Source organism: Ostrea edulis, chromosome 2, assembly GCF_947568905.1.
Source record: "Ostrea edulis chromosome 2, xbOstEdul1.1, whole genome shotgun sequence".
In the NCBI taxonomy this organism is placed as follows: Eukaryota; Metazoa; Mollusca; class Bivalvia; order Ostreida; family Ostreidae; genus Ostrea; species Ostrea edulis.
In genome coordinates, this window is record NC_079165.1 from 62,458,230 (window position 1) to 62,588,320 (window position 130,091).

The 130,091-nt window shown below is 34.6% G+C and overlaps 9 protein-coding genes across 48 annotated transcripts in view; 3 read left to right on the forward strand and 6 right to left on the reverse strand.

Annotated features, from left to right (window-relative positions):
* Positions 1–13,417, reverse strand: part of LOC125678178 (L-proline trans-4-hydroxylase-like) — a 16,300-nt gene extending 2,883 nt beyond the window's left edge. Inside the window, exons 1-8 of the mRNA XM_048916419.2 lie at positions 13,347–13,417; positions 8,043–8,109; positions 7,878–7,959; positions 7,689–7,799; positions 7,516–7,610; positions 7,201–7,291; positions 6,967–7,096; positions 2,761–2,912 (exon numbers count right to left, since the gene is read on the reverse strand). Of these exons, the coding sequence (XP_048772376.2) occupies positions 2,761–2,912; positions 6,967–7,096; positions 7,201–7,291; positions 7,516–7,610; positions 7,689–7,799; positions 7,878–7,959; positions 8,043–8,109; positions 13,347–13,353 (735 nt within the window). The 5' untranslated portion in view covers positions 13,354–13,417. The remainder of the gene's footprint in view (positions 1–2,760; positions 2,913–6,966; positions 7,097–7,200; positions 7,292–7,515; positions 7,611–7,688; positions 7,800–7,877; positions 7,960–8,042; positions 8,110–13,346) is intronic.
* Positions 13,418–18,433: 5,016 nt separating this feature from the next.
* LOC125678177 (L-proline trans-4-hydroxylase-like) lies at positions 18,434–38,876 on the reverse strand. 3 transcript variants are annotated; one of them, XR_007371423.2, is made up of 10 exons: positions 32,021–32,133; positions 28,788–28,854; positions 28,612–28,693; positions 28,423–28,533; positions 28,245–28,339; positions 27,930–28,020; positions 27,697–27,826; positions 22,462–22,613; positions 22,234–22,344; positions 18,784–18,998 (listed from the first exon to the last, which is right to left on the reverse strand). XR_007371423.2 is itself a non-coding variant. In XM_056154748.1 (9 exons), the coding sequence occupies exons 3-9, from the start codon at positions 28,615–28,617 to the stop codon at positions 18,912–18,914; spliced, it is 672 nt and encodes a 223-aa protein (XP_056010723.1). In that variant the 5' UTR covers positions 28,618–28,693; positions 28,788–28,854; positions 38,585–38,876; the 3' UTR covers positions 18,434–18,911. The 3 variants fall into 3 exon arrangements, 2 of the variants coding, with proteins under 2 accessions (XP_056010723.1, XP_048772375.2); XM_056154748.1 differs by lacking the exons at positions 22,234–22,344; positions 32,021–32,133 and adding an exon at positions 38,585–38,876 and having other exon boundaries at positions 18,434–18,998; XM_048916418.2 differs by lacking the exon at positions 22,234–22,344 and having other exon boundaries at positions 18,434–18,998; positions 32,021–32,139.
* A 2,240-nt stretch (positions 38,877–41,116) lies between these two features.
* Positions 41,117–46,207, reverse strand: LOC125678175 (L-proline trans-4-hydroxylase-like). Its single transcript, XM_048916417.2, has 9 exons — positions 46,108–46,207; positions 45,955–46,021; positions 45,790–45,871; positions 44,434–44,544; positions 44,188–44,282; positions 42,828–42,918; positions 42,155–42,284; positions 41,605–41,756; positions 41,117–41,367 (listed from the first exon to the last, which is right to left on the reverse strand). The coding sequence occupies exons 1-9, from the start codon at positions 46,112–46,114 to the stop codon at positions 41,263–41,265; spliced, it is 840 nt and encodes a 279-aa protein (XP_048772374.2). The 5' UTR covers positions 46,115–46,207; the 3' UTR covers positions 41,117–41,262.
* A 6,128-nt stretch (positions 46,208–52,335) lies between these two features.
* Positions 52,336–53,931, forward strand: LOC125678170 (uncharacterized). The gene is made up of 3 exons (XM_048916409.2): positions 52,336–52,499; positions 52,582–53,042; positions 53,159–53,931. The coding sequence occupies exons 2-3, from the start codon at positions 52,582–52,584 to the stop codon at positions 53,826–53,828; spliced, it is 1,131 nt and encodes a 376-aa protein (XP_048772366.1). The 5' UTR covers positions 52,336–52,499; the 3' UTR covers positions 53,829–53,931.
* LOC125678176 (L-proline trans-4-hydroxylase-like) lies at positions 53,872–57,744 on the reverse strand. The gene is made up of 9 exons (XM_056154749.1): positions 57,119–57,744; positions 55,817–55,898; positions 55,415–55,493; positions 55,206–55,316; positions 55,025–55,116; positions 54,841–54,931; positions 54,460–54,589; positions 54,187–54,338; positions 53,872–54,097 (listed from the first exon to the last, which is right to left on the reverse strand). The coding sequence occupies exons 1-9, from the start codon at positions 57,129–57,131 to the stop codon at positions 54,014–54,016; spliced, it is 834 nt and encodes a 277-aa protein (XP_056010724.1). The 5' UTR covers positions 57,132–57,744; the 3' UTR covers positions 53,872–54,013.
* A 2,056-nt stretch (positions 57,745–59,800) lies between these two features.
* LOC125678161 (proto-oncogene vav-like) lies at positions 59,801–100,270 on the reverse strand. 34 transcript variants are annotated; one of them, XM_056154758.1, is made up of 32 exons: positions 100,061–100,270; positions 99,244–99,360; positions 97,720–97,775; positions 97,393–97,461; positions 95,380–95,475; positions 89,930–90,038; positions 89,084–89,185; positions 88,871–88,939; positions 88,558–88,758; positions 88,359–88,454; positions 88,163–88,234; positions 86,601–86,674; positions 85,590–85,608; positions 85,417–85,431; positions 84,609–84,700; positions 84,363–84,408; positions 83,795–83,815; positions 81,066–81,164; positions 79,038–79,147; positions 78,737–78,826; positions 78,037–78,068; positions 77,690–77,758; positions 76,183–76,209; positions 74,822–74,848; positions 73,095–73,216; positions 69,933–69,995; positions 68,612–68,775; positions 68,295–68,417; positions 62,509–62,596; positions 61,846–61,948; positions 61,560–61,714; positions 59,801–61,401 (listed from the first exon to the last, which is right to left on the reverse strand). In XM_056154758.1, the coding sequence occupies exons 1-32, from the start codon at positions 100,268–100,270 to the stop codon at positions 61,354–61,356; spliced, it is 2,784 nt and encodes a 927-aa protein (XP_056010733.1). In that variant the 3' UTR covers positions 59,801–61,353. The 34 variants fall into 34 exon arrangements, with proteins under 34 accessions (XP_056010733.1, XP_056010732.1, XP_056010726.1 ...); XM_056154757.1 differs by lacking the exon at positions 62,509–62,596 and adding an exon at positions 63,005–63,095; XM_056154751.1 differs by lacking the exon at positions 74,822–74,848 and adding an exon at positions 75,771–75,872.
* Positions 100,271–100,297: 27 nt separating this feature from the next.
* On the forward strand, positions 100,298–121,372 carry LOC125678167 (rab9 effector protein with kelch motifs-like). Of its 5 annotated transcripts, XM_056154786.1 has the most exons (5): positions 100,298–103,208; positions 104,208–114,496; positions 118,315–119,583; positions 119,884–120,099; positions 120,981–121,372. In XM_056154786.1, exons 3-5 carry the CDS (start codon positions 118,761–118,763, stop codon positions 121,187–121,189), a joined length of 1,248 nt encoding a protein of 415 aa, XP_056010761.1. In that variant the 5' UTR covers positions 100,298–103,208; positions 104,208–114,496; positions 118,315–118,760; the 3' UTR covers positions 121,190–121,372. The 5 variants fall into 5 exon arrangements, with proteins under 5 accessions (XP_056010761.1, XP_048772358.2, XP_048772360.2 ...); XM_048916401.2 differs by lacking the exon at positions 104,208–114,496 and having other exon boundaries at positions 100,448–100,578; XM_048916403.2 differs by lacking the exons at positions 100,298–103,208; positions 104,208–114,496 and adding an exon at positions 117,563–117,773.
* Positions 121,373–125,349: 3,977 nt separating this feature from the next.
* Positions 125,350–128,625, reverse strand: LOC125680530 (DNA repair protein XRCC2-like). Its single transcript, XM_048920199.2, has 2 exons — positions 128,495–128,625; positions 125,350–126,244 (listed from the first exon to the last, which is right to left on the reverse strand). Exons 1-2 carry the CDS (start codon positions 128,516–128,518, stop codon positions 125,387–125,389), a joined length of 882 nt encoding a protein of 293 aa, XP_048776156.2. The 5' UTR covers positions 128,519–128,625; the 3' UTR covers positions 125,350–125,386.
* Positions 128,626–128,726: 101 nt separating this feature from the next.
* The window catches only part of LOC125680001 (uncharacterized), an 88,656-nt gene continuing 87,291 nt past the window's right edge, over positions 128,727–130,091 (forward strand). The window contains exon 1 of the mRNA XM_056153421.1: positions 128,727–129,074. Coding sequence (XP_056009396.1) covers positions 128,968–129,074 — 107 coding nt within the window. The 5' untranslated portion in view covers positions 128,727–128,967. The remainder of the gene's footprint in view (positions 129,075–130,091) is intronic.

Here is a 130,091-nt window from a genome sequence, read left to right on the forward strand (position 1 = left end):
AGCGCCAATAAGAGAAGGAATATCACAACACGTGTGTGGTATCAGCATTAGCGCCACTTTTAATGAAGAGCCGGGAAGACAACGTAAGGCACTAAGGTACAGAGTTATAAACCAACGGAATACTAAGTTCCGGAGTAAGCAATGTCTGGCAGAGGATTTCCACAATTGCGATTATTGTTTGACCTTCAATACTTCCTAATTATGTTAGATCATAAGAAATAATTACAATTATGAACTTATATAGCGCTCTCTCTCTCTCTCTCTCTCTCTCTCTCTCTTTCATATTCTAGTCTCGACATTGCGGCTTTCTCTTCTTCTTTTCTAAATAAGGGGGGGGGGGGGGGGGGGGGGGAGGTGATAATAATAAAAAAATGTATTGACCTTGAAGACTAGTATATCATTAATATATCAACTTGAGACCTCTAAACTATGGTTAAACATTATTCTAAATTAACATAAGTTCGGATTCGCATAGCTCTTTATGTTGCGATATCAGAATTTCTAGAATGCGACCATAATTTGTCTGACCTTGAAAAATATATTGGCTTGAAATATAACACCGTATCTTTTTCCTTAGACTTCTCTCCCATTAACTTCTTGGATTGTTGATTTTAATGCTAGATCTGTGTCTTTTGATTAACATTGTCTGTTATTTAATCGTGTTTTTCTGGCAATCATATCATTTTTCGTTGTCAGCACTGTTTACCATATCCGAATCATCAATGGTACAGACTACCAAATATTGTTTTGAACTTAATCACTCCATATCATTATCTTCCCACCATTTTATTCCATAATCACATTGTTTTGGAAGTTTTCCCTCTTAATTTATCTGATTTCTGTAATTTTCAAGAATAATTTTATTTTCATCCCGAACCGACCATGGTACAAACTTTCTACACCATCGTCAGTAAACACGCTTTACCACCAATTTTATCACTCAGTACAACAGTGTATCACTCTTGTTACCAATGTAGATTATTGATACTTGTCGTTTTTTCGTGTTATTTGTTTATGTAATATATGTCTCTTGATAAAGACGCGGGTTGCCAAGTGTCGACGACGGCCTTTTCAGTGCTTTTTATAAATTTCTTTACTGGCCTTGTATCTTCTCAGATCCGTCTCAGATCCGACACTTTAAGAAAGTAGGGTGTAGTTGGGTTTTTGTGCTTATATATATATATATATATATATATATATATATATATATATATACATACGAGCATTAACGTGACGTAAAATTTTCGATTGTGACGTCATAATAGCAAAAATATAACGTCAAGCATAAACACTTCGTAACATATTTCAAACAAAAGGTCCATGGAGCACATCGCTCACCTGAGTCACCTTGTCTTATATTTAAAGATATACCGTATATATTCGCATGTAAAATGTTGACCCCCTATTGTGGTCCCGTCTTACCCCCAGGGATGATGATTTCAATAAACTTGAATCTGCACGATGTCAGGAAGCTTTCATTTAAATGTAAACTGTTCTGGTCCACTGATTCTTCAAAATATTTTTTCTAAATATTTGCATGTAAAATGTTGACCCCCCTATTGTGTCCCCATCGTACCCCAGGGGTCATGATTTTAACAAAATTGAATCTGCACTATGTCAGGAAGCTTTCATGTAAATTTCTGCTCTTTTGGTTCAGTGGTTCTTGAGAAGATTTTTAAAGATTTTCCCTATATATTTATGTAAAACTTTGATCCCCAAGTGTGGGCCCATCCTACCCCCGGGGACCATGATTGTAACAAACTTGAATCTACACTATGTTAAACTTATACGGTACGAATTTTTATGCACCAGATGCGCATTTCGACAAATAATGTCTCTTCAGTGATGCTCAACCGAAATGTTTGAAATCCGAAATAACGATAAACTTGCTAGAGCTATTATAGGAAAAAACAGAGTGCCAAAAAGTGGAGTCAAATTCGTCTAAGGATAAGAACTATGCATGAGGGAGATAATCCTAAATTTTGAAATGAATTTCTAAATTTTATCACAGCAATTACATATATAACCCGTTTTCAAGTATTGTTTCCTGTTGCTAGATATTAGCACCCCGGAGGGCGTGGTTCCTGTTCTCAGAGGGTAACAATTTTTTTCAAAATGTTTCTCGACCAATCATATTCAGCGAAATTACATGAAAGTATAATAACACAAATTGTTTCCCTTCACTTGACCAGTTCTTGACCAATGGAATTGACTGTATTATTCTGAATGATGTATCATGTTTGGTACAGTATACTCAATGATTGGCCATATTTTTACCGAATACTAGAACAACGACAAATCATATTCTTTACCCAAAGTTCAAACAATGATATACAATATTCTTTACATAATACTAAAGGAACGATATACCGTATTCATTACAGGAACCTTGGTCAATGATACAACGTATTCGTTACGGAATGCTTGGACATTAACTTCACGTATTCGTTACGGAATGCTTGGACATTAATTTCACGTATTCGTTACGGAATGCTTGGACAATGATTATACATACATGTATTCGTTACGGAATGCTTGGACAATGATTTCACGTATTCGTTACGGAATGCTTGGACAATGATTTCACGTATTCGTTACAAAATGCTTGGACAATGATTTCACGTATTCTTTGAGGAATGCTTTGTCAATTATTTACCGTATTTGTTACGGAATTCTCAAACAATGATTTAGTAGTGGAACGCTTACAGATTTTCTTTTAAACGAACGTTTCTTGTGTATTCGAAGTATCATCCAGCATACCTTAAGCAGAGGAGTGTAGCATGGATGGTGATGAACTTTCACTGGGTTATTATTACGGGTGTTGTAACACATAAGGTACGCCCATCGCCGTCTGTCCGACTCATTCGCTCCACTGCAGTGAAGCAGGTTACAATGGAAAATCAGAGCATCTCCTATTGAGTAAAATATGATGAAGATTTACAATACTATGAAATACAGTCTCGCAGTTAACGCTAATCTGTCACCACAAAGTATTTTCACCAGCATGATTTCATTTATGACATATGAATGGCGTACATGTAACCTAATCCCGAATGACAGCTGACAAGGTAATTGTGAAATAGGAGAGAACAAGTTGAGATAACGAACAGTGATCAATCTCATAAAATCTGGTTAAGAGTCAAAACTAGTAGCTGTCTTAATGAAATACGTGAACCATAGGCATGCGTTTTTAACGGAACTTCACAGGTCCAGTCCAAAGACTATTTCTACCTACGTAGCTATTAATAGCTACCTAGGTATTTAAACATACTTAAGTAGCTACTGCAACCTACTTTTACCTGTGTTTAAAAAATATTAAGGCGCATCCTTTAAAAAGGTCAGTCGTTTTATGTATCATGTTGTGCATGTGCACGGAAAAATTAGGATTGTAAATTTGAATGCTTTACGAGGGTGGAGAATGTAGAGGAAATGCATGAAAAATCTCCTCAAAAACCTTTAATGTGAAAATGTGAAAGGTAAACTTTAAAATTAATACAGATTTGTAAGACATTCTAGACTTCCTATCGCGTAGCTTTGATCCTAAGTTCCTAGAAAATGGAAGTGGGTGTAGTTATTGATGCAAATTTGAAAGGTTAGAAAGTAATCATTTTTGTCCAATATTTTTGTGGTATTCATCGTCAGTATAAGTGAATCAAGAAATTTGGTACACACCATACTGCGCCGTTCCTGCGTTTGTCCATGAAATGCAAGTAAAGGAAAAAGTAGGTAAAAATAGCTACCTGGAGTAGGTTAAATACCTATGTAGCTATAAGTACTAGGTAGGTAGAAATAGTCAGTCTTTGGACTGGACCTGCTTAATATTCTAGGTTGAAGTAAAATGTATTTAAAAGAATAACTTTCCAATATTGATACATGCAAATATCTATTTATATTTAAATTTTAATGCTAGAGCTGCAATGACGTATAGGATATGAAATATTTGTAGCGTTGACCTTTAACCTCAGAATTAAGAATCGCCCTTGTATTTATTTTAAACCTCAAAGTTCAAACAGTTTCAACAGCGAACACAATCAGGTTTAAATAACGTTTGAGTCTCATACCTTAACCTATTGATATAAATCTGGCCACAGAAATCCTTAATCTAATGATATAAATCTGGCAACAAAATACTGATGCTCACAAGCTTGAATGTCGTTTTTCGTTTCAAAAGCTCAATGCAACTTCACAAATGATGTCCATTTTAAGATATGAACAGCACAAAATCAGTTTCATTGATGAGCGTTGCTGATGCGAATATGTTGTCATGTAACTATTTCTAAATGGATGAATTAGACTCCATAACATCAATATTTTTATTAAGAATACTGAAATCTGTTTTTCACAAGCCATATAGAACAGTTTTAAAAAACAAAATTCTTGACAATTGTTTATGAAATATTGCTGATTCCGATAAACATGTACTTATGCATGCGCAAGCTGATCTCCCCCACTGCAAGTGCATGCATCTGTTAGGTTACAATTTCTTTATAAAGGTCTGGTCATCAAGCTCCGATGGAATATCGGCATATCGCTCGGTCATTTCCGTCAATTTGAGAGAAAAACTCATTTTCGACTCGACAGAAAAGGTCGCTCGGTCATTTCAGTCAATTTGAGAAGAAAAAACCTCATTTTCGGCTTGACAAAAAAGGTCGAGCAATGTTTATACTGGCTTCGGTGAAAACTTGTGCATGCGTAAGCTGACTTGAATCGACGAAATAAAGAGAAGGGTAAACATGGCCATTTGGATATTCCAGAGGTAGAATCAGGTGCGCAGAAGGAGTAAACACCCCATGTTGACCGGTCACACCCGCCGTGAGCCCTGTATCTTCATCAGTTAGATGGGAGTAATCCGTAGTCAAATTATCATGTTAAGATTGATTGATTGATTGATTGCATATTGTTTAACGTCCCTCTCGAGAATATTTCACTCATATGGAGACGTCACCAATGCCGGTGAAGGGCTTCAAAATGTAGGCCTATACTCGGCGCTTATGGCCTTCGAGCAGGGGGGATCTTTATCGTGCCACACCTGCTGTGACACGAGACCTCAGTTTTTGCGGTCTCATCCGAAGGACCGCCCCATTTAATCGCCTCTTACGACAAGCAAGGGGTACTGAGGACCTCTTCTAACCCGTATCCCCACGGGATTTATCATGTTAAGAACGTCGTAACAATTTGTATGAAACACGTCAGTCAGCATTTTCGACCCAGTGATACATAAAGCTTGTATTGCAAATTAGATCAGTGTAATAACCATAGAATTTGAAAAATCGTGACTGTAAACGAGAGTGTTGAAACCCTTGTAACATCAACTTGTTTGTCAGTAGCCTGCCTCAATTTAAATTTGATCATACACAGAAACCCAAATTAAATCTATGACTAGACAACATAGTAACTTTGCTCTGTTGACCTCAGTTGCTTAATGTTACTTTTACTCTTCTTGATCGATATATCTATGAAGTCTGATATGATCATCACATACGTTATTGGATGGTCAGCATTCGAACTAGGCACAGTACATGTAGTGTATGCAATGTCCTTGGACCTATTGACAAGATAATATTCTGCAGTCGTGTGATAGTCATGACCAACCTGACAATTATTTTTTATGACTATTTGTTGAAGCATGCTCAATTTATCAAATAGACAACAATTTATGTATACATAATCACAAAGTGAAGATACAAACAGTAGGCAACCTCATCAGTCCCATGAAGAATAGAAAATTAATACGGATCCCTGGACACACTAAAGGTGGATCCGATGTCTACGAAGAGTTAAGCATCCCCTATTAACCGGTCACACTCGTCGTGAACCCTTTATTCTGATCAAGTAAATGGACTGATCCGCAGTTAAAATCATTATGTAAAGAACGACCTAACAATTGGCATGAAACACGTCAGAGAGCATTCGACCTAACAACAGGTTGTATTTGCGAAGATCATCATAACGACTCTAGAGTTTGCGAAATGCTGACTTTAAATGAGTTTGCTGAAATCCCCTTTAAGAGGAATGCTACACCAGAAAAATTTGGTATGGATGAAAAGTGCAGGATATGTGCAGCAATATTTTGAAATTGAAAACTTTCAAATTTACTTTATTTAGTCAAAAAATGCAGTTTTAGTAGAAATCAATCTGAATTTTTTTAAAACCCCTGCTAGACTCTAACTCACGATATATAGTTCAGCAGTTGACATGCTAACCTACAGAGTTACTCAGCTAGGCTATTGTGTTTGAAATGAATAGACAAATATTGCTGATATTTATATTTTCATCCATGTTTTAAAAGGAAGTCAGCCATTATGACGATGTAGTGTACATCCTTAACATATTTACTGTAGCTTGCCTAGATTAAAAAAATTGACAATACCTAGAACATAATCACTTGAGAGTGGTAACACTAATTGAAGGTAGTAAGGGAATATTACAACATACATATTAGAAATTGGCGATCAAGTAACTGAAGTTATTACGTTTGTCATAAAGTTCAGTTGTTAGTTTACCGCTAACATCTAACAGAAAGCTATGATACCTTTGAACATGTTCGCCTGAAAATCAAAAGGGTTCATATACTATTCATGAACACTTTGGCTTTGAAGTTTAATAATCCCATTAAATGTAAAGGATTCTCTGGATTCAAACAACTGAAATATCTATTTAGAAACCTCAATGACCTTCAACATTTTGACCTGAAAATCGGAAAAGGATCTTTAGCAACCTGTCAATGAAGCTTGATGACTGTTACCTAAAAGGCATAATGATAAAATGCTCAGCAGCCATTGACCTTTTGATCCTTAAACCAGTTTGGGTATGGCGTATCGTGACTATTTGATGAAAGCGTTTTCTATTTATCAGTGGGACAACATCTGATCTACTCATAGATGTATCAACTATGCATCCGAGCTTTGATGTTTTTACTTTTTGTATATCTTAAATTTCCACATATGATTGACTAGTCAAATTTACCTGGGTCTAATTCGACATATACCAAGTCCAATTTCTTCTTCAATTCTCTCACTCTATCAATGTCTGCTGCTGTTTGACCAGCGACCATGCTATGCTGTATACGACCACATTTGTGTGAGCCTTTCAGAACCTTAAATACATGTATAATTCATGAAAAAAAAATCGCTGAAATAGAAAGTTTCCATGATTAGATATAAATGACTATGAAATTAGTTATGAATACCTGCATCTCACCTTCAAGCATCCATTAGCTTTTTCACACTTGTCCAATGCAAGAAACACTGTAATCATTTCTGGAAAGAGGCATCCGTTTTTGTACCAATAACTGGATTATGTAATGAAAAACAATGAATTGCTAATATAAAGTAAATGCTTGAGATTGTAAATAACTTCACATTTTGAATCATCTGGTTGAAAACAGAATGCTAGTAGTATGGGTTTATTTTTTTTCTCATTCGACTTAACGTATTATAAAATCAATATATGTAAATTATCTGCCATTGTAATGTCTTTCATTTTGCATGTGGATTTCCAACATTTAAACTTTACCCATAATCTTGGTGCCACAGGAACGTCCCACCTGACTTGGCATTCTTCTGTATCAACTTCCCATGGTAATGGTAAATTTCGGATCCTCCAAGTAACTAGTCAAATATAGTATAATTTGTCAATGCATTCAACTTTCATATACAATTTCGTTTCAGATGATTAAGTAACGGTACCTTCTCCACTGCATTGGTGACTTTTTCAGACCTTGCTGCCATCCCTGTGACGTCATTTCCAGGATGACTCCAAACCGTCAGATTTACCTCTTTTCCTAAACTGTCATCTACCTGATGCAAAATGTCATCATTTTTATTTGATGCATATTCATAAATTTCCGGTATATAAATTTAGTTTGATATACACACTTTCATTTTATTGTTCACCACTTCCTCGGTGTCTTCAAAGCATTTCTTTAATTTGCGAATTTCCTCTGCGTCAAAAAACCCTCTGAAAATAAATGTAAGAAATATTTAACATTTATATCTTTATACAAGAAATAAATTTAAAAGAGTTATATTTTGCATACTTACTTGACAATGATAAACCCATTGTCATTAAATTCCTTTAGACGTTCTTCTGTGATTTCAAAATTATCGCCTAAAATTAAAAAAAAAAAATTAAAAAAAAATCGCATTCAAAACGAATTTATGTGAAATGTTCAATGTGTACTAAACTCCCGTTAGTAAAACAAATAATTTTAGAGTAGTTTGTTTACACTTATAGGTGGATTGATAGTAGACTGTTAGGATAGAACAGTTAATGTAAAACTAGTTTTTCTGAAGTATAGTGGTATTTTGCTAGGTTATCCAGTTATTCAAAAATATAACTGAACGCTTAAACTGTGCTGAAGCGGCAACATAAGGAATTGTGAAGAGACTTTATGCAAGACACACCAGAACGATTCATGGTCTCTGCGAAGTTCGATGGAATTGAAGTGATTACTGTTGATGGTCATACACAAGAACGTTTATCGTATCAAAATAAGCATTCTACACAACTTGAAGGGTATCGAAGTAATTATTATCCAGTGTTATGTGCATGCAAATGCTGAAGAGAGGACCAAAATATTTTTGCAATTATTATCCAGTGTTATGTGCATGCAAATGCTGAAGAGAGGACCAAAATATTTTTGCAATTATTATCCAGTGTTATGTGCATGCAAATGCTGAAGAGAGGACCAAAATATTTTTGTTTCTCCTATAAGTTACTAAAGGATTGCACACCATGGAAATACATTAAGGTCTTAATAGGTGAATAGTGTACAACAGTGGGGAGAGTCTATACGTGTACCAGGAAAGTTGATTGATTGTATACTGTTTAATTTCTCTCATGTGGAGACGTCACCATTGCAAGAGAAGGGGCTGCAAAATGAAGACTATGCTAAACGTTTCGGTCTTAAAGCAGGGAGGGATCTTTATCGTGCCACACCTGCTGTGACACGGGGCCTCGGTTTTTGTGATCTCATCCGAAGGACCGCCCCATTAAATGATTTAGTCGCGTCTTACGACTAGGAAGGAGGTACTGAGAACCTATTCTAACCCGGTCTACCAGGAAAGACCTCGTCATCTGAATATGGAGATAGAAACAGAAATGAAAATGACGATCATTTCTGATATATATGATATGGTTATTGCGGTTACCATAAATCTGGAATGGCCTGAGTGCCGTACATAGGTTTAAATTTGTCTCTCTTTACCTACAGCTGGCGCACTCTCAAAATGAGTAAAAGAAATTCGTGAAGGGACGTATAACAACAAAAAACAAAAAGTTTGATTTTTGTAGTGCATTTATATATATTGTCTATATCATTTGTGCATTGTTGTCATTGTACTTACTCTACAGGATATCTGTGAGGATAAATTTTGTCTCCCCTCTTCCAGGGGGAAACATTGTTTTTTGTACTTTCTGTCAGTCTTGAAACTTTGCACAATGCTTCAATGCCATTTGTAGGTGTGCATTTTGTTGGGACGGAAGGATCCAATTATTTTCATAAAAGTTATAATGGATCAAAGAGGGGTGGAGGATGTAAATTAGCTTATGAACACTTTTCCAATGCAGCTTATCTGATAGATTTGAAACTTTGCACAATGCTTCATTGCCATTTTAGATGTGCATATTGTCGGGACGGGAGTATCCAATTATTTTCCTAAAAGTTATACTGGATCTAAGAAAGGTGGAGGATGTTAAAATAGCTCGTGAACTCTTCTCCTTCTATAGGACTTATCCGACAGACTTGAAAGTACAATACTTCAGCGCCATTTGCAGATGTGCATATTGTAGGAACAGAAGAATCCAATTGTTATCCTTAGAATTATAGTGGATCTAAGGGGTGGATGGTGTAAAATAGTTTGTGAACACTTCTCCTCCTGTATGGCTTATCGAAGTTCATAATGTCTATGTTCCTGCTCATGCTTTCTCCTCCATACCATGCAGTACATTAATGAGAGCTTTCATTTGGAGCACTTCCAGTTTGGGGAGCTGGGGAGACATTTGTTTTTCATCAAATCAATATCTAGTTCAAATATACATATACTTTCGTTAGATGCTGCAATTTACCTCTATTTCATGGTTGAGTATATCGGATGACAGGTTCAACCCCTGTTAACTGTACATTCTACAGAGATGACATTTTTTGATAGAAGTAAATCACATTTCTGAACTGGTATGCAAACATGATGATGTTGCGTTGTTCGATGTAAATGCCATTATAAATTACAGCTAGGTTTCAATAGTGATCACTATCGAAAGTTTTCTTTCCCTCCTACCCATGCTTTGCTGAGTAGGGTAAATGGAATCACGATATCGTCTTCCCTGGTAATTAAACTGATTTCAATCCAATCCAGGGCGTTTCAAAAGTTATGAAAAAGGAAATTAGCTGTCACTTCCCAAATGAATAAAGTGCTTTTGGGGTAAAAGTTCCTTTTCTTGGTGCAATTTAGGTTAGATCTTCCTTAAATGGGGCATTTAAGATAGGTCCTCCCATACCACTGGCGGATATAGAAGGGTGCCGAGTAAATGACAAGATCCTTTGATTTATTGTTACTTTTAATGGGAGAACTTATGCATGTATTTTATTTCGAAAACCCCTCACAATTTGAGTCATTTTATTAATTTCACCTCATTGAAAATGACAGAATAGTAAAAAATTACTGCTTTCGAGACATATCTCAAGCACTATTTGAAATCCAGACCCCTTGCCTCATGAAGTTGCACCACCTAACTTCAATTCCTGGATCCACCCCCTATATACACATTCAAGGGTTTAATCGGTCGCGGTAACTCAGTAATACAGCGATAGCATCGTAACCGGGAGGCCTTCGGTTGGAGCCCCGCTGGTGATTGATTGGTGTTTTACGTCGTTTTGGCAATATTTCAGCCATTTTACTGCGGTTAACTGAAATATGTTTGCTAGTGAGTGTTGGGGTTTCCCTGACGGCGTCTAGTGAGCTAACTCTTTTTTTGAAAATCAGGGAAACAATATTTTGCGTGCCAATGGAGTTGTGATCCTTGATACAGGGCACCATTTAACGTCCCATCCGACGGACATAAAAATACGTAAAGAGGTAAAAAAAAAAACAACAACAACAAAAAAAAACAACAACAAAAAAACATATCATTTCGTGTATAAAAATTGTTATAAAAATATTCAAATTTTCCTGTAAAAATTGCTTTCTTGTAAATATTGTATAATGATATGACTATCAATATTTGTATAAGTTCTTTCATTGATTTCACATTTTAAAACGTCTATTTCGTATGTGCGTAAAATCACTACATTTTAAAAGAATGTGATGTACAGTTAATGGACAGTCACAAGATACATTCAGGGGCCCGTGTTTCCCGTACTCGTAATTTTATATTCTCTTTATAGGAGTTACAAGATTTATCACTGTTCGTTATCTTCCGATTTTCATCTATCAGTTGCAAAAAAAGGGATCATTAACGGAATTCTCTCAAATTAAAAAAAACTGTGCAAGAATTCCACCTGTCAAAAAATCTATAATTGAAACGTTAATCAAAAACTCGAAACGGGAGTGTGACACGGTTGTATATCATTTATTTCCCTACCGTTCATTGGTCATATCTTGATGGCAATACCAACGGTTATTACATAAAGAGATCCACTAAACATTTAATAAATATTTTGAATACCTGGTTTTCGCAACAACAAGAATCTGCAGAGATGCATACATGTAATAACCACCGTATGATTGACATCTTGAAGGTGGAAAAGGTCGTAGAAATCAAGAGAAGAACAGATTTCGATGTCCACATAAATGGATAGAACATAACAAAAACAGAGACGTTTTCTTAGCTCGTGCCTCACACGAAAAAGGAAAGAACCGTAAATGGTAAATATAGTTGCTTAATTTGAATCATCAGCAAAAGATGTAGTCGTGCAGAGGATCTGTGAAGGAAGAGGTGAACGAGACAGGCTTCACATCAAATCATGCAATTAAAGAGGCATGGACATGATCTGAGCTGAAAATTTTCAAATTTTATTTTTCCATTTTTATTGTTTACAATGCTTAACTAAAGAATATTATGGTCCTCCAAAATTTGAATGTCAGTTGTTGAGTTACAAGCGAGATACAACAGGCATAATTCTTTGTTATGTAAACAAGACTTGTGCCGTGTTTTTGTTTGCATATAGATTGCTCAATAGAAAATAGCATGTTTGAAACAATGAGATGTGCTAAATCCTAGAAGCTAATTTTAAAATTGTGTTTTGAATTAACTCGTAAATTGAAAAAAAAAAAAAACCCGCTTTGATTGAAAGTTTTACGTAAGGGTTAATGTACAAGTATCCCTCCATTGCTTTTAAGGAATGGAGTGATACGAGTACATTGACCCACTTAAAATCCACCTTAATAAAAACTAAACTTTGTGCATTTTAATCATGTCTTACGATTTTCATTCTTTTGTTGCATGCATTTATATCTACTTGTATAAAGGTTGACCTACTTTCCGAACACTCCATTCCTGAAAAATAATGGAGTGTTCAAACAAAAGAATGACGTCATAGGTGGATTTTAATAGGATTTTTAACCTATGTAAACAAAACCATGGCACGAGCCTTGTATACATAACAAAGAATTGTGAGCTCTGTATCTCCCGTGTACCTCGACAACTGACATTCAAATATTTGCTGACAATTTAGAAATACCTTATTTAAAGGCATAGGATCTATCTTTTATCTCAAAAATGACATCACAATATTTTGCAAGAAAAACACTAAAAAAAACAAATCTGTAGTATTAATTATGAGTTATCTATAGCTGCAGCGCTTTGAAATTGAAGTCATTTTGACGTTTTAGCCCTGTATAAAATGTTTGTCTGGAGGACAATATATTAAACTGGTACCCCACTGATTGGTGACTACACACAAACATAAGAGATGCAAAGTCAACAGGGTACCAGTTTAGACAAATTAAAACAGGGAATTATTTTCTAATTACTATCGTATCCAATGTGTTTGTAAACATTCTGAAGAACTTTTTGTGATTTTCTAGTTATGATCTTTAATTTTGCCACCTTTTTGGAACATGCAAAATTTTACCAATATCTTAGACCCTATGCCTTTAAGCATTCTAAACATTAAAAATGGAAAAATAAAAGTTGAAAAACTTCTCAGCTCGAATTGTGTCCATGCCCCAGGTGGCGAGGTGTGCTTACGGTCCCTATATTTCTCAAAGAATTTATAGAAATATATTTAGTAAATCGTAAAAACCAACAACTCAATTGTGCACTATTCATACTTGCATGGATAAGCCTTAGACTAGAATCAAGTCGGAAGATTTCAAGGCAACAATGGATATACATGTAAAGCTTACCTGACATATTGCATGGATGAAGGTACGTATACTTTTGTGTGAAGATAACCTACATATCCATTAAATATGAGGTCTGATAGATATGTATTAGCATGTCCAACAAAAGCTTTGATAATGTGCGTATTATAGTAGGGTATCTCTAGGTACGTTACTTAACGGATATGTTATAACTGAAGTTCCATTGTGCATTATAGTTACGTTCATAAATGTCTTGCTGATTTAAAGGCTAACTACAAGGTGACAAAACAAATGATCGTGTTTTCAATTTTTTTTCTTTTGCCAAATTAAAAATCAGATACCAAGATTTTGTCACGCCCCCTTCAAAGAAGAGAGGCATATTGCTTTGTACCTGTTGATCTGTATACCACATGTTGTCCGCTCAATATCTTGAGAACCGCTCACTTGATTGTAAGGATATTTCATATGTCATTGGTTATTAGTAGAGGAAAACCCTTTCCTTGATCCAAGGGTCAATCCACTCTGGACATAAGAATATACTCTCCGCTCAATATCTTGAGACCTTTTTCTTGATAGACATCAAACTTGGTGCATTGTGATCAGTAGATGATTCCTATTGATTTTGAGGTCACATGGTCAAGGGTCAAACTGGACATAGGAAGATACTGTCCACTCAATATCTTGAGAACCCTTTACCTGAGAGACATCAAATTTTGTACACTAGTACATTCTTAAGCCAAACGCTCGTCATTTAGTGTTTACTAGATTTAAAAGTGAGAATCATGGGTTTTTCGGATGCGACCTTAAAAACGGAGGTACTGTGTCGCGGCAGGCGTTGGCACGTTAAAGAACCCTCACTGATATGGCCCTGAGGGCTCAACATAGGTCTAAATTTGTGATACTTCACTTACAACTGGTGACGTCTCAATTATCGACAGGATGAAAAACAATCAAACAACAACAAACAACACCCTGCAACACAGGAACGACCGAGAAGAATTCCGAAACAGTTAAATGCAGTCATGATAATTAAACTGAAGAATTGAAAAATAAAAAGTCAGTTTATCTTTAAAGTTTTGAGTTTATTTTGCAGCATTGCTTCATATATATTTAGGGCCTAAAGTTTTCATGGAGTTAGGCCAAAATGGCCCATAATTTTTGTATCATTTAGGCCCTCTGTCCTATCAAATTGCATTCCAATCTGAATCACTAAATTATATATTATAGAATTAAACATTCTTGTTGAAGAATTTATCAATGTGTAAACTCTGGACATTTTACTCACAAACTGAATAAAAGTGCTTTTTAAGTTTGTGAGCGAAAAAAAAAAATGTCCAGAGTTTATACATTGATAAATTCTTCAAAAAGAATGTTTGATTTTTATAATATCAATTCGTTCCCTGTATTATCAATTTCAACAATTAGAATAGTTTCCCCAGTGTGTATGTATACATTGTGTGGTTTTTTTTTTTGGTTTTTTTTTGTTTTGTTTTTTTTTTATTTATTGACGTGTAAATTTTCATTTAGTTTTATTTTTATCCGATCAAAACAGTTGTAATAAACAACATTGGAATTATATATATCATCGAAAGCAAGTTTTATAGACTTGCGTAGATTGTCGAGCGGTCTAGTGCGCTGGTTACATGCTGCTAGGAGATTTGGTTCCGCAGGTCGTGAGTTCAACCCCGGGTAGGGGCGGAAGTGGGTATCCAAATAAAGTGAAATTTTCTGTGCTTTATATTAAATATTTCTTCACTTAGGGCAGTTATGTTCATTTAAGAGTTCATTGCTATTTCCGTGCTTTATATAAAATATTTCGAATACAATGTGTACCATGTATGATCCTCTTAAATGTACGTTAAATAACTGTATCCCATTTCCATTCTCAACGAGCGTGTGACAGTGTGGCGAGAATTCCATCGTCATCGAAAGCAAGTTTTATAGACTTGCCTAGATGATCGAGCGGTCTAGTGCGCTGGTTACATGCTGCTAGGAGATTTGCAGGTCGTGAGTTCAACCCCGGGTAGGAGCGGAAGTGGGTATCCAAATAAAGTGAAATTTTCTGTGCTTTATATTAAATATTTCGTCACTTAGGGCAGTTATGCTCATTTAAGAGTTCATTGCTATTTCCGTTCGCCCCGCATGCGGAAGGCCGGGGTTCGAATCTCTCGAAGATGACCTTAAAAACGGATGACCCGTGTCACATTAGGTGTGGCACGCTAAAGAACCGTCATTGCTCAATGGCCATAAGCGCCGAGGATAGGCCTAAATTTGAAGCCCTTCACTGGTCTTGGTGACGTCTCCATATGAGTGAAATATTCTCGAGCGAGACGTTAAGCAAGATACAACCAATCAATCAATACTTTCGTGTATATATCTATGAGGGATAAACACGACTGAAGAAGATCGGTAACACGGTCGAAATATTTCTACAAAGTGTTTAGAGTTTATATATAATATACATGTATATGTGTGTGTGTGTGTGTGTGTAGAATGAAACCATAAGAGATTCTTTTCATCGCATATTTTATCCTAACAGACTGAAATATTATTTTTCAAATAATATGTTTTATGTGATCATTTTTAACACTTGGCTAATTTGTATAGTCATGACTATATGCTGTACATACATGTATCATGCAAGGTGAAGATAACGAACAGTGATCAATCTCATAACTCCTACAAGAAATACAAAATAGATCAGTTGGGCAAACACGGACCCCTGGACACACCAGAGGTGGGATCAGGTGCCTAGGAGGAGTAAGCATCCCCTGTTGACCGGTCACACCCGCCGTGAGCCCCATATCCTGATCAGGTAAACAGAGTTATCTGCAGTCAAAATCAGTGTGCCAAGAACGGCCTAACAATCGGTATGAAACACGTCAGACAGCATTTGACCCAATGCGAGGTTGTACTGACGAACTAGATCGTTATAACGACCATAGAATTTGCGAAATGCTGACTTCAATCGAAACTGTTGAAATCCCTGTTATGTAGTATGTGTTATGTAATCATCTTGTTTAGTTTCTTGATCACAGGTGAAGGACATGTATCTATTTTACACGTTATGTCATCAGTAATCATAACCAATCATTCTAGCTGATTCGGATATATTTTTATCCACCCTCATCAACAGCCAATGAAATAATGATTAAGTGTCACGTGATCATGTCTTTGTTTGATTTTTCTATTTTATTATAACAAATTCGAATAGTATTTTATATTCTTATAAAAATGGAGAGCATAAAATTGAATTTGCATTTCCAAAATATTCTCTTTTGTTTACCTCAACCCAAACTACATTCGTAATGTTAATATTACGTCGCTGCAAATAGCTCGTTGGGAAATATGAATAAAAATTAATATTGATTGTCACAATGTTTTATTCATAAAAGATCATTTTAAATGAAAAAATTGTTTACAATTTAGGACGTCTTACATTGTAATTGTGTGATTATTCATGAAAATATCAGTCATCCGAATCTGTGCCATAGGTGACGCGCGGTCTTTTTTGAATTTGTTGTCGCAAATGTGAATGTTGACGGTGAATATTCCACCATGTATATCGTCATTCAGAGAATTTTCATGTTTCCTGTGATATGGAGGGTCGTGGAGCTTTCATTGTTAAATGTGTCCGTGTTTCTGACATCTGTATTTGCGATGGAATTATTTTGTGTGCAGTTGAATGTGGCGTATCCCGGATTCATTTAGTGCATGGAGTTGGAAATTTGATATCCACTAGATAAAGGGGTAAATATGTGATAAAAAATCTTTGTCACACTCAGAAATAGTATACATAACGTCATTTAGTATACATACATAGATACATACATACATACATATACATGTACATGAATGTATATATATATATGATCGACTGGATTTCAAATTTTAGACGTGATGACAGACAAGAGCTGATGAAATGGAATTGATCTGTGGATGGGAAGTAATTCGGGATCTTTGGTGGCGATTGTGATCAAATATATAGCGGACTCTGAACTAATTTTTTTGTCCAAACTATTTTTTTCTAATATAAGATCAATGGTTGGAGTGATTTTAAAAGAAATAGTGGCTTTTACTATCAAAATGAATGAATTTGAGTTAATTTATTATAAACGTTGTTTATAATCACATTGGTAACGAGATTCAAAGGATCCATTCACAAAAAGGACCAACGAAAGTTGGTATGGAAACATCAACATACTATTCATTGTATTTGTTGCAACTTTTCTCTATTTCGCAATTTGTTTTTACGGGAATTATAAATGCGCTTGAAATGGGTATCTACTAGTATGTCATTGCGTATTTGGATCCGATCATTATCAACACTTAATATGAATAAACATGAGGGAATTAAATGAGTTTACAATGCAGCAACCAATATTATAAAAAACGAAACTTTTCATGGGTATTTCTCGCAAATAATTGCAATGTAGAAGAATATTTTCATTGCAAAGCCAATGCAGGAATTCCATGACTATCCGTAGAGCAAATACCATCATTGGTTGGTATTGTTCAAATCTCTCGAGTCAATGCAAATTTTGGGCGACTCTCAATGGTCAATGCAGGTATTGGACCACCCAACAGCCAATTGGCCTCTCTTTCGAGGGCCAATGTAGGCACTGGACTACTCTCTCAATCATGAGCTAATGTAGGCATTGAACCACTTTCTCAAGAGTCAATGCTGGCATTGGACCACTCTCTCAAGAGTCAATGCAGGCATTGGACCACTCTATCAAGAGTCAATACAGGCATTGGCCGACTATGGTACTACTGCAGGTATTGGGCCACTTTGTCAAGAGCCAATCCAGGCATTGGACCACTCTCTCAAGAGTCAATACAGGCATTGGCCGACTATGGAGTCGCCCAATGCAGGCATCGATCGACTCTGATGTCGTACAATGCAGGCATAGACCGACTTTGAAGTGGCTCAATGCAGGCATCGGCCGACTAGAAAGTCGTCCAATGCAGACATTGGACAACTATGGAGTCGCCCGATGCAGGCATTGACAGACTATGGTGTCAACCAATGCAGGCATTGATAGATTATAATGTCAACCAATGCAGGCATTGGCCGACTATGCTGTCGCGCAATGCAGGTATTGATAGGCTATAAACATAACTGTTGATAATTTCATCAAATCGTCTATATTTTGCTCATATCAACATTGCTGAACATTTTTATTACAATTCTGCACAGTGCACCAGTTTTTTTGCAATTGTAACAATAAGATATTTACAATACAAGCCTTAAAATGCGTTATTGAATTTTTTTTAAAAAATAGATTGGACGAATTAAAAAATAGTTCACACTCAGTTATATGCAATGTTTCAATATCTTATGTGAAAACGAAAAAGAATTTAATGTCCTGATTAAATTAATGTACACGTTCTAGTTTGGATACTAGTAGTATAAATGTTAACCATATTGAGACTGAAAATGATCAATGTATATAGCAAGAGCGTTTAGAAATGTAAATACTTGTAAAAAAAAAAAAAAAAAAAAAAAAAAAAAAAAAAAAAAATTCTACTCCTTGTAGTACATCTTCCATGCATCTTAGCGATTATATTCTAAACATATATCCACCAAATTTACTTGGCGAATCTTTATGTAGAAAGTTCCCTTTTGTCCATGAATTTTTTCCCTGTAAAATCCGTGTAGTTCTCACATTCTGTGATGGCAGAATTTGGAACCTGCGGAGAGCAAAATAGCAATTAGAAAATGTAATTGGATAAATTCTTCTGTTATCCTAAAACAAATATTTCAACTTTTCTAACGAGTCATTTTGTATTACTTCGACATGAAGCACTATTTTGAGCTTCTTTCACTTTATGGAATGACATCCCGTATTCGTTTTGGAATCCTCAAAAAATGATATATCGGATCTGGTACAGAATCCACATAAAATGATATTGTTGTTACGGACTCCAACTACAATGATATACACCTTAACCGTTACCGAAAACTCAAACAATGATATACACCTTAACCGTTACCGAAAACTCAAACAATGATATACACCTTAACCGTTACCGAAAACTCAAACAATGATATACACCTTAACCGTTACCGAAAACTCAAACAATGATATACACCTTAACCGTTACCGAAAACTCAAACAATGATATACACCTTAACCGTTACCGAAAACTCAAACAATGATATACACCTTAACCGTTACCGAAAACTCAAACAATGATATACACCTTAACCGTTACCGAAAACTCAAACAATGATACACCATGTTTGTTACGGAATACATGTACTTGAACAATAAACCAATCAAAAAGCTTTCCATTGTCAGGTTATGATAGAATGAAGCATACATATAAGAATTAGTTCACTTCAAGAAGAAGTCAAGCCAACAAATTAAGATGTAAACATCGAGCAAAATGTATAAATTGCATTGGAATGGGAATATCTTTTTTTATTATTATTATTTGTTTTTTGGTGACGGTTGATGCTGATTTAGTAGTCGGAAACCTTCGTTTGACCGTCTCAACTAACTGTAACAACTCGTCTGTAAAATTCAGTTTGCGACCGTTAAATTGGCATCAGCGATCGCAAATAACCGTATTGTTATTCCCTAACTAATAACATATTCGTTCCGAAATTCTTGGAAAATAACATATAATATTTATTATTGTATATGTTGAAGAATGTTCCAAATCCTCAAATAATGATATACCGTATCTATTGAATGGTTGAAATATTGCCAAAACGGCGTAAACCCACAAACAATCAATCAATCAAACATTTGTTTTGTATATTGATTTACATCCTATTCGTGAATTTTTCACTTATATAGATACATCAACAGCTTCAGGTGTAGTGGAACGCTTACAAAGCTAAAACGAATAGAAACAAGCTTTTATTCGAATTACTTAAACAATGACATACCGTATTCAGAATCCGACTACAATTATACGAATAATATAATGTTTGGTACGGAACACTCAAACAATAATATACCATAGTTTTACCGAATACGCAAACAATGATAAATCATATTCTTATACCGAATACCCAAACAATGATACATATTATCATTTACCGAATACTTAAACAATGATATATAATATCACTTACCAAATACTCAAACAATGACAATCCGTATTCGTTACAAAATCCTTGGTCAATGAAATAACATAATCGTTGCTGAATGCCTGAACCATTATTTGCTGTATTCGTTACGGACTCCTCAAACAACCGTAGGGGTCCGGGTTAGATTAGGTCGTCAGTACCCCCTTGCTTGTCGCACGAGGCGACTAAATGGGGTGGCGCTTGGGATAAAACCGAGGTACCGTGTCACAGCAGGTATGGCACGATAAAGATCCCTCCCTGCTCATTCGCCACAAGTGCCGAGCATAGGCCTAAATTTTACAGACCTTCACCGGTGTAACGACGATTAGTGACCCCCGTAAAATATTGACCAGGGTCAATATTTTACATAGAAAAATTACCCAATTATTGTAGAAATTATGGCTTTGGGGGTCATTTTTCTCCGTAAGGATTGTAGAAAAATGACTCCGTAGAATAATGACCCAGTGTCATTTGTTATGCAAAAAACTGGTTTTGGTAGGAATGTTCTTGTTAGGGAAATACATAGGGGTAAAATCACGCAGCCTTATGATATGAAGTGTTCGTTTCTAAAAGCTTTAAAGTTTAAATAACAAAATTAAAAGGTTATACTATACCTTACATCAATAGTACAAGATATTTTATCCCCATAAAAGGAAAACAAATAACAAGGCTATAATGATGTTCTATGACTATTAGAGCGAGAATACGCTCATTCTTAGATTTGTTTTATCACATTTCATAAAATAAGTTTCCACAGTTATCATTATTTAAAAAAATCAAGATAATTTTCTTAGCTGGTGTCGGAAAGAGAAACTTATATAAATTTTTTAAAAATGTGTAGTTTCCATAATTGTAATCCTCTTTGATTTTACTCTGGGTAAATAATGTGCAAAAAATCAAAATAAAGTCTCAAACGTTTTTTTCCTCAGAAGTTATAAGAAAGGTTAACGTTTTTGAACCCTTTTGAAGTTTTCAGTTAATTTAAAATTTTTATTGTGTGGTGGCTAAAAAATATGGAACGTTTTTTTTATTATTTTAATGAATAGATGTTGAAATAAACCTGAAATCCAATTGATGGTTGTTATGCTTGATGTGTTGCTAGGCAACCAAATTACGCGGATAACAAGAAAAAAATATTATTTCCTGATAGGATTAGATATACCCTACAACTATATGTAATATTAGTGTTTTTGAAAAGAGGGTCAGGAATGGCTCTTGTCCTTTCTTGTTCTTTCCCTTCTGGCCATGTACGTCTTTCCTATACACAAAAGCGTTCTAGATGTGTGATACGAAGTTTAAAAATGTAAAAGGGTATTTAGGATAAAAGTGAAAAAAATTCTTTTTTATGCATATGTGCATGTTAATGCAGATTATACATTTATCTATAATGATCAAGGAAGGGGAGTATATTGCCAGTATTTCTATCACAATCGTAGGGCACTATTGGTATCTTTTATGCCTCGAAGATCGGGGACATATTGTTTTAGTCTCGTCTGTCTTTCTGTCCTACAGTCACTCGGCCACAAACTTTACAGTGAAATACCCTGAAGTGTGGAGCGTGCATTATCGAAAGGAAAGTTTCAGTTAATTGTTTTGATTGACTGTGGTCCAATCAGAACGTAGTAGGCGGAGCCAAGACGTCTTCGTTGTCGTGTGAAAAAAGTGTCTTGTGCATGTTATGGTCGGGAAATCAAAACAGCTGTTGATCAATACCCAAACACATGCATTTTTAATTCATCGAATTTTTACTGAAAACGCTTGAGAGATTATTTTTTACTAAAACTGGAAAGAAAAAAATGCATGGTAAATGGAAATTACAATAATTATTCGCGTTTCTTTCTATACCTTCCTTTGCCTTTACGTTGCCTACATTTGACCCCCTCGGTCAATATTCTACGAGGGTCACTTTTCGTCGTTACACCGGCAATGGTGACGTCTCCATATGAGTGAAAGATTCTGGACGTTAAACAATATCAATCATCATTCAACAATGATTTAGTATTGGAACGCCTACAGAATAAAAATGAATTGAAACGAACGTTTCTTGTGTATTCGAAGTATCATCCAGCATACCTTAAGCAGAGGAGTGTAGCATGGATGGTGATGAACTTTCACTGGGTTATTATTACGGGTGTTGTAACACATAAGGTACGCCCATCGCCGTCTGTCCGACTCATTCGCTCCACTGCAGTGAAGCAGGTTACAATGGAAAATCAGAGCATCTCCTATTAAGTAAAATATGATGAAGATTTGCAATACATGTACTATGAAATACAGTATCTCAGTTGACACTTGAAGGGATTGTTTCACAATTTTGAAAAAAAATATTTCGCATTTTTTATGGTAAACATTAACAAGAGGCCCATGGGCCTAGAATCTCTCTTCTGATACATTGTAGAACAGGCAAAAATTATCACTAACCAAGATTCATCAATTAACAAGGTTTTAAAGACCTATCACATGATAGTGTATGAAGGGGATATCATACAGTACACTATTAAATTATGCAATCAAAATAATTACAAAATGAAGTTACTTAACCTACGTGCATATCTGGGTAGTACATATTTCTCTTCTACATGAATTTTTTCAAGGGACATAGAGACGGTTGGGGTGCTAAATACCGAATTTACTATGCATACAATTAGAACAAGGGGGTCGCATTGTATTTTGTCTGATTTTTAATGCAATTATATTTCATGCCTTTGTTGGAGAATGGTTCTTAAAACCAATATCAACAAAACTGCTTTTTAACATTTTCAGCTCTGTTGAAATAAAAAAAACCAAGAGTGAGTTAAGTGAAGGTTTGATGATCCTTGGGTTTTAGTTTGAAAGATGCAAGGTGAAGATAACGAACAGTGATCAATCTCATAACTCCTACAAGCAATACAAAATAGATAGTTGGGCAAGATGTATAGATTTGCAAAAAATAAAAAGCAAAAGTAGGTGACAGTGACCTACCTTTTAGCTGACACACTCTGAGAAGCCAAGATGCATCAACTTAATAAGTTTGATGGATCTAAGCCACTTAGTATCTGAAATATCTAAATATAGCCATGAAATTCAAAAAGTATATCACAGTGACCTACTTCTTAATTGACACACTCCGATGACTCAAGATACATCAACTGAACAGGTTCATGATTCTAGGCCTCTTAGCATTTGATTTAGATATAGCTTTGAAGTTAAAAAAGTAGATCAAGGTGAACTAATTTATAGTCTGCACACTCCGAGGACTCAAGATGCTTCAACTGACAAAGTTTGATGATGTTAAGTCAAATAGTACCTTACAATTTAAATGTAACTGTCCAAAAGTAGGCCACGGTGACCTAATTTTGGTCGACACACTGAAGACTCAAGATGCATCAACTGACAAGTCAAATAGTATTCAAATATAGCCGTCAAATTCCAAAAGAAGGCCACAGTGACCTACTTTTTGGTCGACACACTCCAAAGACTCAAGATGCATCAACTGACAAAGTTTGATAATTGAAGTCAAATAGTATCTAAAATATTCAGATATAAACGTCAAATTCCAAAAGTAGGTCACAGTAACCTACTTTTTGGTCGACACACTCTGAAGACTCAAGACCCATCAACTGACAAAGTTTGATGATTGTAAGTCAAATAGTATCTGAAATATTCAAATATAGCCGTCAAAATCCAAACATTGGTCACGGTGACCTACGTTTTAGTCAACACACTCTGAAAACTCAACATGCATCAACTGACAAAGTTTGATAATTGTAAGTCAAATAGTATCTGAAATATTAAAATATAGCCGTCAAATTCCAAAAGTAGGTCACGGTGACCTACTTTTTGGTCAACAAACTATGAAGACTCAAGATGCATCAACTGACAAAGTTTGATGATCCTAGCTTTCATAGTGTCCGAAATATGCATCTAAAATTGAAAATGTGAAGAATGTCTGCAAAAAGTAGGTCACTGTTACCTACTTTTTTTATAAATATGTTTCGAGGCCTCTAGACGACTTACAAGGTTTGATGATTCTAAACCGCTCGTTGTCTGAAATAACAACCTAAAATGTATTCATAAATGATTAGCCATAAAATTCAGAAAGTGGGTCATGGCGACATACTTTTCACATGACGCAGTTCAAGGTCCCATGATCCATCAACTGACAACTTTTGATGATCATAGGCTCAAAAGTGTCCAAGATATGCATCAAAATCCACTTAATAATAATTACCTGCGAAATTCAAAAAGTAGGTCACCATGACCTACTTTTGAGACACCATGATATTAGGTCCTAAGATGCATCAACTGACAAAATTTGATGATCCTAGTCCTTATATTAAGCAAAATATCAAAGTTTTAACAAAACAAAATTTAAGGTCAATTTTGAAGTGACCTTGAGACCACACTCTTTGCCCCCGGATGATGCCTTGAACAATTTTTTATCTACAACATATCCTCATCCTTATGCATAAGTTTGGTGATAATTTGCCTAGTGGTTCTTGAGAAGAAGATTTTTTTTAGCAACCACTACTTTTGTTTGCATTTTCCTAATTATCTCCCCTTGTTAAAGGGTCACAACCCTAGTTTTAGTACAAATGAAAGCCCTTGGGCCAAGGATACCCTGTGACAAATTTGACAAAAATTGGCCAAGGGGTTCTTGAGATATAGCCCTTTTTCCAAAAAGTTGACGCACACCGCACGCCAAACATATGGCCATATGATTAGCTCTTTGAGCCTTCGGCTCAGAAGAGCTAAAAATATAACTCATTTAATGTTGACAGCCAAAATTTTAACTTCTGAATGCAAGTATAAAAGCACTATTTTAGCTTTAAATATGTGTTATGTAAACAAAGACTGAAGTCTTTACAAACAAACCAATGAAATATTAATTTCGTAATATAAAGCATCTTAATTTTGCATAGTCACAAATTTTAGCTTTTAGATGACACATTTTCCCTATAGAATGCTTGAAATGTGAAAGATATAATAAACTTAGATCGATATCCATTTCTAATGAAAATTTCTTAAATAATAACATACCGCAATCTTTGTTTACAAAACAAATTATAAACTCTCTAAAATGAGCTTCTGTGATAATGTATAACCTTGTTTGGGGTTTGTTTGGGGGTTTTTTTTGGTGATATCTTTTAAACACATTACACTGTAGAGTTTGATCATTAAAAGTGAAAAACGAACTTGTGGGGGAAATCGTTAATCAGTCACCACAAAGTATTTTCACCAGCATGATTTCATTTATGACATATGAATGACGTACAATTGTGAAATAAGAAGTGAAAACAAGTGAATATAATGAACAGTGTTCAATCTCATAAAATCCTGTAAAGAATACACATGTACAAAAGAAGTTGCTGTCTTTAAATCCTGAGAACAATACGTGGACCGTAGGCATGTATTTCCAACAGAAACATACTATTCTAGGTTGATATAGCAAGTATTGTAAAACAAAATCCAATCTTGAAACATTGAAATATTAATTTTCATTATAAGTTTTAATGCTAGAGCTGCAATGATATATGTAGGCCTAATGGATATAAATATTTGTAGCTTCAACCTTTAACCTCAGAATTAAGAAGCATCCTTGTATTTGATCTGAACCTTTAAAAACGTGCAAATTCAACAGGGAACAGAATCCGGTTTAAATGTTTCATACCTTCATTCAATGATATAATTCTGGCAACAAAATACCTTAATCCAATCCAGAAACAAACTAGTGATGCTCACAAGCTGAAATGTCGTTTTTCGTTTCAAAAGCTCAGTGCAACTTCACAAATGATGTCCATTTTAGGATATGAACAAAATAGAGTTTATGAAATAAACTAATTTTTGGCAAACTGTACGTAGGTCTGTATAACTTATCAGAGTTATCTCTCTTGTACTGTTCATGCGTAGCGCATGGGGAGATACTTTTGATTGTTGAGTTACGCAACTTTGCATATAGAGGGCGTATATGGGTGCATTCTAGAATTAATGGCTGGGCAAGTCCAGAGTAAAAAAAAAAATTTCCATCTCCCACCCTGACACATATTTTGTTAAGTTACGGGGGGAAAAAGGGGGGGGGGGTAGATGTGCGAAGAGTTTGGTTGGCAGTTGAACGATGATAAACTTGAAGATGATGAAGAATGTTAATTTTGATATGGGGTGTTAAGTTCCCCATCTTTGGTGGGCCATATAATTGTGGATATTAAATGTATGTTGATTGTGATGTTTCATCATGTATATCTTGTTTATTATTGGTTGTATTTACCATTGCATATTATCTGTCATTTACGTTAATAAATGACATTTTTCACATCAACGAGATTTTATTATTCAGACCCACCAAACTGAGTACACACTGTGTTGACAAAAAGAAATATTAGTTCCTTTGATGAGCGTTGCTGATGTGAATGTATTGTCATGTAACTATTTATAAATGGATGAATTATACTCCATAACATCAATATTTTCATTAACAACACTGAAATAAGTTTTTCACGAACCATAAAGAATCTTTTTTATTCACCTGACATTGCTGATCCCAATAAACATGTACTTATGCATGCACATTGCTTTGAGGTTTGATAATTCCATCATATGTAAAGCTTCACTGGTTGCAAATTGAAATATCTAGTATGTAGAAACCCCAGTGACCTTTAACATTTTGACCTGAAATTGGAAGGGGTTGATTTGCAACCTGTCAGTGAAGCTTAATGACTGTTATTTGTAAGGCATAAATAATAAAAAGCTTAGTGACCGTTGACATTTTGATTAAAGGTTATCCTTAATTCAGTTTAAGTATTATGTATGATAACTATTTCCCGAAAGAGTTTTCTATTCATCAGTTGGACAACCTCTGAACTTCTCATAAATGTACCTACCAAGCTTCAGAACATTGATATTAAGGTGAAGATAACAAACCCATAACTCCCATAAAAAATACAGCATTCAGAGTAGGGCAAACAAGGACCCTTGAACATACTAGAGGTGGGATCAGGTGCTTTGCTCACACCCGCTGTGGTAATCTATATCTCGATCACATAGACGAAGAAATCTGTAGTCAAAATCAGTGTGAAAAGAACGGCCTCAATTTGTATGTAAGATGTCAGACAGCATTTTACCTGATGACAGGTTGTATTGGTAAATTAGATCGTTATTACGACAATAAAATTTCCGTAATACTGACTTTAAACAAAGCTGTCGAAACCCCTGTAACATCAACTTATTTGTCAGTAGTCTGCCTCAATTTCAAAACTGACAATACGCAGAACAAGCTTGGTATACTTTTTGCATACCTTAAATTTCCACACATGGTTGACTAGTTAAATTTACCTGGGTCTAATTCGACATATACCAAGTCCAATTTCTTCTTCAATTCTCCCACTCTATCAATATCCGCTGCCATTTGATCAGCGACCATACTGTGCTGTATACGGCCACATTTGTGAGAACCTTTCAAAACCTTAAATACATGTACAATGCATGAAAAGAATCACTGAAACAGAAAGTTTCCATGATTAGATATAAATGACTATACAATTAGTTATGAAGTACCTGAATCTCACCTTCAAGCATCCATTAGCTTTTTCACACTTGTCCAATGCAAGAAACACTGTCATCATATCTGGAAAGAGGCATCCGTTGTTGTACCAATAACTAAATTATGTAATGGGGAAAAATAATCGCAAATGTAAAGAAAATGCTTAAGATTCTGATTAATTTCACATTTTGAATCATCTGGTTGAAGATAGAATGCTAGTAGTATGTTTTTTCCATTCGAGTTAATGTATTATAAAATGAAATAATTATGTAAATCTCTTTCATTGTAATGTCTTTCATTTTGCTCGTTGATTTTCTAATTTCAAGTAATCAAACTATACCCATAATCTTGGTGCCACAGAAAAGTTCCACCTGACTTAGCATTTTTCTGTACCAACTTCCCATGGTAATGGTAAATTTCAGAACCTCCAAGTAACTAATTAAATTCAAAATAACATAATTTGTAAACACATTCGTCTTTCGTAAACATTTTCATTTCAGATGATTAAGTAACGGTACCTTCTCCACTGCATTGGTGACTTTTTCAGACCTTGCTGCCATCCCTGTGACGTCATTTCCAGGATGACTCCAAACCGTCAGATTTACCTCTTTTCCTAAACTGTCATCTACCTGATGCAAAATGTCATCATTTTTATTTGATGCATATTCATAAATTTCCGGTATATAAGTTTAGTTTGATATACGCACTTTCATTTTATTGTTCACCACCTCCTCGGTGTCTTCAAAGCACTTCTTTAATTTGCGAATTTCCTCTGCGTCAAAAAAACCTCTGAAAATAAATGCAAGAAAATTTTTCTGATACATACTTTAGAGTCTTTATCCAAGAAGTAAATTCATATACGACTTATATTTTGCACACTTACTTGACAATGATAAACCCATTGTCATCAAATTCCTTTAGGTTCTCTTCTGTGATTTCGAAATTATTACCTAAAATTAAAAACATAATTCGCTTTCAAAATGATTTTATGTGAAAAGTTCAATGTGCACTTAAACTTCTGTTAGTAAAACAAATGCTTTTGAAGTAGTTTGTTTACACTTATAGGTGGATTGATAGTAGACTGTTAGGATAGAACAGTTAATGTAAAACTAGTTTTTTTGAAGTATAGTGGTATTTTGCTAGGTTATCCAGTTATTCAAAATATAAATTGTGTTGAAGCGGGAACATAAAGAATTGTGAAGAGCCTCTATGCAAGGTACACCATAACTATTCATGGTATCTGCGAATTTCGATGGAATTGACGTAATCACTTTGTTCATGATCATATACAAGAAGTAGCCTTTATCATATCAAAATAAGTATTATCGGCATCAAAAGTATCACTAAGATTCAAGACAATGTTATCAAAGTTTTATGCACCTGCAAATGCTGAAGATGGGACCAAAATATTGTTTCTAAATGTTACTAAGGGATTGCACACCATGGAAATACATTAAAAAAATTAATGGAGAATCTTATTGGCCGAATTGTGTACACCAGTGGAGAGGGTCAATACATGTACTAGTACCGGTAAAGAACTCTTCCTGAATGAATATGGAGATAGAAACATAAATGAAAATGATGAACACTTCTCTGATATATATGATATGGTTATTGGAGTTACCATAAATTCACAAAAGAAAGTCCTTAAAACAACATTTGCTTCACCAGATTAAAAGACAAATGAAATCGATCCTATGATATTGGGGGAAATAGAGAAATTCCCCAGATGGGAAGGCAGAAAGTGGTGCAGAAAGTCTTAGATCATTAAGTTATTAGTATCATGACAACTTAAGATCTGAAGAGAATGTGATTATTATTGACCAATCAGAGAGACCACATTTATCATGGAATATGTAGTTCTTAAATGATAGAGAGAAAATTGAAGCTTTCAACTGCGAAATCAATTTGATATTATCCAAATATTGTATGAGGCATGCAAGGTGAAGATAACGAACAGTGATCAATCTCATAACTCCTACACGCAATACAAAATAGATAGTTGGGCAAACACGGACCCCTGGACACACCAGAGGTGGGATCAGGTGCCTAGGAGGAGTAAGCATCCCCTGTTGACCGGTCACACCCGCCGTGAGCCCTATATCCTGATCAGGTAAACGGAGTTATCCGCAGTCAAAATCAGTGTGCCAAGAACGGCTTAACAATCGGTATGAAACACGTCAGACAGCATTTGACCCAATGCGAGGTTGTACTGACGAACTAGATCGTTATAACGACCATAGAATTTTCGAAATGCTGACTTCAATCGAGACTGTTGAAATCCCTGTACCATCAACTTGTTTGTCAGTAGCTTACCTCGATTTAAAAACTTACTATATCAAGCATCTGAAGAGAAACAATGATAACAGTTTCAGAACACCTGAAAGGTCATATACATTGTACAAGGAAGTGATAGTTAAGGGAAAGTGGAATACCAGTGATACTAGATGGGACCTGTAAAAATAAGGCTAGAACAAATGATCAATTATGAGAACGATTTCCTAAAATTAAACAGTGTAAAAATTCCGATCAACATCTCGTCCGTTGAGATCTAAGCCAATTTGTTCACAACATGACAAAAAGGGCAGACACAGTAGCAAGACCAAACAAGATGGAAATACTTTGTAAAATAAATTGAACTCTGACCTGCATCAAACCATTTGTATATAAACAAAGAAATATCTTTCTAAGTTTAAAACTAGACAGGCAACCGGCCCAAATGACATTTCCTCTATCACAACACACGAACTGGTGAGATACCACGATTTTTCTTATTTTGAACAACATTAATAACAAGAATACATGTAATGCTGATAAAATGAAACAAACATGAAAAAAGATTGAATACACTCAAATATCAAAAAATGATGGAGTTCCTCATTGACAATATATCCGTAGTTTTCGGTGGTCGAGTCTTCCAACAGTCTGTTGAAATTCCCATGGGCACGGATTTTGTTCTTATGTTAATTGACTTGTTTTTTGTTGTTTTTGTTTTTTTATTCTTATGAAACAAAATGTATTCAATAGCTTCTACTCAACATTTAGATACTAGTACATTGATGTCGTTTACCTAGTAACAATCTTCGCTTTTATTCCTGTGTCGATTTAGTGAAGATAACGAACAGTGATCAATCTCATAAATCATATAAAGAGTACAAAATTATGAGTAAGGCAAACACGGACCCCTGGACATACCAGAGGTGGGGTCAGGTCCCTAGGAGGAGTAAGTATCCCCTGTCGACCGGCCACACCCGCTGCGAGCACTATCTCTCGATCAGGTCAACGGAGTAATCTGTAGTCAAAATCAGTGTGTAAAGAACAGCCTCAACTAGTATGAAACATGTCAGACAGCATTTAAGCTAATGACATAATTTTATTTTTATTGTTGAATTAAATCGTTATAAGGACCATAGAATTTGTGAAATGCTGACTCTAAACGTTTATTTGTCAATATCCTGTCTCGATTAAAAAACTGACCATACGCAGAACAAGCTCTTTCGTATCGAATCAGTTGAAAGACATAAACACCATATGCAGGTGATAATGGATTATTATTATATGAATATGGGAAGTTGACGATGGAGAACCTGAAGTCATCACATTTGTCATAAAGTTGAATTGTTAGTTTGCCATTAACATATATGTTCAATAAAATATCTAAATATAAAGCAAGTATGGAAGACTCTATAGTGTCTTTTATTTCGAGTTCGTAAATGGGAATGGATGGGACACACATTGCGGAAACCAGAAGTCAGGGGCTTAATTTGAATCAGCAGCAAAATAGATAGGTTGGTAGACCCACGTAGTCGTACAGAGGATTAGTGGAGGGGTGGGAACGAGGTAAGATTCACATTACGTCATGTAATTAAAGAGAACATCCAAGAGCAGCGTTCAGTGGCAAGATGCACTTACGACCCCTATATTTTTCAAAGAATTTAATATAGAAATATATCAAGTACATGTAAATCAAGTTAATTGTATGAAACAGATCAGCTGTGTACAACGAAATCCTGCATGGATAAGCCTTGGATTAGAATACAGTCGGCGGAGAATATCAAGTCAACAATGAATAGAAATTTGTAATTCAACATTTTGAAGGATACATATCAAGCTTACCTGACATATTGCATGGATGAATTTACGCGTTGTTTTATTTGTAGATAAACTTTAAAATCTTAACCTACATATCCTTTAAATATAAGCACTGATAAACATGTATTGACATGTCCAACAACAGCTTTGATAGTGTACGTATTATAATACAGTGTAGATATGGCACATAACATATATGTTACAACCTTGGGTCTGATTGAAGATACATTATGCATTAGAGTTACGGTTTAAGTCTTAAATATAAGGCTAAAATAGAACGCACAACGAGCGGATCATTGTTTCATTATTTGTCAAAAAAAATATTTTATCAAGATTTCATTTTTAAACTCATCAGCAGTAGATTCTTCGGGGGGGGGGGGGGGACTAGACGCCGTCATTAAGACAGTAATACCTTCATGTACATCCTTAGAGTTTGTTTCGGTAAGTAAATGAAAGTACCTTAAGCTGATATGTACTCTATTTCTGTTAATCTGTATTGTTTAGTAATATACAAGGCAATAAGTAATCAGCCTAACTTATTTCCGGTTGAGATCCACCTCTTCTTTTTCGATGTAATTGTCCTCTAGTATGATGCACTTAGACCAACGCAAGTGCCACCAGCCCAGATTTGAAAAAGTCAGGGTCCTTTCCATAGACCCCCTCCTCAACTGCCGTCACGACTTCTTCGTCAGACCGGAAATGACGTCCACATATATCCTTTTTCGAGTTTGGGAATAGGAAGATGTCACCAGGAGCTAGGTCAGGCGAATAGACAGGATGTTGTATTAATTCATACCCGTTTCGCTTTACAGCATCCATTGCAACTCTGCAAGTGTGGACTCTCGCGTTGTACTGTTGCAGCAAAACACCTTTAGAGAGCTTACCTCGGCGTTTTTCACGGATGGCGGTTCTCAGCTGGTCTAGAAAGTTTGCATAGTACACTCCAGTTTTTGCACTATTCTTGGGTGAAAAGTCCAACATAATAACGCCTTATGCGTCCCATCTTACCAGCAGATAGTTGTGTCTTGAACTTTTTTGGCCTCTTTCACCCAGGCCCTACCCACTGACGACTCTGAGCTTTATTTTCTGGCTCATAATAATGAAACCAAGTCTCATCTACAGTCACCAGACGCAAAAGAAAATCATCTTTTGACATAAAAACGCTTCAACAAGGCGCTGCATACTGATGCTCTGGTTGTCATTTGCTCATCGCTAAGGGATTTGGGGACCCAACGGGCTGTTAGCTTGCGCATATCTAAACTATCATGTAAGATTGTTGAAACGCTATTATGTGGAATGCCTAATGCCTGCGCTATTTCTTCCACCTGAATTCGCCTATCAAAGTATACCAGATCCCGAACTTTATTACACATTTCTTCGTCGGTGGCATCCAGTGGGTGTCCAGACCTGGCTTCATCTTCTAAAGACGTTCTACCGCGTTTGAATTCCCATACCCAGAATTTAACCTTAGCATAAGATGGTGCAGAATACCCATAAACATCGGCTAAGTCGCCGTGTATTTCCTTGCCTGTTTACCTTTTAAATACAAGTACCGAATTATAGCACGGTACTCAACTTTAAATGAAAAGCATGCCTTTGCATCACTAGCCATGTTTGACATTCAATATCTTATTAAAGAATGACTCGATACGCGTGCAATTTTGTACCCAGGTATAAAACATGTATTGAAACAAGGGATGAAAATCGTGACCGTCTCGGTCAATTGGAAATGGGATAGGCTGGTTACTTATTGATTCGTCCTCGTATGTCTGTATGTATGCAAGACCATATTGAAAACTAGCATTGTTGCTAAATATGTTATCCTGGATATATATAGGCCTTGTCATCATTAGACCCAAAAAAAAAGTTTGGGTCGATTTTTCTAGTGCATGTCTATTTATCCGTTTTTGTCATTGTACTTCCTCTGCAGAGATGAATTTTACTAGCTGCAATAATGTAGCCCTCTCTGATTTTTTTTTTTTGATTTTTTTTTTAGGGAGAGGGCTACAACTCCTTAGGATCTCCGTAATGGTGCAGATGCGGGAGTGATTCACTCCCGCAACATTTGCGCTCATTCTAAACAGTTCCTGACTTTCTTTACGTAAATAAAATGATATTCTATGTTTCATAGTCAAAATATAAATTTACAACCTGCAACTTAAGATTTGTGAGGCTCTATTCTACCGTTTTCAACAATTTCGATAAATTCCAATTTCTCGATTCATATTTGTGCGCCATGTTTGATGTACTGAAGTATAAACTTCCGATTGTCAAGTCATTTGCATATGCCATATAAGGTAATATTTACATCAATGGACAAGTATGGAGGCGAAAGCTATTTCGTCGGTATTGAAAAGGTTTGAATTTAATATCAAGTTAAAAACCGAACAGCAGAGTGTAAATTCTTTCTGCAACAATATGATTTTCCTTTCTTTTTCGGAGTGGCTCGAGTAACTACATTTTCGCGCTGATTGTCAATGTTTAGGTTTTTCATTAGATCCACCTACGAGATCTCGCGATAACAAGCATGGCGGAGGAGACGAAGAATTTTGCATGCTGTACATTGTATTTAATGAAAAACACCTTTATTAGACATGCCCGAGCACAAAGTTGGTACTCCTTTTGGTGTAAACAACATTTGGGACTAATACACAGAGTTTATTATCGGTTATTCATAAAATTATTTTGCACCATTACGGAGATCCTATGGAATTGTAACCCTATCCCGAAAACGTCAGAATTAAAAAAAATTGGATAGGGCTACATTATTGCAGCTAGAATTTTACATGCAGGATATCTGTAAGGATAAATTCAAATAGACATGTACTTTCGTCAGATGCACCAATTGACCTTCATTTTCTGGTTGAGTAACCAAATTAAATATCGGGTGACGGATTCAACTCCTGTTAATAGTATATTCTAACGAAATGAAATTTTTTGATAAAAGTAAATCACATTGCTGTCAGAACTGAATCACGATGCCATCTTGCCTCAGTAATTTAACCGATTTCAATCCAATCCAGGGCGTTTGAAAAGTTATGAAAAAGGAAATTAGCTGTCAGACCCAAACTGAAAAAAGTGCATTTTTGTATTAAATTTCCCCTTTTGGTGCTATATAAGGAGGAATCGCCTACAATGTCTTTATTAAAGGGCATAGACACGATTTTAGTACTAATTTTTTTTAAAAGATATTTGATAATAATATGATAGTATTTGATTCGTGTAAAACATAGCAGCAAACCTAAATTTCAAAAACTGACGCAAAGATGTATTTGAAACATCTAAACTTTTCATTTTCAAAAAAAAGACACGAGCCCTGTTTATTTTTACATATCACGTGACTCAACTATCAATTGCCGGCTTCGGTGAAAAAAGCTTTTGCATCGACAATTTTCTGTTCTTTCTTATTTGTACTTGCTCCCTAAATTGAATGATCATTAACGTATGTCGAAGTGTTGAATGCTTTTGACATACTTTTTAGTTTTAGAAATCTTGGTGTTTTCACCACCACACGTGGTTTCTTGGCGATGACAAGCGTGTTGACAAACACAATTTTTGGGTTCTCGAGTGAGGTTTAGAATATCAAATTTGACCTTATATTCAATCGTCGGAAATCCACGGTCGGTTGCACCTTCTTACCTCCTGTGGGACACAACGCCGATGTTTTCGCAGAACTCAATAGAATGCATGACCTTACGAGGACCAATGGGAATCGCTGTTAGTATTCTCGAAACTCTAAGCGTCAGCAGTAATGGCGGCACCCATTTAAGTAGGTGTGTGTGTTTAGTTGTGCCACTATAAAAGATCGGGGTTACAGGGCTCTGTCGTCAAAACCTTCACTTGAAAAGTATAACTATGCTCTAGAGTGCCTCAACTTTCACCCAACAGACGCATCATTTGCGTGCAGCCTTTGTACGAATAAATAAAATCGGGTATGCAAATTCAACGAGTCATTGGTCACAAAAGTAGACCAGATGAAGGAGGAAAGAGATAAGTTGTTAGGTATGTTTATGTTTTGAATAAAATTAATTTCAAAACAAACTGACGAAGAAGTTATAAAGCATCTCGCTGAAAGCTTTGTAACTTGTCAAAATCTTCGCTTCAATTGCCATGTTTTTCTATGCTCCCGTACACTGGAAATAGAATGTTTTTTCATTGGTTGATTGTCCCAATATGGAATGGTAAAGCGACCAATCGCATAAAGAAGCCGAGACACACCTTCCAGCGAAAATATCGGCGTTGTGTCCCACGAGAGGTACGGGAAGTGCGACCGACCGTGGGTTTCCGACGATGCTTGTATTCGTGTCAAGAACAAAGGCCCTGAACACGCTCTTCAACTAACGATGTTCTTGAAATATGAATTCAATGCAACACTTAAAGGGGCATTGCATTCGTACATGAACTGTAATTAGAATGTGCTACCTATTTCGGAATTCAATATAAATTAAATTGTTTGTTTTATTGTTTTCATTTGAAAGTGTCACATAACTCGAAAAAAAAAAGCAATAGTGTAAAAATAATTTCAAAATTTCGGTAGAGGTATTATTTTTGAAAACGAATCTGTATATATCTAAAAGACAAACTGTCGAGATTTTATCTTAGTCTTTGCATTACCATTCAAATTACATATCTAAAGAAAAAAGATAGCTCAATGTCGGACAACAAAAATACGCCATAAAAAGCTTTGAGAAAAGAAAGGAATATGATAATCCCTCTATCGCAAACAATCTGGTGACATACCATGATTTTTTTTTCCTTGTTCAGCAAAAGTACAAGAGTACACATAATGCTGGAATAATAAAACTAAACCTGGAAAATGACTAGATAAGAACAACTAGAAATTTAACCAAACATATCATACACAAACAACATCGCCACACAGCGCATCATTATAGAACTGTCAAGTGTATCCACTAAATTCTATATTTCCGGAATTTGAGAAGCCTTTGACAGCACGAATAGGTCTATCAGTTGAAAAATGGCGCATCACCAAATTTCTCTCAAATAAAAAAAATATGCAAAAAGTCCACCTGTCAAATATTCTATATAGGAACAGTAATCGAGAACTCGAAATTGGAGTGTGACAGAGTTGTATATCATCATCGTCTATTTTCCTACAGGTCATTGGGCAGATCTTGATGAAAATAAGGACTTAAAGACAGATCCACTAAATATTTAACAAATTTAATGATTATCTGGTTTTCGCTCACAATAAATATCTCCTGACGCAAAAATTACAAGAATCTGCAGAAATACACATTACTGGCCTTAGGATCAGCATCAATCAACAAGAGAACAGATCAAGCAGGTTTTACTGAAAGTTATGTAATTAAAGAGAGCATCCAAGAGCAGCGTCCAGTGGCGAGGTGTACTTACGACCCTAATATTTCTCAAAGATATTTTAGAAATATATCAAGTACATATAATTCCAATATCATTTATTACAATTGTTTTGATTGGACAAAAATAAAGCTGAACAAGAGTTTACACATCAATAAATCCGAAAACGCGATGTATTCATACACGCCTGAAAACAAATAACATAGTGCAGGGAAACTATTCAAATTTTTGCAATTGTTAATAAAGTGAACGAATTGGAATTATAAGAATCAAACATCCTTTTTGAAGAATTTATCGAAAAGAATGTTTAATCCTATAGTTAAAAAAAAAAAAAATTAATCGTAAAAACTAACAATTTAATTGTGCACCATGCAAACTTATGCTATAATCAAGTCGGAGGAAAATATAAAGTCAAAATAGATAGAAATTTCTACTTCAACATTTAAGGGTAAATGTCAAGCTTACCTGACATTGCGTGGATGAAGGTACGTGTTCTTTTGTGTGTAGATAACCTACATAACCATTAAATATGAGGTCTGATATACATATATTAACGTGTCCAACAAAGCTTTGATAGTGTGCATATTATAGAACAGGGTAGCGGTATGTATGTCACAGATATCTTATACATGTAATGTTGGGTCTAACTGAAGTTGCATTATGCATTAAATTTGCGTTCATGAATATCTGATTTCTAGGCTAACTAAAAGGTAACACAACAAATGGATCAGGGTTTCATTTCTTGCCAAAAGAAAACAATTAATCAAGATTTTATGTAATGGACTCGCTAATAATGGACTAATCTGAAAAGAATTAAGGCAAAATACCCAAATCATTGATTTTGTTTCTAAACGTAATGAAAGTATTCGTCTTTGCTAATGGCATCGCGGTAGGATATAGTTACATGGACCTGTATTTAACAAAAGACCTTTCTGAAAAATATAGGTCAGAATGCAACATCAGAATCAAGTCTGGTTGAATGTATCCATCGGTTATTATCACAAATGACATTAATATACAGTATCTTACATGAATTATGCGTGCAGTTTTAATCAATATGAAATACACAGTTACAAGGAATGGAACACTTCTCGGAAACCTTTCTGGCCAGTGATGTGAAAAATATATCATTAGGTCAATAGCAGCATCTTAAGATTAATTATATGCATCCTAATGACCTTAATGTTGTTTTAAAAGTTTTGTTATTCTAGAATGAATGATTATAGATTTAGGATTTATTAAACTTACCATAAAATATTAAACTTGGAATTTATCAAGAAATTGCCGAACAATGGTAGTGTCCAAAACCTTCATCCACATATCTTGTAGATTCCTTGTTTTACGCGGGTACATAACCACAACGATAGAATCCTAAATCTTTCTTTGTAGAAGGAGTTCCAATGACAAGAATTCAAAGGAATTCCATCCTTGTTGTTCCTATTCAAATCTCCTAACTACGAATTACAAAACTTTGCTGCATATCTACAAGATGCATAGGTCTACATTTATGGCATTTCACCAACAGCTGGTGACGTCTCAAAATCTGTAAACGGTTCTTAAAGAGCTGTAAAACAACAAACAAACTTAGAATTGTTTAGATATATTTTTATAGTACACGTCGATTCATTTGTTATTGAGCCCCCCTACAGTGATGAATCTTGTATGTAGGATATCTGTAAGGATGCATTCAGATACGAACTTCCGACGGATGCTGCAATTGACCTCTACGTCTTGTTTGAATAGTTAGATTAAATATGGGATGATGGGTTCCACCTCTTTTAATTGCATATTTCACAGTACTGAAACTTCTTTTAAAGCAGTGAAAGAAGCACACCACAAGGCTGAATTGATATGCAAGCATGCTTCTGTAGCACTGGTCGATGTAAACGTCTTTAGAACAAGAAGAAAAATTAAAGGTGTTCCAAATATACTACTTGATGTGCAAGAAAAGTAAATCTAATTTGTCAAGCTGTACAGACTAAATAAAGACCTAAAGCACTTTGTACAAAACTCGTAATTCTGTTGAAAGTGAGTACAATGGTCGCGCGGGCGATTCTTGGCCAACAGAGTGGACAATAAGCAATTGAATACAAGTATATTTCAATAAGGGTACAGACTGAATAGCGTTCCTGAATTCAAAATCCTTGTTCTGTTTCAAAAATTAGTAAAGGTTGCAATATTCTATACATGTATCGACGACGTTTTATCTATTAACAGTATTAATTTTCAATCATATGTCGATTCAATTTACCTCTATGAACCCAAAATAGAAGACACCACAGAGTATTTCATATCTGTTTCATATTTGGATATTTTATTGAACATAAATGTTGACAGCACACTAAAAACTCAACTGGATAACAAACGGGATGACGACAGTGTCTCCATTGTAAAAATATATCAGTAGATCAAATGTTTGAATTATTGGTGAAGAAACTAAATCGGGGGGGGGGGGGGGGGATCGGTGGAGAAAGAAATGAAAGAGAACAACTGACATGGGGTCAGGTCCACAGATGGACACAAGACAGACCAGCATGGAAGTCTCTGGTGACGGCCTTGTGTGCTGACCAGCAGGACGAGGATTAAGTCAGTAAATATGCTACAGATGTGGAACGTTTTCAATAATTACAAAGATGCTTTTTCTTCTCATGGCCAATCAAAAAATGCTGAAATGTCAATGAAATAACTTTTGAAACCTTTTATCAAATCCATACTGTTACAGACATACACTCAACACCTTCAAACTTTGTTGGGTTTTCTTGACTTCCACTATTGCTTAACATTGTATGGGCGATATTTACTTGTGCATTGGGGAGGTGGGTGACAATCTCCGAAAAAATGACGCGTCATCATTCTCCACGTCTAGTAAACACCATCGCCATGTTTGTGCGTCAGTGGGATGGGCGGGAGACTGATGAAGGTACACCTCTAGCATAGGTTTCCAGCATAACAACATAATGTTAATATTATTGATGATTGATTGATTGTTTGTTTTTCGTCCCATTGAGAATTTTTCACTCATATTGAGACGTCACCAGCTGTAGGTGAAGTAGCATAAATTTAGACCCATGCTTAGCGTGCAGGGCCCATATTCACAAAATATCTTACGACTAAGACAAAAAACATAATTCTGTCTGATAATCAAATACCGACCCCAAGGTCACAAGTATGTATTCAACTTTTATAAACCATGAATGTACCTTACATATTAATTAAGAAAGTCTACAAGAAATGAAAAATAAGGAAATTACCGTGTTTGTACATTTTTATCTTAGTCGTAAGATATTTTGTGAATAGGTGCCGTACCAGACTAATAGTGAGGGTTCTTTATCTCCCAACGCCTGCCGCGACATGAGACCTCCGTTTTTAACATGTATCCCAAAGACCCGTGTTTTTCATTTTTAAATGCCGAGCGTTTGGCGAAGGAGCAATCACTACCATATTTTAACTTCGTGGGTTTGACGCGGACGTGGCACGAGCGGGACTCTAACTTACGTTCTCCCGGTTAGTTACGAAGCGAACGATCTACCACTGACCTACCGCCACCGGTTTATATTGATGAATTCATACACTACGTACGAAATACGTATTTAATTCTAAAACAAAATCTTGTGTAAATTAAAGTTTTCCTGTACGGAAATATTCCTTCACAAGACAATTTACTGTGAAAACATTTTACAGCCCCACCAGAAATTTACAGTATCTGTGAGATTTCGTTGAAATCGTAAGGCAAATTTAATTCTACAAAAGAAAATATATAAACTGAAGTAAGTGCTTCACTTTCTGCTTGACTGATTTGTAATTTATTTCCATACATATTCAGAAGTTACAGACTGAATGTAAACACAAAACTGAATTATAAAATAAGGATGCTGTGGTTTAATGTTGTTTATATACATGTAATCGACTCATACATTGTACTATGATTATTTTCTCTCCACCCTGTTTGTGGTTTCATCGTTTGTCCCCATGAATGATTTTCCGGTAAAATCTGTGTAATTTTCACACTCTTTTATTGCTGAATTGGGCACCTGAGAGAATAGATGGAAAAAACAAACTAAAAAAGGGAGAATTGACGTCTTCATCTCTTGTATATTTTTCATTTGTATTTTATTTTTCACGTTATTGGAGGATAGAATCAGAAAAGAAATGTTGTTTTAAATGGTAAATAGCAAAGCAGTTTTGGAACTATGTGTTCATCCTCTCTTTGATTATGTAATATATCATTCTAATTTTTATGTCTAGCTAAGGTGAAAGATTCCACATACCTTTTTCAAAGGAGTATACAAAGGGTGATGATGAACTTTGACCGGATTGTTATGACGTGTATTGTAGCACATGAGGTACGCCCAGCGCCGCCTGTCGGAGTCGTTTGGTCCACTGCAGTGAAGGAGGTTACAGCTGAACAGCAACGCGTCCCCTGGTGCATAGAAGAGTCATGTTCTGAACAATGTACGCTAAAATTCTATCCTATTCGTAATGCATGCATTGTGTTGATTTCACTAAAGATGATATACCTCCATGTCATGATTGTATTATATAAAGTTTGAAATACTGTGGTTTCATAGATCTTCGTTTTGTTAACATAAACCTTGGTACACAAAATTCAAGGACAAGCTACATGCTGTTATTTCCCCTTAATCTAACATCCATATCACATGTACATGTAATATTGATTACTAGATTTTGCGGTATTCCTTTAACTAAATAAACTAAACATTTCTGTTCAATGAAAAATGATGGTAGAGTTATTGAAAATATTCCATACTCTTAAATCCCAGATCATGAATAGTTACTCAGACTGTTAATTTGTGTTACCTGGATCTAATTCCACATACACTACATCCAGTTTCTTTTTCAGTTCTCTCACTCTATCAATGTCTGCTCCAGTTTGACCAGCAACCATACTGTGGTCAATACGACCGCATTTATGAGATCCCCTCAGAACCTTTTTGTGCAGAAACAATTGCTTTGTTAATTATAGTAAGGTTTCACAATTAAGATGGCATTCGTCTTTGCATGTCATTCTTAGTTTACATAAAATTTTAAAATGTACACACATGATTAAATGGACAAATTATTCATTCAAAAGACATGTATAAAAAAAATATCCAAAGTGAACCTTCGTAATAGTTTGTTCTTCTACTACTACTGACACCCGTAGGTATCCGGGATAGAATAGGTCCTCAGTACCCCTTGCTTATCGCAAGAGGCGATTAAATGGGGCGGTCCTTCGGATGAGACCGCAAAAGCAGAGGCCTCGTGTAACAGCATGTGTGGCACGATAAAGATCTCTCCCTGCTCAAAGGTCGTAAGCACCGGACATAGGCCTAAATTTTGCAGCCCTTCACCTACAATGGTGACGTCTCCATGTGAGTGAAATATTCTCGAGTAGGACCTTAAACAGGATACAACCAACTACTACTGAATTTCAATTAAATTTTACAGGTTGTTTTTCTTTCACCCAATACGTAGGCTTATGATTTCTAACCTTCAAACATCCGTTTGTTTTGTCACACTTATCTAGAGCCAGAAACACGGTCAGCATTTCGGGGAAAAGACATCCATTCTGGTACCAGTATCTAGGGAATGAACATACATATATAGGGTGATTTTATTTGAATCTCGACATAGGAAATTGTAATCTCGGCTGAGATTCGGCTTGGCTGAATACTTGGACTGACGCCTTCACCGAATCTCGGAGCAGTCCTTCATAATTCATGTCTGAAAATTTACGATCAGCTTCACCCGGTTCTAGCAATTAATGTGCACTTATATGACACTGCTGTTCTCTTCAGATAAGTTAGTTAACTATTAAACCAAATTTGTATCACTATTAATGCAGCGTTACTTTCCGTCTAGGTATGTAAATTCCATAAACTAAACTATCACTAAATTTCCCTTTCAAATGAAGACTTCAATGGCGCAATATTTTATCTCCCAAAATCGAAGAGTTCCTATAGCTTTTTAAATTAGCGATATACAAGTAGGTATGTGGAGATACAATGTATTAGTAACTAGATAAAACAGACTATAGGAACTCTTCAATTTCAGGAGATAAAATATTGAGCCATGGAAGTCTTAATTTGAACGGAAAATTTAGTGGCTATTTTCATTTTGGGATTCTCATACCTAGACGGTAAGCAATGCAAAATTAATAGTGATAGAGAGTTAGTTTAACAGTCAAATCACTTATATGAAGCGAGTAGCAGTGTCGCTTAAGTGCACTTTAATTGCTAGAACCGGCCGAATCTGAAAGTAAATTTCCAGACATGAATTATGAATTAAGGACGAAGGTGTCAGTCCAAATATTCAGCTGAGCCGAATTTCAACCGAGATTAAGGAAATTGATGAAAAAGCCCATTCAATGAAAAACGTTCATGAGACTTGGCCTGGAGGTTTTACTTTTATCGTACAGTTACCAGTGGTGTAGCTACATTGTAGCACTGTAAGCACGTGCTTACAAATATTTTCGTTAAAATTTTATTACATATTACGAAAAATGTCCCCAGACCCCCTACTTACAAATATTTCAAACCTAGCTGCGCCACTGCTGAGTCATACTCAAACTCAACCATGTTTGTTTTGATTACAACTCTGGGCAAGATTCGAAACATACTCGAATGTACTCCACTGGAGTGTGAGAAAGATTTTATAAAAGTTTTATAGCCTTTACTTTTGAGTATAAGTATTTTTAAGAGCACGGAGTTTGAGTATGAAAACGTATTCAAAAACGTTGTATAACCTCCAGGCCAAAACTCAACAAAACATGTCTATCAACGACGTCCACCCTGAAAACCTACAAAAAAATTTGACAGTTAATATCGAAGTATGTCGTTATTAACACATACCCGTAATCTTGGTGCCATAGAAATGTACCGCCCGTATTAGGATTTTTCTGCACTAACTTTCCATGGTAATGATAAACTTCATGACCACCAAGCAACTGTTGGAAAATTACATCCAAGATATATTTAGAATTTTGAGTTAGTTTATATGCAATGATATAACAAAGCTTGTACCATAACAGGATGCATTCCAAAGACATAATCAGTTTTCATACTTTGATTTAACATCGAGTAATTTCGACTTCATACCCTCTCAGCAGCAGTAACAACTTTTTCCGATCTAGCAGCCATCCCAGTAACGTCATTTCCGGGATCGTTCCATACCGTAAGATCTACATTCCTCCCCAAACTGTCTTCTAGCTATCAATAATAGCAAGTTAAGTGAATGAAGACATTGATGTTTCTTTATTTCATAACATTTTAAAGAATTTATTAGCTTGAATTCAAATGAGATTCTGAATTGTGTGTAATGAATATTGATAGTTATTCAGCAGGCAGCTGCAACTTCCTTCCTTGGTGCTGCATCAGTCGAAAATGACCAAATCCAGAGAGCCGCAATGGACCAAAACAAAAACGTCCCCTGCACAGACGTACTGATGCAGAGGACGAATTCAGAAAAATAGACCAAGTCTTGTGCCGAAATGCAGTACTGAATATCGTGATATATCCCCGCCGGAAGACTGCACGGTTAGAAACCCGAGGGTGGTTATATGTCCCGACATTAATAAGCTTTTCATCATTCAAAAGTGTTTAGTGTTTACGTCCATCATCATTCATAAACAGATGAGTTCCGCGTTTATTATTTGTAAATCCCCGGACCCCAAATACTCTCTATAAATCTATAGAAAAATATAATTTGTTTTTGTTAAATTAAATGTCTCCCCAACATTGAAAGTGCTCTAAATTACACCCTTCCTCCCCTTAATGTACTGCATGGTATGGAGGAGAAAGCATGAACAGGAACATAGACAATATGAACTGCACTTTGTGCATTGAGGAAAAAGATGGAGAAAAGATTCAAATCGTTGTGACCAATGTCATTTGTACAGTGTATATGATACAAAAATAATGACGATTATGCTGAAGTACCAATAGGAAAATGAACATACCTTTGTACATAAAAAGCTATAAAACAGTCCGTAAATTGTAGCTAAATATTACATCCCTGGGTCAGAACAATGTGAACATCATTAAATGCTAATGAAGTATTGTACTCATTTCAAGGGTATCTGATAAGCCATATAGGAGGGAAAGTGTTTACAAGCTATTTTACACCCCACCCCTCTTTAAATACACTACAACATTAAGGATAATAATTGGATCCTCCTGTCCCGACAATATACAAATTTGCACATGGCAATGAAGCTTTGTACAAAGTTTCAAGTCTATCAGAGAAGCCATACAGGAGAAGCGCTCTCAAGAGTGTGTGACAGACAGACAGACGGACGGACAGAACATACAAAACAGCATATCTTGCCCTGGAAGAGGGGAGACATAATAATATTAAATAAAAATGTCTAATAAATTGTGGTAGAATGCAGTTACATGTCAACATATATAAAATGATTTACCTGAGAATGATTCAAGGACAGAAATACAAATTACCGTAATCCTATTATTAACCATTTCCTCTGTGTCTTCGAAACATTTCTTTAACTTTCGTACTTCCTCGGCATCAAATAAATTTCTGTTGAAGCAAATAAAAAAGAGGATTAGAGTGTGTTTTATCTGTCCTTTCAATGATTAATCAGTTTGAACAATCAGACTTACCGAATAATAATATAACCATTTTCCTCATACTTCTTTAGTTGTTGATCGCTTATATCATAGTTGGTACCTTAAATTAAAAAAAGATAATTACGTATATTCCTAAACCAAATTTTGCTCTTTGTCTGCAGAATTTCAGATTTAAAAATGACTTACCCGACATTCTTAATTCACCTGTGCTGACATGTGGCTCTCCTTGATAAGATAATGCTGTGCATGTTTACATATTCAAGGACAAGCATAAGTTACATATCGCTCATATCTTAACAACATTGTGACCTTTAACCTTATACGCATGTGTATAAAGAGTATGCATAATGATGTGTTTCCATGCAACTAAAATAATTAAAATGCATATCTTACAGTAATAAAATTCTTGTGTATTTCTTGAGATAGTCGCCCAACGAACGTTTTCCAGAAATAGTTCATTTGCAATAATAAATTTCATCAGCATCATTCATTTTATTTTCAGTTATGTGTTTACAAAATTTCTATTACCTACATTAATTTAGGGAAGGGAATATGACACAAATGTTGATACCACAAATTGGCATGTGGTAATTATTGCATAAATGCATATGAAAAAGCCATATATCAGTTAGCAATATACCTGAATTTTCTGGTGTCACTTACATAGTAATACAACTTCATAATGATCTTTTACAAAGAGGGTGTTGCATCGAAGGGGGCATTTTCCCAAATCGGAGCTCCGTGCCAGCACTTGTGACGTAGAACTGACCTTCATTCATATTTATACTCTTATTGCGTATTTGCCATTTAAATACCTGTAGGATTCCCCAATACTAAGGGCAAGCCTAATACATTTTAGTGTCAATACAATATACATGTAATCTAAACATAATTTTTGAAAATTAAAGTGTCTTTTTTTCTGAGTATCAAATACAATATATACGGTTACATGTTAAGAGTGTATCAAATATTTGATATTCTGTACTACTACAGTCTAAAAGCTCTTATACTCGTATGTATTATTTTCTACAACCAACAGTTGGCAAGGCTGTACATAACTCTGACCACAAAACAAAATATGGGAAGTTTATTACGCATTAATAAAGTTCAACAAAATTCTAAATACATGCACCTGAAAACATTGATTCATCAATATAGGAATTTTGAACCACACAGTAGACCATATAATTCTAAGGAAAATTAACGTACATGTGAAGTTGAAAATAATATCAGTGAAGTCGTTTGGATTTTTTTTAATTTACCCCCCCCCCCCCCCCCCCCCCCAAAATAACGCCTTTGTGAAACAAAATTCCAAAGCGACAGTTTTTTAGTGGAAAACTTGAAGAACATTTTCATGCTTGTTCCACGAAGACATTTTCCTGAAATTCGGGGACACCCCTCCATTTTAACACTAAAAATCATATAAATCGCTTATTGCTTGATTTAAACTCGAATTATTTTGGCTAATTGTCAATACACGTCTTTTAAACTTATTTTCAAAAATGTTTGAATCAAGACATCGGTTCCAATTGGTTTTATCATATATTTGAATAACTTAATTCTATCGATCTTTCATGCAATGCCTTTAGGGAAATTAAGATGAGACACCCAACACCTTCTTTAAGATTTTATTTGATCTAGATAGATGACATGTCAAAAATACAGGTATCATTATTATGCATAATAGCAACCTTGCTTTAAATCTAAACCCAGTAAATGCGCTGTTTCTTTATTATATCAATCTCATAAATCGAAAGAATACAAAATTAAAAGTAAGGCAAACAAGGACACCTAGACACACTAGAGATCGGGTACCTACGAGGAGTAAGCATCCCCTGTTGACGGATCGCACCCGCCGTGACATCGTGATGAGGTAAACGAAATAATCCGTATGTAAAGAACAGCCTAACAATCGGTGTGAAACACGTCAGACAGCATTCGACTTCTTGACAGGTTGTAATTGCAAATGAGATTATAACAACCATAGAATGTGCGAAATGCTGACTTAAAACGAAACTTGAAATCTTTGTAACATAAACTTATTTATCAGTAGCCTGTCCCGATTTAAAATTGATCAGATGCAGAACATGCTTTCGCAGATTGAATCAGTTTAGAGATATAAACACTATATGCAGATGATAATGGAATATTACTATATATAGATATGGGAAGTTGACGATGAACACCCTGAAGTCATCCAGTTTGTACTCGAAACCAGCCTCGCTTATGATCATGCCGAGTCATAGCCGTGATGGCAGTTGCCAGGAAACAACAGGTTAACATAAAGTGAATAGGCTTATAACTCTGTCTACATTTTTTCGCTTCTCTTTTATAAGTTGATGAAATTCTTGTTTGTTTACAAAATAAACTCTGTATAAATACGTTTGTTTCTGTTATGATGTCATTGAAGTGGCGGATCCAGGGTTTACGAAAGGGTATGTGTGAAAGTTAAGTATTAGCCAAAATACTCAGTCATTTTGGGTGCCAATCTGGAATTTTACTCACACTATTTCTATTATTTAAATTTGTGGCGAAAGGGGGGTGGGTCTAAATACCCTACTGCATTGCATAAGCAAGAAGCCAGGTGAAAGTACAGGAACTGACTTTTTGAAGCAGTGATTGTATTCATACGCAAGAACAAACTGATCACGTGACCAAATTCATGTTACACGAAATTGAACATCGATTTCATTAGTACTGTCATATAAGGAAGTGCATTGGCAAATGTAAATATTAATTTTTAAAGGCGTGCACATACATACACCGTGGATACAACATTTTTCATAAATTGAATGAGATCGTGTTTTATTATCGTCCCTTCTTTTATGACATGCGAATCGCTTTTTAATGTATGACTTCTATGGAGCGCCAAATTAACATAAACTCAAATAATTGAAGATATCTTCAATTATTTGAAGATATCATCAATTCATTTGATGCGCACAACAATTGAATTAAAGATATCTTCAAATAATTAATGATATCTTCAATTCTGAATTATTGCGCGCATTGAATGAATTGATGATAGCTTCAGCTAAATTGATGCGCGCTTTAATTGAATTAATGATCTCTTCAAATGACTTAATGATATCAACAATTGAATTGATGCTCGCTAAAATTCAATTGAAGAGAGCAATAATTGATATAATGCGCGCATTTGATGAGAGCAATAATTGAATTGATGTGCGCATTAATTCATTTGATGAGAGCAATATTTGATTTAATGCGCGCATTAGTTCAATTAAAGAGAGCAATAATTGAATTGATGATATCTTCAAATAATTGAAGATATCTTCAATTATTTGAGTTTATGTTAATTTGGCGCTCCATAGACTTTCGATCCTTTTCTAGAAAACAGCACCTAAGTTACATGCCGTGCGCGATGTTGACTATCGCATAACAATATGACGTAATACATTGCTTCCTACTAAGGAAAACCAATGATATATGAAAAAACATCCCCAGCACATAATATCATTTGATACGAAATGTCTTTCTTATTTTTGATGGTTTTATATTTACAAGGCACAATATGTTTTGTACGACTTTCGAAACCAAAAGTTGCGGCTTCGGGAAACATTTTGGACCTGAGGTCCAACAAAACACATGATGCCCCCTACCTCCGTAAATAAATGTATAATATGTTGTTCCGCCTAATCCTATGAAAGAACTGCCGACAAAATTCCATGAATTGTCCTTTAGGTACTTGTGTTCGACAGATTTAGTCTAAATTTAAGATACCCGCTGTCCGTGTGACGTCATTATATACGTAACGTACTCATGAGGCAGTCAGGCACCTTCGTAGCTCTCTGAAAAAATACTGGAACAAATCAGAGATTTGATCTGAATTTGTATAAGTAATAAATGTATGATATGTTTGGACCAATAAGATAGGTATTGAACTCGTACCTAGACAGTTATAGCAACCTTTGTGGTTGTGCTCAAAAACTCTTTGGACTGCTAAAATGCTATTATTTTACAGAGTAACGTTTATCATACTTTAAATCATAGGTGTAAATCATTCATTTATTTGTGAGATTGTATGTATCTATTGTAAGCTACAGTGCTACAGGTTCAATTTATCGGAATTGGGACATTCCTCCTCAAAATGGGGGAGAGTGTAGTGTTTTGAGGGTGGATATTTTGGAATTTCCGGTCCGGCTCCGAGTGCTCTGAGACTGCACGTGCAATTTTATCTCTCTCTTTTACCCGCGAACTCTAGGCGAACGGACGTGTCTGGAAATACACAGCATTGTAGTCGTTGTATTTGTTGGGTATTTGTAAGTTGTTCTGGTTATTTGTTTTATGTATTTATAAGTGTTTTCTGTTGTTTTCGTGCATAGGAAATCCCTTTACTATAATCAGATCTATCAACAGTTGCAATATTATACAGTTATTGATATTTTCTCGGTTAATACAATGCTTCACAGCTTCATGAGAAGTACAACATTTACCTCGTCCCTCGTTCTCGGTGAATATATTGTACTTCTCAGGGAGCAAAAGCATCGTACACGATACTAGTTCATATACAGGGGCTAAGCCCGTTTTGGGCCCGAGCTCTGTGATACCATAAACATAGAGTTTGGGCCCAAAACGGGCTTAGCCCCTTTGAGTTCATATAATATGATCATGAACTATAGAGTTGCTAATTGTTTTATTATATGATTGAATAACGAAAAAATGAAGATAACAAGCAATGATCATCCTCATAGAGAATATAAAATGACGGGTAAGGCAAACTCCTGCGGCCGATAAATAAAAACCAGTCTAATTCCCAATGATTTTGGCCTGACGTTGGAGAAATCAAAATGAAAGAACTGTCACAAATATGTATAGTATATGAACCAAAGTTGCTACTGATTTATTGTGGATTGCATTACTGCAAGGCAGACATATTTAATTAATTTCACAGAGAACGAAACCACGCGACGAGCTCGCTCCAATTATTACGCAATTGAGTCACGTGATTAGCTCTTCATCAGCTAGTCTGTATCATCCCGACGTTTGTGTATACACCGACTCCCCACTAGTCCTGGATCCAGACTACAGGAGGAGTTAAATTCACAAATATCTAAAATTCTTGAAAAAGATAATAAAAAACTGAAATATGTTCTTTTGTCCATATCGGAAAGGGTGGGGGTCCTCCATCACTACCATCAGTTCAAGCTTACATGTTTATCATTAAATACATTGTACTATTATCAAAATGTTGGAGGGGGCGTCAACCAATCTCTCTCTCTCTCTCTCTCTCTCTCTCTCTCTATATATATATATATATATATATATATATATCATTTTGCATACACATGTAAAAAATGTAAAACCCCAATGACCTACAGATGTACCATATTTTCGTCGGGCCATTACGGGTTCCTAAAGGTGGAGTTCGAGTGTTAACTATGGTCTAGTGCGGAAGTTTAGTTAACGCATGTCTATTGTCTAGTCAACTAGTGCACGCGAACGAAGTTTAGTTTAGTTCAGAAATAAGAACATGGCTGTCTGCAACAAATCAGTTGTGGAATTGTCAATTTTGCAAAGCAATTTTCGATAATGGCGTTGAAGAATCACAGATGTACCAGAATACATCTACTAGCTACAGCTTGTTTCTCGATAACCATATTTTTCGGGATCGAAAATTTTCTCAAAATTATGAATCATTTAATTTAGAATAGTTTTTTTAAATTGCATTTATTAAGCTCGCTTTCCAAGTGGAGAACGACTGACTTCGATATCAATTGTTGCAATATACCATGCCTTGGGCAAGCGTATTTAATGTAAAACATGGGCCTAAATGAGTAAAATCGACTAAAATAACTGAAAACATGCACCTCTTCGTGATTTCTGTCGTATATTCCTCGAAATTTAATCTCTGCTAAGGTGCCCAAACCAATTTTCACACTTTGTCCGCCATCTTTGAACTAGACCGCTTGTACGTGATAGAATAGTTAGTAATTTTCGACTAGACTGGTTCACTTCCGGCAAACTAAAGCACGTTCGGGTGAACTATAGTTTTACTTTTGTGACTATAGTTTGCAATCGAACTCCACCACAATATGCTTGAATTGGCTAGTGATTGAAATACTGCTAGGGTATTATTAGTACTACATTTGTATATGATATGGGTATCTCTAGTTTCTTGTCAGCTTTCGGGTATCATGCACATCTTTATTATAGAAAATATGTAATGGGGGAAAAACCGTCAAGAGAGTATACCTATGCAGAACGCCTGTCTGGTTTTCATGACTTAGGTATTATGTTTGTGCATAAATGAAGCAACTCGTACTGATCAGCGTTTAGCAAGAAACTTGTTATGAAACAATGCACACGTGCTCGTTGAACTGTATGTACACGAGAGCTGTCGTGGAATATATTTCAAGATTCACTGATAAGTAAGATTATCATAAAATCCCATGCAATGTAAATAAAACTGTTTAGCACGAAAGGTATCATGAAGCGCTATGTGCAAAACAAACAATGCTCGAGATATAGGGTCATCTTCAGGGAAACCGAAATATCCAAGTCGTTGACATGAATTTAAAAGTCCAGCAGTGTGAAACGGAATAAGCAGGCTGAATAAGGTTGGTATAAGTGTGGATTTTTACGCACGTTTTGTGTACTTTTAAAAACCTTTTGTGACAAATAGCTCTTAAAATATTGTAGATGTCCGAACGAGTTCTTAAAATAGGCTTTGTTGGAGCTGGTGCCATCAACTTTGGTCGAGCACATTTACCATGGGACCACGCCTCGCGTCTGGAACAGCTTGGCGGCGTAGACGTCATTGGCATCGTAGACTTGGACGAGAAATTAGCATCAAGTATCCTTGAAAAACGCCAAGCTTCAAAGTATGGTCATTACTACAAGAATTGCAAAATCTTTAAGAATTATAGAAGCCTCATTGAATTGCGACCAGATGCCGTGTTAATAGGAATACCTCCAGCATATAGAGGGTCCTTCGCAGAAGAAAAAGACCTCGAGCTTCAGTTTGCACGTGCTGGAATACACGTGTTTGTTGAGAAACCACTGTCAGTATTGCCACCGGAAGAGTTTATGACCTACGCCAAAGCTGTAACAGATACGGCCAAGGAAAAGAACGTGATAGTATCTGTTGGGTATATGTTCAGGTACAGTAGCGTCTTATATTTTCAATCAACAAATACAGTTATGATATTAACTATTTATAAATTTACTTGTAACCATGTCTTATTTACAAATTGGCTATACAAATTATCTATTCCAGATACCATGCTGGTATATTGAAAATGAAGGAGCTGATTAAAAAACATGGAGGAAAGGTGATGGCGTTCAATGCAAGATATTACTTCGCCTACACCAAGGCCGTCAACAAATATTGGTTCAACGAGGACCTTAGCGGTGGGCCAATCGTAGAACAGGCCACCCACTTCTGCGATTTGGCGCGGTTTATCGTCAGCGATGTAGATGTCCCATCAATTCATACCCTTCTGCTCAAAGACTCAGATCCGGGTGGCGCAGGTCATTTGGCTTACATACCTCAACAATATGAGGAGGATATTTCACCTGAGAGAAGAATCCCACGAGTTACCATGAGTCACTGGCGATTTAAGGATGGTGGATTGGGTACCCTGATGCATTCAGTAGCACTTCCAGGAACAAGGTACGAGGCAAATATCGATGTTCAGCTCGACGGGCTCAAACTGTCTCTTATTGAACCTTACCAGAAAGACTGCATCCTAAGGGTACGAAGCATAAATAACGAGGAAGCGAATAAGGACCAAGATTTCACTTTTCCTACAGATGATTCATACCTGACTGAATTAAAGACTTTTCTAACGGCTGTTCGCACTAATGATCCGTCAATCATCGAGAGCTCCTATAGTGACGCAGCACTTACTTACCAGATGACGTGGGTCATTCGACGAGCCAAATGAATGCACTGTACTTAGTGTTTTCAATGGTATAGTAAAACAAATAGAAGATTCATTTATATTATATTAACTGGATTTTTATCAAATAAATATGACATCATCGTGATTTCATTTTCTTATTGAAATAGGACACGCTAGATAATGGAGTACGAACTAAATTTAGTCAGTGACGGTGTTGGTTAGTTTATTCACACTTGAGGTTGTTTCAGCCAGAAATCTTTCCCAGAGAAGTCATCATAGTTTTCACAATTTACAATGGCAGAATTCCCAACCTGTAAAATAGGATGAATGAAAACAGAAAGCAAAGATGAATTGATATAAAAAATTAATACATGCATTGCATCCGGTCCTTTAGACTTACGATATAGAGAGGTGTATATCCTGGGTGCTTTTCGTGCGGACCTGGGTTGTTAGAAGCTCTGTTATAAGCTATAACGAGGGCCCTTCTCTGGTTTTTACTTGTATTGTCACTACTGGTATGAAGCACGTTGCAATGGAAAAACAACGCATCACCTAGAAACCAAGCACTAAATGCAATATTTATATATTAAAAAACTAGCTGTATAGTGACAGGAATGTTAGACATCCTACAGACAACTGAAGAAGTTATAGCGATATACAGATGAACACTTACCTGCCTTCAGCTCCACGTGGATAAGGTCGCAGACTTTCTCAATTTCTTGAACTCGTTCGATGTCGGCGCCTGTTTGATCAGCAACAAGCACGTGATCAATACGTCCACATTTGTGTGACCCTTTCAGAACCTTTCATTTTGAAAAAAATAAATCAGACGACATAAACGATAGACAGAATACAAATTAACATCATCGGAAATGCCCATGTGATGGGAACGTGGTGTAAGAACCGTGGGTATCCATGTAGGCCATCGTTGCAAACCACCCCTATTGTCTCTGTGCTCACTACTTTAAAGATGGATGGGAACTCCCGGATTCAGTAAGTGTGTCTAGCGACGATGCATTTAGGCCTAAATGAATAAACGTGTTCAACCATTTACCTGCAAACAGCCGTTCTCCTTCTTGCAGTCATCCAATGCTACAAAGACAGTCATCATATCCGGAAACAGACAGCCATAATTATACCAATACCTGAAGAGGAAACTTACTCGAGTGCATCATATAGCACAGACACACGTTAAGATGTTGTAGGTCCACTCAAACGTACAATCTGAAGAAACCTACCCGTAATCCTGATGCCATTCAAATGTGCCCCCTATGTAGGGCTCTTTGTTGATTAACTTGGTGTGGTAATGGTAAATTTCTCCACCCAATAACTAAATAGAGTAATAAAAATTTAACGTCAGAATATACAAAAGACAGTAGAGGGGGGGGGGGGGGGTCAATATTTTAGGTTTTATGTCACCTCCTGACAGGTCTTTGCAACTTTCTCAGATCGTGCAACAATCCCCGTGACGTCATTTCCTGGGTGCTGCCATAAAACTAATTTTGGTTCTTTACCTTTCTTGTCAGGTCTCTGCAAAGTGTATATATTAATTTGTACACTATACATACGTCTATGATTAAATCAATTACAGATTGCAGTTTTACTGTACAATGATTAATTAAACTTACGCCATACTGGTGTTTTAGAAGTTCTGGATTTTCGCTGGCCTTCTTCACATTTTGCAGCTCTGAATCGGATAGTAAACCTCTGAGAATTTAAACCACTTCGTATCACTTAGCAGTAAAATGAGAACTTTCTCTAAAATCAATCATTTAGCAGTAAAATGAGAACTTTCTCTAGAATCAATCACTTAGCAGTAAAATGAGAGCTTTCTCTAAAATCAATCACTTAGCAGTAAAATGAGAACTTTCTCTAAAATCAATGGTCGTTTATTTTCCAAATCATCAAATTATATCCATTTCAAATATTTTCGAGTCGTGTACTGATGTGATCTTTAAAAAAAAAAAAACTTGTTAGATTTTTGTATTTTCATACCTTCCCAGTAACTGTCACCTCAAAAAGTAGCATACCTAACAACTATGCATCCATCATCTGAGAAACGTTTCTTAGCTTCATCCGTCACAGTAAATGAATTGTCTTCTATGTCGAATTCTGTAAATTGCTAAATACTATGCATTTGTTTCATTTCCCACTTAAGGCCACACGCTAATATTCTCAATATGTAATTTTTCGTGATCTTTGAAGTACAATTCACTTGCATCCTATATTGTTTGCAGGTACGGGCCTGTTCCCCTTTGACCATGAGATCAGTAGCATGCAGTGAATGAGAAGAATGTAAGCTTGAAAGTTATGAATTGAATCCATCTAGCCGAAGGATGAGCGTTGCCCCAAGGTTTAGGAATTTGATGATTTGAAAAATATGTGTGTATATAATTTTTAAAGAAAGTGTCTACAAAAAAACTTGGAATATAATGCCAGGTTTGTTTTAGAGTCAGCATATTTTGATAGTTCCTGGTTGTGGCGAGAAAAAAATATAAAATCAGCTCTTGCAATGTATTCACAAAAGGTTGTGTATATGGACGTTACTGAGTCGTTGGATCGATCAAGGATCGAACACCGGACCCTTGCATCATTAATTCGATGATCTAACCACTGAACTAACCAGTGATATAGGAAGTATGGTAATATTACTACAATATAAATTGTACACTTATTTCGAAAATCATACAAGAACTCTTCAAAAGACATATATATATAACAGACACGTATCATCGTTTTTTCTTAGGGGAGGGACAGTCAGAAGAAAAATTGGAAGTTAGGGTCTCAAAATCTTGAAACCAGCATACACACACACACAAACAAACAAACGATCTTTAAAATCCTTATTCGTGCGGTGCGTGTTTGGGGCGGGGGATTGTAGTCTTCTACTGTGACTGAGTGTATGTGGGGGTGGGTGGTCTTTTACTATTAATGTTCATACTTCGCGAAATAATTTTTATTCTTAACTTTCAAGCTTACATTGTTCTCATTCACTACTACTTAAAAATAGTGTGGGGGATGTCACCCAAATATATCTTATTTGCATTGCATAATAACAAATAATGACCATCGTCAAACAAAGTGACTGATTTTACGAGCGTGTGTGGGGCTCACGGTTAGTGTGACCGGTGAACTGGGGATACTTACTCCTTTGTTGTGTACAAATCTAGAGATCCGTGTTTGTCCCACTATTGTATTCTCTATAGGATTTACGAGATAGATCACTGTTCATTATTTTCACTTTTTCATCAAGTTAAAAAAAAATCATATATTCGAAAAAATGTCAAACATCGTGTACGACCTTAATTCCCTATGTGCATAAAATAAGTTACCTGCGACTCCCATTTTACGGGGCGTGGTCTCGTGATCGCGGTCGGTATCCTCCCTATCTCGACACTTGCTGGGTAATAATGCTTGAATGGCAGTACATCACCCTACTTCTCGACCTATTAGGTTACTGATACTCGATCTACATGAATGTATTCACGACGCGTAGATGTCTGGTGTATGACAATAGATAATTTGTCACTTGTCAACATAAATCCGATTTTCAAGCGCATGACCTACATATTGATTAATTGAGGTTAATGTTACATGTATTAGATAACTCAATAAAGCATATCGATCGAACAACGAAATTTGACGTCAATAATTACATGTATACGCTTTTCTTAGTTAAAGTATCGGATCAGTAATCCATCGCATATAATGAGTCAAATATGCCTCTGTTGAGAATCGAACCCGCGGGACCCCTAGTAAAACAGTCTTGGACAATGCTCTAACCACCGAGCTTTATCGATAAAAGGTTAGCCAGAGCTAATAGAAAATCTTGCGTTACTTTGCTTTATCTAAACGCATTGTATGGGTAACCACTTGAACTTCATGAAATGATTTTTTTTTTAAATTCTACTTTATGCAATATGATCAGTGCAATAAATTAGTTTTGAAATATTAACTTTGGTTATACTGATAGTAATGAGATCCAGTGACGACAAATCAATGGGCAATCCATCAGATCTAATAATCAATACTAGAAACACGGTACTGACGAATTCCAAGTCCAGGTTAATATCGTATTTCTTGAATTCATAACGCCTAATGTCAATTAAAACAAAAAGTGTTTCCTTAAGTTATTCAGTGTATAACTAAAGATTAATGAAAAATTTGAATAATCTTTTAATTCAAAATAAAAAATTATTGTCAAATAATGATGAAAGTGAAGTAGATCAAATTCACATGACTGGTACCTTTTATCACTTGGAGACTTATTTGAATAGTTATCCGCCCTCGCTACAGAATAAGCCATACATCTTACATCATACAACAGATTACATACACAAAATTACCGGACTTTAGAAATATTTACCGGTGGGACCGATGGATTTTGAAAAAAACCCACCTCTGAATAAAATTGCTGTAGTACCGTATTACACCCTGTTCCTCACTGTCTATAGATGACAGTATAGCAACAAAAAATGTTTTAGAAACATAAATGTCCCCTGTATGGCGATAAGAGTGTCTGTACTTATAGTGAAAAACATACCGGTAGGGGCAATAATAATAAGTTCGATATCTCAAGCTATTGCATAGACATTTTCAAATAACCAGTCATTCAAACAATGATCTTTGACCATGTGATCTAAAAATCGACGGGGCTACCTACTCTTTTTGGGGAACCAGTGTACCAAATTTAATGTCTGTAAAGCAAGCATTCTCAAGGTATTGAGCAGAATATATTTTACTATGTCCAGTTTGACCATTGACCTTGTGACTTGAAAAATAATAGGGACTATCTACTTTCCAAGGACAACCACTGTAACAAGTTTGGCAACTGTCAAAGGGTTCTTTAGATATTGAGTGGACAATATCAACGTTTGTTCATTGACCTTTGACCCCAAAATATAGTAATCTACTCCTGATGTAGAACCAGGGAACCAAGTTTGATGTTTGTCAAGCAAAGGGTTCTCTGAATACTGAGCAGATATTGTACTATGTCCCGTTTGACCTTGTCACCTGAAAATCAATAGGGGTCATCTACTATATAGGTGCAACTACTGTACCAAATTTGGTATTACTGTTAAGCAAAGGGTTCTTTTGATATTGTGCAGAAAAGACTTGGTTTACAAACCAACAAACTGACCCTTGACCTTGTGACCTGAAAATCAATAGGGGTCATCTACTCTCTAAAGGCAACCAATGTAACAAGTTTGCTAACTGTGAAGCAAAGGATCCTTTAGGTGTTGAGTGGACAAGACTTGGTCTAAAGATCGACACACATGCAGATCAATAAAATGAAGCATTTTGATATTCACATAATAACACTGACAACAATGGAGGAATTCCAAGTAAAAGCCTTTTTTTTGGGTCATGGACTGATTACCCCAGTACAGACATTTACAAACTGAACATTTTTCCCCAATGCTTTCATTCTCATTACATGTAATTGTCATTTCTATCTACTATGCTTGTGAACTTTAAAATTTTGATTAAGGCTGATCCAGACCATGCAAGAAAGGAGAAGTTCTGAAAACATATAAATGTAAAACTTCATGTCACCATATGATCACCAAAATGGTTGACATCACAATTCAAATCAAACCGATTATGATCCAGAAAGCAACCATGGCCATTTCATGAAAGCACATGAAGATGAAACATCTAGATTTACATTCCAACATTTTGTTGTAAAAAAAAAAGTTTAAAATTGTTGTTCATTGGACAAACACTCCCAATGATAACACAATGTCACAGAAAATGATATTGTTTACGTTACAATGCCATCTGACCAAGGCTATTCAGAAAATCACATCTAAATTCAATAACAGGAATTGTTAATTTTATCTGTAATAATAATAGTTATACCATGCCACCCCCTATAATCAGAGGGGGTGTCATATAGACACCTACTTTTATTATTACAGACAAAATTACCATTTCCTGTGGATTCAACGTCAATATTAGCTTCAGTAATTGCAAATCAAAATAATTTCACAAGACTGAATATCAAATACATGTAAAGTTTTTGTACATTTTATTAACTGAGTTCAAGATAAATAGCACTCTTATCAACAAATCATCCTGGCTTATCATAACAAGGGATGAGCTACAGCAATGATGTGGACTTACACACAATGTATTAGGGGGACCTGTAGGCATGGGATGTAATCAAACTTAGTATAATGATTAAGCCATAGAGATACATGATGTCATACAATCTACAATGACCATTTTAATCAGATTGAACAAAAGCTAAGATGTATGCCTAATATTACAAATTAATAACAAGCTTTATTCATGGATTATTCATATCAAAGAATATCACCTGGAGATTTCTATAGATAAAGGCAAGATCTGCGAAATAACAGAATATTCCTCGTCACATCAATTACTCACAGTCACAATGCTAATTTGATTATATTTTCATAAATAATGTAGTTTTGTGTTATCAAGAAGCTTGCTTAAGCTGAAGTTGCACATTTCGTAGTGACAAATTTTAAAAATGAACTGATTTATATTTAGAGAAGCTGCACTACGATGTTGTGTGTACCTTAATGTCATGCTTTTGGCCTGGTTATTGAAATGATCATACTACGTTATACATTCCAATTTCAACCAAGTGAAAGTGAAATACATGTAGTATAAATCATATTTACATATATGAAATAAAGGTAGATAAATACTACGTGGTTTGGGCCCTACTTATAATACATAGGGGTAACATAAAATTCATAAATTTCCATATCTGATTCAATATTTTCTTGAAGAGAAAACAAAACTTGGTAATATGTATACATGTTATGCAAACTTAAATAAGACCCTATCCTCTGTTAGAAAAAATGCATACTTAGTCCAGTTTATATACCTTTAATTACATCAGTTAATGCATTAAATGAAATTTGTTCCAAATTATATTTCTTATATATTACATTTGATTATTCAAAAATTTCAACTGTAATTTAAATTTTTACATGTGTCATATCTTCATGAAAACCAATATCAAAGTGTGAAAAAAAAATTGCGGAGTGAATTAAAGATTTACCTGAAAACACTGAAAAGCAATACTAGTAGCATAAGTACCAGAAGGAAGATGGAATGATGTGGAACAAGGTTATAATTCATATATACTGCTACATAGGATGTATTATGCTGCATGTCAATAACAATACTGTCAGTGTGGTGATGGTTCATTAACAGTGTTAATCAATTGCTATAAATATCACAGAGTACAGGAGACATCCCCAACAGAGACATCGCATTTACATCCAAGTCAATGTGTCAATCTACAATCAAATGAGAATGGCACAGTTTGCAACAAAAAATAATGCAAGTAGTTGTGGATACGCAGGGTGTAACAAAAGTTAGTTCTCAGGCAGCTCTACTTGGGAAGCTGGTCAATGGGCACAACAAATCGTGTGGAGCAGAAAACTTCCAGTAGTATCAGACTCGCGTTTGCTGTATATGGAAAAAGTTTCCTAATGGTCGATTTTCCTTGGTCACATGGTTAACAAAAATAGCAACACAATGGTGATTGGGGATCTTGCATATGATGATTAGCATTCACTGATTATCAATCGTCATCCATTTCTCTTACATATGCTAAGGGGAAATAACCATTCTGGAAAAGAGAAGATGCTAAAGATGTGTATCAATTACAAATAATTTATATCAAAATTAATATTTAAAATATTCATAGAAATCACTCAATATTAAAAACTAATTGTATCCACTTATTATATGAAATCCATAAAGTTACCTAAGCTAAAGTTAACAAACCTTTCCTGTGACGCAGTGCTCTCCCTTCCACCAGCCCTTGTCACTTCCAGTCTTGCTGAGAATGGCCACTTTGTCACCTCGACATAAGGACAGCTGAGATGTGGCTGTGGCTGCATAATCATACACTGCTTCTGCATAGCCCAGAATTCGCGAATCTGTAGACACACCAAATAATGTGCTAAGTACTAAGTCGACCACTGTTTAAATGTGATATTGTCAATGAACATCAACTGAATTTCAAAGTAATAAATATGTTTTTGTTTTACTGCCATATTTCTAAACTTACTAGCACCTCCCCCAGCCTGGGATTTGAAAGGAAACTTTAGAGTAGTGTCAACTCCTGGAAAACTGTCTGCCAATGAGTTGTCTTGATAAAATTCCACTAATTCCTGTAAAACCAAAATCGTAGCTCATTACACCAAGACTTATACTTTTATGACACACGCTGCAAGATGGTGATTTAAATGTTTCGTGAAATTATTTGTATTGATCAATTTGTTTGTCTAGCATCGAAGCTCAGTGGATAAAGTGTCGGGTCACTGACCCACAGATCCCGTTGTTCAAATCTGCCGGAGTCTTTTGTTCATATTCATTGAAATAATTTTTTAAAAATCAAATTCTTTTTATCCAACTTACATATTTTCTGCTTTTTTTGGCATATGTACTTTTTACATATCTTTCAGAATGAAATTATTTTGTACTGATTTGAGAAGAATGCTGTTTTAAAGTGGCTTACTGCAGTAGTAAGCCACTTTAAAACAGCATTTCTTTTAAATACATAGGATTCTCTTGCCAATAATCATATGCACAATCAAAACCCCAAATGTTGACTTCTTCTTTATACAAGATAAAGGAGTACAAAAATTACAACAGCTCAGTGATCAACCACAGCTACAACTCTTCCGTATGGTACACTTAATCTACATGTGCCTTTTCCTATATGGCTCACCTTCACTGTTTTGAAGTTCTTGTCCATACTTAATCTAAAGAATCCTTCTTCATCCTTGCGAACTTTAATATGCTGTACAGAGTTATTTCTAAAAATCAAATTAATGACAAATTATAACAAACTTTTACCTGATTTTATCTGGGATTCTCAAGAGTCGGCATGCAGTCATATGACAAGAGACTAGCTGCAACTGGTTTCAACAGGATTCATGCTTCTCAGTATACTTGTACTTACATTTCTAGCAGCAGACATCCATGATGTGGTTACTAAATATAGTACCATTCAAACTGAGGAAACCCGGATTTTACATCCCCCCCCCCCCCCCCCCCCCCCCCCCCCCCGTGCACCAATCTCATGCAGAGAATTTTATCAAACACAATGAAAGGTTTCAAGACAATTGTGTTGCAGGTATAGGGGTGTCCTCAGTTTCATGACTGACTTGTCTTAAGAACTAAGATGGCTATGAGGACAGCCTTGAGCAAGCTAGAATACTCACAGGAAGAGAAGAAAAGAATTTAGTATCGGCTAAATAAAACAAGCCTTCAGTATTCTTCTCCACTCGGATGTGGCGAACCTGGTTATCATACCTACAATATACAGGGACATGCACAAGTTGTACAAATGGATGATGTCTCATGCAAGATTCAGAGCTGTACATAAAACGAATATGACAATCATGCATAATCATACTGATATCCAATGGAATGGTTTTGTATAGGTACTATCAATGCTTATATACATTCTGTGTTAAAATCTACATCTCAATACATTTTCCAAAGGGATTTTTAAGTTTTCTATGCTAATGCCTTAAATAAGGTCTCATATGATTTTCATAAATATATGTTGATAGACAATAAGATATATGTTCATAGATAATAAGAGCATCCATCAGCATTGTGGGTGCTATTCATTTATAATGATTTCAAACAGATAATCAGATTTATTATCATCATGATTTTTTTGCTTTTCAAAAATAATACATTTTTAACAAGAGTACTGCAAATGGTACAATATACGCCCGTTGAACAGTGAAATTCAACCTAGAAGCATATTATGCACTCTGAATTCATACAACACACATTCTGGATAGGAGAGCCTTAAAGTGGGTCATGGTGTACCAATCCATCTGACATGTTTTCTCTGAGAGGGATGTTGTGACAAAATTTCAGAGCAATACTTGTGACCATACCGAAAAAAAAATCTGGAAAACTGTTTGACATACTTTTACCCATAAATGTAGGTCATAGTGCACCAATTCTGCTGAAATGCTAACTGCAGTTTTATTCCTCTGTGAGGAAGCCTTTGACTAAACGTCAGGGCAATATCTGTATTCGTAATGAAAAAAAAGTCCGGAAAACTGTTTAACCTATTTTAAGCCCAAAAGTAGGTCAAGGATGGACCAATCCAGCTGGAATGCACACTGAACTTGTATTCCTTCAAGAGGAAGCCTCTGACTAAATTTCAGCGCAATATCTATATTCATAATGAAAAAAAGCCCGGAAAACTGTTGGACTTATTTTTAGCCCAAAAGTAGGTCAAGGACATACCAATCCTGCCGAAATGCAATTGAACTTGTATTCCTTCAAGAGGAAGCCTGTGACTATATTTCAGGGCAATATCTGTATCCATAATGAAAAAAGCCCGAAAAATTGTTTGACCTATTTTTAGCCCAAAAGTAGGTCAAGGATGCACCAATCCAGCTGAAATGCAATCTGAACTTGTATTCCTCCAAGAGGAAACCTGTGACTAAATTTCAGGGCAATATATGTACCCATAATGAAAAGAAGTCCGGAAAACTGTTTGACCTACTTATAGTACTGATGTAGATTACGGATGGAAGGGCCTATCCAGCTGAAATGCATTCTGAACTTGTATTACTCTGAGAGGAAGCTTATGTGTAAATTTCAAGGGCAATATCTGTATCTGTAATGAAAAAAAGTCTGGAAAACTGTTTGACCTACTTATAGCCCTAAAGTAGGTCAAGGGCGGACCAATCCAGCTGAAATGCAAACTCACTCTTAACACTTCTTGAGGAAGAAATTGTGACCAAATTTCAAAGTCGTAAATGCATCAGTTACAGAAAAAAGTCTGGAAAACATGACCTTGGATGGACGGACAGCCAGCCAGCCAGCCAGACGCACGGACAGCGCTATAACATAATACGTCCCATCTAATGACGGGCGTATAAAAATTACAAAATACAATTTTAACAACTAAATAATACTTCTCTTTAATTTTTATATTGTTGCTAGTTATTACAATAGGAAAACTGCAGAAAACAATCCTAGATGAAAATTTTGGGAATTTTACATACAATATGCTAATGTACACAAACATAATCAAACTAAAGTGTCACCAAAAAATAGCCCACAGGCCTCAACAGTTACCTGAGTACCATTGCCCATACATAGACCTGTCAGGAAGTCTAATATTTGCATTTAAGCCTTTAATATGCTGGGGTTTTTTGTGCACAGCTTTATATTTCTATATAATGCATACAATTCCCTTTCAATTACAATAGAAGGAAAGATGAAGTTTGAAGCATTTAATCAGCCCTTATTCATTTGCCTCCCCCCCCCCCCCCCCCCCCCCCATGAATTATATCTGAAATTTTGGTGAACAGCTGTATCCTTTTTCCTCTAAATGTGCATTTATCTTTCATTGAACATCAGAAGAACAAAGACAATTTCTTAAGCATGACTAGTATATACTCTATAACAGTATTAAGGTAGCTCATTACACAAAATTTTTATTCAATGGCTCGTTAAAAAACCTCTTATGAAGTATGATTTCACCATCAAAAAAGTGATACAAGCTCTTAAGTATTTTATACGAATTTTTTGTGATTTATCCCTGAATGATAAAAAAGGTGTTTTTTTTGTAAATAAGATATTCTAGAGTCCAAATTTCACTGTGATTTGATGCATAATATGAATATCTAAGAAAACATGCCTAAAGGACTCTGATAAATATTCTAATTTTTTAAATAAAAAAAAATATTTCTGAAAATTGAAAACATTAATTTGCTAATATTTTTTAAATCTATGGATAAAATCTTCACAAAACATGTCAGTTAGAAAAAAGATATATCAGAGAAATATATTTCAAAAAGAAATTGAAATGAAATGGTCAAAATTCAGAAATATTACGAAATAATCATAGAGAACATTGTATAAATCAGAAAACTACATTCCCTTGATGTAAAAGGGTTTACAAATTAAATGACTTTATAAAGGAAACTAATTTCTTGATGAACAGTGCATACAGTATTAGCAACAATATGATTATTTTTTTATATCCGGATCGGTACTTTTTTCTCCAGTTTGAATATAGTGATTATATCTAGAATTTGGTCAATTTGTTTCAATTTATTTTTATAATATATTTTCTTCTTTTTTCTAAAAAATTAGAACATTTATATCTGAATCTTTTAGGCATGTTTTATTAGATATTCATATCATACACCAAATCACAGCGAAATTTGGACTCAAGAATCTCTTATTTGAAAACAAAACACTTTTATATCATTCCATGAAATATCACAAAAAATTAATATAAAATAATTGAGAGCTTGTATCCACTCTTTCAATGGTGAAATCATACTTCATAAGAGGTGTTGTAACGAGCCATTAAATAAAATTTTAGTGTAATGAGCTACCTTAAATACTTCCAGTATAAAAATGTGTAAATCTTCATTCTCTTATTTCAATTTCATTTATAATTAATGCAAACAACATGCTTTGCTTACAGTTTATTGCTACAAACCTACAAAGGACAGTAAAGTAAAATAGATTTTCTAAATTAGAACACATATTTACTCGTACTATAATATGGCCAAGTGGATATCATAACCATGCATTCAGTTTATCTTCCAATGCTGTGGAAGTAAAGAAAAGGATTTTTTCTAAAATTTAATGCATTTTCACTGTATATGGCCATAATGGCCCAACCCTAGGGTCTAAACCTTTAACCCTGGTGCCAGGATTTTCACAACTTAGGTAGAAGGCCTCCTGGACATCATAACTATGGATTTAGTTTTTTTCCCCACACATATGTGGAAGGAGAAATTTTAAAAGATTTAAGACATCTCTATATATAACAATATTGGCCCCACCCTAGGGCTTAAATCCCTGATCCATAGGTCATGAATTTCAGGTAGAAAGCTTCATGGACATCATAACCATGCATTTAGTTTTTCTCACACATGTCTGAGAGTAGAGAAGAAGATATTTCTAAAATTTAATGCATTTTCATCAGACAGCCATATTGGCCCCACTATAGGGCTTAAATCCCTAACCCAGGAGTCATGATTTTCATATAAATTTACGTAGAGAGCTTTATGGACATCATAACCATTCCTCTAGGTTTTTTTCACACATGTCTGAGAGTAAAGGTTTTCTAAGATTCAATATATCTTTACTATATGGCCATATTGGCCCCACCCAACAGACTGAACCCCTGGTCAAGTGGTCATGAATTTCATAATTTTGGTAAAGGGTTTGATGGACATCATAACCATGCATTTGGTTTTTCTCCCACAAGTAGAGAAGAAGATTTTTGAAAATTTGGCATTTTTTTTTTGCAGTTTTGGTCCCAATTATGAGGCCCTGGGGAAGCCAAGATCATAAATTTCACAATTTACATTCCTTTTATCCTAAAGAAGCTTCACACCAAAAATGGTAACAATTGGCCTTGTAGTTTTCAAAAAGAAATTAAAAGTGTAAAATTGTTAACAGTCGACGCACAACAACGGACGAAGACCAACAACAATAGGTCACCCGAGTGACTCAAGTGACCAAATAAACATGTAAACAACCAACCACTCAGAAATGATGACAATTTTAACTTCTCACAAAATGAATATAAAATATAACAGCAAATTCACTGCATGTGTAAAGAAAAATGAAAATTCATTTAAACTAAACTGAAGTTGAATTTTGCAAAAATTTACCGTCTACAATCTCCATCACTATAAAGAATCAGTAGCTATTTCTTCTTATCATTGTTGTAAGAATTCAAAGTAACATGTTATTCCTGAAAGCCTTTTTATCATCCTTGTGATTTAATCTTTTATTTTGAAGGAAGCTACCTGACAGCTAATACTGTATGCATACTGATATTGGTGAATTTAAAATTATTCCTTGATCACTGTAAACACGTGCTAAATTTCACATGTAACAAATATGTCACAATAGCTGACATGTCACAAACGTGAGTCAACTGCTGTAAACAAAGTGTGGAAATGTACTAGTCCACCTGCAAGCACCTGTTTTAAGTATAACCAAGGAAAAGATGCATTGTTTATCAAATTAATCAGCTATTGTGACATATTTGTCAGCTGTCAAATTCAGTGAGTCACAGGTTAAGAGCTATCACAGTGGTCCAGGAATTATTCTATAATTTGATGACCTACTATTGTAAATATGCAAATTTGATGACCTATCATTGTAAATATGCTAATTTGATGCCCTACTGTTGTAAATACATGTATGCTAATTTGATAACCTACTGTTGTAAATATGCTAATTTAATGACCTACTGTTGTAAATATGCTAATTTAATGACTTCCTGTTGTAAATATGCTAATTTAATGACTTCCTGTTGTAAATATGCTAATCTGGGATAGAAATCTACAACACAACATAACAAGAGTGCTAATTCCTGATTCCTCCTAATCCATTACCTATATGAAATAATACAACACTAGGAGTACCTAGTCATGGTTATCCCTAATCCATTACCTAGATATTTGATTAGCAAATAAAAAAATAAAAAAAGGTGTTTACCGAATACTCAGAGAGAGCTCGCCCTTCCTTCCTGGATTTTCACTGACCCGTATTAAGAATGTTCCATTTGGCATGTTTGTGAGCCTGCGATTGGCGGTGTCCCTATCCATTGGACCAACAAACCTAAACACATTGATTCACATGCATCTTTATCAGCTATTTATACACAATTTCTGTAATGCAAATCAAAATCAATTTTATTCTATTTTTCAAATATCAAACATGAGAATTATATCTTTGATTGAAATATAGTCATTCAAAAACATTCTTGCATAATTTCTTCACACTTCACGAGAAACTCCATGCTGAAGACATACCATTTATACCCTTTGAGGTGACTGGACGTTCCATCACTATCCATATTGACATATGATATATTGTTAGCAGGAGAGTGAGGGCGGGGAGGAGATACAATACATGGTGTTCCATTCTCATTTTTAGGCTTAATTTTCACATCCAAATATGAGGGTTTTCTTCGGATCTGATCACAACAAAAAGCCCATTACATACATTAAAGACATACATGTACATTATATAATAGCCCATGAATAAACACTATACACAGTCAGTCTTTGATTAAAACAGTTAACAGTAGCACAAATACAAGTGTGTGTGTTGGTATGCTAGTTTTTTTTCTAGTTTTCTCTATTTCCATAATACATTAGGATTTCATTTGCCAACTATGTCAATGGTTCATAATGCTTACCTGAGTAATCTGCTATTTTACCTCAGATTATGAATTTCAATTTGGTTTTTTCTATGAATGAATTCTTTAAATGGGTTATAAGTTGAATATTTGTGCTACGATAGGTAATTTAGTAAGAATTTACACTACAGAGACAATTCATAACCAACTTAGCCAATAACAAGCCAAATCTCTCATCTCAAATTATGGTCATTGCAAAATATGGCTATACCTTCTCAGAACCATTAGAGAATCATTTGTGGTATATTTGGTGATTATTTATACAGCTATTTTGGAAAAGAATTGGATTTTTATCTTAGTCAAACTGATGTCATGGTGGCCATTCTGGAATTTTATTCACTCTAAACATATTATCTAGGACCACAAGAAATCTAGTAACTTGGCTTGCAGCCATTCTAGAGAAGTTGAAAGTCTGTGTCACATAGAGGATAGACTGACAAAGTTTCCATCAGATATGCTCATTAGAGCAAATACATATATAGCTCAACTGAACCAATGGTTTATAATATGGGTTAATACAACACTGATCTGATACCAATAAATTGGTGTGTGTTCTGAATGATGCTGAAGGGAAGTTTGGGTGACACATAATAATTCTTGCCATGACAAATGAGGTTATAACACATGGATTGTGTAGTTGGGATATTTTCAAGCTTAACTTGTCTATAACTACACACATTTCACATGCTGAATAAAGGCAAATATGACTTCAGCTTCATGCTTCATCAAATCTGATTGAAAAACCTACCATACTGCATTACCCTCATATGTTTTATTTTTCTGTTTTAAATATAAATTCAACAAGAGTATTTTGGTTCATTTAATAGTGAACGTGACAGCATGAAATTTTCAAAGACACTTCAGAGAAAATGCATCACCAGATTTACTTTAATACTCAATTTCAGTAAACAATATTTACGAGGGTTACTTACCCTCTGAGTTTCCTCTTGCACTAGTTGTGAGGGGAACCACCCCTCCTCTCCATTTAGCTGTCCCTACAATGCACACAATGTCTTATTAATCAATATCACCCTACACACCTGACCAAATATTATTGCAGCAAAGTGGATCATTGATCTTGACATATGGCCTTAAACTTTCATCTGACTATGGCCTTCCAGGCCTGAATTTCTCATTTAAAAAAAAACTTAGATTGAAACTTGGACTAAAGTCCGAGATCTTACTCAAATAAAACATCATTAAAACTTAAGTTTGAGATTTTTTTTTTTTTTTTTAAAAATCCAAACCTATTTTCCAAAAATAGAACCTTCAAAATGTATAATCAAAAGTTAAAATCAGAGTTAAAGTTGCAGGTATACAGATAAATGAACTCAATTGGTCTAACTATCATACACATTTGATAATTTAAAATTCTTTTATATGTAAGTTTTATCACATCACAGCAAAATGCAATTTTCTATTCGAGTTCTAAAATGGCAAATGATTTTTTCAAAATAGTTTTTAAAGAGGTCTTATTGCTCATTATAGGTATTTGTGCAAACAGCTTGCCTGTCTGATGTCTAGGAGTAAAAATTGTCTAAAATATACTGCAATTTTTATTACAGGTTCAATGAAACCCTACCCCAAGACCTGAGCCCAGGGGTAAAATTTTTTACATTGCTTATTATAATTATACAAACAATTTGTCTGCTTGATGTCCAGCAGTAAAGAAGATTTTCTATTGCATTTTCAATACATGATGTACATGACCAATCTAGTTCCATCCCGGTACCTGAACCTGGGGTCATGAATTCCACAATATTGTGGAATTTCACAACATGCATTTTCAATATAATACAAACTTTGCCCCACCCTAGGGCCTAAACTCTGAACAGAGGTCATGAATTTCACAGTTTTGGAGAGGGTTCAATGCTCATAATCATACAAATAGTTTTCTTCCTTGATGCCCAGAAGTAAAGAAGAAATTTTCTAAGATATAATGCAATTCCAACAACATTTGCTTATAATAAGAACAAACATAAAATTCTCCCATAAAGGTAAGAGACATTTAAATTTTCTATGATGTTCTAAAGTTGAAATATATTACCCTTTCCTATATAACTATATGAATTTCCGCCACTGTTTTGGAATTAAATTAAATTGTATTCATTTTACTTATAAAAACATAAATTTAGTTTTCATTTTCATCATTTTTGAAAAATGTTTGTACCAAACTAGGCCAAAAAATATATATCAACTCAACTTAGCTCTACCCTGGGGCATGAACCTTCCACCCAGGGGTCATGCCTTTCTTAATTTTGGTAAAAGACCAATTGCTTATTTTAATTATGCTAATAATGTTTGATGTTCTGGAGTAAGGAAGATCTTTTAAAATGACATTGATTTTGATGGCCACACACTCAGGTCCCAGGGTGGCAAGGTTCATGAAATTCATAATTTCTGTTGCTCTTCACCTATAGATTGGCTGAAATTTCAAGACTGCAAGAATTTCACACATTTCAGCAGAGGACTTAATGTACATTACGATAATGCATGCAATTTATCTCACATCAATAAAGGGATATTAGAGAGAATTCCATACACTTTACTATATGCATGTACTATTATCATATTGGCCCTGCCCTAGAGCCTGACCCTGACTGAGGGGCAATGAATTTTACAATTTAAGGTAGAGGTTTTTTTTAAATACATCATAATGAAGCATTCAGATGATGGACCCTTTTCTGGTTCTCCTAAATATTTATTTTACTTTCATCTAATGTCAGTAAAATTATAAAAGAAGTTTATAAAATGTAATGGACATTAACTGTATATGACCATACTGACCCTGCCCTGGATGTAGAACCTCTGACCCTGGGGTTGTGAAATTCACAATTTTGGTACACCCCTTTCTGCTTTTCCTTAGTTACTATGCATTTAGTTTTTCTATAAGATCAAAATGAAAGAAGTCTTTCAAATGATAAAGACAATAATCGCAATGATATTTATGGCCCCAACCTGGATCCAAAACCAATCTCTATGATCATGAAATTTACAATTTTGGTAAAGAACGTCGTGATCCTTCTGAATATACATTTAGTTTCAATTTAGTATCAATAGCATTAATGATGTTAATTAAATGCTTTACAAATAAACACTTCCTGCTCTATGTGACTAATAGTATGCATTTAGTTTTTCCTACAGATGTGTGCTTGTCTAAACACGATTTTTGAAAATTGGTCAATTTTTGTCATGCTCTTAAGGTCCAAGGGTTGCAAGAGTCCTGGATTTTACAATTTATGTCCTCCTTGTTCCAAAGATGCTGCATACCAAATTAAAAAAAAAAGAATGGTAGTTATCAAATGGAAGTTTAAAAATTTCAATTATTAACAGTCACATTTAATCACTATAACCATCCCCCTCCCCCCAAAAAAAACCCCACCCTATCCTTGTGATTATGGAATCTACAATTTTGGTAAAGGACTACCTGCTCCTTCTAAATATCCATTTACTTTCAATTCAGTATAAATAGCATTAAAGAAGATGTTATTCAGATTAAATGTTTTACAAATAAACACAATCTACATGCACCAAGTTTGGCCCTGCCCTGGAGTCAGAACCTCTATACTGCAGATCACTACAATTTGGTACAACCTTCCTGCTCTACATCACTATGCATTTAGTTTTTCTTACAGATCTCTGGTTGTGGAGAAGATTTATGAAAAATAGGTCAATTGTTGGCAGATTTTCCTCTGCTGCTAAGGCCCCTTTAAGTGCAGGAGTCATGAAATTTACAACTTATGTCCCCCTTGTCACAAAGATGCATCATACCAAATTTGAAAAGAATTCAATTGGAATGGTAGTTATCGAGAAGTTAAAATGTTTTAAATTGTTCCATATGACATCTTGACAATATGCAAATCTATGAATGGCAATGAAGCATTGTACAAAGTTTCAAGTCTATTGGATAAGCCATACAGGAGGAGACACTTTTAAAAGACTTTGTGACAGACAGATGGACAGACTGACAGAAAGTACAAAAACAAAATGTTTCCCCCTTGAAGTGGGAAGACATAACTAAATATTCCTCAGCATGTTTTTTTAATCTTTTATTCCAAAGTCCTTATTTCAATGTCTGTAAATGAGCCTCTTACTTTCCACCACTGAGCATCATTGTTCAGAAGTTTTATCACATCATCTTTCCGAAAGCACAGTGGGGGCCTTCCAGCTCCTGGGTTAGGATTACCATTGTAGTCGCAGAGTGCTCGGACCTGTCCTATAAAGTCAGATAAAAAATTCATACTACACAGTAAAAGTAAACATACAAATATAAATCAATTTCTAATAAAATGTTTACGTTCAATTTCTAAAATTTTACAGAGAAATGTAATGTATACACACTTCCACATCTCATAAATCAGGGAATACTCAACACATTGAATTCAATTTCAAAAACAAATTAGGTAAAGTTAAAATAAATAACCATGCTTCCCTGCCAGAGTTCACTAGTCCATTCAAATTGGTTTAATAATCCAAAAATAACAGCAGGTTAATGACAGCGTATTATAACAATCAATAAACACATTAAAGGGAAAAGACGAAAGATGACAGGAAAATGGCAAGTATGATGAATGCAGAAAGTATGCAATACTCCTAAAATTTGTTTATAATGCAACTGCAATAAACAATGTATATATATAAAGAAAGAGGTGGGTTCACAAATTCCATAATTTGGCCTTGTTAATTTATAATTTATGAAATGTCAGGTTGTGTTGAATTTTCCACATTCTTGTACAGATGAAGATGAAATTTTAATCTATCCACAGACCACAGACACCAAACATTTTACCAGTTACAACAGCTAATATCTACATGTATATCGCCCTAGTCCACTATCAAAGTCTAAACTGATTATCAATCATTCATTCATGCTCTACAAATATGTATAAAAAAAAAAAAAAAAAAAAAAAATTAAAGATGGTGTATTTCCATCAATTTCAAGATTATGGAGTGACATAGAATTGGAAAATGTCAAAGAAATTCTAATTTGCCCATATCTGATAACGGTGACATGGGCAAAAAATAAAACAGGTTAAATTTACCCTGCATGCAATAATATAATCACACACAGATTGGCATCATGAATCCATGTACATGTAGTAATATAAAAGATCCGTTAACAACTTTTAAAATTTACAGGGCCAAATTACTCCTTTTCATGAACCTTCCTCTTTAAAACACATTTACATGTAGGAGGGAAGTGTAAACATGGAACGTGGAGCTTAAAATTCAAATAATGAGATGTGCTGAAAAGATGTGCCATAAAGCAAGTGTGAATGTCATAAATATGAAATCTTCATAATTCATGTGCTTTATAAAGCAAAAAAGGAAATCTTTGATGGAACAAAAAATACCATTACCTAGCATCATAAAGATTAACAACTACTGCAGAAAACTGAGGTCTGAACACAGTCTTCATGCAGTTCTATAATTTATCAAATACAAGTTAATATGCTTGTATAACCGTTTAATCATGCAGGGAAGTGATGTTATCATGAACATCTTAGTGATCTGACCACCATAAAATTTTAAGAATACAAGTTCTCACCATACGTGGCTAAACAGCATACACATAAATGGATTTTAAAAGTCAAAAGAATTTTCTTCCTTTGACTCACCAGAAATACAGTAGTTCTAATAAAGTAAAATTTATCTGGTATTTTACTGGTATTTATTTACACCAAAAACACAAGAAGGGATGTCCCTCTGGTGGTAGCAGAGAATAAAACCAGCCAGACTTGGACACAAATTGTGTATCTTATATTTGGAGAAAGCTACATTCCACTGGTAATATACAGGATAGACAAGTGGAGTCACTTACTGTGCTGTATTTGTGTGGGTGATCTCCCTAAAAAGTGTAATGAAGCAAAAAAATGATAAAAATGATAATGATCAAATGAAAAAAAAAATGTCATAGTTGGAGCAAATTGTGGTTAATAATAACTCGTACAGCTTGCTGCTATTAAGAACAAACTTTTCACCAATTACAAAACACCTCATTATATTTCATTAAATTTAAAAATAATCTTGTTTGACTAGACATTATCTTTATCTACAAATTCATTTTCATGGAGTCCAATTTTCATGGCTTGGGAAAAAACAGGTTTTGATTTCAGTTGGAGAGCAGTCATTCTTTAGGATTGTTTATTTTAATTTCTTCTTTTTGTGTGTGTGGATGATTTGAATTCGTAGATAGGTCCATACAACACGAACAATGAAAATTAGACTCCCATAAAAATATTTCATTTTACAGACTGATCATACATTTATCTAGAATTTTCTTTTTAATTTTTCAATAGAAAAAAACTTGAATGGCTTTGATACACACACAAAAAAAGAAGCATGACTGTACATGTATATTGTGGGGTGGATTCATGATAATAAAGGGCAGGCTATTCTTTGTGTCATGCAGTACAATCAACAGAAACAAGCATTTCCTCATGATTTACAAACAATACATAACAACATCTGTTATAGATGCATCAGACATGCTTCATGTACACACAATGAATTGAACATATTTTATTGTCATGATATTACAGACAAAAGGATTGGGCACAAGTTCTTGAAACTTAGAGTGTCCTTTCCTAAGACATACAATAAGCAGAGACACATTCCCTACAGAATATATGTGAATATTTACTCTGTAGGAAGTCTATTCATCAGTAAATACCCTGAACAGAGACCAATGAGGAGGAATCTGTGAGAGCTAAAAAGTGAATGCATCCATGTCATGCAAATGCCTTGCACTAGATCGTAAAATAACTTACGTTCATAAATAATTCTAGTAGTTCTCCTACTCTCAAAGCGTGATTTTGTGCCACTACCCCCAAAAGATAGCGATCTATGATGGTCAATAATCCTTACTGTTTCTGCACAAACCAAGCATAACGAGTTTTCATGCACAGAAGACTACATATACATGTATGATACAACATTTAATATGAGATCAATATTGTACTTTGCATACACATTTCTTTCTTCAAAATGCACATAATGTATGGAGTGTTTATATGAAAAGGCAATGTATGTGATATTTATATTTGAAATCAGACTAAACTCATTGCGCCTGTATTTCTATGGATATGCAATAGGACCTAAAGTACTGTTGTATAGCATGCTACAAGTGAAGGTAAAGTGGACAACACAGATGGCTGACATCAACCTTGGTGAACAGCTTACCTATAGCTCTGGCTGGAATGGGCGGAACTGAAAAATAAATGTGCATGTTCCACAATATACACATCATCATCACACAAAATCTCCCCCATTTTCCATCACCAAGCTCGGTACCCAGCCAAGAAACAATGAGCTCACAAACAACTGAGGTTTCAGGTTAAAGATTTTTGTTTGTTTGTTGTAAATTATAAGGGCTGTTCCAGAAATGATCAAATGGGGGGGTCGGGCGGCAAACGATATTTTTTTGTATGGGTGGTCGTATTTTTTCATATTTTAATTGGTCCGTGGTTGGACTGTTAAAAAAATATTTATTATGGGTAGTGGGTAGTTTCTATTGTTTTATTTTGTGCCATGTGGGTGTTGAGTTTTCAGAATATTTTTATTGTCGCTCTTGTCGTGTTGGTTCCAAAACGTCGGAGGGAAAATTGAAAACGTGCTTTCGAAATGCTGCTTTTCGAAAGTGCTTTCGAAATGCTGCTTTTCGAAATCGGAAGTAACATAGAACTTTTCGAGTTGTCGCTCTTTGCAGCGCATAACTTTCCATAACGGCACTCTTCAAATTCGAGGCGCGTTTAGTAGGGTCCCTTTGGACGTGATGGCGGCGAACTCTGTTCTGTAGATTATTACAGTTTACAGTGCATCGATTTTGGGAATATTTTGAAACCAATAGGTATTCCGTTTTCTAATAAAAATAGGCAAACCTTAGTTGATTTATACGAGGGTACCGATGCGTTATATTTATCAGTCGGTGTGATGGTGATATAGAGGCCTCCGGGCGCGGGCTCCATTAGAAGACGAACGATTCGTAGAAAAACATATCCATACCCATTTCATGATAATAGCATCGTTTGGACTCCCAATCTTTCCAACATTCCCGCCATAGATGCCTTTGATTGTTGATGTGACATCGTTTCTTCAGAACTACTGTGATACAATGTCGCACAGGCATTACTGCGTCATTGACTAGAATGTTTGTCCCGAAAACCTCGCGAGATTTGTACCGTTTTCATTTTTAAAAATATTTTTGTTGTGGGTCTGGTTAGTTTTTTTTTTTTTTAGATGGGTCATTGTAAAATGAGTTTATTAATTTGATGGGTCATGGGGTAATTTTTTATTTTTTTTTATGGGTGCTTGGTATATACAAAAGGTGCCTCCCGACCCCCCCATGTATTTATTTCTGGAATAGCCCTAAGCACATTCATAGAGTTTGTGAATTAGTGACAGATGGACATATCATTAATGCTTCACAGACTGCTTTTTAATCCACTACATTAATTTAGATGCAGTATCGTTGAAAACTCCCAAATTCTTTACAAGTTACAAAACATCAAGAATTCCAAAATGCACATGTATGTTATGTGTTAAGTTTTAAAGGTAAACATTACATGCTGAAACCTGACTTTGAAAGATAAATGGTCAGGTGCATACTACCACAATTTTGTGACTTAGACAAGGTCAAGATTGAACTCCCTTTGGCACACCTGTCACTGGAAGGTAGTAGTAGCCTTACCTCTACTGTTGCCTGCATTTGGAGGCTTGCCGATGCATTCCTTATGAACAGAAATGTCACTTCCCGGGTCTGGAAATACGGAAAGCAAAAATTAGCGGAAATTGACAACTACACGTGTACATTACCTCTAGGGTGTTGTAGAACAACTTAAAATCCTAGAGACATTCTAAATATCTGTTACAAAGACGTCCTAATAAAATACCAAGAGCTGCCTACTAAAGTATATAATCTGCATCATGTTATGTAAGCAAAATCTAAATATACTCTGCACATATAAAAACCCACATTTAATGTCCATCACTTTGCAAGAAAATAACAACAACAAAATCAGATTCCAACAAACTTACCTGTACACTTGTAACCCTGGAAAAACACACCCCTGAAAATTTAATAAAATACCAGCACATTAATAACCCATCATGAATACGGACCACCCCCTCCCCCTCCCATTTAAAAGCTGTAAGTGTACAATGTTTTGATCTGGAATTTTATTCTTTACAGACTGTTGTAATCATTACTTTCATACTCTCATACATACAAATGTAAAAATGTAATACACAAGAAATTTCTCCATGTGAGTTATATTTTTCTGTCTTATACTGTAAAGATGTCAATCATTATGACATCCTATATTTTCTACGATTTACCATTACATGGTGAAAAAGTATCTAATGCTTTCTTCAAATTTCGATTTGATATACCGGATAGCTTTTTGGGATACACCATTGGGTTTAAACCATTTTTGAGCATGCTCTTTCTGACTCTCTATCTAGTTTATGCATTGAAGTTCAAATAAGGATTTTAATAATTCTGAATATTCTGAAAGCTGAATTAATTCACAAGATTAATTAATCAAATAATAATTGTGGATAAAATATGAGAAATATAATCCTTCATTATAAACTTCTGTGGGACAGTGAAATTCTACCTCTTGGACAAGATTCACAGTCCAAGACTTGGGAGTTCCTCGTCATACACTGTAAATCTTGTCCTCTCAATGGAATTTCACTATCCCACACTCATTATAATGAATGGCTATTAATATACCTTAGTAGTTTCCCACAAACAGTGCATTCTGTTGGCTCCTCAAATGTGTGCATCACATAATTTATCCCTTGTGGTGGTGAAGCATTCTCTCTAGAATTCGTAATTCATATTTTAAATTTACATGAATAATCAATACATGGAAGTGGACAGTTTCATTTCATTTCTTACAACATGGTTAAGGTTGCATAATTTTGTAATGCTGTCTGAAACTATGGCAATCAAAATTGAACTGAGGTTTTATGAATATTGTTTTTATACTGAAATATTCGTCTTCCCAAGAAGTGTAAATTTATGTACATACAATGCCAGCCTTATTGCATCAATCCATTTAGCCTTCATGTCCTCTGTTTTGGCAAAGAATGAAAATGCGTTTGAACCATCTTTCTTAGCCATAATAAATGAACTGTTCCACTGTAAAAAAGAATTACAAATATGAATTCAGAGCAATGAAGAATATGGCCTTTATAATTCAAAGCATGGTGGGATACATCCACTTTATCACAGAAAGTCTCAAAATATTTCAGTAAAAAGAAAGAAAAAAAAACAACAATCAAAAACAATTACAACACTCCACTTCAAGTAACTAAACAATAGTTCTGAATGTAAAAAAAAATCATAGAGAAAAGCATCTTTTCACATTGTTCTTATAGAATCCACAAAAGGTATACAGGTAAGATACATGTATAATTTTAACAAATGCTGCTCTCCAACAATGGAGCACTACTCATTAGAGATGTTTGTTTAGTAATAGATGCTGTTTTCTATGAATTAAGCACTAAACATGAGAGTTGTTGATTAGTAACAGATACTGCTCTCAAACAATTGAGCACTATCATAATGACCCCCTAGTGCCAACATCCGCGCATCAAAGAACCCCACTGGAAATAAGCTTTCAAGTTTTCATGGGTTATCCTTGGTATGTGTATATATTTGTATGTATATATCGAATAAACATTTATTTTATTTGTGAGAGTTGCTTATTTGTTTAGTAACAGATACTGCTCTTCAGCAATTGCATACTATTTGTGAGAGTTGTTTGTTTAGCAACAGATGCTGAAATACATTAAATTAGTACTCTTTTTATTTTTTGGTCTTTTTTCTTCCTTTTTAGTGATATTACCTTGAAAGAAAACAAATATTTTTCAACAACATATAATAATTAGTTTATATTAAATTCTACTGTACTGGAGTGCCTTTTCTATTTCCACTTGTGTAGGTTACATACATGATACTTCACCCTGGCCCCTTTGGCATAAGTTCCCTCCCTTTCCCCTTGTATACATTGTTCTGTACTTTACCTTTTCCCCTCTGGCCAGGGTCCCTTCCTGTTCCCTTTGTGTAGGTGTTACATTACCTTTAAACTGGTTCCCCACTGATTGGTGCTACACACAAACAACGGGTAAGCGGTACTTTCACTACTTTGATTAGCCCAAAAGAGCCGATTTCATTGGCCAATTGATTTTCATGTTGCACTGGAGAGATTCTGAATGGTAGCGCCAAACTCTAATTAAATTCAGACTTCTTAGATCCGCATCGTATACTCTTACGCAGAGTATAATGTGTGGATCTAAGAAGTCTGATTCTAATTACATTGGGTAGCGCCGTTGTAGCTTTCTCAAATCTCACACTTCATACTTCACCGCATATATATTTGTAATGTAATGTAGTCGACTGCGACGTCATTGCTAGCATCGTTATTGTTTTGAAATGAACTCTCGTCATACGCGTGAGATAATGATACAGCCCAAAATTGGCGCTTACCTGTTGTACACGAGAGAAGCGAGGTCAACAGGATACCAGCTTACATTACCTTTTCCCCTCTGGCCTGGATCCCTTCCTGTTCCCCTTGTGTAGGTTGTACATTACCTTTTCCCCTCTGCTCTTGGTCCCTTCCTGTTCCCATTGTGTAGGTTGTGTACACTATTTTTCCACTATGGCCTGGGTCCCTTCCCTTTCCCCTTGTGTAGGTTCTATACATTACCTTTTCCCCTCTGGCCTGGGTCCCTTCCCTTTCCCCTTGTGAAGGTTATGTACATTACCTTTTCCCCTCTGGCCTGGGTCCCTTCCCTTTCCCCTTGTGAAGGTTATGTACATTACCTTTTCCCCTCTGGCCTGGGTCCCTTCCCTTTCCCCTTGTGAAGGTTATGTACATTACCTTTTCCCCTCTGGCCTGGGTCCATTCCCTTTCCCCTTGTGAAGGTTATGTACATTACCTTTCCCCCTCTGGCCTGGGTCCCTTCCCTTTCCCCTTGTGTAGGTTCTGTAATCTACTTTTCCCCCTCTGGCCTGGGTCCCTTCCCTTTCCCCTTGTGTAGGTTGTGTACTTTACCTTTTCCCCTCTGCGCTGGGTCTCTCTGTTTGCAGGTTGCTGATCATGGACTTTGTAAACTGCCAGGATGATGGCCTCTTTGAAACTATAAGATTCCCCCTGTAAAACATGAGCAAGGATTAGTTACAGACTGTATATTAACTATAAACTGCAAGATAAAGGTGACTGTGTTGCACCTGTTTGTAATCTGTTAGTCAAAATACCAGTAGAGTGGGATATGAATGGTTTAGACTTTTATGAATAAGATACCCTATTGAATGTAACAAACAGTAACAGATTTTTTCTTCTTCTTTGCTTGGGCCAAAAAAAAAAGATAGTTTGTTTCCCCTCGCCCGACCGACCCAGTGAAATTCCCGCCGACCCAAAAGTTTTTATTCATATTTTTCAGCGACATTTTTTTTTTTTTTTTTTATTTCCGAACAGAAAGCAATACAAACAATAAAAGATGTGATATGATTGTCAAAGAGACAACCATCAACAAAATGACAAATATTAACAAACAATTACACTTCTACAGGTCATCCTATTAAAGGTATTCACTGATTGGTTTAAAGCATACTACCTTGTAGTATGTCTTAGTATATTGCCATGGAAATTTAGTACAAAGAATATTGTAGAAAAAACAACTTTTTACCTACCTACCTACCCATATGTGAAATTTAGGGTCGGGAGAGGGGAAACAAACATATTTTTAAATGTGGCCTTGTTTTCCGATTTCAAAATGTATGCATATAGTTTCATGTCTACAAATGTTGTATACATATGTACATAAACTTCCACATTGCAATGCATATTTCTTAATATGTAGATGAATGAACAAAGAAACAAGTAAAATGATATACTCCGTATTAATTCCCAATCACAATATAAATAATTGCATACTTTCTCATAATATCATCCTACAATTCTGTTTCTGAAGTCCATCGCTCTGTATTACCCAGCCCCCATTGCCTTTAGGCATCATACTTAAAATACAGTGCAATGTGTATGTTTCAATACAAGCAACAGGATTCAGCCATGGGTATCCTAACCAGTAAAGGAAATTCTTAACCAAAAGCAAACAGGACACATTGAAATTTCCATCAAGAGTTTTAAGTAGTGGTGACTTGCAATTCTCTAAATATAGCAGGTTGTTTTTATGAGGGTCAAAGGAAAGTCATGCATTCAAAGCATACAACAACATTCCTATGAAAATTATGAAAACAAATACACAAAATTATTTATTAACCATGATGAAATTCTAATGAAAATACCTACCTGCATACACTTCCACTCTCATAAACTTACCAATACATTCAATTCACACAATTTTCCCTTTCAAACATCTACATTTTAATCACTGAATAAAAAATACTGACTACCCAGAACATGAATTAACAATGTGCTGACAATAAATATTTAGTTTTTGTAACAAATAATGAAACATCATCACCAGTTTCATGCCTAAAAGTATTAGTAAAATAAATCTGAATTTCAGTGAATAAATCATGGGCTAATAGAATATTTTCAATACTATATGAACTGGTGCTAATCATTAATTGTCTTTTTGTAAAACTAATTAATACACACAAGCTATAAAAGGTTCTACATTTCTTTAATTGTCTCTCCATGTTCTTTTTTAACATTCGAGTGTTTAAAGTAGCAATTCTATGTATGGTATCATACAATTCTGTGTATGGTGTCATACAATTCTGTGTATGGTATCATACAATTCTATGTGTGGTATCATACAATTCTCTGTATGGTATCATACAATTCTGTGTATGGTGTCATACAATTCTCTGTATGGTATCATACAATTCTCTGTATGGTATCATACAATTCTGTGTATGGTATCATACAATTCTCTGTATGGTATCATACAATTCTGTGTATGGTGTCATACAATTCTGTGTATGGTGTCATACAATTCTCTGTATGGTATCATACAATTCTATGTATGGTGTCATACAAAGTGTTGACTGCTACTGGTAAAGACTTCTATATGCATGTGTAAATTTAGTCATAACAGTTTCTCATTTCATATACTAATTGTTTATCACAATAATAATAACCAATTACATTTATCTCACATGATTTTTAATTACCTATCAAACATGATAAATCAAAATAGAATTTCCATTAGCTTATCTAAACTCTCTACCAAAAAAATGAAATATGTTCTCTTCCCGGATTTTAAGTTTCATTTCATTCCACAAGGAGAATATGGATTATTTCATTCCTGACATGCCATGCCAAAACTTGACCTACATGTACATGTTTGTTAGTATCACACTCAGCAGAACATGTTCACTGCTACAGCTCTTACCACTTTTATTGTTGTAAAGTGATGTGACTATGCTTAATGAGTACTAACAACTTATTAATATGACTATAACAAACTCTTTAACTAATAGATTTCAATACTATAGAAACAGAAAGTAAATAATGCATATCGGTACAATCTAATACAGAAAGAAAACGTAACATTCCGGACACATTCGAAAGTACATGTACATCAGAAATGGTCTGCATAATATGTACTAGGAACTTGTAACATCGGTTACAAATTCAAAATGAGAATTTCTTAGGATTATTTCTGAAGAATAGCTTATCTTACAGATCACATCACTTTTGACACACTGTACATAGCCCATATCTATCACAAGTTTTAATTAGAAATTTGGATACAATTAAAATCAGCCTTTCCATTCACAGAATATAGTTTGGTACAACAGATAATGCCTTACCGAGAATAATCGATCCACCATCTGGGGAACAGCACATAATGAAAAGAATTAATTCAACGTTAGCATCAAAGAAACCCCCTAAAGAATTCAAAATACGCACAGTACCGGACGTCTGCCTTTCTAATATTTCACAGTAGAACATTTGCCAAAAGCAAATGTCTGTTTTGGACTATTTCAACCAAACACGTTGGAATTATGAATTATATGACAAGGATATAAGAGTAGACCGCTACCTCTCTCTCTCATCTGTGGTTTAATTAAAGATGAGAAATAATCACAAAGAAAACAATCTTGCAAGTAAAACATTCTAAACAACAACAAAAGTGAAAACACAACAAATACAGGTACTGAAACACTTCATGCATACAAATAATCAGATAATTAAATCATCGGATCACCGGGGACAATGTTTTAATGATGTGTTCTAAATCTTCATTCTTAGGCTGCATATTTAAGATTTACACATTATGAACTGTAATTAACACATCGTGCAGTTAAATTTACAGGCATCAAAGTAATACTCATACTGAAAAAGAATTAATGGGAGCTGCATAATATTCAAACTTACCCTAGCCTTGCACATCAGCATCACTTTGTCAAAGAGAAATATGTATCTGGCAAAAATATAATTCAGATAATCATTATACTGAATCAAAATCAGATAACAAACTTATATAAAGAGAAAACAATTTACAGTTCCCTTTATCATTTGTTTGAATGAACTATTTCCTGCATTATGTACTTCTTTGAGTGCATGTATGCATATCACTTCAATGTAATGAAGTTTAAACCTTCTTTATAAGAGATCACTTACCTTATTCTGATTTTGTTGTCCGTATGGTTTTTCACTTTCAGCTCTCCATCCTTCTGCAGTCTGCCATAGTCCTTTAATGTGGTGTTAGCAGGCTAAAACATACCCATCAATCATTGATAAAGAGTTCAGAAAACATGTCAAAATAAAAACACAGTGAATGCAATATCTTACACATCACCGACTTGAAAGATATGACCATTAAATCAAAAACAGCCATGCTATAGCTTTAGATAGCTTTTACCAAGGAAAAAAGATTGCTACTCACAATGGTATGAATTCTATCAATTTATGATATACTAGCATTATATTATCTTTATGTTGTAATTAAAAAAGGAATTAAACAATAAAGAATGCATAATTTTTTTAATCCTTTGACGGTACTAATCACATAATAAAACATCTTGAACAAGCTTTTGAAACATCACAAACATGACACCGTTACTTCAGATATCATTCAGAAACACTCTGTTACAGTACAATAAGTAGCTAATCCTTTTTTTGGGATACGTGTCAGGACTACATGCAGTACTTTATGATGTAAGAATCTGATTAATGGACGGTCAGAAATACAATGTATGTATGCAAAGCTACTTGCTATATACACAAGAAATTTACATTTCAGCAAATATACACAATATCTAAGTCTATTTTCTTTCCTGCAAACTTGATTATGGAAATGATATTCTTTTCTAATGCTATCATGTAAAACATCAAAACTTGTTTGTGACTGCAGGCTTAATGAATGATATTTTGAAAAATAAATATGCATGATTGTTCACACAAAAGAGAGAAACAATATGGAACTCACTGTTTTGGGTAGATACTGTATGAATGTAACAGGTAAAGTTGTGCAAGATTTATCAAGCATGTCCAGATATAAACACATGTATTGTTTGTCGAATTTAAATATCCAGCTGCTCTACTAATGAGCTATAACAGTAGCTAGAGAGCACTACAGAACTGTAAGTAAAGATATCATACCATTTGAAGGTCTCCAATGCTGAAATAAATAAACAGATACATGTATCTTAAAAATCTATACTACATAAGACCTATTACCGGTATTTCAATGTACATTTAACTCAGGCATGACAATGACAAGTTCAAGTGAAAAGGTGTGTATCTTAGAATTAACTGTTCTGTATTTCAGAATTTCAGAATTACCTGTTATATGTCTTATACTTCAGAAAGACTTTTTTATTTCAAAATTACCCGTTTTGTATTTCCGAATACTTGTTCTATATTTCGGAATGATTTTTTTGTATTTCAGAATTACTCGTTTTGTATTTCATAATTACCTGTTTTGTTTTTCAAAATATCTGTTCTATATATCATAATTACCTGTTTTGTATTTCAGAATTACTCATTTTGTATTTCATAATTACCTGTTTTGTTTTTCAAAATATCTGTTCTATATATCATAATTCCCTGTTATGTATTTCAGAATTACCTGTTTTGTATTTCAGAATTACCTGATTTGTATTTCAAAATACCTGTTCTATATTTCAGAATTACCTGTCCTACATTTCAGAATTACCTGTTTTGTATTTCTGAATTACCTGTTTTGTTTTTCAAAATACCTGTTCTATATCTTAGAATTACCTGTTTTGTATTCCAGAATACCTGTCCTATATTTCAGAATGACCTGTTTTGTATTTCAGAATTACCTGTTTTGTATTTCAGAATTATCTGTTTTGTATTTCAAAATTAAGTGTTTTGTATTTCAGAATTATCTGTTTTGTATTTCAGAATACCTGTCCTATATTTCAGAATTACCCGTTTTGTATTTCCAAATACTTGTTCTATATTTCGGAATGATTTTTTGTATTTCAGAATTACCCGTTTTGTATTTCATAATTATCTGTTTTGTATTTCAGAATTACCTGTTTTGTATTTCATAATTATCTGTTCTATATTTCAGAATTACCTGTCCTACAATTCAGAATTACCTGTTTTGTATTTTAGAATACTTGTTCAATATATCAGAATTACCTGTTTTGTATTTCATTGATCAGTTGTAAGGTCTCATTGTCTCTTTTCACTTCATTCACATACAAGGACAGGTCCTGTAATCAATAGTTACATGTACTGTTATTTTTCTCTACTTCACAATAACATTGTTTCTTCAAACTGTCTCTTCAAACTAATTAGTTTAGGTTTTCAAAACAATTTCCAACAAAATCTAACTGAAATAAATGCACCATTTACAAGAAATATCTAATATTTAGATGGTGCTATCATTCAAACAAGTGAAACTACATATATATACATGCGCAAATTCAGAATTTTTTTTTAGAGGAGCAGGTTCCACCCCATGCTATTTTTTTGCAGGGACACAATTGAAACTAAGGATTAACATCTGGTATTTTACTTCCGAAAGTACACAAAAACAGGCATACACATGTATATATTTTCTACCAGACTCAGGGGGTGGTGGGTTTGGGCCCTCTGTCCACCCGGGACCACCCCCACCATGTGCACCTTACACAAAATATCCAATTTAAAAGAAAATAGATAAAAATATAAGTGTAATGAAAATTGCAAAACAGCATAAAAATCATTATTTAATGGTTAGGCAGTAATATCCTGAAATCTCCATGAAGCATTGAAGTATTTTTAAAGAAGAAATTAGAACAATATCATATTGTACAAAATCCTAATCAGTGACACAATGTTTAAATATTTCAGCATTCACATGTGTATATACTAAATAAATGCAGATTAAAGTTTGTTACACATCAGACCCTCCCCGTTTAATCTGCATAATCTCAGGTTAATGAGATGTTACTTTGTGAGATAATTAAGAAATAAACGTTTTTGAAAATACACCCAAGGCATGAACTGTGATGCTTCATGTCAACAAACTTCATGAAGTGTGGTAGCGCTTCATGAAAAATGTGCCAATGTAAAGCTTTGCACTCCATATCCTCATGTAAAGGTCTTATATTTACAGGGATTTCAAAAGTCTCATTTGAAATCAGCATTTAGCAAATTCTATGGTCATTCTAATGATTTTATTTCGCAAAAACAACCTGTAGTTAAGTCAAATAATATCTGAGATGTTTCATACCAATTGATAGGCCTTTCTTTACTAACAGATTTTAACTACGGATTGCTCTGTTTATTTGATCAAGACAGAGAGCTCATGGCAGGTGTGCCAGGTCAACAGGGGATGCTTACTCCCTCTAGACACCTAATTCTACCTCCTTGTGTTGCCAGGGGTCTGTGTTTGCCCTACTCTTAATTTTGTATTCTACAAATGTATATGGGATTAATGAGACTGATCATGTTTGTTAATTCACTTTTCATTCTACTTTCATTTCTATTGGAATTCCCAGTCATTAAAATAGATGTACTATTTGAAGAGGAATCAAAGGCAAAAACATAGGAAATATAAATATAGAAGAATGGTAATTAGGATTAAAAGAGTACTTTCAACATCGAAAATTCTTTGGATGTTTATCTAGTTGGAATTTTCTCTGTCCTAATCCTTAGAGGACACTTTGTGAGCTGTGCTTGCTATAAATTTAGTACACTTGATAATAAATATATACCATCATGGCTTCCAGACCCATTTCCAGAGTATCTTTATCATCAGCTTGCTTCCCAGACTGCTTTATCAACTCCTGAAAAAATAATATAATTCTTAGATGAAAGACATCAAAATTTGTTAGGGGAACCCTACAAGTAATGCATATTCAATTATTAAAACTACACTAATTTGTGAATTGACTCACACAATATACTTACTCTCAATAATAAATGGTACTTCAAGACTCTCTGCATTGGAACATGAAGCAAATCTCTCAGTTTAAACTTCCCTTCATTTGCTTTCTTTTCACAAACCTAGAAAAATGCAAACAGTATAGAAATTATTTTCTCATTATATCCACCACGGTAGGGAAGAAAATTTCATAATCTTTCAAGACAATGGTCATTGATCAATCACCTCAATCTGACACCGAATTTGGTCGTTTTTCTTAATCACATCCTCCAATCTTTCCTGGGCTTTTGGCATGTCAGAACAATAATTCCCATACACAAGCAAGCTTTTCTTATATTTCACAAAAACGTCACCAATTTTAGGATTTCCACTTATACATGCTTCTTGCAATTCCGACTGAAATTTTTTGTGAATTTCAAGTAGCTTCTGCAAATTGAAAGACAAAGAATTTAAGAGTTTGGCATAACACAAATTGAGGACAGGCTTTACAATAAATGCATGTCTGTGATACTTAGTGTAGATAGTAGAGTAAACATACTTCTATGTGAGCAAATATAACTTCTCTGTCAGCAGATGAGATTATGTCTTTCAGAGGTTTAATGAAGTGCTGGAAATATAATCAAATCAAATACATTATACATGTATGTGTATTAAAGAAATATTGAGTTCTCTTGCTAAACAATTCCAACAAATATACTCTTCATAGAATAGACTTTGTTAATATGACAGTATCTTTTTTTTCCACACATACTTGCTGAACCATGCGTAATGCGTCTACATAGTTTTTCTCTGTATCGTGGAGTTCTTTGACACAGTAGTCACGTTTTGTCACAGGGGGTGGAAGCTCAGATACCTACAGGATACAAAAGGACCAGTGATGCAGTATTAAGAATTCCTCTTACATCTAATGTGTAAATGTTCTGGTTGTCTGGATCATGAGATATAAAGGCAATAGACACATAATGCAAACAACACACACATTTATTCCTTTTATTCATATCTTAAAAGTTAACTTATTCCTTTTTATAAATGTATAAGTTTTTTGTGTGAAGATTGAGGAGTCAGTGCTTTCAAAGAGAAATAAATAAACTTATTCCTGAAAAAATATCAGTAGGTGTAAAAGTACTCAATAACAAACATAATAAAACTCTTAATAAAAAACTTATGTATCATCACAAATAGACTGAATACATGAAATTATTAAAATTGAATACGCATATTGAATTAAAAAACAGAGACACAAGTTTTAACACCACAACTAATACATTAAAAAAAAAAATAAGAAACACAAAATGCAGAGGTGACAAAGATGTAAGAAAGTCCGGAGCTTCTGATGTTTCTTAGCTCTCCTTTAATAATTACATTTGCTCAGTTATTTTCCTACATTATGAAGTTTTTGAATTATACCACTTCCTTGTTATTGTTACAGTATGCCCGAGTTTGATTGACAGTAGGCAATGAACTGCAGCTGTCATGTGCTTACAATCTGTGGAATTTGGAGCAACATTTTCTATGAACTCTTCCACAGAATTGCTCTTAAATCAATACCACAATGAATAAAAAAGTGAAAAATTAGGATTGATAAGAAAATTCTTACACTTGATTCTCTTCTATGTCGTCTTGTACATAAATCTTCATAAATTTCATCATCATCTTCTTGATACACATGATCGTAGATTTCTTCATTGTCATCAAGGTCATGACGTCTATCAACCAAACAAAAGAGAAATGCATGCAGGGTCTGAACTAAAAGCACAAATGACGCATTACTGGTTATTAAAATGATATTCAACAAAAGTATCAAATCTACTATATATAAATTAGAAGGTCCTGGCTAGAAATTTTTTGAAAACAATGTACTTGAAGCTCACATCAACAAAAGTCATCTACAGTATAAGCATATGCTTAAATCAATTAAATATCTTCATTTAAATGGGTAAGTTATTACAGGGTTTTTAGTTGTTACCTACATGTATGCCTATTAGGAAAATATACAGGTAACACACATCAAAGAATGTGCTTAATTCATTAATTTGAGTTACGAAGAACATTTAAGGAAAAATAAACCATTGTCATCAGTTTTAAAAATATAAAAGACCTGGGATTTAAAGGGACTGATTCACGATTTCCCCCAAAATTTTGTTTTTCGCTTTTAATGATCAAATCTATTGTTTAATGTGTTTAAAATATTTCACATAAAAATTAAGGTTATACATTATCACAAAAGCTCATTTTAGAGAGTTTATCATTTGTTTTATAAACAAAAATTACGGGATGTTATTGTTTATGAAATTTTCAAAAGAAATGGATATCAATCTAATTTTATGGTATCTTTCACATTTCAAGCATTCTGTGGATAAAATGGTCATCTAAAAGTTAAAATTTGTGACTATACAAAATTAAGATTCTTTAAATTACATAAAAAGACTCGAGTCTTTGTTTACATAACACAGATTTAAAGCTAAAATATTGCTTTTATTCTTGCATTCAGAAGGTCAAAATTTTGGCTGTTAACATTAAATCAATTATATTTTTAATGTTTAACATCAAAAATGAAAATTATTGTTTTCAAAAATTGTGAACCAGTCCCTTTAACTCCAAAAACATTATAAACACAAATACATTAGAGTACTGATATAAAAATTGATTTGTTGAGAAAAAAAGATTTAATATCGGCATCATTTCTAAAAATTATCATTTGAAACAGTGGTATAAACTTTAGAACATTGATTTGAAATTGTCAACACGATTCTGGCAGAAAGTTGTATCAACTTATAAGCGGGTCAATGGCAGATCCCTCCAAAATAACCTTAAAATTGCAACCAACTTTAAATACAGGCAAACTGACTTATAGATGAGTATATATGGTAACTGAAAAGTGATATACATCAAATATTTTATCCTGATAAATTCATGTGGACAAAGTCAAGTGACACAAAGAATTTGAACAATGGATAATATGATGCACCTTAATCATATCTAGTTAACTACAAACTTGTATGCTCCTATTTACTCAGGAATAACATCTCTCCAAAACATCTCCCTCATTTATCATCTGAATGTAATATGTAGGAGGACTATCACCAGGTATTCCTATATACATTATTGATATATGTACAGACTGTTGGGTTTATAGTTATATAACAATGAACCTAGTTTATAACCTTGACCTGAAATGCTGACACCGACAGAATACACATGTAGTATAGATGTGCTAGACTTTGTTGAGGTGAGCTACAAACTAACATTATAGTAAATGTAAATTTTGAAATTAATTAAATCTTTAATTTTTTGATACTTTTGCAGATCTGGTAGTAAACAAGGTGTATGCAGAATAAAAAAAAAAAAGCAAAGAAAACCCAGTAATGATAAAATACATTCAAATAATAAACATATTTTTAACAAAATTACTGACACAGAAACAAAGCATAAACATAAACGCAATGTTCGGCACATACACAATAACCGAAATGGAGGGATTGGAAACAAGAACAGCAAGTCATGTGACTCAGTCTTCTGTCACATGGCTTTTGATACCTGAGGATCACATGGTTTAAGAGAACACAGATCTTGATATATTTTCTCTTCTTCATCCAAACTGGATACATGGCTATATTCATCTGGCATTTCATGGCTCCTGTTCACATCAAATATAGTCCAATCATGTACCATGAGAGCTAATCTAAGAACACTACATCAAAAACAAACCTTTGATGGCAGTCTTTGTTAAACACATCTTTCAATAATTTGACAGCATTACCAGTTATGAATTTGATATTGTGTAGTACAATTACGTTGAGAAGACAAAATGTTCAAACACTCATTGTCAGTAAGAGACCAGAAATCAACATACAAGATTTATGCATTGATAATTTGGCTTATTAATCATGCTATAAATCTTTATTATCATTATAGTCTCAAACTAAACAGTCAAATAGAAGTCTTTCACTGTAAAACATTTCAACAAATCACTACTTTAGGACCTAATTAATCAAAAAGCCATCTAACATTGCACATTTGTTAACCAAATTCAAGAGCAATATGTATTTTTGGGATCCTTATGCTTTTATCTGATGTCAACACCTCCACTTTGTTCTGAAGGTTTGGCAAAACATGCAATGTGTATGAACCCTTCAAACAAATATTCTCATGCCTTTCACACGTTTTGCTATTTGAATTAGCTGTCCTGAAGTGTCCAATACTTGTATGCAGAGTATATCATTTTCTATTTCAATGGGGGTTGCAAAACATGCTGTTGGACATACTAGTATTGGCATCTTTACTGATTTGAACATGAAAGGTGGAGGGGCCAGAGGATACTGGATGATTTTGAATGAAATGAAACCACAATTTATCAATTTCATAATGTATTCAATTGAAATATTCAAAATGTCAGTATGGAATTTGGATTTCTTTCAATTCTTTAGTCTATTTTAAAGGGGTCATTTTTTTCTAGTGTGTTCCAGTCACTGACTTACACACATTTAATTTAGAACATTGCATTTAAAGATGAATCTGGAAACTCCTGGTGTGTAACACCTGACAGTGTGAGCAGTCTTCATGAAAACTCACTAGCCCAATGTCCAAGGCTAAAATTGATACATATGGGCTAGTAAAAATTGTCTCCAAAGTAGCTAAATGGGACAGTGGAAAATTATGATAAAAAACCATTCTGAATAGAAATTATATTGAAATAAGCATGTTTGAGTTCACTTTTCTTTCATTTACCACGTCAATATGACACATAACATGGGTGTTAAAGTGTGAATATATCCCTGACCTTCAATGTCTTGAAGGCAAACACGGCAAAGTGAAAAAAAAAAACAGGGAAGAAATATAAAGAGAAATTTAATGTAAGCATAAAAAATTTAGAGAAGAAAAAAACACTCATTGACTATGAAATTAAAATGGAATACAATGATGCAACATTGATTTTGAAATTTTATCTATTTTTCTGGGCTAGTAAAATTTTTATTGGGGTAGTGAAAATGTCAAATCCACTGGCTTGAGGCTCAGAAAAGTTTTTGTGAAGATTGTTTGAGTAAGCCACACCTACTTCTCAGGTAACCATATAGTTACTACATGGGTCTTCCCGAAAGAAACAAGAGGCCCAAGGGCCTAGAATCGCTCTTCTGATAAATTGTACAACCCCACCATTTCTATTCTTAGCCTCTTAGTATTCTAAATCTTTAGTTAAATCCTAAGAATTCAAAAAAAAGTAGGTCAATGTGACATACTTTTTGGTTTACACATTTTGAGAAACCAAGAAATATCAACTGACAAAGTTTGATGATTTTAAGCCAATTAGTATCTGAATATTGAAATATAGCTGTCAAATTCCAATTGTAGGTCATGGTGACCTATTTTTTGGTCAGTGAACTCCGAACATGCAAGACCCATCAACTGACAAAGTTTGATGACTGTAGGTCAAATAGTATCTGAAATATATAAATATAGCCGTCAAATTCCAAAAGTAGGTCAAGGTGACCTACTTTTCCGTCAACACCCTTCAAACATGCAAGACCCAACAACTGACAAAGTTTGATGACTGTAGGTCAAATAGTATCTGAATTATATAAATATAGCCGTCCAATTCCAAAAGTAGGTCAAGGTGACCTACTTTTTGGTCAACACCCTTTGAACATGCAAGACGCATCAACTGACAAAGTTTGATGACTGTAGGTCAAATAGTATCTGAAATATATAAATATAGCCGTCCAATTCCAAAAGTAGGTCATGGTGACCTACTTTTTGGTCGACACACTCCGTAGACTCAAGATGCATCAACTGTCAAAGTTTGATGATTGTAGGTCAATTAGTGACTGAAATATATAAATATAACTGTCAAATGCCAAAAGTAGGTCACAGTGACCTACTTTTTGGTCGATACACTCCGAAGACTCAAGATGCATCAACTGACAAAGTTTGATGATTGTAGGTCAAATAGTGTCTGAAATATAGGAATTTAGCTGTCAAATACCAAAAGTAGGTCACGGTGACCTACTTTTTGGTCGACACAAACCGAAGACTGAAGACGCATCAACTGACAAAGTTTGATGATCCTAGGTTTTACAGTGCCCAAGATATGCATCTAAAATTAAAAATGTGAAATTTGAATATCTGCAAAATTCAAAAAGTAGGTCACTGTGACCTACTTTTTTATAAATATGTTTCAAGGCCTCAAGATGCATCAACTTACAAGATTTCATGATTCTAAACCTCTCGGTATTTGAAATAACAACTTAAAATATATCTATAAATGATAAGCCATAAAATTCAGAAAGTAGGTCACGGTGACCTATTTTTCAGTTGACGCATTTCAAGGTCCCATGATCCACCAACTGACAAGTTTTGATGATCATAGGCTTCAAAGTGTCCAAGATATGCATCAAAATTAATTTTAAAATAAATACCTGCAAAATTCAAAAAGTAGGTCACCGTGACCTACTTTTGAGACAACTTGACACAAGGTCTTAAGATGCATCAACTGTCAAAATTTGATGATCCTAGTCCTTATAATGACTAAAATATCAAAGATTTAAGGAAATATAAATTTAGGTCAACTTTGAAGTGACCTTGAGACCACGCCCTTTGCCCCAGGGTAATGCCTTGAACAATTTTTAATCTACAACATATCCTCATCCTTATGTGTAAGTTTGGTGATAATCTGCCCTGTGGTTCTTGAGAAGAAGATTTTTTAGCAACCACTACTTTTGTTTGTATTTTCCTGATTATCTCCCCTTGTTAAAGGGTCACATCCCTCTATTTAGTATGTATGAAAGCCCTAGGGCCAATGATACCCTGTAACAAATTTGAAAAAAATTGGCCAAGGGGTTCTTGAGTTATAGCCCTTTTTCTAAAAAGTTTACGCACACCGCACAAATGGCCATAGCATTAGCTCTTTGAGCCTTCGGCTCAGAAGAGCTAAAAAATCCTCCCATGTACATAGTAAATTTAACAATACTCCCGACGATGCAAATATCCTGGTTTTCCTATATTATCATGGTCTGTATTGTTAATATCCCATGTTTAACAATGTGGACTTACAGAGCTAAATCTGGGAGATTTCCATAAATGTCTTCTTCATCATCAGGATTGAATCTGCGTGATGGTCGATGTGCTGTCTGCTCGGGAGGAAAACCACTACAAAAAGCATTCAAGCAGGGTGAACTATCCGCACAATCAGGCACACAATAACAATCAAAACACTCTGATATATGGCAATAAGATGCACAGAAAAATCCAGAATGACTGGAATATTGGTTCTAAATTTGGAGGAATTGTTCTTTGTGAAAAACTTTTATACTCTACATCATGCTATCAATGTTAGTCTGTCAACATTATATTTGTATTAGTCTAAATTTCATGATATTTTCATTCCAACTACTTTTTGATATAGAGAAATTGCTATGTTAATTTCTTTCAGTAATTAAAATTATACCAAGTACACCTGTATACATACTAAATTATTTAAAACATGTATCAAACAATATGTAAATGAAATTCTTTTACATTATGTGTATGTCTCGTAATGTGCATGTGATACTACAGGAGTGCAATTTTCAAAAACACACGTAGGTCCTTAAATACTAGTTCCTATTTCTAAGACTAAGGGTAATAAATGAACATGTACAGTTTTCATATAAAATGAAATCTTTCACCAGAGTTGTCGAAATTTTTAAATCACTGTCAGACATTTGGTCTGGCAGAGCTAAAGGTTCTGTCAGACCAGACAAAGTTTTTTCAGACCATATACATGTACCTTGTATTGCACAGAAAGAAAGAAAAAAAAGAACTGCACCAAAATGCCTTTTATTGTTTTAACAGAAATGCATCTTCCACTCATATCTAGCCAAATATGGTCAGTTTTCCAGCCAACTTGGAAGTCAGCAACACCACGGAAGACTTTGTAATTTTTTAAGTGGTCCAGAATCAGCATTTTTTTCTTTTCTTACGAAGTTGTTTGTTTTACATCACGTCAGGAATTTCCCCTCTTATTGAGACGTCACCAGCTGTGGGTGAAATACCACAAATTTAGACCTATGCTTTGTACTCTGTCTCCAAGACCGTAGTAGTGAGGGTTCTTTAACGTGGTAAAACCTGCCTCAACATTGGAGGTCATATCCGAAAGACCTGTGACTCACTGCTAAATGCCGAACGTTTGGCGAGCATATATTTACATCTTAGATCTGACATGGCCATGGCATTAGCAGAACTCGAACTCACGACCTTCCAGTTAAGAAGCGAGCGCTCTACCACTGAGCTTTTTCTTCCTGGGTAGAGAACCTTTCATAAATTTGATTGGCCGTGTGGCCATGTTGTTTGAGTGACTTTCACTTGTGCATCCCGACCTCTAAAATAATCGGACCACAGCCGATATTTTCAAACGGTCATTTGGACCGACATTATCTAGCAAGTTATTGGTCCAGGGAATTTTTTACCGGCCTTGCCGACAGGACCGACATTTTCGACAACTCTGTTTCACAAATGTAAGAAAATGTATATATCCTACTTTCTTAAAGCTTTCGGAATACAAATAGTTTACAATATTTTGACATTTTCTAACCCAAAACAAGATACAAGATATTCTATTGACCAATCGAGGGCCCCAAAAGACATATTTGACAGAAGAAGTATAATTTAAACATTATTTCCATAGACAATCAACAATATTGCTCAAAACAATATAACAATTACACAAATGATTGTTTCCATCTAAATATCCTACATATCCAATTTTTCCTGATGACAGTGCAAAACTTGTTTAATACTTTGTTTGATCTGCACTTTCTAGCGATAAAGAGGAGACAAAAATTCAAACATCAATTTGGTAAGCACTAGCTCCGATAGGTGTTGATGCTAAATGTGCCAATCATGTGTACGACATATCTAACTATTGCAGCAAAATGCCAAAACTAGTGTAGCAGGGTTAAACGATCTACTGCTTGCATGTCCAAATCTGTGAGCTAGTTCAACATGGTACTTTTGCAAAATTGTCAACCCCATGGCAGCATACCACACGTAGGTTTCATGCTAACAGCAGTTTATTTAGTTACTCACTTGGCTAAATCTTCTAAAGAATTGTAATATTCATGATCACATGAACGAGATGAGGGAGCTTTAAAGCCACTAAAACAAAAGTCATTTTATATCTTATCTTAAAAGGTTGTCATACAAACTTGAATTACATGTACTAGTGTGTGAATTCTAAAATTTATTGACACGTTATGTTACATCTTAACATACACAGGTATGTAAAGTGAATATTTATGTATAGTAATTCAAAAACATTCATGTATCTTTCTGATAAAATGTGTGCTGCCTCTGGTGTCATATTGTCAACAAATAAACATGGACATACTTATCATCAACAAAAAATTGAAATACCTGGATTTCCTTCTGGCAAGCGGTGTCTTTGATAACTTGGAAAGGGTAGTTAAAACCTGAAATCCAATTAAACATACATATATTGAATATTAGCAGCAAATATCAAATTGCTGCGTTAAAACTCTATTCATAAATGCTGGCAACACCATTTCCTCATTCTTTCAGCTGACAATGCTTTCCAATTTTTTTTATTTGTACAATTACAAGTATTAAAGTCAAGGAGTCTGTTTTAAAAATTTCATTTATTGAATTTATACCTACAAAACAAACATATTACAACTGCCATGTGACAGTTACATGCAAAATACTATTCCATGAGAAACATAGACTTATCTCACAATGAAATGAAACATTGCAACATCACAGACATACATGTAGCTGCTGTAATGCCTAGGAGTCAATAACTGCACCCCACCCCCCTTCATTCATAAGTGTTTAATTCTTTTCTTTTTATTCTATTTCCTTTCTTGCCAATCTGAAAATCAAGGCAAAAGTGATTTCTGCATCCTGAAGTTATTCAATACATCAAGCTTTCTTTTAAATGTTAATATATAACAAATGTTTATGAAATCCTCTTTCATATCTAACGGCATACTTTTTTAAAACCACATCAAGGAACTCTTTTCTGGCCTATTTTTTCTCAAATACACATACAAGTTCTACACAATTTTAAAACCTTCTCTAAAATCTTATATGAAAAGGGGAAGGGAGGTATATGATTAAATATATAGGGCTCACAACGGGTGTGATCGGTAAACAGGGGATGCTTGCACCTCTTAGGCACTTTACTCCACCTCTGATGTATCCAGGGATCCATGTTTGTCCTACTCTTAATTTTGTATGAGATCGATCAACTTTTCAATTCTTTAGACCTCGAAGGATTTGATCAAGTGACCATCCCCCATTTCATATTCCAGTGAAGTTTTTGAAAATGTTCTATATCTATAAAATCATCAATGTTTGTGAATCCACATCATCATGCATGCACAGCTATATTTTTTGCAGTCAGAATACTTCAAATCTTTAAGATATATACCAGGTATAGATTCATCAAAGTCAATGGTCTAGTAACTTTGATACACGTCTCGGAAAATTTGGGAATTGGATTGCAAATTAAAAAAGAATCCTGGTTAAATGGACTAAAAAAAGGTGAAGCATTACATATAATATAGAAGGTTTAAAACTTTTTGTAATCTTCCAGGCCAGTTTGCAAGGACAGATTTAGTGAAGACTTGAGAACGTTGTTTCTATTTACACTACATTGACTTTCTGGGTGTTTACTGTGTTGGCAGAATAAAACATAAGCTCAGGAATTTTTCTTGTGATATCCAGCAGCTAATGACGTTGGATTGAAAAATCAAGAAACATCAATTTGAATTACTGTTTTAAAAGTCATTATATAATTATATTGTTGATTTCTAAAGCTATCAACCTATTGAGCTATAGCTGTATTCATTAACTAAGCTAAAATATTAGTATTTAAAGTACTTTTCTTCTTCATTCATAACGCTGATCATTTCTTACCTTTCTGAAATCTTTAACCTCAAACAAATCAAATGGGTCAAATAAATCTGCTGTGCTCAAACCAAAGACTGACTGGCATGTCTGCAGAAATATTCGAATATTCTTCAAGCATAGAAACTGGAAAAAGAAAATTAAGTGGTTATAATTACAAGTTTATCAGCAATATATTCAATAACATTCAACTTTCAAATTATTTCAATAATCTTCCTTTGATATAACCTATATGTATTCAAAAAGATTTTCAATATCATTTTCACACATGCATGCATACATGAATATAACAAAACATTACAATGTATATTTTTGTTGGAATTTCAATTTTCCTTGAATCTTTTAATAATCCTATTCTGGACAATAAGCTTAGATCCTATCAATTCATTTTGAACAGTTTTGTGATTACAATGCCATCTGTTCTATATATAGACCTATACTATATTAGGAAAGAAAAAAATATATATAAAGCATTTAATTCTTTTAAAAATAATACTTAAACATGAACGTTGGCCTATATTTCCTATGCATGTATACATAAAATAACGAAAATTTCTTTTCCCTGTATACAGTAACACGACTGCTACTGATTGAAAGAGGATATATATTACGTTCCTGTTACAGGTGCGATATCTTGACGCTCTGGGCAACTAGGAAGTAACCACTCACTTATATTTTACTGTATGGTCATTTCATCGACCTATGAAAATTCACTTCATCCTTTTTTGAAAAACAAAACACAGTATGTCTAATGCAATTAAAGTTTTAATTGTTATATATTTCAAACAAAATTTCAGACTGTGAAGTATACAGAAGTTCTTCAAACCTGTGACAGCTGAGGTCTCTGACTGAAGTCTTTCACGTCCACAGAATTTGGAGACAGGTTGTTCAGTAGATGGCATATGAGTACTCCATCTCGTAAAGCCTGGGCTAAGTCAAATGCACTTGCATCAGGCTGTGTAGCTTTGTGTTCATCGGGTAAAATGTTACATCGAACGAGCCAGTCAGTGCAATGCCTCCACTCATCCGTCGCCATCTTGAATACACTTCAATGCTACTTGGGATTCCCCCTTACGGAGAAGAAAAAAAAACACCAAATAACAGCTGAAATTACAATATGATTTTTAAGGGACGAATCATACATGCAAACAACATAATTTAGCATTAATTCGTTACCTAACAAAGATGCATAATTTATACGAAAATACGGAAATAGCTTCACATATCAAATGACCTTGACATTTAAGCGTATGTTGTCATGCAAGGAGTTCTTCTTGCACTCCACTGACTAACAAACCACCTGATATTCCTGTTCGCAGTTAATTTGGATATTCAGCGTGCATGGTATATTTTGTTTGATAACATACTATGTAAAGGCATTTCCTTTACATAGACTGATCTATATCTTTACAGTAGATCACATGTGCTTGTATCTTCATAATAAATACATAGATCTATGATAAACAGTGTACATATGTAAATTATTTACATATAGATCTATGTGCCCACTATTTATATATATTAAGATCTAAGCACCTGTGAAAAATTGCCGAGCACGTTCGTAACTTGAATACTTCTTATTTGTTTGTGCTGCAAAGATGGTTACAGAACCAGGATCTTTTCTTTAAACAGGTTGGAATACTAAATATACCAACCGCGGGATGTTTTCGTGAAATCGCGATTATCCCTCCCTAGCGAGAGTAAATATATCCTGTACAACGAGAAAAACACCCGTGGAGTACATCTCTTCGTGTTTCACGTGAAACGAAGAAAAGGTGCTAAAATGTCTGATACTTCTGCAAATATATTAAAACAAAAACACTCACGATGTGTATTGGATTTCAGACTGCCTCCCTCTTATGCATCAACTTTGATATGCAATTTCTTGACTGTGTTGTCAATTTTATAGAAACAATTCACGTCATGATGAGTGTGTTGCACTTATTCAGCGATGCACGAGATTTGCCATTATTTTCAATAAAGACGCCAAACACATGTTTATGGATGTTTACTTTCTCGCTAAAGAGGGATAATCGCATTCTAGCAAGAATATTTCGCTATAGAGGAAGTATCCCAACCCGTTAAACATTTAGACTCGCGAAATCTATGGCGAGATGTTGCGTGTAGTATGGCATTAACATACTGACCAATTCTGGTTTGTTTTTTAGTTACACTGTATTGAGACCAATTTGATGGGGATCTTTCAAAAAAAATTAAAAAGAGATTATAATTACTGTCATTTATTTGTGACCCAAAAAATTGTAATCATATTGTATGTATGCAAATTCACATTCCAGAATCCATATATTATTTGACATTTCAGATTCATGATCCTGATTTGGTTTCATTGTAATCAAAGTTTTCAAACACTATTGAACTCGATGTAAAGAAGATGTTAGTTATTTTACGTTTCTAAAGTTGGTTAATTGTGTAGCAAACTTGAGTACTATGAATAAAAGATTTTTTTAGCTTAATCTCAATTATTGTAAGGGAGAAACTATGCAATCTTTTGTAATATCAATGATAAATGGAGTATGTAAACTGTATTAAAAAATAGCAATGAAAAGGTTAATTGAGAGATATGATGGGAATTATAGCATGTCTTTTTCTTTTCTTTTTTTTTTTTTAAATCCATGCCAGTTAAGCTCATAACTGTTATTATTGATAAAAGTAGAATTGAAACAGATGATATGATTTTGATTTTATGAGTATACTAATAGCTGACTAATTCAGATATATCTGAGTGTCTCAAACAGTCCGGCCAGTTTTATATGCCTAACTTTTTCTTAAAAAATCCATGTATACTGTTAATAGTTTTTTGGGTTTTTTTTTTTTATTGTTTGATTTTTTATTTGACTTTTACATTATGTACATATATGTAATTTAATCTACACAATAATATCATCAATATTCATATGCAAAAGACATTTCATAAATATAAAGAAGGAGAAAGAAAGAAAGAATACATATAAAACAAAGGGGCATGGAACACAATCTTAGGTTTAAAAAAAAAAACAAAAAAAAAACAACAACTTTTTAATACAATCATAATTTATCATAAATATTTTACCAGTATCTCTCAAACTCCCTATACCTGCAGTTTTTCTACAACAAAAGTTTTTCAACTGTAATTCTATCAATGATAATTTTTTTGGATGCATCTATACTTAATTTGCTTATACTTGAGAATTTACTAATATAAATATATTGCTTTATCATCAGAATTATCAAATTTTCCACCTTGTGTACATTCTTATTAGAACTGTTAATACTTTTACTAAGTTTTACTAAATCATGTTTCATTTTAAATGTTATTCTCTTACTATAGTTAGCCTATGTTATAATCATCAAATTGATATTGGAGCATATAGTTATATATCTTTACAATTAATGATGTAGGGCAAAAATGTTTAGTAGATCTGCTTGCTACATATTTTGGGAACACTGAATTGCAAAATCTGTTTAATCACTTGGATCTTCAACACAAGCAGGTATTTTAAGTTGATTTTAGCAATGAATGCACACAAATTATCAAATTGAGCTATGAAGCATATCAATTTTCACTTCAAGTTTTGAACAATGTGAACAAAATCGTTCTGAGTTATGATTTCTTTGACCATAAAGAAATTTCTTTTTTTCTAAAAACCCAATTTTAATCTTATTGTAATTTAAAATGATCACTATTAACCATCAGAATTGTGTTTTGCTTTGGCCAAGAGATGCATTAGAGTAATTAATACTGTATATTTATAGCTCACCTGAGCCAAAGGCTGAAGTGAGCTTTTCTAATCGATATTTTTCTGTTGTCGGCAGCATAAACTTTTCACATTTTCATCTTCTTCTCCAGAACCACAGGGCCAATTTCAACCAAACTTGGCACAAAGCATCCTTTGATAAGGAGATTAAAGTTTCTTCAAATGAAGGGCCATATGCCCTCTTCAAAGGGAAGATAATCACAAAAATGCAAAAATTGGGTGGGGTCATTTAAAGAGACACTACAGCTCATTTTCCACATTTTAATAAAGTATTTTTAAAACCATGTATTGATAAAATGATAAATTTCATGTCGATACTGACAATTTTGAACAATTGGGATGCATCAATTTACTCTCAACTGCGCTTTGAAGATCGTTCGGAATTCAACGGTTTCTTCATGCTGACTCGGACTTTTGAATGCTTATTTACATCACGTGGTTTTGAATGACAGCAAAGGTGTTTAGTAGGAAATTATTTAAATTCCCCTTCAAGGGGGTCCACACTCACCTTTCAAGTATAAGATTATTCCCTGCTCCTTATAATAAGTAATTATAAATCATTATTTCAACAGAAACCTTCCATGTTCCCACTGACCGATGTTTTTACAACTAACACGTGTCGTGTTCAGATAAAAATAGCACTTACTTTTAAACGTGGTGTCTTAGCAGCTAGTCTCAATGGCAGATTTTGGGGGCCAGGATCCCCCTCCCTTTTTACCCCACAGATTGTGAATGAAAATCCAAATTTTGCACCAGAATGGCCGATTACTTTGGCTAATCTTTTACTTTCACACCCCTCTTCGGAAATCCTAGATCCGCCACTGAGTTACATGTGTTTCTCCGAGCTCTTTGTTGTCCAACGGTCAAAATGATACCAAGGTAAATTTTATTTCACGTATGAGTTTTATCTCATTCTAATTTTACCTCTTTTCTCACAGAATCTGTCAAAATTCTAGATCTATCAACTACACTTTCTCTCTCTGGACGACATGCTGCACTGTTTACTGTCTATGCGCATGCGTCTGAAGACTGAAAGGAGGAGACTCGATATTTTGTATATAGGCCATCAAAAAGTATTAATTTTTACGTTAAAACGATAATTTTTAACTTTAGATAAGTGTTATTTTCGCAAAGTTCATACTTTCAACAATGCAACAAAAATTGAGAAAGTGCTGGGAAAATTGTCATTTCATGATTTTTGCGCAAAATGAGCTGTAGTGTCTCTTTAAAAATCTTCATCTCAAGAACCACTGAGCCAGAAGAGCTGAAATTTACATGAAAGCTTCCTGACATAGTGGAATTTCAAGTTTGTTAAAAATCATAAACCCTGGGTAGGGTGGAGCCACAAAAGGGGATCAAAGTTTTACATGCGAATGTATAGGGAACTAGGGGTGAAACGATACAGTACCTTCTCGATTCGATTTTCGATCTTTAGTCTCGATTCGATGATTTTTGGTTTGATACAATAGTACCAAATTCTTTATAATGCTAAGATTTTTTTATGTCTCGTATTTATTGCTCTCTGCAAATAAATTCTACATAATGTAAAAACGTTTAACATAAAGCAACACTCTTATCACTTGTCCTAAAGCCGAAGTGTCGCCATACCCAGGATTTATACATTGGGGTGCATTTTTCAACTCGACTGCGTCCATTTTGATACAGCAAAGCTTACTCGAATGTTGATTGGACAATTTTCAAGTCCATTGGCTAATCAGAAACTGTGTTATCAAGAGCAATGTGTGCTATGATTTTAGAACTATCGAACCGAAACAGACCCCGAATAAATCGGGGTACCCAATTGTAAAAATCTCAAATTCTCGTTTTTCAAAAAACAAATGAAGAATCAGGTACGGAAACAATTTTTACTTTACTGGTCAAAACGACGTGAAAAGTTTACTATGGAAAGTTATATATGAATTAAGAAAAACTCTATGTAGATTTCCAATTAGTGCACATGACCTTCGAATTGAAAGAGGAAGATATGAATTTACAAAAACCAATTCTGGCCAGAAGATTTCTTTAGAAAGAAACAAAAGAATATGTGAATTATGTAACCTTAATTGTGTAGAAGATGAATTTCATTTCCTTACTGATTGTCCATTCTATGTTGAAGAGAGAAATATGTTTTTTAATGGTATATACAAGCTCAACAAAAATTTTATTTATCTAACAAATAAGGACAAATTTACTTGGTTGATGATTAATGAAGACAAACCAGTAATTGTCAAATTGAGTGAATATTTAGTGCAAACTTTCAGAAAAAGAAGTGATGCTTTAAAACTTCAAAAATCATTATAGTTTATTATTCATATATTGGTATAATACTGATACTGTCCATTTACTTGTATATATACATGATTAGCAATTCATATATGTATGTACTTGCTTCCCCAACATGCTGCATCCACATGCAGTTTGCAGTCTATGTAACCTGTAGTTAATGTTGTAAACTTTCTTTCTTTTTTGAATTTCCTTCTTTATAAACTGTCTTACTGTTATGCCCTCTGGGCCCAAAATTGGAATAAATTTATCTTATCTAAATCGAGCATCGAATCGAGACCACTACATCATGATTCGGCCTCATCGCGATGCATCGTTTCACCCTTATAGGGAACCAAACTTGGCACAAAGCATCCTTAAATGAATTTTGTTAATTATGAAAAGTCATATCCATCTACAAGGGCATAATTATGATAATGAATGAATTTGTAGTCAAGTTTAATAATCAAAGTTTGATAATTAATGAATTTTTAGTTTTTTTTTCTGAACCAAGCTGCTTGTATAATAATAGTGTTGCTAAAGCTTGTTTATTGCTAGGAACTGCTGCTCAGGTGAGTGATGTGACCCATGGGGCTCTTGTTTAAATATTGACATAAATTTCAAAGCCCCATTGTAAGTCAGAGTTAGTGAGAGAGAATTTTGTTATCTAATGTTACTAAATGAGGTAAGATGCTCACTTTGTACAGAGGCATCTGTTGCTTGTTCCCAGCTTAAGTTAGACTAAAAGTGTTAAAATAGGACATTTCCTAAATGCTAAATGCTCAAGATAACAAATGATTGTCATGGATCTCTTTAGATGAGTCTTTCAAAGTTGTGGTCCTTTCATGGTGTAGGCATTGGCATGATAAAGAACCTTAAATTTACTGCAGTGGTCAGAGTCCATAGCATAGGATCAGCTTTACATGTATAACTGGTCACATTTTAACTACAATACAACGAATCAAGACACCCTTTGGTTTTAGGAGGAATTGCTGTAGGTCATTAGTGAATTGACACCCCTATAATACTGAGTAGAGGTAATATACTTACATATATACATACATATATATGCGTGTGTGTGTGTCCATAATACAGGCAATGTATGTACATATAAGCTCTAGTCCCTAGCAATGAATAATCAATTAGATGTAATTATAGGTTTAATCACTAGTCCTGAGTATTAGCTCAAGTCACCTCACAATAAATGCATCAGGATATGAGCATGTGATATGATGTGTATCACAATGTAGTTATCATGACTTGGATGACATAAGATGGTTTTCTGCTCTTTATTTTGTAGTGGGAGCACATCTAGTATTACTTTTAAAATTACAATACCTACTGCACGAACATATCATATAGTTCTGAGTTCATGATTTATACAAAGGTAACAAATAAAAATTACTAGAATAAAAAGGGTTAAATTTCTTGCAAACTTAATTGTCAGATACCCATTGCTGATCTTGTCTTCTACTCATCACCTGTGGGCAAACTAACCAAAATATCATCCTTAAATATGATCTGAGCACATTAATTACACATGACAATATTTTGGATAGTTTGCCCATGGTATCATATTGATGATACGATACTCGATATCATATTGATGATATGATACTCGATATCATATTGATGATATGATACTCGATATCATATTGATGATATGATACTCGATATCATATTGATGATACAATACACGATATCATATTGATGATACGATACTTGATATATTGATGATATGATACTCGATATCATATTGATGATACGATACACGATATCATATTGATGATACGATACTCGATACAATATTGATGATACGATACATGATATCATATTGATGATACAATACATATAATGCAATCAGAATATTGTATTGTTACACCTCTACTAATCACTCATAAAAACAATTTTGGTCATTTTTCAAAGTTCAGCTTGAGTACTTTCTTAAAAAACAAAAATCGGTAATTTATAAGATCTAATTTCTGGTTGAAATTTTGGTATGTAGTCCCATTCAGAAATGAAAAAATACCCATAAAGTGATTGATAAATGCATGTTTTATACATACCCCAAGAGAAGATTGAAAATCATATTTAAATTTAAAGTTAGAAAACACCTGCAAATGTTGTGTGCCTGTCATGGATTTAAGCCCCACTCATGTATTACACTAACGTTATTTGTGACATCATAATGCTTTGTAAACGTTAACGATGCTGTAGTAGATAACAACGGACAGTCCAAATAAATGCTACCCACTTCACAAGTCGCAACAGTGCCACTGTAAAAGTATTTGTCTATTAATAATTTTATTTTCCCAAAGTGCAGATAAAAATCACAAAGACATCAACCTCTTTATTTCTAGTAATTAAAAAATTCTAAAGCTTAACATGCTAAAGGAATGATCAAATTTTACAATGAAATAACTGTCACACACAAGCAGTAAAGCTATAGAATTCAATATTTTGTAGTTCATATTCTCTAGAGTTTTAAAATGTTAATGAATGTATTGAGGATGAGCTAAGACTATCTACCTGTACTTATCACCTAGCTTAAGCTACTCACCTTTAAATCTACCTGTACTTATCACCTAGCTTAAGCTACTCACCTTTAAATCTACCTGTACTTATCACCTAGCTTAAGCTACTCACCTTTAAATCTACCTGTACTTATCACCTAGCTTAAGCTACTCACCTTTAAATCTACCTGTACTTATCACCTAGCTTAAGCTACTCACCTTTAAATCTACCTGTATTTATCACCTAGCTTAAGCTACTCACCTTTAAATCTACCTGTACTTATCACCTAGCTTAAGGTAGTGATTGCATGGCATCACGTGGTTTAATTCATGTATTATCTAAAAAGAGATTATTTTCGTTTCCGATTCCGGAATACGTCAAACGCTAAGCATCAGTAATGATGAGAGACAATCGAAACAAAGACTTGTCAGATATAACCAGACACAGGATAAAGTGAAAATATGTTTAGAAATATACAAGTAAAATAAAATACAAATGAAAAATCCCTTGTGTTTTAATTATTGAATAAGGCCTATCTTATAAATAATAGTCATAGTTTACGTCTCCATGATTCATATACCCCCCCCCCCCCTGCTCCCCGGTTAATTTTCAGTCTTACAAAATGTAAATTTAATTCACAAACCACTAGGCCTATTAAAATTATGATATATAATGCTATAAATTTCATTACATGCACATAAATCTAAAATGCTGGATGTAATATCCAAGGGAAACTGTTAGGCCAAGGAATCACGTACGGGTTATGTAAACGCGTCATTTTGAGCAAAAATTATCAATAATTTTAATCATATCTTTCCTAAGTACACTATACATAGATTTAAAACCTTTATTTTGCTACAAATATTCCCATCCTCCACTTTGAGATCGTCAGCTAAGAGCCTTCGAGTCGGGGAATCGAGGAAATCTACTATGTAATGTGGATGTTCACAGAAATCAAAAAGTGTGAATTTCGAAAACAACACTTGCTGTTATTATGTTTTTCTCAATTAGTTCAGTTATTTCTTATAATTTAAAAAATAATGAAAGTTTTGTTGTTTTTGATAATCGCTTGGTTTGAAAAGAAAAAAAAAAAACGTCGCAGGTAATACGACATCACAATGCACAGCTTACATCGGCCATGTTATATTTCCCGCGTTTTTAACATACGCTTACAGAGCATGAATATACAAGTAATTTCAAATAGAAAGTGATAAAAATATCTCCAAAGCAACAGTACTATCATTCTATGTAGAATAAATTCAATAATAAACATCAAAACATTTTCATAGTTTTAATATGAGTTGAAATAAATGCATGTAAGATGCCTATCTATTGTAAGTATCACTTGCAGCATTTATGTAAGGAGGGGGAGGGGGTAACTATAGTGATCATAGCGCCATAGTAAACCTGAAAAGCAATATTGATACTTTCAGCAAAAATTCCTCCTAACATATGTTAAAACATATTTAAAAATAAAAAAAATTAATTGGTTATATATTCCTCAGGGGGTGAAATTATGTCTGCTTTGGTGAATAATTGCCTTCTAAAAATTGCGAAATTGCTCATAAGCAGCCCTGCTTCTACTTCATATGAAAATCAATGGACATATTAATACAAATTATATATTATTTAAGGCTTTAACTTCAATTTGATTTAAAATTTGTATCCCTTACCCCTTTTGTATCATTTTTAAACATCACCTCAAATACCTGTACCATTTATTACGGAAAGTAGACAAGAGGGGTTACTATGACAACCGTAGCGTCACAATTTCCGTGAAAACCATATATGATACTTTCATAATGAGTTGCAGATACTGTTAACTACAAAATATGTAAAAATAAAAAAAATTCATAGATTCATTAATTTTCAATGACCCATGCAATCACTACCTTAAGCTACTCACCTTTAAGTCTACCTGTACTTATCACCTAGCTTAAGCTACTCACCTTTAAATCCTACCTGTACTTATCACCTAGTTTAAACTACTCACTTTTTACCTAACAAAGGGCTCTCCTCTGAAAGGTTGCCTAGATTTAAGTTTCAAATTTCTTCAACCTGTTGAGTGGTTTGATGTAATTCAGTTAGTCATAGGTTAGAGCTGTTTATATTATTGAAAGGGAGTCAAGTCATGATTGACTCTCTGTTAGTTTAAGTGTGAGCAGCTCTATAGTATAAGTGATAAGCAGATCAGATAGATAAACCTTCACTCATCCCACCTCTGCCACCAAATGTAATGGGGATTAGCCAACTAGGCTTTTTGCCTTTTCCTAAGCTGCTCACCTTTAACTTAATGAATTTCAACAATTTACTGGACCCCCCCCCCCAGATATGCTAGGAGGGAATGGGGAACATACTAATTACAGGGGGGGGGGGGGGGGCATGGTGATTTTGGCATTTGAATTATTATGTTACTTAATTACATGAACTATATATTGATCTGAAATGTAAGCAGTTTTGAAGAAAACAATGTCTCAAAAACTCTTTTATTTAAAGTTTTTACAGTGTTTTTGATAATAAGTTTAAGTATATTTTGTGCAAAGAGATTTTATCTCATTTACAAAAATATCTGAAGTTTTTTTTAAGTAGAAGGAAATATTTTTAAGGAGATAATTGTAGAACACAACAGAGAGAATTGTTATGGCTGGAAAGCAGAGGACATGTACAATAAAAAAATTTATTCAAAAACATTTGAATTGATCTTATTTAGTGAAATAATATGATTTTAGTCGGATAACACCATGACAAAAATTAAAACTTTTGCAGAATTTGAAGTTGCAATCATAGTATAAAGAAATTCATGCAGTTATGTAAATGTATTTGGGTTCCATTCTGTATAAACAGTTAGATAATCTTGAGTTTAATTGAACAATTATTTGTAATTAACCTAACCACCTGAATACCTTGTCCAGAATGAGTATTGGGTAATTAACATTATTATCAAGATGTTCACTCAAACCAATAATAAGTGGTACATGAGGTCAAGTACATGTGATACATTCCAATGGGAAAAGGGATACAGGGAAGAGAAACACAAACATAATTATGTTCACATTAGGAGAGAAAAAAAGGAAATGAGAGAGAGAAAAAAATAAAATATACATGTATGTATGAGTTATGGAGGACAGATTAAATCGTATATTTTTTTTATAAACAAACATAGGTTTCTGAATTTATTTAGCACTTGTATAGTTGACATTATTTCAGAAAATTTAACCACATTTGATTTGGATTTGTATAATACCTTGAATGTAAAAATTGAGATATGAGGATTTATTCACCCAAGAAAAGTCATATTCCCCTCAGGCATTGCCCTTGGGGAATATGATTTTTTCTTGGGTGAATAAATCTTCAGATCTCCTTCACTATCATACAATAAATGTATAATTTCAACTTGTATTTTACATGAGAGTATGCATAAAAATCTCAAGAATCACAGGCCATAATTAGTCATATCTATATACAAGCACTGGAGCTATGTCCGTTTTGGGCCCAAACTCTGTGATACCATAAATATAGTTTGGGCCCAAAATGGGCTTAGACTCTGTGTATACAAGCATTCCGATGTAGTGCAGATTCATTTTTTATCAAATCATGGCCCCTGGGGCTAGGATGGGTTTAAAATACTAGGGATTCAACGTTTTGCATGAGAATATGTAAATTTTAAAAAAGTCTTGTTAAGATTAGCAGGGCCACACTGTATCATGCAAACATTTCCAAGTTGTGTGGATTAAATTTTTTTCTTTTCAAATTGTGGACCCTGCATGGACTAAAATCGAGGATCAAATATTTAGATAATACATGTACATTAATATAGGGACACATCTTTTAAAAATCATCTCCAGAACAGCAAGGCCATGTTAGTCATATTGATATTTGAAACATCCCTATACTGTGTGGATTAAGTCATGACCCCATAGGGCTAGGGAGGGGCTTAATATGGGTCAGAATTTTTCATGGAAATGAAGGGAGTAAAAAAATCATGTAATTTCCCCCCCCCCCCCTAAAGAATATCAGGGCCATGTTGACTCAGATGAGTGATGCAGCCCATGGGCCTCTCCCTTGCTTATCACAGGGACACCCAGTTCTCAGAGATTTAAAGATACACCCTTGCACCATCTACACAGTAGAGCACTTTTATTTTATGTCTTGCCTTGTGTGATACTAGGATGATTGTCAACGCCCGGGGGCCTCTTGTTTTACTACATTGTTAGAGGTTCAATTCACTTACTGGTATGACTGTGTTAGCCTACTGACTTGCAGTTAGAAAACAAACTTGCAGTATGTGTGTACTTATATGATTTAAGTTCTCAGTCTTGATTTTTATGCCCCAGTTTGAAGAAGAGGAGGCACATGTCAGCTGGTCTGTCAGAAGATTGGTAGACCAAATGTTGTCTGCTCAATATCTTGAAAACCCTCTACCTTAAAAACATCAAACTTAGTATACTGGTAGCCCCTAAAGAGTAGATGGCCCCCATTGATTTGGAGGTCCAAAGGCCAGGGGTTATAAACTACTCCAGTTATAAAAAATATTGTTTGCTTAATATCTTGAGAACCCTTTGCTTGATCATAGACATCAAACTTAGTACACTAGTATCCCCAGAGGAGTATATGACACCTGTTAACTTTAAGGTCAAAGGTCAGGATCAGAGACATAAGAAAATAATTGTCTGTTTGATATTCTGAGAACCTTTTGCTTGATTTGACATTAAACTTGGTAGACATGTAAACCCTAAGAAATAAATAATCATTTATCATAAGGTTAGAGGTCAAATTTGTCTGCACATCAGAAACTCAATATTTTGAAAACTCTTTGCAAGATAAATGAAGGTCAAAGAATTTTTTGAGTTCACCATTTTTTTGATAAAAGACTACACATTGATTTATCGGTCAAAATGTAGCATGTTTTTATAACTTCTTTTTAGCTCACCTGAGCCAAATAGGCTCAGCTGAGCTTTTCTGGTCAAAATTTGTCCGTTGTCTGTCGTAAGTGTCGTTGGCGTAAACTTTTCACATTTTCATCTTCTCCAGAACCACAGAGCCAATTTCAACTATTCTTGGCACAAAGCATCATTGAGTGAAGGGCTTTCAAGTTTGTACAAATGAAGGGCCATGCCCCCTTCAAAGGGGAGATAATCACAAAAATGCAAAAATTGGGTGGGGTCATTTAATTTAAAAATCTTCTCAAGAACCACTGGGCCAGAGGAGCTGAAATTTACATGAAAGCTTCCTGACATAGTGCAAGTTCAAGTTTGTTAAAATCATGACCCCCAGGGGTAGGATAATGCCACAATAGGGGATCAAAGTTTTACTTACAAATATATAGGGAAAATCTTTTAAAATCTTTTTCTCAAGAAACACTGGGCCAGAAATGCTGAGATTTATGTGAAAGATTCCTGACATAGTGCAGATTCAAGTTTTTTAAATCATGGCCCCCGGGGATAAGATGGGGCCACAATAGGGGATCAAAGTTTTACATAGAATTATATTGGGAGAAAATCTTTAAAATCTTCTGATGAAGAACCACAGAACTAGGAAAGTACAGATTTACATGAAAGCTTCCTGACATAGTGCAGATTCAAGTTTGTTAATATCATGGCCCCCAGGGATACCTGGGATATGGTGGGGCAACTATAGGGGATCAAAGTTTTACATACAAATATATAGAGAAAATCTTGAAAAATCTTCTTCTCAAGAACCATTGGGCCAAAGAAGTTTACATTTACATGAAAGCTTCCTGACATAGTTTCTGATTCAAGTTTGTAAAAATCATGGCACCCGGGGTAGGTTCGGGCCACAATAGGGACCAAAGTTTTACATGTGAATATATAGGGAAAATTTTTAGATATGGGCCAAGGTGGCTCAGGTGAGCGATGTGGCCCATGAGCCTCTTGTTATTTTGACTGTCTCACTTTAAGCCATAGATCATAGAAAAGTTAATGACCCTTAATATATTTCACGGTCATTATAGACATTATCAATTTTAAGTTGATCTTTTTCGATATTCCCATAAGGGGGAGGGGGGGAGTTGTTGTTTCAAAAATATTTCTTGTAAATTAGTTTTATTTCAGTCATTATATAGATGCTATAGATTTATACATTTATTTGATCAGAACACATGCACAAAGTGTCATCATGTATAAGTTACTGTAACAGTTATAAATGTCCTCACAAACCATTCAGAGTGCCATAAAGACTGTTTATTATGTTACAAAATTGCTGTGCTTGAGAATTTGATGCATTAAGCTACATGTAAAATTTCCTTAAGTAATAACTATAAAGGGTATATCTTAAAAAGTAACTTCCTTATGGTATTCTTCAATGTTGACAAGTCGTTTGCTTAATATAAATTCATAATCCCATTTTTTAACCCCAAATTTTGGGTCGTTTATTTTCTGTAAACTTAAGCAAAAATACTCTGATGTATATTTTATGTTTACATATTCAAAGAATTCAAGCAGTATCATGTCATATATAGTCATGATAGCTGTTGCTAGGAAAATAATATTTTTCCTGAATGAATCACTTCCTGAATGCATGCAGTCTCAACTATGAATGTATACGGCTTATAATAAATAATACGTCTAACATGTTTTTATAGTGAGGCTATTTGCGTGTTGTAAAAGGATGCAAATTTTGTGACCATTTTAATTACTCCGTCATAATCTGTCTCTTGAAATGGAAAAATAAAAGGAAGTAGAAAGATGGCAAGATGGAAGAGTGTTTTAGGGGTAAGACTGTGTATCACTTGTAAGTTATTTATGTAATTATCATTCTGAGTGGGGCACATCCTTTGTGTCATCTTGCAGACTTTAATTTTTCTTTTAATAATAAGTGCACCATATGCATATGAAAGTAAGCAAATTTAAGGTAGACCTACATGTATACTCGGCCTTAAATGGACTCGATCATGAAAAAATTGCCTTTATAAGATAGATATATATTCCAGTAATAGATAAACATTGAAAAATATATATGTCAACATGCTAATTTCATTGCCATTGCTTCTCAAAAGTAAGTACCCTATCCACATATAATCAGCATTAATGAAAATGTATTCCTCCTTCTTATTTTTCTTAATAATTATCATTTTTCCAAAACAAATTAACTGTAAGAAGCAACATAGACTATATACCCATTATTTAATGATATGTAATCATTTATTTTAATAAATTTGAATAACTATTTTCATAATGTACACTTTGTGAGCCCACACGTTAAAAGAAATACTGTTGAAAATGCCATTTGATGTCAATATTGGTCTTTCCCCCCAATTTTTATGGACTAAACCTTGAAAAAATTGTTTCTAATTTACAGATTCTTATCTCAGTAAAAGGATTTGCGTAAGAAAATCATATGTTGACGCATCATTTTAAAAGATATAAGCTCTATAACAAGTACCCCCCCCCAAAAAAATCTTGAATTATACATTATCATATTTTCATATGTCATGTGAAATTTGAGTATATTTACAACCTTGGATAATAATTTGAACTATGTTAAACTATAAGTATTATAGATACATGTGGTTTGCAATTAGATTTTACATTTTATCTGAAAACAAATCATTCTAGAAGAGGGTATTCACAATGTGAATGTAAAACGAAAGTAACAAACCGAATTTTGATAGTTTTGCTATTATGATTAATGCATGTGTGCAATGTGTGTTATATCTTTTATCATGGAATAATTTGCATGTACATAAATTGGATACACGTACATGTACACCACTTACGCTGATCTATGTAGATACAATCTCAATAAGGAACTACACTGTAATCGCGTTATACAGATGCCGCCCCAATAATTTTGAAAAACAGGAGAGGGGATGAGGAAAAAATGACAAATTTATGACGGTCGGTGAAATAAAACAAATTATTTGTAGCCGTTCTTTGAAGCTTGCGCCGTTCTTTGAAGTTTGCCTCAATATCTGCAACATTGGAGCAGCGAACACAACTACGACATCTGTGGTCACTGGAGCAGCGAAATGTGAACTTTTATTTTTATACAAGCTTACCATGTATTTGTTCATGATAATTTGGATTCAACGGCTGCGTAGTTTTGAATTAGCAATTATTACGCTCGAGAATGTTTTACTCATATGGAGACGTCACCATTGCCGGTGAGGGGCTGCAAAACTTAGGCCTATGCTCGACGCCGACGGTCTTTCAGTAGGGATTTTTAGCATGCCACACCTGCTGTGACACGGGGCCTTTGTTTTTGTGGTCTCATCCGAAGGACCGTCCCATTTAGTCGCCTCTTGCGACAAGTATGGGGTACTGAGGACCTACTTTAACCCGGATCCTCACAAAAGAAATAATATTATTATTATGATGATGGTGGAAATATGAATTGGTCCCCCTTTCCAACCCGTCTCTCCAACTTTCTGATGCCCGCGTAATTCCATATGTTGAACATGGATCATTGTAAAACTTTTACATACGTGAATAGTCAATGTATCTCACAGACGCCTTCATCCGCCAAAATGTTGTCTGTTCTCCAACGGATATTTATCTAAAGCTTGAATCATCTTTAGCCCCCTCCTTTAAAAAAATACATTGTACAAAATTTGACTGCAGCTGATAAGAACGCCTTGGAAGGATTCCATATCGGACAATCATATCGCCATGTAAAAATCAAACTGTTATCTTTGAAATACCACATTTCGGAAAACGGACGTGTGGTTCCGCATTTACATTTGACTGTGACGTAGGCCGTGTATAGGTCTACTTTAAAGGGACTATGTTGTACAGTATTTGTTCAAGCATTAATTGTACATCATTTATGATGTTATACCATACTCTGATACAAATATAGAAACTAAAAGTTGCAGACAAATTATTAAATAAAATTCATTCACACACACACATATATATATATATATATATATATATTGAAATACATGACTAGTTCTTTGTAGTATTTATTCAAATTGTCCCATGTTGGGCACGTAAATGCTGATTGTTTTCATGCATGTATTTATTCATATTGTCCCATGTTGGGCACGTAAATGCTGATTGTTTTCATTCATGTATTTATTCACATTACCCCATGTTTGACACGTAAATGCTGATTGTTTTCATGCATGTATTTATTCACATTGTCCCATGTTTGACACGTAAATGCTGATTGTTTTCATTCATGTATTTATTCACATTGCCCCATGTTGGGCACATAAATGCTGATTGTTTTCATTAATGTTTTTATTCACATTGCCCCATGTTTGACACGTAAATGCTGATTGTTTTCATCATGTATTTATTCACATTGCCCCATGTTTGACACGTAAATGCTGATTGTTTCCATTCATTTAATGCGACATTTGACTTACCGTATTTGACTTGTGCTTAATCTTTAATCTCCAGTCTGAAGGCACATTTTTCTTATGTAGATTATCTCTTCTTCTAATCACAAAGATCCATACATTTAGAAAATAGCACTATTATCATATGCATGGAAAACTCTGTAAAGCTGCATTTCCTGGTTATAGCATTTGTGAGGTGGCTGAGGTTTTTTAATTCAATCACTCTACTCTCCACATGCATGTAAACATAGACTGCCGGTTAATTTCCTGTGGTATGACTGTTTCTTGATCGAAGATAAGTGGATACATCTTCTAATCTGCCAAGGTTTTTTTTAATATATTTAATTATTATTTTTTGTAAATAAAAGAAGTTAGAAATGCTAGTTCTCCATACCACTTAAAATAAACAAACCAAGCCTGCATGTCCAGATGTAAATTAGTTACAATCCATTGCTATATAGCCACAGATTTTCTGGTTAAACATTTTGATGTGTAATTATAAATCAGAGATAAAAATTTTATCAGTGTAAGATAACCCTATCTGTTTATATATATTATATATCTGGTAGTCACATATAGTGGTGCAGGGGGAGGTTTCTTGTTGAAGCAATCTGACAAGTGCTTCTGCTCAGTGTTTGAACAATATGAATGGAATTTATCGTAAGCTCCCCATTGATGATCTGTTTGATTACAAGGATGCAGAGGTAGGGAATATGTTTGGTGCTTTGAGGTCTGATTTTCTCATTTTAAAGAATTGGGCTTGGAGTTACCATTCACACTCAGACATGTAGTACTTAATTAAGATTGTATTAAACTTGCTGTTGCAAAGGACCAAATCACCATTATCATACTGTGATTTGATACACATGACACAGGTAATGATACTATTAAAAGATTGATGTGCAGAGGATACAACCTGTAACCAACCTATACTCATATTCAAGGAAGTGTTGCTTTTAATTAGCTGAATCAATTCTGGGAATTTGTGGTTGATTCATGAGAGGCAATTGATTATGACTACAAGATGTTTATAACTCGGCATATTTTACTAAAAATGTAGAACACATACTTAAGTACGTACGCACACTTGTATCACGTGCATTATAGAGCAATATATTTTGTCTGGATAAGAAGTTGGTCCAAGATGTCCTTTCAATTGATTTATGTTTAAATACTTTTATGGAGCTGTTGTGATATTGGTGATTGGTATGCTTGATTTTATTATTCTGATTTCTTATTTTGCAGAGTAAAAATGCTGCCTCCTCAATGAGTAAGCAGCCATCTTCATTCTTTGAATCATCATATTTCATTCATCAGAGATATGAGGACACTGCCTTGGTAATATTTCAACAGCAGCAAAGAAAGAAACGAGACTCGACATTTGAAATGAAAAGACCTGTCCATAGGGACCACGAACCTAAAAAAAGCCATGTAGAACTTGGGCATTATGGAAATCCTGGCGTAATTGTTAAGGGAAACATTACAAATGAAATGAAAGTGCACGTGGACAAGACCCCTGTGCAGTCTACTGTATGTGTTATAGTGTGATGTAGGACTTGTGGGTAGACATCTCTGTTGCATGCTGTTTAGATGGGTTTAGATTCTATGTGCATGTTGAAGTAGACCAATTTCCTATTATTTAGAGCTTTTTATGTAACTTTATTTAAGCGTAGCTTTGTTGTATATGAACAATGGAACTGCATCCTATATTAGAGAGGGATACTGTCCCCAACACTGGGCTATGGTATGTGTTATCTGCTTTGGGAGATTCTCCCTCAATCCGTGTTGGTCACACATGTACTCATGTCAAGGGGTTATCAGATGGGGACAATGGGAAGCTTTATGTGATAGGTGGTGCCAATCCTAGCGGAGCTTTCTGTGATACTTTTGTTCTTGATCTCAATACTATGTTGTGGGATATTGTGGACTATCCAGGATTCAGAGCTAGATATGAACATGCAGCTTTTGTTCCGCAATCAGAGCCCGAGAAAATATTTGTATTTGGAGGTGCAGATCCTACTGGAAACATGAATGATATTCAGGTGCTAGATACTGCTACTAACTCCTGGTCCACTCCCAATATCACTGGCACCTTACCTACCCCTCGTACCTATCATACCACCGCTGTCGTAGGAGACAAGTTCATTGTGTATAGTGGAGGCCATAGTGGGCCAGACCCTGTGGGAGATAGACAAGTTCACTGTTTTGATGTTAAAACATCTGCATGGTCAATTCTTCCTGTCAAGGGAGATTCTCCAAAGCCCCGTCATGGTCATGTGATGGTTGCTGTTGGAAACAGATTATTCATTCATGGAGGAATGGCTGGGTCAGCGTTTTATGATGATTTCCATCTTATGGATCTGGATAAAATGTCTTGGTCTAACATTCGTCGAAAAAAAGTTACTCCACAAGCAAGGGCTGCTCATAGTGGAGTAGCAGTGGGAAAAGATATCTACATCTTTGGAGGCATGAGTAGAGAAGGAGCTTTGGATGATCTGTATAAATGTGACACAAGTAAGTCATAGTGGGTGGAACTGTAGGTCTCCGGCCATTATTAAAAATATTTTTGTTTGATGTACTCCAACTCCCATTTTTCAAGGTGGGTCGGTAGATAGGTTGTTTTTTTGTTTTTGAATGTCATGAAATTTTTTTATATTTTCTTTTAGTTTCTATTTTTCAAGGGAACCAAAAAAAAAATATTTAAAAAATGAAATTTTAAATTGCTGGAGAAAAAATGATCGGGTAAGAGCAAATTTGATGGGTCGGTCGGAGTACATCAAACAAATCAATTTTTATTTTTGGCCTCACTTCTAGGTACTATGTTATGGACTAAGATAGAGCTTCAGGGCCCACCTCCAGCCTGCCGTTTGGACTTTGGCATGTGCCAGATAAAGTTATTCAGGAGTCTTAACAGTGAACCAGATGATCAGGAACTAGTCACTCAAGTTCAGCAAACCAAGGAGATTCTGGATCGAGAGCTGAAACCAGGAAGTGCGAGTTCTCGTGACAGTCGACAGGACACTGGATCAGGTAGCAACTCATTTCCCCCCTCTCCCTATTTATATTCTAAAAATAATGTATGCAAATATGTACAGTTAAGTAAAACAATGACTTCCTATTATACAATACAAATGACTATAGATTCAATTTCATTTAGTCACCTGATTTGTTTCAATAACTTAATGTGATTCTTTCCTGTTTATCCTCGTTCATTGTACAGCCTTTGTAAACTTCTTGACATTTTAATTTGTAATTGTGTTTGACTTACCATAAGCTTTGTTGTTAATAAATCCAGCATTATATAGAATACCTCATAGTCTTTTGATACTCAGACACGTGTGTCCAATATTACTACCACACGAAAGTACGATGTGAGAAGGTGGCTTTATGTTAAAGTCCTTAATACATGTACAAGTAAAGGACAAGTAACAATGTAAAGACAAGACTTTGTTCGGTTATATTCAGGGAAAGTTTAATTTCACGGATTACTGTGGAATCATCATTGTTCGTAGGGGATTGATGTTCGTGGATTTCGTCACTCTTACACACTAATTTACGTGTCCTCGAACATTTTTTTAAACCAAGTAGAGTTATCTTTCCTAATGACATCGTATTGCTTACCCACAAAATTACGTCCCCATGAACCAAAAAAATTTTGCTTACCTACGAACATTGCCCCCCCCCCCCCCCCCTCCCACGAATTAAAATGATTCCAAAGTATATACTGATTGAAAAAGAAACAATTAGACTAAGGTTGTCTCCTTGTTAACTGCCATTTTATCTATCATCACTTTTCAATATCTTGAACAAATGATGGCATCGGTGCATGCAGTTTTGAGATAGAATGACCAAACATATCTTGTGTTTTACTAACCATTAAGTTGCATGTTTTTGTGATTTCTGTATTTCAGAGAGTTCCAGTGTGACATATGAGATCCCACAGCCTACAACTGATGATGAGGATGAGGAAACACCACGGGCAGAGGGCGCCACTGCTTCCCTGAACTCTCCTGTGTCTGATGGCAAAGAAATGAACTTCCTTTTAGTTCACGGTGGAATGGACACAGAAGGAGAAATATTTGATGATGCTCTTGTTCTATTAACTGAACAACCACCATAGATTAATTAATAATTTGCATCTGCACATGAAGTTCATTCTGCTTAGATGTTTATGTGTCAATCATATTGCAGTAGTTGCCAAATTTTGATATTTTATTTTTACATCCATACAATGAACAAACGCAATGTTGATGCACTCCCATAACAAAAAGTTCGTTTTGAAATAAATTTCTTATAATCAGAAGATCTTTTTTTCTCTTTTAAATACATGTACTAGTGTAATGGTTTGATGTGAGGCACGAAAACAGAATTTCATGACAAGACTCCAAATGACCGTACACATGCAATAAATGCCATCAACAGAAAATAGTGTGTGTAAGAAAAATTTCTTTTGAAATGAAAAGCTATCATCCCCTTGTAACATGAGTATTTAAGATTTTTCCTGCCATTGACCTCAATTACTTTAGGCTCAGGAATCCAGAATTTGTGCAACTTGATATCATCATGCAGAAGTAAATGAAAATGGATTTAAAATACATTTAAAATCTTGTAAAAAAAGGAATTATCCATTCAGGAACCTTAACAGTTGGAATAGAGATCTTTGTATGAGGTAACTATTCTGCAAGTGTGATTTAAATTCAGAGAAGGCTTGTAAATTAAAGTTATGTACAAGGGTGTACCAAAAATGTGTGAACTAAAGATTGATTGGACACTAAATGGTAATATATTCCAACAGCAACTCTGTTGTGAGGGGATAATAAATATTATATCGGAGATGATATCTAAAAGGAACCAAGTCTAATGAAAGCATGAGTGCACTGCCTAAATCTGAAATCTTAGAAAATCTTGAATTATTTTGATACATTTGATGTGGAGTTACAATTTAATGTATTGAAATTTTTTTTTAATTTGAGTTATGAAGTTGTATGAATTCGATTTAGAAGAATTAATAAAGTTCTTGTCGTTCAAATCTAGAATTTGACATTTTCTAGAGGTTTTCTGTGGAGGTATAATGTTTTTGACTAGTTCTGTCGGTCCCTTGTCAGCGCAACTCCTCTGAAAATGCTCAACAGAATTTCCTGAAACTTTGTAGTTAATAAGGAAACACTGTAGATGTGTATATTCCCAGGAAATTCAGATTCAATAATTTTTCTTGAGAGTTGTGCTCCTATTGAACTTAGAATTTTGAGCCCATCTATCCTGTTCCTATCAGTGCAACTTCTCCGAGACGGATCAAAAGAATTTCCTGAAACTTTGTAGTTAATAAGGATACACTTAGACTTGCTCAAGTCTCTATGTTGTTTTTATTACATTATCAATTTCATCCAAATTTTACTGTGTTTCTCTGCTCTCTACCATACTTAATGTCACCAAACATGTTTGGCATTATCAAAAGTATTAAAGAGAGCAATGATTATTAAACATAGAGACTTGAGCAAGTCTAGGATACACTGTGTAGATGTACATATTCCCAGGAAATTCTGATTCAATAATTTTTTTGGGAGTTATGCCCCTTTTGAACATAGAACTTGTGCCAAAATATAATACTTTTAACAAATTGTGTGGGACTGGCTTCACACAGAGTTCTTGAAAACTTTTTTTCTCTGTCAGACGTTTGGACTGATAACACTGGGAATCTTATCAGCCCGAATAATGCAATCTTGTTGAAAACAAAAGGCCCACAGGCCTTAATTATCAGTCGAGTATTAAAAGTATCACTATCCCCAAGGGTTATGAAATCTAGAATAATTTTCTTGTTATGCATATCTAAGCTTAATTTTAATATTGCAGCAGCAGTATAAAACATTGGATGTGTTCTTAAAACACAAATTACAAATTATGCCAATTTCAATCAAACTTGGTACAAATTATCTTTGTGTGATGGGGATTCCAGATTATTAAAATGAAGGACTATACACCTTTCAAAGGGGAGATAATGCAAGGGGAAAAAAAGGAAATCTTTTCAAGAACCACTGGGCCAGGAAAGTTGAAATATACATGACAGCTTCCCCAGGCATCATGCAGATTCATGTTTGTTAAAATCATGGCCCCCGTAGGTAAGATGGGGCCACAAATAGGGATCAAAGTTTTACATGCAAAGATAAAAGGAAAATCTTAAAAAATCTTCTTCTGAAGAACCACTGGGCCAGAAATTTTTAATTCACATAAAGAGCTTCCTCAGGACTACGCCTGGCGTAGTGCAGATTCAAGTTTGTTGAACTCATGGTCCCCAGGGGTAGGGTTGGGTCACAATAGGGGATCAAAATTTGACATGAATATATAAAGAAAATCTAGAAAAATTGATATTTACACAGCAGCTTCCTGACAGTGCAGATCCAAGTATGTTAGATTCATGCGCCCCCTAGGGGTAGGGGGGGGGGGGGGGGGGGGGGGGGGCTCAATAGGGGATCAAATTTTACATGCGAGTAGATAGGGAAAATAATATTTAAAAATGTTCTCAAGAAGCACTTGGCCAGAAAAGTTCAAATTTACATGAAAGCCTCCCGAGTACATCCATGTTTGTGCATTTCATGGTCCCCGGGGGGAAAAGTGGGGCCACAATAGGAGATCAAAGTTTTACATATGCTGATACGTAGAAAAAATCTTTAAACTTATCTCTTCAATTATTTATGCTAAGGCTTTCATCTAGATTAATATATTTTAAATATATAATATTTTTAATATATTTTGTGTATACATTCTTTACAGTAAGACCTTTCATGTGATACATTGATGTGTGATCTTGTGACCTTGATCGGGAAGTTTGATCAACTTTCGATAAAAATCTTACCTAAACAATATGTCCTGGACTATTTAAGTCTTTCCCGTCTTGTATATGAATTTCTTATGGCAAGAGCTTGTATTTTCCTTTGATCTTGAACTTTGATCTACTGTTAAAAAATTATAACCTGTTGAGTATATCCAGAACTATTTAAGGTAGGGCTTTCATATTTTGTTTATAGATCCTTTAAGACAAGGCCTTGTGACAAAATGGTGTTTGATCTTTTGACCTACTTTTAAAGCCCCCTGACCTATTCATTATTTCTTGCACCATTTCAGGTAAGGCTTTGATATTTTGTTTATAGATTCTTTATGGCAAGATTGTGTTATACTTTGACCTGGAAGTTTTACCTACTTTTAATAAAAACCGTGACCTATTCAATATCTCCTGAACTATTTACGATAGAGCTTATGTTTTGTATACAGATTTCTCATGGCAAGATCTTTCATATCGTACCATATGATCAATGACCTTGGTTTTATATATAGGTAGGGCCAAGGTGATTCAGGTGAGTATGTGGCCCATTGGCCTCTTGTTTGACTTTGCTAAACTTTGAAATCCTATTGTGACCCAAAATAGACCCAGATTTAACAAACTTGAATCAATACCATACAAAGAACTTGTCTATCATATAACCAAGTTTGACGATTAATGCATATGGTTCATCTGTTTTGAAGAAAAAGATTTCTAAATACCATAAATACTGTCACCTTAATTCTTTGATTTCTAGAATATATGGACTAAGGATTATACATAATAAAGGTTTTAATATATACCCACCAAAATGTGCTATTGTTTCAAAATTAGGTGTATTTTGTGCAAGAATCCCAATGCAAGTCAGAAAATTTGGTGTTTCTTTGAAGTTTTGAATTTTTATGGATGCTCAGAAAGCTGTTATCATTTCATTGAATCCCTTTCACCAAAGGATACTTTGTGTTACCTTTGGTTGAAACTGGTAAAGTGATTCTCAAGATTTTCAAAATGTTACATCCAATTTTTCATATTATCTCCCCTTCAAAGAGAGTATGAACCTTCATTTTAAAGAACTTGAAAACACTTTACCCAAGGATGCTTTGTGCTAAATTTGGCCCAGTGGTTCTTCATCAGATTTTCTAAACGTAACCTCCAATTTTTCTTAATCATCAATTATCTTCCTTTTGAAGATTCATTTGAATCCCCTTCACCCAAGGATGCTTTGTACCAAGTTTGGTTGAAATACACCTAGCAATTTCTGAGAAATTTATTTCCTGAATCTTCAAATAATTTTTTTGATATACCAACTCTTCAAATCCAAGTACCGTCAGATGTGATTGTTACTTATTAGTCAAGAGAATGTTTTAAATGTCACAGAAATTATACTTTCTTTGCTGACGATGATAATTTTATTTCATGATGCAAATATTAAGATCCATCAGCTATTGAAATTAAAGATTACAAAATTTTAGATATAAATAAGATATAATTTATTACTTTCAGTTACATAGACTGTACACCATTTTCTGTGATTTTAAATGTAATTGCTGATCTATCAGTTTTGCTCATCCTATTCTCAGTACCGTAACACCTAAAACTGTTTGTAAAAATTTGCTTTTCGAGAAGAAATTTCTTTGTTACAAACTGTCCCCATGCTTTACACATATAGTCTTGATGATCTGATTTGAAGTTCTCAAAGTGACTAACGGATGATGCTTCGGAGATGAAATCTTCATCACGTGTCCTCTTTTTATAAAAATCACACTTTGTGGCTATCACAATTAAACTGAAATTGTTCACAAATTTGGACAACACTTTAGTGGCTAGTTTCATATTTTTCTCCTGTGCAGCCACACTCTCTCCATTGCTACACTTATCAATCCAGTAAAAGGCTGATATGCTATCGATCATCACAACCGATATATTGGGATTACTTAAGAGTGTTTGTTCCAGACTATAAAGTGTGACAAGAAACTCGGAACTACTGGCACTTCTGATTAACGAGAGTTTGGATAAACACTTCTTAATTAGCACTTCAATATCATTGGTCAGTTCTAGGTCTTGTTGGTCAACAGTTTTCAAGTTCACACTGATTCGATTTTCCATAAGTGCAACTAGTCGAAGAATGGAAAATTTGTAGTCATTGTCAATGAAAATGACACTGGCATCCTTGCCATTCAGAGGAATGGATTTCCATGTCTTGGGTAGGATTACACTAGCCACAATATTGAGAAGAATTTCTGATTTGCCTGTTCCTTCCAGTCCACAGAGCTCAACTACATCTTTTGGATTTAGTCCATCTTTAAATATTGGTGAGACGACATCGGAAATGGAGGGACGACTTCCTAATCTTGCTAAAAGCTGGAAAAAATATGAATTTGAGAAATATATGCAATTTAAAACATTGCACTCTATAAAATACATTTTAGGACTGTGAAGTCTATAAGAATGGTAAATTAAAACCATAAGGTATCAGGTATGTTCTGTCAAATTGATACCTAGCTGACACTTTGCAGTTTCTTAATGCAATCAACATTCTACAAGTGAAGTACTATTTGGCTACATCCATCCAAATATTTTTTTTTATGATTAAGATACCCATGAAGCATTTGTTATATTTACACTAGAAATTTCCTATAAGGACTATAACACATCCAACCCCCTTCATGAAATTCATCTGTACTGTAACATATTTGATATACTGACAAGTATATTTGAATTCATTCTAGAATAAATGCATTACATACTTATGGACCACACTTAGTCATGAACCAGTGGGGTTAAATGGTAGACCTAGACATGGAATAAACCAGTGATGATTTTTTATGTAAGTAATAATGCTGTTTTAGTCATTTGATAACAATCAGCAAGTATGACCTTGGCATGCCTCTTAAGTTGTGACACACTCCTGAATCCAAAAATATATTATAACAAAGATTTAAAATAACAACTTTTTTAAGTCTCATATTAGGCCAAGTAAAATTAATTAGTAAATTATCATTCAAACTTCACAAAAAAATGGGGCGGGTGGGAGGATTTTATTATTTATTTTTCGCCATGGTATTCTTGACCTCGAAAATGCCTTCTCTCATTGAGAAAAGGCTTTATAAATCATAATTACATGTGTATTTGGGTTTCTAAAAGGCAAAGTGAAACAAAGTATGTTTACGATACCGGACCGGACATAAAAATATCCGGAAATTGTAATTTTGAAAAATAAAAAAAATCGGGGCGGGGCAATTTTCGAGGGGCGGGCGGGAATGATAATCTACTAATTAATTTTACTTGCCCTTATCTTGTGTGCAGCAGTATTTCTTTAAAAATGCACACTCCACTGGAATATTTTTAATAATCATACTAGATATTGAGTTCAAACCTTCTGAATCCCATCAAAAAAACATGAAGACGTGATGCTTTCATACATGTACGTTATGTCACTTCAAAGCAAATTTTCAAGATTACAGTGTCACCTATTGAGTTTGCTAACCATACATCAAGAATATGTACCAAAATTTGTTAACTTCAATTTACAGGTCCAACAAACCAGAGAATCCTTGAGAGCTCTAGAGAACCCAAGGATTTTGAATTATTACAAGTGTATAAACTATTTGACTAAATTGATTATTGATGATAGTACACATATTAATCATACTAACGGATTTACATCCACCTATAACCCATTTTATTCGGAGATTTAATGCTCTGCCTTGCCGCTTGTTAATTTATGTTATCGCGTTCCTGATTACTCTAGAGTTCTCTGTTTGGTAAGACCGTGGTAAATACTGTATTTCAATTTCTGATTTAAACAATACACAGCCTATTTTAGCCCCAACTTTAGCCTTTCCCTAAAAATCTGTATTTTCAATTTCATTCTCATATAGATCATCACTTGCTGAGAATACAAATTCACGGAGCACCTGAACCACGAGGCAACCATGGTTACTAAATTTTTCCTGACCCGCGAAGGCCAGGTTGAGAATAATTGGTTAATTAGCCTAAAATGAAGCCTATTACTGAAGGTGTCTCAGTAAAAAAAAAAGACCCTTGTACATTAATAATATTCAGTTTGTGCATAAACACAGTGAGCTCACGAATTTCTAGCCCTCATGTAAAAAATCGCTAAAATGCATCAAAGATGCGTATAGCCAAGTTGCAGTTTGGAAAATCATGCACGCTTGCATTCACAAAGTAAAAACATGCACGTATTCAATATAGTTTATAAGTATGAAGCTTTGAATGGCCGCAAGAGGTATTTAGTGTGATAATGACCTTGACCTTTGGATTTCAAAAGCAACATGAATCTAGAATGTCATCAGGATCTGAAGTCATAAACATGCACCAGCAAGTACATGTATAAAAATTAGAGGCAAACTCAAATCTACAGTATATAGTGAAAAAGAGACCTTGACCTTTAACCTAAAAATAAATAGGAACCTTCCTCTTTTGGATGTGATCATGTTATGTATGCACCAAAAGGTATGAAAGTTAGACCGGACAAGCTAATTGTGGACGCCGACTGGACGTCCATCCTTCGCCAATTTAAAAGCCGAGATTTGCTACGCAACTCGGTTAAAAATTGGAATAAGCTATTGCTGAATAAATATTGCCTACCTGTAGGCCCGTCTCACTCTGCATCTTTTGTAATATGACATCATTGTTCACAAAATTATTCGTGTTCGAACACTGTCTTTTTATTGTGTCACTTTGTAGCACTTGTGGCTTTGTATTTAATCACAATGATTATACTCACTCTAATCAGTAACGTTGCACATAAAATGAAGATAGTATATAATATTATTATCAAGTTGGAATAAGATTTTGTACGACGTGTTTTGCTGGTGCAAATGCATTGCGCATGCGTCAACATGCAGACTAAAGAACATAAACACTGCGAAAAAAAACTGTTCATCTCCAGAAGAAAAAATATGAAAATTACGATTATGTGGAAATACATTTAGTTATGCATGTAATGACTCTTTAGAAATAAATTGAAAGGTAAGTCTGCATCTGAAATCGACTTGTACGCATCACAATTTGATGTAGATTGCTCAGCTGTTCTTGCATGTTGCAGAAGTTTTGAAGACATGGCAAATCGCACCCCACTGCATCAACGCAGACGGAAAAGGGCTCAACCACCTGTGTTTAGTGGTATAACCGGATCATACGAAGACAAAGACAGTGATTTTCTATGGTTTGTAATAGAATTTTTATGAATGGCATATTTTAATTTACATATTGTGTTTAAAACCCACCTTTTTACTTAAATTGTAGGAAACCTTTAGATCATTGATATAGAATTGGTATACCTTGAACTACAGGGATTAATATAGCAAACTTTTAATATTATATTACGATGGAGTTCTGGAGCATATATTTTGGTCTGCTACATTGATATTAGGGTCACAAGCACTATTAATCTGAGACTAAAACACTCTGTGTAATCAACAACAGGTCACCACCATTTAGGTTTGCCATGTAAATACATCACAGGAACTGATGATGACTTACTATAGATTGTATTTTATAAATCCAGCATAGTGTATATAAACACAAAGAGTTGTAGACACTTAGAATGGACTACCGAATGATGTTACAGCAGCAAAATCAGTGAAATCTTTGAAAAACAAATTAGATAAGAGACAAAATATGGAAGGAACACCCAATGAATTGGATTATAAATGTTACAATTAATGCTACCAGGAAAGAGTAAATATTATGTATCTTATTCTGTTTAAACACGCCAAATTGAGAGGGACTAGTGATGTCTGTGCATTTGAATAGGACATACTAGGTAGACATATAGCTAGATAGGTATAATGGATTGCAGGTGACATTTTCAGTTATGCATAGATTATTTTTAAATATGCACGAAAACTTTTGCCATTGAATCATTAATCATTATTGCTAATAAATCAAAGAAGTTTAGTGATCACATACCAACAATTATTACTTTTTTAAAAGAACAAAGTATTGTACACTATATTATGCAATACATTAGTTATAGAATGTGTCAAACAAGTAATAGAATTATTGTAGAAAATAAAACGCCAGTTATGAAAGTCAGCTCATACAATGGTATCAGAGTACACCCCCCCCCCCCCCCCCCCCCCCCCTTACAGCAGAGTCAGTATTTCCAGAACAATCCAAAACAAGACTTATTTTCCTCGTGTTAGCACAGTTACAATTAGTTATTTAGTTATCACAGTAA

Excerpts from the sequence above, each read along its gene's own strand:
- LOC125678175 (XM_048916417.2), bottom strand. Across the intron at positions 44,283-44,433 it reads TTGTTACTGCTGCTGAGAGG|TTGCTTGGTGGTCATGAAGT; the intron begins GTATGAAGTCGA and ends ATTTTCCAACAG. Across the intron at positions 42,285-42,827 it reads AAACAAACGGATGTTTGAAG|GTTCTGAGGGGATCTCATAA; the intron begins GTTAGAAATCAT and ends CTGCACAAAAAG.
- LOC125678176 (XM_056154749.1), bottom strand. Across the intron at positions 55,317-55,414 it reads TTCTAAAACACCAGTATGGC|AGACCTGACAAGAAAGGTAA; the intron begins GTAAGTTTAATT and ends TACACTTTGCAG. Across the intron at positions 54,590-54,840 it reads AGGAGAACGGCTGTTTGCAG|GTTCTGAAAGGGTCACACAA; the intron begins GTAAATGGTTGA and ends TCAAAATGAAAG.
- LOC125678161 (XM_056154750.1), bottom strand. The coding sequence starts at position 100,270 with ATGGCGACGGATGAGTGGAGGCATTGCACTGACTGGCTCGTTCGATGT. Across the intron at positions 99,361-100,060 it reads AGAGACCTCAGCTGTCACAG|TTTCTATGCTTGAAGAATAT; the intron begins GTTTGAAGAACT and ends TTCTTTTTCCAG. Across the intron at positions 88,455-88,557 it reads AAATTCGGTGTCAGATTGAG|GTTTGTGAAAAGAAAGCAAA; the intron begins GTGATTGATCAA and ends GCATTTTTCTAG.
- LOC125678170 (XM_048916409.2), top strand. The coding sequence starts at position 52,582 with ATGTCCGAACGAGTTCTTAAAATAGGCTTTGTTGGAGCTGGTGCCATC. Across the intron at positions 53,043-53,158 it reads TCTGTTGGGTATATGTTCAG|ATACCATGCTGGTATATTGA; the intron begins GTACAGTAGCGT and ends TATCTATTCCAG.
- LOC125680530 (XM_048920199.2), bottom strand. The coding sequence starts at position 128,518 with ATGCAGAGTGAGACGGGCCTACAG. Across the intron at positions 126,245-128,494 it reads AGAGTGAGACGGGCCTACAG|CTTTTAGCAAGATTAGGAAG; the intron begins GTAGGCAATATT and ends TATTTTTTCCAG.
- LOC125678177 (XM_048916418.2), bottom strand. Across the intron at positions 28,534-28,611 it reads TGGTGAACAATAAAATGAAA|GTAGATGACAGTTTAGGAAA; the intron begins GTGCGTATATCA and ends ATTTTGCATCAG. Across the intron at positions 27,827-27,929 it reads AAGCTAATGGATGCTTGAAG|GTTTTGAAAGGTTCTCACAA; the intron begins GTGAGATTCAGG and ends CATGTATTTAAG.
- LOC125678167 (XM_056154786.1), top strand. The coding sequence starts at position 118,761 with ATGGAACTGCATCCTATATTAGAGAGGGATACTGTCCCCAACACTGGG. Across the intron at positions 119,584-119,883 it reads TCTGTATAAATGTGACACAA|GTACTATGTTATGGACTAAG; the intron begins GTAAGTCATAGT and ends CCTCACTTCTAG. Across the intron at positions 120,100-120,980 it reads TCGACAGGACACTGGATCAG|AGAGTTCCAGTGTGACATAT; the intron begins GTAGCAACTCAT and ends TCTGTATTTCAG.